The sequence below is a fragment of the Podarcis melisellensis genome (genome assembly GCF_964234715.1).
Source record: "Podarcis melisellensis genome assembly, chromosome: 6".
Taxonomy (NCBI): Eukaryota; Metazoa; Chordata; class Lepidosauria; order Squamata; family Lacertidae; genus Podarcis; species Podarcis melisellensis.
In genome coordinates this window covers 11,883,422-12,027,600 of record NC_138538.1, presented here as the reverse complement: position 1 = coordinate 12,027,600, position 144,179 = coordinate 11,883,422, and the positions used below count along the sequence as shown (strand labels likewise).

Here is a 144,179-nt window from a genome sequence, read left to right as displayed (position 1 = left end):
ATCCCATTCTTGGCTTCTTATGGCTATAAACTACACCATTTCAGATGCAAGGCAATCACATTCACCTTTGCAGCTATTTCTTCTTTCATTTTAGCCATGAGACGATAGTGCTCAAATAGAACAAAAGGACACTGGATTGTGGTTGTGGTTTTCCCCCCCATGCAACACAATTGTTTCAATGGTAATTTCCTGCTGCCCCCTCTAATTAGCTTTTGGTGGTAATTCATTCCACACAATGTGAATTTCTCCTTTTGCAAACTTTTCCTCCTAGCCAATGATGGCAGCAATTCTGAGCAGGTGGGTGTTTTGTGCAACCTGTACATTTGAACTCATGCCTACGTCTATGTGAATTGTACCAAACATTTGAAGAGTTATTCATTGGAAACAATGTTCAGCGCGTGCACAACTCTTTTATTCCTTCCCCCCACCACCCCGTGCAAATTCTTCACAGAATCATCCTGAGTTTTGCTGATATATCTGTCATTTTTAAGTAGTGGCTATGTACTCTGGCTTAACAGCATTTACAAACATGCTTTGTGTTGCTCAAAGGATATGCTTACTGTATACCTAAGTGGTATTTATACCATTTAAAATAGCAGCCCATTTCACAATGCAAGTCTCGTCATTCCAGTATCTCACTTTTAAAGATGTGTAGAAAATCAGCCCTGAGTGCTCACTGGAAGGACAGATCCTGAAGCTGAGGCTCCAATACTTTGGCCACCTCATGAGAAGAGAAGACTCCCTGGAAAAGACCCTGATGTTGGGAAAGAGGGAGGGCACAAGGGGACGACAGAGGACGAGATGGTTGGACAGTGTTCTCGAAGCTACCAGCATGAGTTTGACCAAACTGCGGGAGGCAGTGGAGGACAGGAGTGCCTGGCGTGCTCTGGTCCAGGGGGTCATGAAGAGTCGGACACGACTAAACGACTAAACAACAAACCATAATATGGAATGTCAGAAAGGCTTAAAAGTGCCAGGGCCCTCATATACAGGAATAATTCTCCTCCTGCGAACTTCAGTGTTTCATCTACTCCAAAAGGGTTTCCTTCTCCCTGTTCTTTTGAGTTTATGAACTGAAATTTCTCCCTCCATGATTAGGAACATTGGAAGCAGCTTTGTATCAAAACAGATCTGTGTTGTTTGCACTGACTCACAGCAAGTCTCTGGAATTTCAGGTAGGAGTTTCGCCCAGCTCTACCTGGAAGTCATGAGAACTGCAGCTAGGACCTTCAGCCATGAAGGGTAGAATTAGGGCAGTGCAAGCGGTGTGGTCATACTGGGCATGCAGCCAAGAAAGGTGCCTTCTCAAAGCCTGACAAGTGCTTGCCCAGTTTCAGGAAGGAGGCGTGAAAGCTCTGGCAGGCTCCTAGAGTCCTCCTCCTACTTCCCAAAGCAAAGCAAACACTTACTGGGATTTGGGAAGGAGGGTTCTAGGACCCTGCCAGAGCCTCACGCCTTGAGGGCTGGGGATATGGTATCAAAAAAACCTTGCAGAGTGGCATATTAGCAAGGTCTTCCCCTGGTACCACAGCTATGACTCTTCCCCTTATAGTTTGAGTCCCTGCTATTAGTTTTAAGGAACAGAGTTATAAATTGTACCATGGTTGTTCTTTCACAATACAGTGGTACGTTGGTTTATGAACTTTATCCATTCCAGATGTCCATTCTTAAACCAAAGCATTCTTAAACCAAGGCGTGCTTTCCCATAGCAGCAGGGGATTTAATTTAGAAATGGAACACACTCAACAGGAAGCAGAACATGTTCTGCTTCCAAGGCAAAGTTCACAAACCAAAACACCTACTTCCGGGTTTGCAGCGTTCTTAAATCCAAGTTGTTCATAAACTAAGCTGTTCTTAAACCAAAGTACCACTGTATTGTTTTTTTGATCGTGTCTGTGAACGGCTCTGAGTAAAAAAATATTTATAGAAAGTGGTGTGTATGGTTTTAATCAGCAGATCACAGGCCTCCTTGTCACCTTTGACTAGAGATTGGATTTGGGGATTTAGGCATACTAAGCATGTGAGCTCTTTCTCAATCTCTGACATCAGCACCGCAAAACCAAGAAAACAACTCATCCTGCTATCTTGTGCCAGTTCTAAATTTCCCTTCCCAAACCCCTTTCAATAGAAAGCTGGCTGGAAGGTTAACAGTTTGATTTCATGAATCGATTGGATTCTTCAAGTACTGAAGATTGCCTCATTCACATATCATGCATGCTAGCTTGCACCAATTAAAATGGGATGAAATTGCATTCATCCGTAGGATCGTTGCATGCTTTGGGATACCTGTACATTCCAGTATGGGATGCGGGTGGTGCTGTGGGTTAAACCACAAAGCCTAGGACTTGCCAATCAGAAGGTCGGCAGTTCAAATCCCCGCGACGGGGTGAGCTCCCGTTGCTCAGTCCCTGCTCCTGCCAACCTAGCAGTTTGAAAGCACGTCAAAGTGCAAGTAGATAAATAGGTACCACTCCGGCAGGAAGGTAAACGGCGTTTCCATGTGCTGCTCTGGTTCACCAGAAGCGGCCTAGTCATGTTGGCCATGTGACCCGGAAGCTGTATGCCAGCTCCCTCGGCCAATAAAGCGAGATGAGCGCCGCAACCCCAGAGTCGGTCACGACTGGATCTAATGGTCAGGGGTCCCTTTACCTTTACATTCCAGTAGCACACTTCACCCTAAGGCAAAGTGCTCTGACGAGGGAAGGTCTGTTCACGTGCCCTTTGGCATGTGGAGAAGCGTGTTGGGTTTGCTTTGCATGTTTTGAAATGTCCTGCATGATATAAACAGCTTCCAGAAAATCTGGAGTGTGCACATGGTGCTGATTCTTTCTAGATTGTGACTTTTCATACAGCTCCAAATGGATGGTCAGCCTGATGTGGTTTGACAGCACCAGTCACCTGTCTGGACCAGGAGGGGATGGAATCTAGGTCATCTGTTCTCCCTTTCTGCCTCAACATGCATTTTCAAAGCTGGCAGTCATCTGTTTGGCACATGAAGGAACAGAGATGCTCTAGATGGTTAGTTGCATTGTTTTATCTGAAGTTTTTATTTAGGGCATCACTTTATCGATTCTATTTACATCAATTATATGCTACATTTCCAAAGTAGTTAGTGAAGCAACACACACACACAAGTCCAAATCCAACCCTTTGAAGCAGATTTTGTTGGACCTAAATTCCACGATCCACAGTCAGCATAGCTGGTGGTCAGGGATGAAGAGAGTAAATTTTGGAAGAATAACCTCCCTATTTAGACATTCAGAGATATTAGATGTTAAATTGAATCGTGCGCAGAATTAAAATATGAGCGGTGGATGGAAAATAAAATATAATAGTAATGGAAGAATTATAGAATAGATAAAAGTAAAATATGGCATAGAAGACCATGGAAGAAGGATGGGAAGTCAACTTTTAAATTATGCATTAAATTATGTATTTAATTTGATGTTAATTTGCTTAAAAAGAAAGGAAATTCAATAAAAATTAATTGGCGAAAAAAGGGGTGAAGAGAGCAACAGTTTAGCAACAACTGACAGGCCTAACTGACAGGCCTACAACCCTGCTTTAATGCCACTTAAATCATAAAACTAAAGCAACTATCAATAGCATAAATATGATCATTCAACTCTTAAAAGCTTGATGGAAGAGCAATTTTCTTTCTACTTTGCTGCTGGCAAACTTCCAAATGATAGCATCCCTACTGAAAAGACCCACCTCCTTGAAGCTTCCAATGGAATATCCACGCATGATGGGATCTGGATTGGGGCTTCAGTAAATCTCAAGAACTGAGGGAGGAGGTGGATACAAGGTGACTACGGTACTTATTCACCACCCAGAATGGAGGGGGTGGCAAACACAGCACAAATTTGCATACAAAAGTTGCATGTGCTTATATGTGTGAGCGTAGAAATGCAAATTTGGAAATAATTAGTATAATTTAAATATAAATGTGATGCCTCTCACTGTAATGAGGGAGAATGTGTGCCAGCAGAGCCACACTAGGCTATTTTTGCACCCTAGGCAAGGCTAAATACTTGCACTCCCCTCCTCAAAAAAAAAAATAAAATGCTAACTTCAGTTTTCAAAAACAGGTATCTGGTAGAAAACATGAACAGCCCCACACCTGGAACTGCTGGATTTGTTTAAAATTGCAAGAATAAGTAATACAAACTTTGATTATCTTTCTCAGATACAGAAGGAAAGGTGCAAGCACCCAAACCATTTTAAATAATCTCACAAATTGCCATTTCAAAATTTAAATCCCTTAAAAGTTTCACAGCAAAATCTCACTTTGCGTGCCTTTTCCTTTGCAAGTTTTGTCCACAAATCCTTCAGGCTGAGGGCTGACGCTAGGGCATGTTCCGTGGCTATAGTTGCCAAATCAAATATGTCTTTCACGACATTGCAAGTTTTTATATGTTTGAGCTTTCAGAAACTGTGTTAGGGATATGAAATAAAAGTAAAATATTTTTGGGAATGTATAAGATATAACTAAAACCAATATGTTGAAAACTGTGCCCTTCTGAGGTCTGTGGCCTAGGTGGCTGACAAGCTGGCATAACTGCAATTTTGCAGGTGCCCAGGCACTCACAGTCCCGCATAGATGCTGTGCCTGCCCACCCCTGGTCTCTATCATAACACCAGCCCTGTGTGCCAGCTCAGTCTACTGCCCAGGTGCTAACTGTTGCTGGACAATCTTAAGGCCCCCAATCTCCCTGGTTATTGTTTATTTTTATTTACCCCCCTATACCTGGGGGCCTCAGGGCGGTTCACAGAATAAAATCAAAACCACAGAATACATAAAAACAACAACAACAACCCAATAGCCCCCCCCCAAAGAAACATTTTAAAAGGGCATAGGATGTGAATCAAATCAATCAAAGGCCTAGTTAAGAAGGAATGTTTTTGCCTGGTGCCTAAAGGTGTATAATGAAGGCACCAGGCGAACTTCCCTGGGGAGAGCATTCCACAGTTGGGGCAGAGAAGGCCCCGTTTTCATGTTACCACCCTCCAGACCTCACAATGAGGCACATGAAGGAGGGCCTCAGATGATGATCTCAGGGTCTGGGTAGGTTTGTATGGAAAGAGGTGGTCCTTGAGGTATTGTGGTCCTGAGCCATTTATTTTTCTTTATCCTTCAACCAGACCTAGAGTGAGTTGCCATTCAAATGGAGGAATCCTTCAAACAGAGGGCTGTCCTCTGGAAAGTAAGGCACATGTCTACCCTAGGAAGAGAGGAGGTGATCTCTATAGAAGGGCTGGGGAATCTGTGGACCTCCAGATGTTGTTGGACTTCAACTCCTATCATCCTTGACCATTAGCCATGTTGGTTGGGTCTCAATGAAGTTGGCAAGCAACAATGTCTGGATGGCCACAGGTCTGTGCCATAATGCTAAATCTCTTTCTCTTTCCTCCCTCTTCCTGGCCAACCCTTAGCTGTGAATATATAGTGCCAGCAGAACACCAATTGGCCTCAACCATAATATCAAATACAGCATGCAATATGTAAATACAATTGCCATACTGATCTTTGAAGCTCTCTCACATTCAAGGATGGATTAATATTACTCATTATTTTATTTTATTTAGTGTTTCTTACAGCTGGAAATGGAGCACCACAAGGTTTTTCACAGTAAGTGCAGTCACAGTGTTAATGAAAGCTTTTATGACAATGTAACAATGAATTCCAACATTACCAGGAAGTTTAAAAGGGTCAAGTGTCCAACTTCAGATCTTTCCATCATTCACAAAGTTGCAAGATGTATGCCCAATTCAGATACCTTATTTCCATTTCTACTGAATAACATATTGTTTGCAGGAATGAGACGACTCAAGCATCTAAATAATCATAATGGAAAGCAATTCTACTCAGCCTTGACTCTGATCCCATTTTGCAACTGATTGGCTTCAATTACTCATGATCTCTTTGTTCCACATTTGCTGAAATGTTGAGATCTAAGAAACTGACTTACATTTAACCACATCAATGGCTGATCTGGCCTAGCATCATAGCTCCGATTTATGGAAGCGACTGATATGATGTATCTTGCTGATATTCCATAAATCTCTACTACCCAAGTTGTTTCTTTAACTAACAATGCAAAAAAAATTGAACTCCAAGCCCTCACAAACTTCACCCCAGCCTTTAATTCATTTCATTTATATCCCAGGATATGAATTCCGCAGCATTCTCCTGCTTGTGATGTCCTGCGAGTGGTATTCAGTTGCATGGCACCTCCCTGAATCCTGGGAGCTGTAGTTTGTTGTGGGCGCTGGGAATTGTAGCCTTGTGAGGGGGCTCCTGACAGCTGTCAGCACCCTTAACAAATTACAGTTCTCAGGATTCTTGGCAGGGGGGAGGCGGGAATGTGCTTTAATTCTACAGGGTGGAATTTGACATAGCACTAAAGAGATAGTTCCTTAGGTGCAAGCATTTCTGCTTGTCTGAAGAAACCACCTCCCCTCTCTTTCCCTTGCACAGATTTGGGGAAGGAGGGGAAAGTTCCATTGTGCCAGCAAGCATCCATGTGCTAGCTTCCCCTAGTGGAATGGGGTAGTTGAATCTGACCAATCATGTGTAGGCCACCTTAGTTATGGCTGACTACGGGGCTTTTTTTCAGCCAGAAGTCGCCAGAATTCAGTTCCGGCACCTTTCAGGTGGGCACCACTGCCATTATAATAGAACAAGGGGGGCGTTTATGGTGAGTTCTGGCACCTCTTTATCTAGAAAAATAACACTGCCTGACTCTATTGGAAAGGTCAGGGGTGGAGCAGACAGGGCAAACAGATGCACCCTCTCCAAACTGTTTTGCCCTCACACATTTGGCTTAATGCCTGAACAGAACTCATGTGAGTGATGCTATTCTGTGTGAATACTGTCTGGTTTGTGTGGTGCACTAAGACTGTGAGCATAAAAGAAGGATAAAGAATATGAATATAAACATTCCTTTCGTTCAACGTTTCAGTCTCAGTCTCAGGTTAAGATTTACAGTGTTATGCCATCAAACAGGTTTTTGCATCGTAAATACAACTAGACCGATTTTAAGGAGATGTTCCTTCCGCAGGAAGCCTTTTAAATCTACACTTTCCACGATGCAATCCCCTGGGCGTATATGAGAACTTTGATATAAATGGTTTTCTCAGCTAGATTTCCTATGTTAGTTGTACTCTTTATTTCCAGAATTGGGGACCTACCTCTCCCTGGTGCTTGATGCTTGTGTTTGTGTGGAGGTTGGAGGTCCCTTATTTCTATTGGCATGTAAAGGGGATGACTTCTCTGAAGTTAGTCAGATGACCTCTCTCTCATGTGTTGAAAGCATACAGTTGGGGATTGTGGGGGCATGCTGGTAAGCTTTCCCTTCCCACAGAGATGTGCAATGGCCATGCCGCCCTAGCTGTGAGTTTGGCCGCCATGTGAAGGGGCCATGAAGTTGTAGTTCAACAACTCCCATCAGCCCCTGCCAGTGTGGCAAATGATGGGGGATGATGGATGCTTTAGTCCAGCCACACCGGAATAACAATAACAATAACAATAACAATAACAATAACAATAACAATAACAATAACAATTATTATTATTATTATTATTATTATTATTATTATTATTATTATTATTAATACCCCGCCCATCTGGCTGGGCTTCCCCACAAAATATTTTTCTTCCAACAAAATATTAAAATACAGTAAATGGATCAATCATTAAAAGCTTCCCTAAACAGGGCTGCCTTCAGATGTCTTCTAAAAGTCTGGTAGTAGTTGTTCTCTTTGACATCTGGTGGGAGGGCGTTCCACAGGGCAAGTGCCACTACTGTGAAGGCCCTCTGCCTTGTTCCCTGTAACTTGGCTTCTCGCAGTAAGGGAACTGCTAGAAGGCCCTCAGAGCTGGACCTCAGTGTCTGGGTAGAACGATGAGGGTGGAGATGCTCCTTCAGGTATACTGGACCGAGGCTATATAGGGCTTTAAAGGTCAGCACCAACACTTTGAAGTGTGCTCAGAAATGTACTGCATCAGATTGGCAGATGTGGCCAGTGGTGATCTCAGGTGGTGCTTCCCCATTGCTGCACATCACTGCTGGTTACTGAGAATGAAAGGCAGTGAGGAGCTTGGTGACGTCTGAGTGCAATGGCAGGAGTGTTGGATTGGCACTGTGCTGGCACTGATTCCCCACTGCATCTCCCTCTCAGTAACTGAGAACAAAATGGTCTGGGAAGCCAAGCAATGCCATTCTGCCCGCACCCCTGTGACATCCATCGTTGTATATTGCCCACTGGGGCTTCACAAGTACTGGCGTATGACCTTCAGACTCTTTCAGGGAAAGGAGATCCTGAATGGAGCACATCTGTGTACATACGTGTGTGTGTGTGTGTGTACATACTAGGGAATCTGCCTCATCTCTGCTCTCCAACCCACCTACGCCTTTGGCAATCGCTCTTTCGCATACCATACCTTTCCACCTCGCCCACCCCCTTGCCTATCCTCTCGCAGCTCACCACTCCCCTCACGGGTCATCCCAAGCCCCTCCACTCACAGCTTGCCCCAACCTCCACCTCCTTTGAAAGACACATTTCATGTGCAAGGTAAGCGCTTCACCCAGCAGCTTGCTAAACTTCTGGGTCAAGGGCCTCCCCCATTAAAGCTCATTGCAGGCACATTTAGTGGAAGGGGGAGGCGCAAAGCACACCACCCACATGCACACACTACATTAAACAGCTCACCTGGGCCAGCCCGCCATTCTCTGTGCTGCAGCATGCATGGGAAGCCACACAAACTGCTTGGTGATATTTTACTTTTTGTATATAGGAAGATGCATCCCGAGCCCCATCACATTGTCCCCAAATTCATGGTTGGCTGGGGTGTACCCATCCATTCATGGTGGGTGTACTGTTGAGGGGGAAGAATGTTGTCATGGGGAATGGGTCAAATGAGTGCAATCCTACAGCTCTTCCCAAATGCTTCCAATGTGTGAAGCAGGTTAGGTGAATCCCCACTATTCCCATCTTCCCTGAAAAATGTTTCCTGTGGATTCAGCGGCTAGAATTGGGGTATCTTTTTCAAAGCTGGTAAAAAGAAAAAAAGAGAAAATAAATCTCTTGTCCCTTCTGGAAACGTTTTTACTTAAAACCCACAAATTCAGTGAACATTAAGCAAAATTATTTTCACAGATTGCTATCTTCAGTGGAACCAAATCCATTATCTTTGGGAGACAAGTTGCTTTATGACATGTTTTAACACTCACATTTGTTGCATAATGTCTCAGCACTTTGTAAGTGGGCTTTATAAAATGCTTCTTGAATTATACAGCTGAGCTTTTTATATATATATATATAAAACCTTCCTCACTCTGGGCAATGATCTCAAGTAGTTGTTTTAGATAGATACCCAATTCTAAAACAGTGTTTTTGCTAGCTTTTCAGGATTATGAATGGTGCTAGAATTTTTCTTAAGAGATCTATTGAGTAATAAGTACCCCTTTGCACCCTGAGATCTCATAATTTTGGAGATCTATTTCAGAGGCATATTAACACTTTGAACCAGGCAAGGGGTGTGGAACCTGCGACCCTCCAGATATTGCTAGACTCCACCACCCACCACCCCTGACTCTTGGCCATGCTGGTTGGGGCTGGTGGGAGTTGGAATTGCGTAACATCTAGAGAGCAACAAACTGTGTGTAGCAACAACCCTGTAGGAAGGTGAAGGGCTGGGCTTCAGTCATTAACAATTTTTGCAGGGGGTAGGATCAAAGAAACATAAATTGCTGCTAGACATTCATATGGAAGTTTGAAAGGATTTGGGAGGAGGGTTTAGCAATCTAAACTGAAAATCAGGTTTGGGGAACAATCTAGGTACAGCCCTGGCTTCAGACCTTTTCAGCTAGGATCAGGGGCATCTTACCTATAGAGGCTAGTGGCACAGGGTGCCAGGGCACCAGGTTCTGGAGGGCGCCAGGGAAGAGGTGGAAGCTGGACATCAGCTTGCTGCCCTCCCCCAGCCTCCGCCTCTTCCCTGCCATAGGAGCTGCCCTCCAGCCGCTGCCTGCCTCCTCCAGCCCCACTGGCAGCGCCGTCCTCCCTAAAAAAACTCTGGGAAATGGGGGGGGGTGCCGGAGGGAGCTTTGCACCATGGCACCGGATATGCTTAAGACGGCCTTGGCTCGGATATAGGAAGTGGAACTTAAGGCTGTACTGTGATGACATTGGGCCCCAGAGAGATTGTCTAGAATCCCAAAGCCTACCTCTTCTCTTCCAAGTGCTGGAGAGGGTGTGGTAGTAAAAGATAATTTTTGCCCATGTTGTGGGGATACTCAGTAATACCTTTTGGGCATGGGTGATTAAAGAGATGTCCTCCACTACTGGTCAGATACTGGCTCTTGACTCTGGGATGGCATTACAATCCTTTGACTTGCTGGATGGCTCTCTACATTTCTGTACTGGAGGGAGGCTTACCCCTTCCACTAGGTGGGCAGCTGTTGCAGAGCCTCATGTTGGGTTGCCATCCTAGGGCAGTAAAAGAAAACAGAATGTACACAGCCGGGTGGTCATTGTGGGAATTCCCCTTGGCTGCCTGGGCAGTTGGCTCGAGTTCCAGTATAGAACAATGTTATCACTGGAGTGGGTGCTGGTGGCACTGTGATCTAAACCACTGAGCCTCTTAGGCTTGCCAATTGGAAGGTCAGGGGTTCGAATCCCCACAACGGAGTGAGCTCCCATTGCTCTGTCCCAGCTCCTGCCAACCTAGCAGTTCAAAAGCACGTCAAAGTGCAAATAGATAAATAGGTACCACTTGGTGGGAAGCTAAATGGCATTTCCGTGTGCTCTGGTTTCCATCACGGTGTTTGTTGTGCCAGAAGTGGTTTAGTCACGCTGGCCTCATGACCTGGAAAGCTGCCTGTGAACAAACACTGGCTCCCTTGGCCTGAAAGCGAGATGAGCGGCACTACCCCATAGTCCCCTTTGACTGGACTTAACTGTCCAGGGGTCCTTTACTTTTATCTTTTACCTTATTGCTGGTGGCTGCCAGCATATGGAACATGGCTCTTTCTGAAAGCCTTGCACAGCATCAGAAAGTGCCCAGAGTTGAATTTTAGCATGACAAATGTGAGGCAACAAAGTTTTGCTTTCTCGGTTTCGTTACCAAAATGACAGGGTCTCATCCACCACCACCAAGCATGGCTCGTTCTGCTGTGGCATATGCGTTGAGCTTACCTTTTGGTTCCAGCTGTGTATTCTTTTACCTAGTAGGAACTCATGGTATTGTTTGACAGTTTATGTACTTGATCCGTGATTGTTTGTTTTTACGTGCTCAGGTGTTTGCATGTTAAAATTTCCATTTCAAATATTTTTTATTTTTTTTTGCAGAGGGACACAGAATCATTTGAAGCCTTGTCAATGCTTATGACTCGGGGCCAAGTTGGAAATGGGGGGAAGATCCACAACCAGATATTCTAATGAGCAAATGCAGCTTTCCTGGGGGCAAAGGAGGCAGTTCAGATTGTGGGCCATGGTGCTGAATATTTAACCCTTTCCCCCAAGTTATGTTCCCAGCCAGAATCAGCTCTCCAGAGGCAACGGAGACAGAGCTTTGGCAGTTCAGCTGCAACCAACCATTTTCCTTATACTGCTACTCAATAACAGCAGCAACCAAAGGTTAGTTGGGAGCTGCTCAGCTCCAGAGGCTTTTCTTCACCCCCTTGCAAGCTACATAATACATATTTGATAAACTCAAGTCATTAGCATGTTAGCAAATATATTTCTCAGCACTCTTCACACAAAGATACCTTTAAAAAGACATGCTGGGTTGACCCTGCTTTGGGCTATTCCTTTGCCTTATGCAAACTTTGTTGATAAACCCTGGCTTATAAACTTTTCTTTCCCCTGCTCTGCAGCTCATCCACCTTGCTTGTCTGCTGAAAATTTGGTCTCAAGCAGTGTTTTTCCCCCTAAAAATGTTTAGGGGTACAGTCATACCTCATGTTGTGTCCGATCCATGTTGCGTCTTTTCACGTTACGTCCCACAGTAAGCCAGAATTACCGGAATGGGTTGCTTCCGGGTTTTGCCGCTTGTGCATGTGCAGAAGCACTAAATCGCACTTTGTGTATGCACAGAAGTGCCAAATCGAGCTGCACTCCTGTGCAGATATAGCTCTTCAAGTTGAGGGCATTTCACGTTGTGGATGGGCCTCCGGAACAAATCACTAAAATACCGCCGTTCAGTGAGGCCAAACTTAGATTCACAAAATGTTTAGAGGTATACGTACCTCTGCGTCCCCCCCCCCAAAGCACCAATTTCAAGTATATATAAAATTCACCTCTGCTTCTCCCTTCCCTCTTCTCCCCTGTTGATCTTCTCTCTCCTGTTAAGAATATAAAGAAAAGCTTGGCTGGTGCATCAAGACCATCTATCACACATCCTGTTTCTCATGGTGGCCAAACAGACACTTATGGGAATCCTGCAGACAGGACCAGCATGCCGTCGCCCTCTCTCCACTTCTGATTCCCAGCAGTGATTCCCAGAGACACACTCCCTACACCAGTGGAGGAAGAACACACCCATCATGGCTGGTACCCACTGATACCCTTTGCCCTCCATTAGTCTGCTGAATCCAGTTTCGAAGTCAGTGGCCAACACAACATATTGTGGGATATAATTCCACTATGTTTAACTATGTGTTGTTCGAATAACTTCTCTCCCCCCTCCCCCTCCCTGAAATTCCAACATTCTGGGTGGAATTCAGTGACTTTGTTGCATGCCATGTGAAATAAATTTGGTTGTTTGCATGACTGCTTGATGTCATCACATTGCCTGTATGATCAGAAGAAGAGTTTGGATTTGATATCGTGCTTTATCACTACCCTAAGGAGTCTCAAAGCGGCTAACACTCTCCTTTCCCTTCCTTCCCCACAACAAACACTCTGTGAGGTGAGTGGGGCTGAAAGACTTCAAAGACGTGTGACTAGCCCAAGGTCACCCAGCAGCTGCATGTGGAGGAGCAGAGACATGAACCCGGTTCCCCAGATTACAAGTCTATTGCTCTTAACCACTACACCACACTGGCTCTCAGTAATTGGATGTGACAGGTGTAAGAAAAAGCAGCTACTTGAGGGCCACCAGTGACCCATTCCTGGCTCAATGGCCATGTTCCATCAGATCCTGCCATTGGTCATTTCCCTGTTTTGTGTATTGCAATGGGAATTTGCTCAAGGGTGCATAGAGAATAGTAGTACATATGGAACTCATTCCTACAAAGTGTAGTGCTAAGCCTACCAATAACTATTAGCCATGATGGTAATGTTCTATCAGGGACAATATTATTCTGAATGCCAGTTGCTGAGAATCGCAAGTAGGATGAGTGCAGGATTCCCAAAGGCATCTGGTTGGCCACCATGAAAACAGGATGCTGAACTATATGGCCCAGTGGCCTGATCCATAGCTGACTGCGCCCAGTTCTTTTATTGCCTTCTTCTTTCTTTGAAGAGATAACCTAGAAAAAGAAAAAGAAAGAAAAAAGAAAGAATGGCAGCTTAAAACCAACAGATGCGCCTTTTTATTATTATTTTCTCTGAAAAGAAAATAAATGAAAGAGTGGATAGCTCATGCATGGCTGCTGTAAAAGTCCATATGCTCCTCAGCAAGAGTAAATTAATCTTGTACATGAGAGGGCCTCTTTCAGCCATCTATTGCTTTCTAAATTAAAAACACCCCCCCCAAAATAAAACCCTGCCAAGTGAGGTTTATTGAGGTTTGTCCTCGAGCTATTTACACAGCAAAATTAATTTTGTTGATCAGGTTTCCTCCTTTGGTTGACTCTGTGATCTAATTCCTCCCATGTATGAAAAACCAGATTAATAGGAACCCAAGATGGTTTAATATATTTTGACAGCAAACACTTATCTTTAATCTTCTCCAGTTTGCTGACAGTCATATCACCTTATGTATTCCATGTATTCCCCCCTCCCCCTCCCAGCCTCAGTAATAGGGGCTTCTGTGCTAACAAGTTGCACAATGCCTCTGCGTGTTTGCATTGACTCGAATACATTTGATTTCCTCACTGACTGATAAGCGCATCAGACAGCAGTGCACAGCAGTGGGCTGGGAAAGATGCTTTTGTTCATCCCTGTTCATCTGCATGACAAGAGGGAGCATGAACACTCCCAGAGCTCTTGGGACAATCATGCAGATAACGCAGGAGCCTGGACTATCTTCAAAAGATGCAGCAGTCCCTCAAGCCAAGGAAGGAAGCGCCACAGTGATTACTTGCATGAGTGGAGTTTAACAGCCTTCATATTAGAAGAGTAAATACTTCCTAAGGATCCCTTATTGGCAATGCATGGACAAGTCTGTCATTTTCAAATTCTCGCAGTTCCTCATTTTGCTAATCTTACATTCAATTAGCCACATTTTCCACATCAGTTTAAAGCCCTTATGACTATCCCCCCAGTATTTTAGCATACATTCCTTGTAATGGCTTACACACTATTCTAGGTATTTCTCCCCCCCCCCCCCGCGTCCCCCAATGCAACACAGTTTAATTTTCCCTAACATGCGTTTTAATGCACACAGTCTCCTAAATACATTTTTTGGGTGGCTGCACAATTAAATCACAATATTCAGAAGAATTGGAAAGATATCTCTGTTTCGGTATGCATATTTGGTTCAGTAAATGCAATTTAGGAAGATTTGCATTAGAAGAGAAGAAGAGTTTGGATTTGGTATCCCGCTTTATCACTACCCGAAGGAGTCTCAAAGCGGCTAACAATCTCCTTTCCCTTCCTCCCCCACAATAAACACTCTGTGAGGTGAGTGGGGCTGAGAGATTTCAAAGAAGTGTGACTAGCCCAGGATCACCCAGCAGCTGCATGTGGAGGAGCGAAGATGAGAACCCAGTTCATCAGATTACAAGTCTACTGCTCTTAACCTCCACACCACACTGGCTCTCAGTGTGAAGTGAACTAAATTAAAAGGTGAACTGAACTAAATGACCCTCCTATTCCAGTTTGCAACACGGCACACATATTGATCACAAATTGGGGATGGCCATTCATCATAGCAGTAGGAGTCACATATTTGAGCTGAGAAGTACTGATGGGTCACTGTCTGATGTAGACTGATGCAATTGGGATGGAGGCCACAGTGCAAGCCTAACTTCATTCTATCTTTAAAGGGGGGAGAATTGATGCACTTCATAGCAAAATAAGTGTTCTCAGCTGTCAATGTGTCTCCTCCCCTCCATGCTTAAGGTGAACTACTAGTGTCTCATTATTCTTAAAGTACCTTTGCGACTGATTTTTCCAGAATGTACTTACTTAATTTGCAATGAAACCTTGCATACTTGCCATGTATATGGGTCCTTAATTCTTACTAAGAATATCTCCAGGGCTCTCTCCAGGTCTGAGGTGATCATTGATAAAGTCCCATCTAGTGATGTACTTCAGGAGGTCTTGGTAAGCTTACCTAGAGGCAAGAACCTGAACCAGTACTGAGTTTTAATTGTCCACAGTTTAATTTTCCAGGGCCCTGCGGGAAATTAAAATGACAGCACCAAAAACAAGATGCTTTATAAAAGTATGTTTGTGGTGGGGAGAGATCAGATTTCAATGGTGAGCTCTGACAGCTTCCCCTGCATTTAGCTTACTAATACCAGACCTTAAATACCCCTAACTACTGAACTCTGAAATGGCAACTTTCATTGAATGTGCAACCCTAGTCATTGGGTGTGAGTGTGTGTTTATCTGCTATATGTTCTTATATCCCATCCATCAAGGCCAGCCCAAGACATTTTGGCATCTGAGGCCAAACCACAAAATGCCTCCCTCCATCTGAAAAGAAGGACAAGAGGGGAATCAAGTCAACCTTGTTCAACAGGAGCCCAGGAGACCCCAGAGGGCAACCCCCACCATTTCCTCCCCAGAGGTGGGAGGAGACCAACAGTGCCTCCTATTCTCCAAGAGGCCACTCTGGATGTGGGAGGGGGAGGCTGCAAAGGAGACAGCAGATCTGACCTCCAAGGAGCACACCACAGCCATCACTGCCATCGTGGCAGTGGCGGCAGCGGGTAATGGATCTTGCCACCTGAGACAGTCGCCTCACCTTGCCTCATGGGCTGGCCAGCCCTGCTACACATCCTCCTGCAGTAGCCCAGTGGAATGACGGCATACTTTGGCTGGCTCAGGGAAAACCAAAGGTGGTAAAAGAGACACATCCATTGCCCTGCCAGGCTCGTACCAACAAAGTTTTTAACCTGAGGTACCACTTTTGGGACGCGGGTGGCGCTGTGGGTAAAAGCCTCAGCGCCTAGGGCTTGCCGATCGAAAGGTCGGCGGTTCGAATCCCCGCGGCGGGGTGCGCTCCCGTCTTTCGGTCCCAGCGCCTGCCAACCTAGCAGTTCGAAAGCACCCTCGGGTGCAAGTAGATAAATAGGGACCGCTTTCTAGCGGGAAGGTAAACGGCGTTTCCGTGTGCAGCTCTGGCTCGCCAGAGCAGCGATGTCACGCTGGCCACGTGACCCGGAAGTGTCTTCGGACAGCGCTGGCCCCTGGCCTCTTAAGTGAGATGGGCGCACAACCCCAGAGTCTGGCAAGACTGGCCCGTACGGGCAGGGGTACCTTTACCTTTTACCTACCACTTTAGCTGATAGGGTCTCCCGCTGCTGCCAAGCGATTTCCGTTCTCATGCTGAAGTGAAGTTCTCAACCCAAGGTACTATTTCTGGGTTAGTGGAGTCTATAACCTGAAGCATCTGGAACCTGAAGCGTCTGTAACCCGAGGTACCACTGTACAAGGGTGATATTTGTGACAGCTCTTGAGCTGGTCTAAAACTTTCCCTGGTTTGTACGGGGTGTTGTCAGGTAGCCAAGAAGGCCTTTACATCCAAGTCCCTTCAGCCCCTGACGTACACCAAGTCAGCCCCTGACGTACACCCAATTTACCCTTTGGGTCTTAGTGATGTTTATAGGTCCATGGACATATAAGTAGCCAAGAAAGACAGCAGGGAGAGGGCATGTGACATCAGATGTCCCTCCCTGAGATTCTGAAATCCACCTGCTTGACCTCTGGGGGGGGGGGAGATCCAGAGCAACATGTGGTTTCTGAAATAACCTCCTGGGACCCATAGGATTGCAGCCTAATTTTTTCTTTCATTGCTAGTTCTGGACGGCCAGCCTTGAGAATCAACTCCATTCTTGCATCCAGGAGAGCATAATGAGAAATCAATTATGCTTGCAGGAAAACTGTGAGGCTTGACAAGCCTCAGGGTCTTTGATTGTCAGCTGATGTATTTTTTTTACAGACATGTCATCTGAATGGCTAAAATGCGGCAGCACACACTCGACTACTCATCGAGGAAGATGGAGATGATGTCTTTTGATTTTTCAGCAAGGCGTCACTGAAATATGATTTACTAGGCTGTCAGCCTCGTTATTTCTGGCACGTTTCCAAACATGCCACAAAGGTCAGAATTAATTTATATAATAATGAGGTCACATCAAGCTATATATTGGAACATTTAGACAAAGCTGCCTCCAAACCCTTTTGGTCATGCCGTCAATTTTAACTGCATATTACAGCGTATTAGCAAGTTCAGAACGTCAATACATTTTCGTGGAAATGGGGATTTACTCTGCCGATCTGCCAGCTTGGAATAATTTCCCTCTCAGTAGGATACCGGGACTGGCTTTCATTCTAAAACAAGTAGGGAAATTGAAGGCTATTTTGTTGCCTTGTCCTCCTCCTTACCTTCTAGAATGAAGGGGGGGGGGGAGGGAACCACACACACAACTCTGATTAAATATTTTTCCAACCATTTCTCCCCAGAGGTCTCATTTACTACTAAGGAAATTTTAAGATTGCCTTTGAACTGCAGGAAATGGTGACACAAGCAAGATTTTAATGATTACCTGGTTACATTTAACATCCATAAAAATTCTCTTGTTTTGGAAGTTCAATATAATTGAAAATATATTGTTTTTAAATTATGCATGCACTCAGGAATTGGAGCAGCATCAAAACTCAAATCTCTCTCTACACACACAGCTTGCTCAGAAAGCAAGACTCTTGTGCAGCCTAGTTATCAAGCAAAATCTTTAAACAATTCATCTCTGTGTTGCACATGTACATCCACGCACAGAGAGGGAGGAAGAGAGATTTCAGGATAGCCAGCTCGCAGCTGCTGCAAAATACATCTGAATCCTCAGTACAGAGAGGCCATTTCATTGATTATAGCTCTTTTCTTCTGAGAAGCTAAAAAATAAGTTAAGTCATCTTCTTACATGGCAACTTCTCCCCTTTTCTTTCTACCATACCTTTTGTGGGCACAAGTGATTCTATGGAGGAGGATGAAGTATGTTCTAATACACACACATACACAAAAACAATTGGTATAGTTACTAAGTTTTGTGTAATTATACACAGTGCTTTTTTTCTTAAAAAAATTTTTTAGAGGTACTCTCATTTTGACTCAAGAAAATCACCATTTTATAGTAAATGGACAAAAGTACAAAGATTCACAAAAATGTTTAGGGGTATGCGTACCCCTGCGTTCCCCCAGAAAAAAAGCACTGATTATACAGTAGGGGGGTATTATGTACTGAGTTGAATAGGATCCAAAATGCAGCAGTCTGATTGGTCCTAGAACAATGCAGCAGTATGATTGGTCCACAGGAGCCACCCAATCCAGCTCCAGGTGCAGGTGAATCCACAACCTGATTGGCCTACAGGAGAATCCCAGAATTAGTCAATCACGTGCAGCCCATTGTGTAAATAATGTATATAAAGCAGATATTGTGGGGGAACTTCCATTCCTCCTCACCACTATGAACTGAATAAAGATCATGAAATCCACTCTCGACTCCGAGTATATTTCAGGGGGGAAACAGATAAGGACTCAGCTTAAATGCTTACAGTCCAAAATGCATGCCACGAGTAAACAAAAAGCAGTGGGAAAGGTGAGGAGTGGACAGAGACAATGCGGCAAGAACAGAAAGGGATTGGAATGACATTTCTATATGCTATGCCAGAGGTAAGCGAAATATGACCCTCCCAATGTTATTGGACTACAGTTCCATCATTCCTACCATTTGCTGGGGCTGATGGGATTTGGTGTCAAAAAATGTCTGGAAAGCCATAATCAGCCACCCTATATCCATAGTGCCTCTCTGCACATTACTTTCAACAACAACAACAACAACAACAACAATTTTATTATTTGTACCCCACTCATCTGACTGGGTTGGCCTAGCCACTCTGGGCAGCTTCCAACATATTTAAAAACATCACAAAGCATTAAACATTTACGAAAAACCTTCCCTACACAGAGCTGCCTTCAGATGTCTTCTAAAAGTTATATAGTTATTTAGCTCCTTGACATCTACCAAGAAGGTCCTCTGCCTGGTTGCCTGTATCTTCACTTCTCGTAATGAGGGAACCACCAGAAGGCCCTTGGAGCTGGACCTCAGTGTCCAGGCTGAATAAGTGGGGTGGAGACCCTCCTTCAGGTATGACAATAGAGTCCTCTCCCCATTCCCAAAATCACCCTAGCTGTCTGCACTCTGCTGGTGTCCCCAGTTTTCATACACCCTTAAGAACTTTAGAAAGGCTCCTCAGGACCAGGTTGTGCATGAGAAACCACATCCCCTTTACCCTGTGGCAGACCTACATTTGAGGGGCCCTGATGCTTGAACTGCCATGAGGGCCCCTTCAGAACCAGCAACAAGGTCTGGGTGACCACCATTATCTTCTTCAGTGGGATGTCAGATCATGGCAACTTAACAACTTATGTGCTCTCAGACTTTGGGATTGTTGAAATATATGTATCAAAAAATCAATCTACGTGGCTTAAACCAATGTGACTCAAATTAGGTCTGCTAGACCCAATTTTTCTTTAAGCAATGTTGGCTAAAGTTGCTTCTGGGGCCCTTCTGGGATTAGGGCCCTGAAGCTTAAGATTCATAAGTTTCATGGTAGATCCATGCTTGCATTTACCTGTTCCAACCATGGCCAATCAGGTGCCCATGGAAAGCCCACAAGCAGAATCTGAGTATGATAGCACTTCACCCAACTTGTGATCCCCAGCAAATGGTATTCAGAGCCACACTGTCTCCAGCCACAGAGGTAGAACATAAGCATGGTGGCTTAAAGCCACTGACTTCTGACTCTATACATCTCTATGAGTCTCGGGTTCACAGGTCCCTATGATTCACTACTTTTCAACCATTTCTCAATCAATTACAGCTGGTCCTGCATTCATTGCATGCCTTTCTTCCTTCATGAGAATACCTTATCTAAGAAGAGTGTTGCCTACCCTTCCATTGCTCCCTCTGTTTTAGCCTCAGTTCTCTTCATGTGTTCCCCAGCCGCTGTTCCCCTGGAAAGCAGTATACCTAGAAATCATCCTGTAAGTTTGGGCCGACCTAAGTGTCCTTACCCCTTCGCTTTCCTTCCACATGAGAAACCACATCCTTTTAATGGAATTGTATTTGCGTGCCTCTTTGAAAATGGGCACAGCATGGCAATATGAATTAGGGGGGAATTCGAGAATCCATATTATCTTACATTTATAAGTCATTTAAGTACAGCTGTTGTGCATTGATCTTGCAAACAGACCCAGATGAGAACCAAGCGAAGAAACCAACATCGTTCTATAATGCAAAAATGGAAAATTAAAAGATGGAACAGCTTTCAGATTGGAGTAGCTTTTGCGAGATTTCGGAAGATTGCACAATGCCAACAAAAAGTATAAAATTACAGTCATTGCAAAAGATTGATGAAAAATTCAGACTCAGATGTAGAACAAGGGTGGCTGGGGCATTAATATTTTAGAATGTTATTCTGAAATCCCTTCAGTTGCTGAAATATGGATGTTTATCTGTTTGGGGTGCCAGTTATCCAGACACACAGATCTTCCAGCTGTGAGCCCCAGCAATGCATTGTTAAACAGGGTATGTTTCCTATATGATTTGCCCATCTATGAAGAGAAATCTGCAAACTGAAATCAGATCCCACCCACAACCAGGAGGATAGAACTAATGATGGGCAAATCCTCCCTCCAGCCACAAATTAAATTTGAATTTTAATTTGGTTTGCTGAGTTGTCTTCTAAAAAATAAAACAGAACTGGGAAATAATTTACAGAGCAAACCAAAGCACCTGTCTGCTGGGCTAGGCAGCAATGATGGTTTGGGCAGGAATGGCCCAGCCTTTCTGACCTTCAGTGGCTTCCCCCTGTGTGCAGAGTGACCGCAGCATCTGTTGACAGAGAGTCCTCACTTCTGCAGGCTAAATGTGCATGAAGGCTAAAGTGCCACTGGCAGGATCTCCATCAGCAGCAGCCAGTGGAAATCCCCCCAAAAAGACTTTCAGAATCAGGGTGGGCTGGGCTCAGCAGACCAAGGATCCATTGAATCCTGAGTGAGCCTTGCCACATGACAACACTGGACCCAGTTTCATACCCTCCCGACATTTCACCTGTGAAAATAGGGACATCCTATTCCATACTACTATTGCTACTACTAATGTTATTATCTATATCCTGCACATCTGACTGAGTTGCCCCCGCCGCCCTGGGGATCTTCATAACTAAACACTAAATATTAAAAAAAATATCCTATACAAGGCTGCCTTCAGATGTCTTCTAATGCATGTGTAGTTATTTGTCTCCTTGGCTCACATAACTCCAACATTTTTTTTTGTTGTTTAGTCATTTACTCATGTCCGACTCTTCGTGACCCCATGGACCAGAGCACGCCAGGCACTCCTGTCTTCCACTGCCTCCCGCAGTTTGGTCAAACTCATGCTGGTAGCTTTGAGAACACTGTCCAACCATCTCGTCCTCTGCCGTCCCCTTCGCCTTGTGCCCTCAATCTTTCCCAACATCAGGGTCTTTTCCAGGGAGTCTTCTCTTCTCATTAGGTGGCCTCAGCTTCAGGATCTGTCCTTCCAGTGAGCACTCAGGGCTGATTTCCTTCAGAATGGATCAGTTTGATCTTCTTGCAGTCCATGGGACTCTCAAGAGTCTCCTCCAGCACCATAATTCAAAAGCATCCATTCTTCGGTGATCAGCCTTCTTTATGGTCCAGCTCTCACTTCCATACATCACCATAGCTTTTTGAAAGCTATGGAAAGCTATGGAAAACCATAGCTTTAACTATACAAACCTTTATCCGATTCATCATCATCATCATCATTTATTTGTACCCCGCCCAGCCACTCTGGGTGTTTCACATAGTAATGAAAATACAGATTTCTTACCATATCCTCCAACATTTCTTTAGTGAAAATAGGGATGTCCTAAAGAAAAGTGGGACGTTCCAGGATCAAATCAGATTCTGTAAATCTAGGACTACCCCTGGAAAATAGGGACACTTGGAGGGTCTGTAATTTGGGCCCAACTGCAGCACCAGCTCTGGACCGACACAGCAATCTGTCTGAGCCTCCCACCTTCCATTCCACAGACAACTGCAGGTGCAGTGATGGCCCCACTGCTCTGTCAATCAACACCCACCTGGGAATGGGGAGGACTGAAGATCCAACCCCCAGTTTGGTTCCTGTTGCTTTGAGGAAATGTTTCAGTGTGCTATTATTTTTAAAGACTTTGATCCACTGGAGGTTTGTGATACCTACACCCTGTTGAAATAAATCTGGCAAGTTTCCTGCAACACACTTAGAAGTTAGCTGCTACTTTTAAAGTCTTAGTTTTGACCAACAGTGCAATTTTATGGAAGTCTGCTCAGAAACGAATGAGTTTGAACCAAAACATGTTAGTGATCTCTTATAGTGACTAATAAATAATATCTGCTGTGATGATTCGTAAGGAAATGATTACAGGGTTTTTCATGGAAAATGTGTGATTGCCATTTTTAAAAATATAATTCAATGATAAAGATATTGCTGATGTTGTGCAGCAATCTGAGTATTCTTATATTCTTTCTAGTTCCTCGAACCTCCTAAAGTCATGCTCCTTTACCAACCTGGAGAAGAGAAGAAAAAGTCCTGCAAAAGGGCACAAAGGTTCTATTTTAATATTTTATATGGACAAACATAAAAAATTAAAAGCAACACAAGAATGATTCAGGGCTCCTAAACGCCATTCCAGCACCAACATCTGCCATGCCTCACAAACATCACACAGAAACCCTTATTCTATTCAGAAAAATGCCTTCACCCTTTCTGCTAAATTAAACTGCACTGTTTGATTGGATGATGGCTTGCAGAATGTCGCATGTCCATAAGAGCCTGGGTGGCAAAAATGCTCATGTTTTGTTTATAGGTAGGTCACTTTTAATAGAACTCAATATGCATTATTTATGTTTGCTTTTATTTTATTTTATTTATTTTAAAAAATCAAATATTTATGCATAAGGATGCATAAAGATTTTTTTGGGGGGGGGGATCTATCATGCAATACATCACAAACATAGTGAAAAACTTGTTGAAATGGAACCAGAAGCTAAGATGGAGCTTGTCATGTATGAAAGCGTTAATCTACAAGAGACTGAAAATTTAAGTGTGACATCTCTGCTTTCACCACCATGCCATTGCAGACTGTGGATCACAGCTTGGACCAAAATGGTCACAACTTTATCGATTATAGATTTAAGTTGGCTTTGGCATAGGTATGTCTCCTGTATCAGCCACCCCAACTGTTGACTGATATCTCCATCAAGGTTGAATCTGATTATTATAATAATAATTTATTATTTATACCCCGCCCATCTGGCTAGGTTTCCCCAGCCACTCTGGGTGGCTTCCAACACAATATTAAAATACAGTAATGCCTCAAACGTTAAAAGCTTCCCTAAACAGGGCTGCCTTCAGGTGTCGTCTAAGGCTACCTCACTGACACAAATCTAATGGATGGTCCCATCAGGTCGCCATTTTGGGATTCCTGTTCTCCTGTCAGACCCCTGTCTGGGGCTTTGGACAGAACCCAACCTGTGCACCCCTTTACCAGGGTATCCTGAATTTGATCCTCCACCGCAGTTTAGTCTAAGGATTCAACCCAATGCCTCCCCCCCCCAAACTTGTGACAAGAGGACAAACTTCCAGACAGGACCCATTTGTCTGCAGGCAAATTCCTTCCTTACCCCAAATATGGCACCATAGCAAGTCATACATGTGTGCTGCCCACTTACCACTGGGAAGGTCCATAACATACAGGGTGGGTGGGTTTCACTGCACTGCTTGCAAGCAGCACAGCCATCTTGTACGCCCCACTGGAGGATCCAACAGAAGACTGCCCCTGTCAGGTCTATCACAGGGGCATCACCCCCCGCCCATAGCAGAACCTCAATTGGCCCGTTCAAATGCAAACATTTTTTGCAGTCAATCCCACCAGCTGTCACAGTCAGCTGAAGCTGCCTGTGATGTCTGCCAGCTATCCAGTGGCCACAACTGCTGCCACTGTTTTTTGGGAATACAGCGAATGGTCTTTAGAGACGCTTGTCTGCAGAGGCAAATATGTGAGTTTCACAAAGCGGATCTGAAATGTTCCTGCCCATTCCATGCACTTCATTTTCTAGGATTATGCATTATGTTCCCTAGTCAAAAGCACAAACTTAAAACCATGGAGAGACCTGGTCTGAATAGAGACATTGGATTCTTATCTCATTATACATGATATAGCTGTTGTTGTTTAGTCAGGTCCGACTCTTCGTGACCCCATGGACCAGAGCACGCCAGGCACTCCTGTCTTCCACTGCCTCCTGCAGTTTGGTCCAACTCATGCTGGTAGCTTCGAGAACACTGTCCACCCATCTCATCCTCTTTCGTCCCCTTCTCCTTGTGCCCTCAATCTTTCCGAACATCAGGGTCTTTTCCAGGGAGTCTTCTCTTCTTATGAGGTGGCCAAAGTATTGGAGCCTCAGCTTCACGATCTGTCCTTCCAGTGAGCTCTCAGGGCTGATTTCCTTAAGAATGGATAGGTTTGATCTTCTTGCAGTCCATGGGACTCTCAAGAGTCTCCTCCAGCACCATAATTCAAAAGCATCAATTCTTCAGCAATCAGCCTTCTTCATGGTCCAGCTCTCACTTCCATGCATCACTACTGGGAAAACCATAGCTTTAACTATATGGACCTTTGTCGGCAAGGTGATGTCTCTGCTTTTTAAGATGCTGTCTATATGATATAGCTATTTTTAGCCATCTCACCCCTTGCTTTTTCCTGTAAGACCAATTGCAGTCGTTAACAGTCATCAACAGGTTTACCACACCTATCAGCCAATCACCCATTCCCACCACCCTTCTGAGTAATACCCCTCCCCACCCTCCCACTATATATAAGGGTCTGGTGACTTCTGTCTCAGTATAACTGAAGAAGTGTGCATGCACATGAAAGCTCATACCAATAACAAACTTAGTTGGTCTCTAAGGTGCTACTGGAAGGATTTTATATATATATATATATTGTTTCGACTACGGCAGACCAACACGGCTACCTACCTGTAATCAAAAGCACAGACAGCAGTATAAATAATTGCAGATCTGAATCATTATGGGCAAGCCCATCTTGCTTAATTGCATAACAGCTTGCTAAGGTTTTTTTGGATTATTATTATTTTTTTGCATTTAAAAAACCCCCAAAACTACAGATCTAACAACAGCACCTGAAAACTGTGCTGTGGCGCTTATTTGCTATAGTGAAGTTTTTACTTTAGGTGAGAAAAATCACAGGTCTTCCTGCAATCAGCAGTGACTGCATGCACTGTTTCTGCATTCTTCTGTATCCTTCTGTTGATGCAGGACCAATTTAAGCATCATACTGTGTACTGTATGTACTGGGTGGGGATTACATACTCGGTTCTTCAAAGTGGGGATGGCCAAATCTTTCAATTTCAGTTTCTCTCAGTTTCAAGTCTCCATTTTTCCACATCAGTTTGCAAATCCTTCTTCCTCATGAAAATCCATCAGCATTTGAGTGCAGATTTCTCTTAATACACACACACTTGCATGCATTTTAGCCTGACATAAGCATGTTTGAAAAGAAATTGGCCTAATATAACAAATGTCCGTATGACGCGTTTTCAAATATATGAATTTTTATGTATTCTGATGTATGCAGGTATCCTGATGTATGCATTTTTCTCACACATTACGTGACTGGAGAACTACATCGCAAAATTCAGAGAAATGTTTGGGTTGTATATTTGTTCAGAGAGGGCAAATTAGTTTGCCTTCAAAGCCTGATATGGCTTGGATCCTGGCTCACTGAAGGACCCTTCACACCCCCTCCCCATATGAGTCTTCCAAGGTTTGAGATCTTTTGGGGAGAACTCTCTCTTGGTTCCACCACTTTCACAGGCACATTTGGGAAGGACACAAGAAAGGGCCTTGTCAATGGCTGCTCCCAGGCTGTGAATTCCATTCCCTATTGACTTTCTGTTCACCACCTTTCTTTGCTCAGATAGGCCTACTAACTGGCTGTAGTGGCAGAGATTTCTGAGGGTGGGTGTCGCACTGTGTTTGTTTGTTTTTCTTTGAAATGGTTTTAAGTGTTTTTAGTACTATTTTTAATAGGGTTGCTTATTTTTTTTGGAAAAAATATCAATATTTATATTTATTGTATCTTTAGTTGCATCTCTTTTAATTTATACTGTGAGCAAGAATAAATTAAATTTATTAAATTATTAAATTAAATTAAATGGTGGGAAGTAAGAAGCCCCTCTCCCTGTGTGCTGGAAGTGTTAGCCCCTCTTCATTTCCCTGAAACTTTTCAAATTATTTTGTGTAGCTTAGCTGAAATAATAATAATATATTATTTGTACCCTGCCCATCTGTCTGAGTTTCCCAGCCACTCTGGGCTGCTTCCAACAAAAAATAAAAATACATTAAAATGTCATACATTAAAAACTTCCCTTTGACATCTGATGGGAGGGCATTTCACAGGACGGGCGCCACTACCAAGAAGGCCCTCTGCCTGGTTCCCTGTAGCTTTAATTCTCGCAGTGAGGGAACAGCCAGAAGGCCTTCGGTGCTGGACCTCAGTGTCTGGGCAGAATGATGGGGGTGAAGAGGCTTCTTCAGGTATACTGGGCCGAGGCCGTTTAGGGCTTTAAAGGTCAACACCAACACTTTGAATTGTGCTCGGAAACATACTGGGAGCCAATGTACGCCTTGGTGGCCACCCCCAGTCACCAGTCTAGCTGCCGCATTCTGGATTAGTTGTAGTTTTCAGGTCACCTTCAAAAGTAGCCCCACATAGAGCACATTGCAGTAGTCCAAGTGGGAGATAACTAGAGCATGCACCACTCTGGTGAGACAGTCTGCAGGCAGGTAGGGTCTCAGCCAGCGTACCAGATGGAGCTGGTAGACAGCTGCCCTGGATGCAGAATTGACCTGCGCCTCCATGGACAGCTGTGGGTCCAAAATGACTCCCAGGCTGCACACCTGGTCCGTTAAGGGCACAGTTACCAGGGAGTCCTTCACACCAGCCTGCCCCCTGTCCCCCAAGAACAGTACTTCTGTTTTGATTTAAAAGAGAGGTAGAGCTGGGTATAATCCGCATATTGATGGACACCCAGCCAAAACCTCCCAATGATCTCTCCCAGCAGCTTCATGTAGATGTTGAAAAGCATGGGGGAGAGGACGGAACCCTGAGGCACCCCACAAGTGAGTGCCCAGGGGTCTGAACACTCATCCCCCACCACCACTTTCTGGACACAGCCCAGGAGGAAGGAGCGGAACCACTGTATAACAATGCCCCCAGCTCCCAACTCCTCTAGACGACCCAGAAGCATATTATAGTTGATTGTATCAAAGGCTGATGTAACTCAGCTCTGGAGCCGGTTAGAATAGTTTGTAGCAGGATTTGCAAAAATCAAATTCCCAGAGCACCCCAATGTTTCAATGACGGGTTGTTGCATTACCTTGAAAAGTTGTGGAATCATATGTAGCAACACATCAAATGCAAAGGCCTGCGAAACAGAATTAATCACAGGAGCGCATGACGGCCCATTGACATGCTTCGTGAAGAAGTTGGAGAGTGTTCCTGAGATTAATCCCCACCTTTCCCTCCTACTCAGGAGAATGTGGCTATTTTAATTTGGAGATTTGGTAGATTTCTCCCTTTCTGAAGTCACGGAACCCTTAAGGAGCTTTTCAGGCAGGGCAGAGCTCACAACAGTTAATGATAGGACAAACTTGCAGAGACAGCCCGCTCCTGGGGAAAGGTGAGCATTCTGTCTCCTAATTTATATGACACCTCAAGGGGAGCTGTAGAGAAACTAGAGAGGCAAATCCCATAATCCTGGGCTCGCATGTATTGCTGCTGATAGCAAAGGACAGGGGCCGATATACTGTCTGATGAAATTTATTGTTTTGCAATGTAACTGGCAGAGAGTGTGAAATCGTGCGGATGTTTGTTTTATTCTCCACTCGCCCAACAGACTGTTAAAAACCAATGGACTCCTTCAAGTGTTCCCTTTTATAACATGATAGGGAAAGTAGATTTGCACAGTTTTGATTCTGAAGTTGAGAAAAAGAAATAGCAACGAAAAACACTCAGATTGTGCACATTTTCAACACCATTACACACAGACACAAACACCACCACTGTTTTGGTGCCGTACTTACCATCCAGAATGTGTATTCGTTTTCCCTAGATTAGTCACAAAAACTGTTCCTACCCTGTCAGAGATCACACAGGAACTGGGATTATGTCACCGCCTGAAGAAGAGAAGACTGAGAGGTGGTATGGCAGCTACCTTCAAATATCTGAAGGGCTGTCACATGGAAGATGGAGCAAGCTTGTTTTCTGCTGCTCCAGAAAACCAGTGGCTTCAAATTACGAGAAAGGAGATTCTGAATAAACACGAGGAATAACTTTCTGATGGCAGCAGGTGTTTGATAGCGGAAAGGACTACCTCGGAGGTGGAGGACTCTCCTTCATTGGAGATTTTTAAACAGAGGTTGGAAGGACATTAGTCAGGAATTCTTTGGGTGTTTCCAGCATTTTAGGGGGTTGGACTAGATAACCCTTTTTCTCCCTTCTAATTCCAGAATTCTGTGATTCTGTGTCCCAACACTAGGCCTCTTCAAGATTTATGATTAACATTAAATTACTCTGTGAAGGGCACAACAGGGAAAAGCCCACTAGTTCCCCCATAGTTGTTCCAGCTGCCCTCCAACTACTGATAAAGACTGTTAGACGTGAGGATCTTGCAAAAGAAGCTCCCTGTGTGTTACAGAACCTTCCACAAACAGAGAAGACTTCACAGGCCTTCAAATCTGTGGCTGTCACTTCACACAAGCATATAGGATAGAGATGGGAACCCTCTGGCCTATAGGCTTAATTTGGTCTATCAGACCTCTCAGTTTTGCCTGTGAAGCTGTCCTCTTCTTCTTTTTCTTCCTCTTCTTCAAAAACCTACTCCCATCTGTCAATTAACTGATGCCATCTGACTTCAGGCAAATGTGCTGAAGGGGTCTTGAATGAATCAGAGCAAACCCCAACTTTCTTTGGCTTTCAATCTCCTCCCTAGCTGCTGCTTGAAACACATTGTTCCTCTGAAATGCTTTTGAGATGCAAAGGCACCTTTTGAATCTGGCACCTTTGTTCCTCCTAGGAGCCAGCCTTTGTCCTTCCCAGGAGCTTCTGACAGCTGCTGTTAGCAGCTAGCAGCTAGTTGCTAAGTACGCTTAGCAACTAACTCAGGGCACTATGCACACCGCAGCAGTGAACGATGATCAACCCCATAAGAACACGAGAAGAACTCTGCTGGGTCAGGCCAATGCTCTATCTAGTCCAGCACCCTGTTCTCACAGTGGCCAACCAGATGCCTGTGGGAAACCTGCAATCGCAACAGCCCTCTCCACTCCTGTGGTTTCCAGCAACTAGTACAGTGGTATCTCTGGTTGCAAATGGGATCCGTTCCAGAGCTCCGGTTGCACCCTGAGGAATTTGCAACTGGAGGTGCTGCTTCTGCACATGCGTGCAGTGCATAGAGCACTTCTGCACATGCACGTGGGGCGAAACCCGGGAAAATACTTCTGGGTTTGCCATGTATGTATCCCGAAGGATACGTAACCAGAGGTGAATGTAAATAGAGGTACCACTGTATTCAGAAGCATGACTGCCTCTGACCATGAAGGTCAAGCACAACCATAATGGCTAATAGACATTAATAGCCTGCCACTGCTAAATGTTTGTGATGAGTGGGGGGAGTTTTTTGGGGTCTGTATGAAGAATATGATGGATAAATAGAAGCTATAGCTTATAGATTTGTCTGCATAAAATAATGCTGCCATAAAAATCACCCTGCAGGTAGGAATGGAACCACTGTAACACAATGCCATACCCTCCAACATTTCTCTGATGAAAATAGGGACATCCTATGGTTTTCCCAGTAGTGATGTATGGAAGTGAGAGCTGGACCATAAAGAAGGCTGACCGCCGAAGAATTGATGCTTTTGAATTATGGTGCTGAAGGAGACTCTTGAGAGTCCCATGGACAGCAAGAAGATCAAACCTATCCATTCTGAAGGAAATTAGCCCTGAGTGCTCACTGGAAGGACAGATCCTGAAGCTGAGGCTCCAATACTTTGGCCACCTCATGAGAAGAGAAGACTCCCTGGAAAAGACCCTGATGTTGGGAAAGATTGAGGGCACAAGGAGAAGGGGACGACAGAGGATGGGATGGTTGGATAGTGTTCTCGAAGCTACCAGCATGAGTTTGACCAAACTGCAGGAGGCAGTGGAAGACAGGAGTGCCTGGCGTGTTCTGGTCCATGGGGTCACGAAGAGTCGAATACGACTAAACAACAACATTCCATATTATTATTACAGTTACACCTCAGGTTACAGAGGCTTCAGGTTGTGTTTTTTTGGGTTATGGACATGCCGAAACCCAGAAGTACCGGAACAGGTTACTTCTGGGTTTCAGCAGTCACGCATGCACAGAAGCGCTTAATCGTGCTTTGCGCATGCACAGAAATGCCGGATCGCAACACACGCATGCGCAGACGCGGCACTGCGAGTTGCAAACACTGCGGGTTGTGAATATGCCTTCCGCACGGATCACGTTCACAACCTCAGCATCCACTGTTTTAATAATTTTATTACTGTCCATCTGACAGGGTTGCCCCAGAAACTCTGGGCAGGTTCCAACATATGTAAAAACATAATAAAGCATTAAACATTTTTTTAAAAAAAACCTTCCCTATACAGGACTGCCTTCAGATGTCTTCTAAAGGTTGTATACTTACTTATTTCCTTGGCTTGGGGGTCACATAGCTCCATACCCTCCAACTTTTCTCTGAGGGACATAGAGCCATCCTAAGGAAAAGCGGGACATTTCGGGATCCAGTTAGAAACTGGGACAGCTTCTTTAAATCCGGGACTGTCCCTGGAAATTAGGAACACTTGGAGGTTCTGCAATGCCTCCAAATTCCTTGCCCCAGAACCCCTTTGCCATGGTGTTAAAAGCATCTGGGAGGTCAAGGAGAACCAACAGGGTCACAGTTCCCCACGTCTCTCCCGAAAGAGGTAACCAGTCAGGGACAAAACTGGGCCTGAAACTAGACTGGAATGGATCTAGGTTATCTGCTTCCTCCAGGCAAATGTACAGCATGCTTTGGATTTAGATGTAACGTTTAGAGTCTGTCATTTTCACACAAACCGTGTTGTATTGACACGTTGACAGGAAAAAAGAAAGAAAAACAAAGGAAGGCAGTTATTTAATGACATATTATTTTCAAACACTTCTTGGAATTTATGAACTGAGGGGGGAATAACACATTTATTCGTGTGGGTGATGTTTGCTACATGAAAAATGAACTCTCTCTATCTGTTGTTGTGGGTAATGACACAGAGCACTCCTACACACAGTCTCTCTCTCTCTCTCTCTCTCTCTCTCTCTCTCTCTCTCTCTCTCTCACACACACACACACACACACACACACACTTTGTACAACACTGTTTGATGCACTTTAGAAGGGGTCCCTGCTGACATTGTTAAGGATCGGTTTTCCAGTCCCCAACATTTTATATCTTTGCCTTCCCCCCCCCCCACACCCGAAGTAAAGGCATGAAGCAAAGTTAAGGCTATAAAAGGACATGCTTATTAACTTAATGATCCATATGTTCTATAAAACATATACAGTTAATGCAGATACTTTAAGATTGGATTAGTGCAGTGCACTCTGTGTGGGGCTTTCCTTATACCTGACCCAGAAACTGTAGTTAGTGCTGAATTCTGCGGCACACGATTGCTGAAGAGGAGTGAGGCCTTGTCGGCATATGACACCTGTACTGAGAGACTTGCACTGGTTGTCAATTTGCTACCAGGCTAAGTTCAAGGTGGGACGCGGGTGGCGCTGTGGGTTAAAGCACAGAGCCTAGGGTTTGCCAATCGGTTGGTGGTTCGAATCCCTGCGACGGGATGAGCTCCCGTTGTTCAGTCCCAGCTCCTGCCAACCTAGCAGTTCGAAAGCACAAAGGGCAAGTAGATAAATAGGTACCGCTTCAGCGGGAAGGTAAATGGCATTTCCGTGCACTGCTCTGGTTTACCAGAAGCGGCTTTGTCATGCTGGCCACATGACCCAGAAGCTGTATGCCAGCTCCCTCGGCCAGTAAAGCGAGATGAGCGCTGCAACCCCAGAGTTGTCCGCGACTGGACCTAATGGTCAGGGGTCCCTTTACCTTTACCTAAGTTCAAGGTATTGCTGTTATTATGTGAAATTTCCAACAGGCCATGTGGAATTTGCAGAAGTTGACTGCCTTGGGGAATGTGCAAAATGGAGTCAAGTTATGCACATTCCCCAAGGCCTGAAGTCTGGTGAATGTGCACAATAGCCGTGTGTGTGTGTGTGTGTGTGTGTCCACTCCCTGATTTCCAAGGGGGAAAAGAAAGCTATTAAGACTGTGGGTGTTTTACAAAGCGCTTAAAAATGTACTTTATTATGTGCTAGAAGTTGGAAGAGCACTGAAGGCAGAAAAATTACTGGCTTTGAAGGGTGTCATTTGCATTAACAGGTAACGAAAGATTCTTTTGAGTGTTTTTAATAGGATCCTAGAAAGGAAAACCCAGTTAAAAGGTGACTTGCTGTATTTAATCCCCCCCCCCTTTTTACCATGTGGAGACATTTCTCACTTGGATGCCTCCTATGGAAAATCTATGAAATAAGTATTGGGCACGGCATGTAGCAATTTGCATAAATAGGGTCCTCCCTTAAAGTATTATGGTGAGCCCTGGAAAAACGACACCCTGTGTTGTGGGTGGGTACGATTGGTCAGCCACAACACCCGATTGGTAGGTCCCTTGAAGCTGGGTGCAATCTGGCCAATGGGACGCAGTTGAAATGGTTCAAGGGACCATTTATGCCCATGCACATGACCCAGAGCTTCCTCTTTCAGTGTGTGCATTCGGAACACCTGCCCACCTCTCCCTACTTTTAGGGATGTGCGCTTGACCTTGCTATGCTGTCGTGTGTCGTCTGTCATTGGGACAGGGGCACAGCAGGAATTTTCCCCACTTGACTGATTGGCTGGTTCCATTTGGGTTTCGCCTGCTGCATAGCAAATCATCACAACTTGTAAGGTTGCAGATAGGCTCTGGTTCAGGTGATAGGGATGGGAGAACACTCTTGCCATTCCTATGTGAAGGGTATTCTGTTAAAGGAATCCAGACCCTCGATGGTTTGGACAACCCCTGAGAGGGGGTTGTGCCCGTGCCTGAGTCCAGGGGGACATTTGGGTGGCAGAGTTAGCTCGTTCCTGGCTTTCCGCTTATCCAGGTGTTCACCCTTGGCTGACCTATGCTGGAACCCTGGATCAGTGCTACCTGCATGGCAAGGAGCTTGTCGAACCAGAACCTATGCAACCAGTCACTTTCTATAATCAATAAAATTGTGGTCTAAATTCTGCCAAAAACCAAAGCCAAAATTTTTAGTCAAGTGTTAATTATTTAGGGGGGAGCTTCTGGGTCTGAACACGAAAATACATCGACTTGTTATTCACATAAGATGTTTTCCTCTGCATAGAATAAAACAGAATGTTCTTGAATGGTGATCAGAAGCTACAGGAATCTGCCCCTTTGCCTATGGTCACCATTTTGTTTGTTTGTTTGTTTATACTTTGGGAAACAAAAGCCTTGTTAAGAGAGAGCGGGGAAAGAAGCCGAAAAGAGCAGGCAATCTCATGTGAGAGTATGCATTCTCCTAGCCCATAATGAAGACTTATTTCAAAATAAACAATTGGTTGTTTTGAGATACAAAACACAAGGCTGAATTTGAAGACTTCCTTTGCCTCCTGTCACATGTACCTACACAGACCCCAATATAATATTTTAGAGGTCCCTGCCAAGCTAGCAGGAACATCTAGTGCCAGGAGAATGAAAATTCTGTGGGGAGATGGAAGTGGCTGGTAGAGAAGCTATCGAAAGACTATTCATTATCAATTTCAGGGAGAACTATTAGATGGGAGTTTTGAATTATGGTCTGGAGGAGACCCTTGAGAGTCCCATGGACTGCAAGAAGATCAAACCTATCCATTATTAAGGAAATCAGTCCTGAGTGCTCACTGGAAGGACAGATTGTGAAGCTGAGGCTCCAATACTTTGGCCACCTCATGAGAAGAGAAGACTCCCTGGAAAAGACCCTGATGTTGGGAAAGATGGAGGGCACAAGGAGAAGGGACGACAGACAACTAGATGGTTGGATAGTGTTCTCAAAGCATGAGTCTGACCAAACTGCGGGAGGCAGTGGAAGACAGGAGTGCCTGGCATGCTGTGGTCCATGGGGTCACGAAGAGTCGGACACGACTAAACGACTAAACAACAACAACATTAGATGGGAGAAGGGGACTTGAAGCCACTTTTTGTTCCTCGTTGGTGACCAGGAAAGAGGGTAGGTTTGCTTTTCTAAGATTGCCCCCTCTGTGGAGACTGACCCATCTCTGGAATGTAATCAAGCTGGGTAGGTCCAGTTTTATTAAGAGAAAGTTACAGGTTTTTGGTTTTTTTAAAAGTTTTCTGGTAATAGCACAAAATAAAGTAACTTGGAAGCTTAAAAATAACAAAGCTATTTTACCTGGCTCACAGCTGAAGAAGCTTCCACCAAAGAAGATTGGTAAAATAAACTATTGAGCTATGTGGGACAAATTATTTAATTTGAAACCCAAGAAAGAAAGGACTTTGAGAATACACACACAGAGAGAGAGAGAGAGAGAGAGATTTAGGGGATAAATGTTTGCATATTTTTTAAGCTTTGTGTATAGATTCTCACATTAGAAAAACTTCTATATGTCATTTGTAATAAGGTGAAGAAAATTTAAAATTGAAATAGTAAGAATATCAGGTTTTAAGAACACGCGTGAAAAAGTATTAAATAGTTAAACCAAGAGGGGGAAGGGAGGGAAGTCAATCAAAACTATGGTTTTTAAAAAATCTGCTGTAGATGCGGTTGTTTGTTTTATTTGGAAATTTAATAAATTGTTATGCAAAAAAAATATTATCTGTCTCACAACTTACAGTATGTGGCATAGACAAAGCTGAGCATCAGGTTTCAATTCAACAGCATAACAAACAATAGTAACTACATCACGAGGAAGAAGGCAACCCTTACAATGTTATTTTTCTAGAAAAGGAGGTGCTTGAACGTACCATGAATGCCTGCCTTGTTTTCCTATAATGACAATGGCACCCACCTGAGAGGTGAGTTCTGGCTGAAAAAAGCCCTGCAATGACCTAAGCCAGATTTAAGCAAAACTGGCCCAAATCTCATGACTTGATGTGACCAGTCGTGGTGCTTAATTGATGGAAGCTTTGAGACAATGAACACTCACCTCTCCTGTCTTGAAGGAGCAAACACCAGCCTCCCATCACAGATTTCAGTCAACCAGTTCTCTCTAGCATTGGCCTTGTAAGATTAATAAGGAGCACCTGCACTCAGCATTGGCGCTCAGGAATTTCTAGCAGTTTCTAACGCCAACCAGAAAAACTCTAAGGATGGACTATTTCTCCACACCCTCAAAGCATCATTATCCACTGGGACTGAGTAAAACACACCAGCGCCAATTGGCACCGGCTTGAGAACACACAGAGGCAGCTGCCAGGCTCTTACTACAGAGTTGGACACTGAAGCAAATCCCCCAGTTTGGCGGATTCTGATTCACTGCAGTGCTGGGCTATATGGAACAACACCCTCAGACTTATTATATCAATAAACAATGAGCTGCCATTTTCAGCTCTGGTCAATCCATGCACTGCTCTCTCCAGCTAATTTGGAAATGCCCCAGACTACAGATTTGATATTCAGCAAATAAAACTGAATATTCATTGCCAAATGTGTAGGGGGAGCTATTTGGGGAATCAAATTTACAAGCCTGTGTTTATGCTTTGACCTTCTGAATTTTGCCAGGTCTTCACATTCTGCCTTGCACTTTGTATCCCAAAGCAACCAATTGTCTATTTTGAAATAAGTTTCCAATTTGGGGTAGGAGAGTGCATATTTTTTCCACCCTGTTGTATTGCAGCACTTGATTCCCTGCTCTTTACCTCTTCTTCCCTCCCTCTCTCATCACAAGGCTTTTTTGTTTTGTTTCCCCATGTATGAGAAACAAAAACTAACATTGCGTTTTATGGTGTGCAGGTGAAGCATCTTGTGTAAATAACAAGTTGGTATACTCATGCAAATTATGGTTTTAATTAATGCAAAATAATTAAATTAAAAACCTCACTTTAAAATTTATTTTTATTTGTTGCTTCTATAACCCAGCCTTCCTCCCAAAAAGGGGATAACAACATAAAACATATTAATGCTAAGAAAATTTAAAGCATCAAACAGATTCTCACCAGTTAAAACAGCTGCAGATAATATCGCTACTTCCCTGAATACCAAATGCTTGGCAATTTGCAGTAGGTGGACTGCCTAGGGATGAAGTAGGAATCTGTTTTAAATAAATTTATACATGGAACTTAGTGGTTCTGGCCCAATCGATCTTTGCCCACATTAGACAATCTCTTGTTTCAACTGCTTATTTTCACACCACTTGCTCATTGGCATTCTTTTAAAGAGCCCAACTAATTATATGCTAAATTACTTGCAAAAATATGTACATTTATAGGTATAATGCATATATAAGAGTCAAGTCCATGTGGTACTGCATGTCTGCAGCTTGACTTTCTAAAACATAAATGCACATTTTTATACAGCTATATGCATTGTTGAATGTACCTGTTTATATGCTGGCTACTTGAAGAGACCTGGAGTATATATGTATATAATATATGTGGAATATTATGTTTTTGATCAGGTATAATAATGCAAAAAATATTAGGTTGCCATGTGTCCTCTTTTTCCAGGACACATTCTCTTTTTCAGGGGTAAAATTTCTGTCTGGTTGGATTTTTTAAAATTTGCCAAATTATCTCTGGTTCTACTCTGGGTGATACATAGACATAATTGGTGGTTGAAAACTTGCTTTCGTCTTCTCTCCTCTTCTCCTGCCTCCTTCAACAATATATTCACAGCTTCTATAGACTACAGTGGTACCTCGGGTTACATACGCTTCAGGTTACAGACTCCGCTAACCCAGAAATAGTACCTCGGGGTAAGAACTTTGCTTCAGGATGAGAACAGAAATTGTGCTCCAGTGGCGCAGCAGCAGCAGGAGGCCCCATGAGTTAAAGTGGTGCTTCAGGTTAAGAACAGTTTCAGGTTAAGAACGGACCTCCAGAACGAATAAAGTACTTAACCCGAGGTACCACTGTACATATAAGAGGGGTATTTAAAATGAGAATCGTCATAGCGTCCTCTTTTTTGCTCTTCAAAAGATGGCAACCCTAGTATTATATGCAAAACATGTTCATTGGGCTTTTTTAGTGGAATTGGCAAAAAACCCCAAAACACTTTCTCATCAAGAACAGCAAGAATAGTGTGAATTAGAAAAAAGGAAATCCAGGCTAATAAGCTTGATGTCAAGATTTTCAGACAGTTCCCATGCCATCATCTCTTACATGCAGAACCTCTTACACGCTAAACTGGTTAAATCAATGCTTTGCATGACAATTCCTAGGTACCTAATATAGAATGGACATTCCGTCTTGTGCACCAGAGCCCATTCCATGGTAGAAATGTACTTCGACAGGATATCTTCAACCTAATTCATGCTCTAAGCATATATGAGCCTGACTACTGCAATACACTGTACATGGGGCGGCCTTTAAAGTTAGCTCTGCTATTTCAGCTGGTTCGAAACGAAGCTGCGGAGAGGGTCAAGGTGGTTGGACTATATGAGACCTTCGGCACTGCTTGCTGATGCATTTCCAAAAACAATTTGAATTGCCAGTTTTATCCTTCAATGCCTTAAAGTGAATTGGGTCTCGATTATTTGTAGGATTATCTGCACCCATATCAAGCTGCCAATGACCAAAAACAGAAGCTTTCTTTGAAACTGTTAGGCACGAGAAAGGGGGCATTTTTCCATGTGGCCCACAGCTCTGCAGCTCATTGTCACCTGACCTCCAGTAGGTTTTTATATTTTGGGCTGGGTGGGCATTTTTTATTGCTGGGTCATTTAGTAATGGATATCTTTTTATTTTCTTTGAAGAGCCCATCTTGAATGTCATATTTTGGTGCTGCTGTTGTGTTTTGGGGGGGTTCCCCCCATGTATGCCACCGTGAGGGAGTTCTGCTCAGAAAGGCAGCTTATAAATCTTTTAAATAAAGGAATTAATTAAATAGAATGCACTTGTTTCTGAATCACAATTGCCATTAGCTCTACTGCCCTCAAGAAGACACTGGAGACGTGTAGTCAAGGACAAGAGGTGGGATTTGCACTTTCAAAGTTTGCACCCATTTCAATCTGTGCCGATGCCATAAGATATGCTGTTTTTCTTTCAAACTCTTCCCCTTAACAGCCTGTGTTTGGCTTCCATAGCAAAACATGCAGTGATGGCAGCAGTTATTTTTATCGTTGCCTCTTTCATGTCAGCGTGACCAGGGGAAAGCAAGTGTCATGGAAACCCAGGCTGAATGAAGGCATAGCGATTGGTAGCATGGCATAAAAACTGTTTTGTTCCATGTGCACCCTGGAGCTAGGTGCCTTTGTCTGACAGGGTGGGATTTTCAATAATAATAATAATAATAATAATAATAATAATAATAATAATAATAATAATAGTTTATTATTTATACCCCACCCATCTGGCTGGGTCCCCCCAGCCACTCTGGGCGGCTTCCAACCAAACACTGAAATACAATAACCTATTAAACATTAAAAGCTTCCCTAAACAGGGCTGCCTTTAGATGTCTTCTAAAAGTTTGGTAGCTATTTTTCTCTTTGACATTTGGTGGGAGGGGGTTCCACAGGGCAAGTGCCACTGCCGAGAAGGCCCTCTGCCTGGTTCCCTGCAACTTGGCTTCTCACAGCGAGGGAATCGCCAGAAGGCCCTCGGCGCTGGACCTCAGTGTCAGCAGAGGAGGGGGCAAAGCTTCAGCCCTTCTTCTCACGACCCTTGGCAACATCCCTCATGTGGCTGAGTGCTCTTGCAGGATCTTGTGAGGGATCAGGCAGCTGAGGGGTTAAAAGCCTCAGGAACATGGAGATCGGGGCCATTTTGTCCCATGAACTTCCCACTCAACCTTGGTGTTAGTGCTTCCTCTTTCTGCCAGAAATCTTTTTTTACTCCCAATCCCAGATGAGTTGGGAGGTTTTCGCCTTTTCCTCAGGGAGCAACGGTTGTTAGGCTTTCTAAATCTATTGTCACAACTGTGGCATTGGAAGGAATTAAAACTATAGTGAGTACTATACAGGTCTTGCAGGGGGATAGTATTACGACACACTCCTTGCGCAGGTGGGTCTGGAGCCCAGCCTTGCTTAAACCCCTCTCCCAGTTGCCAAATGGGACCCCAGATCCTTGGCATGTCATGCCTAGCTTGGTTCTGATATTAACTCCTTTGAAGGATAAAAATGTGTGTAGCAGATTCCTTCTTAGGTACACTGGTGTTCATTTGTATCACAAAGGAAAATATAACACAGAAAAGAGTGAGTGATTCCTCAGCCCTAGACCTTGCAACTGCTCGCATCCATCATTCATTCCTTTATCACCTTGTAGTACCAATGTCACCGTCATTCATACCTTTGTCACCTCGAGGCTGGTCTACTGTAATTTATTCTGCACTGGGCTTCCTTTGATGACTGTTCAGAAGCTTTCTCTGGCATGGAACAAAGTCTCCTGTCAGGGACAGGAAGCAAGAACAAACAACAACAGTGTCCCAGCACATGCAATAGGTTCATTCCAGGTGTATTCTAGGGACACTCCAACTTATTGGCTATGCAATGGGAGAGAAAGCATCCCCATCATCAACCCAGCATTTTCTCTCTCCCCCCATGAAAAGGGAGGTAGCTGGTGGTAGGAGGTTGCTACAAAGTTGTTCAACTTCCAATTTCTGTGGCTGGAGCAAAAGCAAAAAACAAAAAAAAAAAACAGATTCAATGTGTACCCCGTGTTATATCTTGTTTAGCTTTGATTAGATTGGAGAAGATAGTCAGGGGTTACTTTTTTTCACAAGGCAGCTGGACGATCTGACAGTTGTGAAAATAATGCTGATAAGTGTTTGTTGTGAGTTGTTACTGCAAAATATAATTTTCAGCTGGATGGAAAAATAATGAAGCCTCTCTTCTGAGTGAAAAATGCAGCTTATTGCTTAAGTCCAAGGACAACTAGCCTTGTGTCAACAATAATGCAGATTCTGTGCATATATTATGGATTGCATTATCTTCTGAGAGTGCATGAATTAGCATTAATGGAAGTTAATTTAATGGAAAACAGAAGGTGGGTCCATTTGCCATGCTACCCCACAATTAACCATACATTTCTCTTCATTCACACATGTGTGGAATTTGCTTTTTGTTGTTGTTCCTGCTGAAACAGTCCCCAGATATCAATCACAAAAGGAACTTACAGGATGGCACTCTTACAATTTAATGATAGTGGTTAAAGAATTCAATTTTTAATACATTGCCGAGTAAAACTGCAACGATCACACAAACGAAAACACCAGAGACCCATCCTGTTTTGATTAGCTCACATTCCTGCTTCATCACCACAAAACCATTGATTTCCAGTGGCCTCTAAGTAAATGCTAAAGGAACTCAGTATGTTTAACTTTGTCTGTGAGAACAGAAGCTTGGGGGAAGGGAAGTGGGGACAGAATGAATAGTGGCTCACTATTTTTGACAGCTGTTACAAGTAATGCACAGAAGCTATTGTGTACCAGATCTTGAACACTGAACATTGGGGGTTATTGTTTTTTTTAAAAAAATTGAGATGTGGCACAGAGCTACAATTCCCAATGTCCCCTGAGAAGAGGGATTGATTGTTAAACCAATCTGGGAATTGTAGCTCTTTGAAGGGAATTTGTTTTTGTTGTTTAGTCATTTAGTCGTGTCTGACTCTTCGTGACCCCATGGACCAGAGCACGCCAGGCACTCCTGTCTTCCACTGCCTCCTGCAGCTTGGTCAAACTCATGTTGGTAGTTTTGAGAACACTGTCCAACCATCTCATCCTCTGTCGTCCCCTTCTCCTTGTGCCCTCCATCTTTCCCAACATCAGGGTCTTTTCCAGGGAGCCTTCTCATCTCCTGAGGTGGCCAAAGTATTGGAGCCTCAGCTTCACGATCAGCTTCCAGTGAGCACTCAGGGCTGATTTCCTTCAGAATGGATAGGTTTGATCACCTAATATCTCTTGGCAACCATAACAAACTACAGCTCCCACCCAGGATTCTTTGGGCAAAACCATGACTGTTAAAGTGGTACAAGAGTATACTTTAAATGTATGGTGCAGATGGGGCAACAGACCAAAAGCAGATTGTGCCATTACAAAGTTTTCCCCCCAATGGGTATTATACAGCTAAAGTTAAGCACTTGGATGCCATTGAATTGGAAGAGCAATTTATGCACATTCTTGATGCCAAAATCCATTGGACTTAACTTTAGCTGAATCATGCTCACTATGTTTTGAAAGGCAAGCAGGTCTTCTAAAAGGGGTGATCTCGTTTGCTCTCACTTCCTTCCTGCTCTCACTTTCAGGTCCCGTCTTAGTCAGTGTGCGGAGAGCCCTACAAGTCAAATCCTATAATCTATTAAGAATTAGAAAGTATCCAGTTTCCATGTAACTAATGAGTGTAAGAAATGTTAGAGCAGCTAGAGGTTAATAAGCAGAACAGGCTTTCCTAATTATGAAGTAAAATTTCTAGCTGAGTGAAGGGTGAATAATCAGAGAATTAATTACAAGCATTAATAGTAATAATTATATCAGATAATGACATTTAAAATGTTGGAGGTAATGAATTTAAAAATTGTGGTGTTGTGAAAATACTCAACTATTCCAGAGTTATCAGCTTGGGGCTATATCACAGCCCAAACCTCCGTTGAACCTTATATGATTCACCCAGTGGAGGAAGATATAATTGCATAGAGAAAGAGATCTACATTGCTTCGAAAATTGAAGTCATAGCCTCCAAAACTAGAAAACCATTCATTTTGAGCTCAGGTGTCTTAGTTGCATAAATTGCATTGTGGAGTTCAGTATATGAACTGTTTAAAAATCATAAAGTGAAACTTTGGCAATATCGTTTTTAAGTCAGGGAGGGGGAACTGGTGGCCCTCCCGATATTTGTTGAACTACAATTCCCATCATCCTTGACTACTGGCCATGCTGGCTGGGGCTGATGGGAGGTGGAGCCTAAGAACATCTGGAGTCCCACCAGTTCCCCATTTCTTGGTTAAAGTGAGACGCATGTTACCAACCCTCACAAAATAATTTCAAACAAAGGGATAACTTGGGAATTTCAAAATGCACTATTCGTTTCAATGGGGCTTTCAGTGTGCCTGCGGGAATCTTATATCTACATTTTTAGAAGATGGAAATTGCCTTTTACATTGACTGGTAGCAAGGGATCATGTGTTAGTCCCTGATCAAGGGCTCCAAATAAAAGAGATACCTGGGTTCCTGTACCATTAATAGTTCAGGAAATGGATTTATGTTAACAGACCTGCATGAGTGCACCTGACCATACATATTTTCACTGTTCTGAAGTCCCCCTCAACCCACTTTCTGGGAAGCTAGTATCATGACTTTGCTCCACCTGGTGATCTGGCTATAACACACTCACACATACCTGTAAATCACCTGACTTCACAATTGCACCAGGTGAGGTGGTCTTGGCTCCCTGTCAAAGTTGCCTGTGAAGGTGTAGGAGAGATACCAAACAGGACTGAAGTTGCTGCACAACAGCTGATGGGCAGGGTCTTCCCTTCTACAGGGTCTGGTTGTGGGACAGAGTTCCATGTGGGGAACTCTAGCTGCACCTAAACCAAGCAGAACCCCTCCCCTTAAATGTTCTGTACTGTGAATTGACCTTCACTCTGAGGCTCATTTGTGCCCTAGGTTTTAGATATAAGGCAGATAGAGGTCCCCCACCGTCCAACCTTATTATAATGTGCTCTTTTCCAAGGTTCCCTGGAGGAGGGAATGATTTTGGTGTGTCAGCTTCTACTGAGGCCAGCATTTCTCCAACATGTTATTCTGTGGCTCTGTACCTGGCTATGGAAGGCAGCCTGGTCTCCTGTAATGCGTTTCTTTGTTTTATTCAGGGTGTCTATCCAGATCCCTGTTATGAGCTTGAATTACAAAGTGATGGGAACAGGGTATCTGGCTACCTTTGCTGTTCTGTCTAAAATTGGGAGGGGTCAGGGTGAAGCTTGTGGGTTCGTAATCAGGGGCGACTCAGGAGAAAGGATGTTGCACACTGCTGAATGTTGCATGTACTTGTCTCATGCTTGTATGTTGTTGTTGTTGTTGTTGTTTAGTCATTTAGTCATGTCCAACTCTTCGTGACCCCATGGACCAGAGCATGCCAGGCACTCTTGTCTTCCACTGTCGCCCGCAGTTTGGTCCAACTCATGCTGGTAGCTTTGAGAACACTGTCCAGCCATCTTGTCCTCTGTTGTCCCCTTCTCCTTGTGCCCTCCATCTTTCCCAACATCAGGGTCTTTTCCAGGGAGCCTTCTCATCTCCTGAGGTGGCCTGAGTCTCTGAGTCTCAGCTTCAGGATCTGTCCTTCCAGTGAGCACTCAGGGCTGATTTCCTTCAGAATGGAGAGGTTTGATGCTTGTATACCATATCCAAATCATCTCTCTCTCTCTCTCTCTCTCTCTCTCCACACACACAGGGATTTTGCTAATGAGTAATAATAATGGTGGGGGGGGGGGAGAGAGAGTTAATGGTACTTATACAAAAGCATTTAATTAAAGCAAATGTAAACTATTTAATGAACATGAAGTTGTGGATATGGAATTTCACATCTCATGATGCCTAAGGTGCCTTACAATTCCACTCCTCTCTGATGATACTGAACTGTGTGTTTTTTAAAAAAAAGAAGAGGGGAAGAAACCTAGTAAAGTTATGTTTTCTGTTTCTTTTGCTGCATGGGCAAATGGTAGGATATTTCCATGAAGGGTTTCATTAAAATGTTATTTTTGTCTCCTCTCTGATGATTTCTTTTCTGAATGACTCCGTCTCCGCCTGGGCTTTGCAATTTGCAGGAGGCTTTATTTATTTTTCACTTTTGCAAACAAACAATTACATTTTCGAGAGCCCTTAAAAATATGATCCTCCATATAAATGGGTTGCACTTTGCCTCTTGGCTGATCAAGAGTGTCACCTAATTAAACAACTTTGTGTCACTGCCATGGGCTTGGAAGGGAATGAAATGAAATAAGCAAATAGAACCAAACAATCTCATTTCCATAAACCGGAGGACACAGTACACTTCTGCACATTTTTAAAGTATGTTTACTGCTTGCTCAAAAAATCTCCATGTTTCAGGCAGATTCACACATTAGTTTATCCAAAATGAGATTGTTCCTGTGCATCATTCAATACTTGACCCATAATGAAATCTAATTGGGTTGAGTCAATTAAAGGGAGGAGTAGCAGCATTGTATGTAAAGAATGTGTACACTTGTGAAGAAATCCATGACCTGGAACATGAAAAGCAGATTGAGAGTATATGGGTAAAAATTGTAGGAGAGAGAAACAACAGTGACCTTACTGTGGGTGTCTGGTATAGACCACCAAGCCAAACTGAAGACTTGCATGATGCCTTACTAGAACAGATTACCATTCAAAAAGGAGATAAATACTAATCAACTAATACTTTGAGTTTGGGACTCAAACTCTGCCAAATTCCTCCATTACATGGCTGACAATTTCATTTCCCAGAAGGTAGAAGAACCAACAAGGGGATCATCTACCTTGGACCTAAGGTAAAATAAAGGTACCCCTGCCCGTACAGGCCAGTCTTGACAGACTCTAGGGTTGTGCGCTCATCTCACTCTATAGGCCGGGAGCCAGCGCTGTCCGCAGACACTTCCGGATCACGTGGCCAGCGTGACAAGCTGCATTTGGCGAGCCAGCGTAGCACACGGAACGCCGTTTACCTTCCCGCTGGTAAGCGGTCCCTATTTATCTACTTGCACCCAGGGGTGCTTTTCGAACTGCTAGGTGGGCAGGAGCTGGGACCGAACGATGGGAGCTCACCCCACCGCGGGGATTCGAACCACCGACCATGCGATCAGCAAGTCCTAGGCACTTAGGTTTTACTCACAGTGCCACCCGCGTCCCTGGACCTAGGACCTAGTCCTCACCAATAGTGAGGAACTGTATGATGAAGTGTAAGTACTCAGAAACTTGGGAGGAAGTGATCATGTTCTCTTGGGTTTCAGGATACAGAGGCAAGGGAAAACTGAATGTAGTCAGACATGCACTCTGGACTTGAAGAAGGCCAATTTTGAAAAGCTGAAGGAGCTATTGGGTGTGATCCCATGGTCAGAAATACTCAAAGAGAAGGGAGTCCAAGAAGGATGGGAGTTTCTAAAAGGAGGCAGGCTTCAGCCACAGCATATCTTAACAACAATGTGTTGTCTGTCAGCAGTGTGCCTGTGTTTGCTGAGGTGGTTTGTGTATGTATGTGTGTGAAGACCAAACTACATCAACGAGAACTGGGATCATCTTTTTTTCAGCATATTCATAGCTTCGTCCATCAATCCAGTCTGCCTCCTAGAAAATCTTGCTGCCTGCTAAATATTTCAATCAATCAACTGCACCCAATTTCAAATACTTTTGTGGCTCCCAGTGGGGGATCTCCACAGTGGGGGAAACCTTACGGGAATTATGGAAATGCAAATCCCTTCACTTGGGAGAGTGGTGTATGTAATCAATGTTTGGGAATTGCCTTTGTGTAACAGCATTTAGATAATAATTACTGTCCACACAAATGACTCTGCCTGGGTTCAGTCAGCTGGCAAACATTTCATATCATGGTATAGGGGAAAAGCATTTCTCTTTTAATATAAAAGGATGTGTGATATGAGCACTCGTACACAAGGTCTCTATTTATTGCACGCCTTAAGGTGGTCTAGAAATCAAATTTGTGACATTAACAGCAACTTTTTAATTACACTGCATTCTCAGATTCTGCTTATTATAAATGTCTTTCCCTCCACTTGATATCTTCAAGTCAAAGAAGATCAGACACACGGGCTTCAAATTGTATGAGACCTTTTCCTCATGGTGTTCTCTTGAGCTAAATCATACATGCACATGCTGCTATTTGCCTCTGGGGAAAACATGCTGCATGGCTTGGGGTTGAAACACAGGAAGCAGTCTTACAGCAGCTGGGCTAAACTATCAATGGGCTATACTGCAAAGGACTAAAGTATCTTAAACTTAGGAACCATCCTAAATTCTAGCTCCTATAAAGTGCAAGGTATTGCTATGAAAGGAATGAGCCCAATGGCCCCCTTCTATCCACAGAAATGCTTTTGAATCAGCTAAGACACTCACTAGCAAAAGAGGAAGGGGAAGCTCTTTATCCATGCGACGGTCACCTCCAGGCTTGATTATTGTAACTCGCTCTACGCGGGGCTGCCCTTGAAGCTGACCCAGAAACTCCAGCGGGTGCAGAATGCCACGGCGAGGCTCCTTACGGGGTCCTTGCCGCGGGATCACATTCATCCAGTGCTTTACCAACTGCACTGGCTCCCGGTGGAGTACAGGGTAAGGCTTAAGGTGCTGGTTTTGACCTTTAAAGCCCTATGCGTCCTATGACCCACGTACCTACGGGACCGCCTCTCCTGGTATGCCCCACAGAGGACATTAAGGTCCACAAATGACAACATTTTGGAGGTCCCAGGTTGCAAGGTGGTTAGATTGGTCTCAACTAGGTCCAGGGCCTTTTCAGTACTGGCCCCAACTTGGTGGAACGCTCTGTCACAAGAGACTAGGGCCCTGCAGGACTTGACATCTTTCCGCAGGGCCTGCAAGACAGAGCTGTTCCACTTGGCCTTTGGTTTGGACTCAGTCTGACCCTTATGGTTTCCCTCCCCTTATGGTTTGATCTATGGGCTACTTTTAAAATGATGCTGCATTTTAAACTGCATTTTAACCCGTATTTTAAATTGGGCCCCCCCCTTATGTTTTTACTGTAATTTTACTGGTGTTAGCCACCCTGAGCCCAGCTCTGGCTGGGGAGGGTGGGGTATAAATAATAATAATAATAATAATAATAATAATAATAATAATAATAATAATAATAATAATAATCTATTATTATTGAAGATTCCCCCTCCAGCTTCTAGTGCCTCCTGAAAATTTGTTCCAGGTGGATCATCCAGAAGAGGATGGAAAGTAGCATTGAGACATAAGGGTGAATCCTCAAAGATGACCTCATCTTCTCTACCATTAATGGAGGCCTCCACTAGCTCAAACATTGTTCTGTGAATGGAATGACTCCTTCCATTGGTATAAAAGCACCACTGGACACAGCCTGTGTTTTCCCATTATTTCTTTTTTTTCCCACCCCCTGCAATAGCCACCAAAAATTCCATTTTGATATAATTTTTTTAAGGTACATAGAAAATGGTCTTCTTTTCCCTCCAACACTATGTGAAGTTTGATGCAGGACAAAGTAGACTTTACCTGTCTTTCTTATCCCAATGGCAAGTGGGCATGATGACAAGTTCTTCTTGAAACCAGGAAAAAAATATAACCCCAACCCCACCCCACTCTTTAACCATATACTCAGTTTCACACGTTGCTATAAACTAAAGGTGGTGTGAATTTGAATCTCCTGTGTTCTTTACATATGATCTTCTTATTCAAATCTGACTTGAATGTTGACGATTGCTTTATTGTTTGCAAATTACTTATTTGCTATTAGGTATTTATGCATTTAATGCTGTGTAGCTCATTTATGTACGTTGCTACCAGTTGATTAGGTGTCACATTTGCCTAAGCAGTGAAAACAAAACATCTGCTTTAATTTCGCTTGTTTTCACAGCACATTGAGCAAAGTCAAAGTTGGGGGGAAATGAATGAAGCAAAGTTGCTCAAGCGAATGTAACAGAACAAAAGGAACTGGGGTGAGTTATTTGTAAGTGTTCTCCTAGGCTGCAAACATGCCTTCGAATACTTGTAATAAACACGACCCAACAAATGCATTCAGACAAACAACCAAAGCACCTACAGGAGGAGTGGTGAGGTCTTCTGTACAAGGAAAATGGGTGATGTGGGTAAGCTGCTTTGATTACACCTCTGAACCTTGTGGGCTTCCCATAGCATCTGTTTGGTCACAATGAGAACAGAGTGCTAGACTAGGTGGGTCTTTGGCCTGACCCAACAGGGTTCTCCTGATGTTCTTACATTTAACCTCAGAAAACCTTGGGGTTTAATGTCAGGTTAGGAGTGGAGGACATAATCAATGCAGAATCCTGTAACATTGTTCAACCCCACAGAATTGCATATCAAATCCTAAAACAAAAATTTTAGGTCAAACACAGCTCCCAGGGCAAATTGGGTTTTCTGGGCTCACAGAATCTTTGACGCTGGAGTTGCAACTGAAATTTCACCAATGGCAGCCATATTTGGGAGGTGGGTTGTAAAGAAATTATTGGTTTGGTTTGCGTTTAAAGGCCAACTCACCTGAAATTTGATGCAGTTAGGGTAAGTTTGCTTTGAAATGCTAATTTACAATTTCCAAAACAATATGTAAATGAAAAAAAGCAGCCATCCTTCAAAATTCACAATTCTCCAGATTTTGTGCTAGTTCTCCACGCAACTGATGTGTACAAAAATTCATATATTGAGATGAAGAGTGAATATAATTAGGCACGGTAGTAAAAAAATAGCATACAAAAATGCATTATATTTAGGGGAAAATGCTTTGGGGGAAAAACCACTGCATTATTTATTTATTTACTTGTTTCATAAAATGTATACGTCGCTTGATGGTGGAAAGATTGCCTCAAAGCAATTAGAAGCAATTAACACTAAAGTGCTAATGAGTTTTCACAAATACTTTAAAAAAAAGCAGTCTGATGTGGAAGTGCAGAGAACTAAACTTAAGACAAGAAACGTAAGAAACTTAGAGAAAACAAAATTGACGTATTTAGCCAGTGAAGAATCTTCGTCCACACTCAGCAGCTTCCTGCAAGGGCACAGCTGAGATCTGCTGCCAACTCAAAGTGATCTCAGAATATTGGTTGGTTGGTTGGTTGGTTGGTTGATTAAATAAATATACTGCCCTTCATCCAAGGATAACAGGGTGGTTTACAGTATAAAAACACAAAAATGCATAATATACGTAATAACAAACAAAACAATTTTAATTAGCCAAAGGTTTGGGAGAAGAGGAGTGTGTTTGCCTGATGCCTAAAGAGATATAATGGCACCAGGCGAGTCTCCCTGCGGAGAACATTCCATAAGTGGGGAGTTACCACAGAAAAGGCCCATTCTCATGTTGCCACCCTCTGGACCTCTCATGGAGGGGGCACACAAAAAAGGGCCTGAAATTGTGATCACAGGGTCTGGGTTAGTTCATATGCAGAGTCGTGGCCTTTGCATAGCTGTCAATTTATAGATTTGAAAATAAGGGACCAGCAGCCTCGAAAATAAGGGATCAGCAGCCAAAATAAGGGATTTTCCGGGCACAGGTATGTTCAACTTCTCAGCCCCTCTGAGCCAAAGGCAGAAAGCCCAGCCAGCAGCCAAACAAAGCCTCATCAATAAGGGACAGCAGCGGGACATGGCACTGGGATAAGGGACTGTCCCGCCAAATAAGGGACGCTTGACAGCTATGGGCCTTTGAGGTTTTTCACACCCTTAATAATCAGAGATCCCATTTCAGACTTCTAGTTCTCCCCACAAGCTCATTCATGATCTTCACAAGCATCTTCAGAGCCCTATCTTGTTCTATATACCAAATGGGGAGGTCAAGAGCTTACTGTTAAGCAAATGGAGCTGAAATACTGAGCTCTCCCCATGCAACTTGCCATTAACAGAGACATCAAGTGATTCATATTGCAAAATTTGTTGGCAAGCGAGGGAACATCGAAGCTAACTAATAAGAAATCAAGGAGGCCATACCTCTTTAAAGACGTGTTTTGTTAAGCAAGCAAAACATAAAACCTTCATATCCTTTATGATTGATTAATGACCTTTTTTGCACAGACCCCGCTAACAGGAACAATTGAGGGAGACAAGAGCAATTAAGGAGTTTCTGTGTAGGCAGTTCACTTATCAAAATGTCTGAGACAGGCATTTTACCTGGATCATTGGCCCCTTATACCTTAACTTCTGTCAAATCAAATCCGAATGGCACCCAGGCAGGCTATTTTTGGCACATCAGCAAAATGCCACATTGAACTTTTAGTGGCAATTACAGGCATAGAATACATCAGCCTTGCAGTGATTTAAGACGAGTCTCCAACAGCATCTGCCCAGATATTAATATCTTCACATTCCCCTCCCACCTGGGGCCAGAGAGGTACTAGCACTTGAGTTATAATTAGCATTTGACCCCAGACCCCTCAGATTCCCACCTGAAGAGGCAACCTTCATTGTAATGGCACAGAACGTTATGCAAAGACTTTGACGTCATTCTCACAAACAATAAATAAAGCGACCCCTTTCTGTGCTTAAAACAGGGTATGTTCTGAGGATGCTTAAGTTTTGAGAATGTTTTGATGTATTATGGCTCTTTGTGTACTCTATATAATCTGCCTTCAAATTCTTCTTGGGGCAGACTCTTGGCTAAACTGGAGGTTCATGTAGAACACCCAGATTGAGTTGGGCTCTGCCTCTATAGCAACAAAATAAAGTACCGTACTGGGTTCCTGCAGTGATTTTTTCCCAGAGGTACGCAGGGGTACACATACCCCTAAAAATTTTGTGAATCTAACAGGAGAAGAAACTAAACAATATAAAAATTTTAGTTTCTTCTCTAGCACGGTGAATCGTCAGTTCCCTTGCTACCCCCGATGGCGGCCTCATTTCTTGTCATGGTGTTTCCTGAGTCTCAGACAGAATGAGAGTACCCCTAAACATTTTTTAACAAAAAAAGCATTGCCTATCTGGATGCTGGGCCTGCCTCTTTATTCCTTGGCTCCGTGTTTTCTTTTGTTTTCCCTCACTTGGATATTAAACCAGGGGAGTGAGGAGCAAATTCTCACGACAATGGGAAAGATGGAGAGGGGGAGTATGCCTGCCAGCCCTTCATCCAGCCAAAACACATTTCATGTGTAGTGTTTTCATGAAGCCTACATATGCACCCTGAATTTGCATGGGCTCCTGCTTGCATGATTGAATACTCTGGGAAACAGAAGGTCCTGGATCAATTATAGCAGGATAGCTAACTGGGTAACCTCCAAAGGTTGATAGAATCCAGCTACCATTAGCCCAATGGTCAGGGGTGGAGGAAGCAACCCCAAGAGGGAAACATTTTGGTACCACCGTTTTTAAAGAGAAGATTACATACAGCAAGGATTGCAGGCATAGTCTCAAAATCACCTTTGAACATGTGGAGGTCTAGGACCCTCGTACCTACGTACTGCCTCTCCTGGTATGCCAAACGGAGAGAATCAAGGTCCATAAATAGCAACACCCTAGTGGTCCCGGGCCCTAAGGAAGTTAGATTGGCTTCAACCAGAGCAGGGCCTTTTCAACTCTGGCTCCGGTCTGGTGGAACGCTCTGCCTCATGAGACCAGGGCCCTGCAGGTTCTCATTTCTTTCCGCAGGGCCTGTAAGACAGAGTTGTTCCACCTGGCCTTTGGCTTGGAGCCAATTTGATTCCCTCCCTCTCTTTTTTCCCCCTTTCCTTCTCCTCCTGCGATGAGGCTACATTTTAATATTTTAATTTTTCAATATTTTAATGTTGTATTTTAATTTTGTTTTTAGTTGTAATCACTCAACTTGTTTTTATTATTGCTTGTAAGCTGCTCTGAGCCCAGCCTTGGCTGGGGAGGGCGGGGTATAAATAATAATAATAATAATAATAATAATAATAATAATAATAATAATAATAATAATAATTATTATTATTATTATTGAATGTGAAGCCTACCAAAGGGCCCCCCATCCATTTGTGTGTGTGAAAAGGGCTGTGGTCAAGCAGTTTCTAGACTTCACTATTTTGAGTTATATATGGAGGCTTGCATAACTGAGACCGAGAGGAGATATGATAGCCATCTTCAAATATCTCAAGGGCTGTCATGTGGAAGATGGAGCAAGCTTGTTTTCTCCTGCTGGGAAGGGTAGGACTCAGATAAATGGCTTCAAGTCACGAGAAAGGAGATTCCGACGAAACACTAGGAAGAACTTCCTGACAGTAAGAGCTGTTTGGCAGTGGAACGGTCTCTCTCAGGAGGTTGTGGATGCTAGAATTCCTGCTCCGTGACTGAAGTCATGGGATTGTTGTCTTTCACATGACAGTGTATGTTTTGACTCCACAGAGTGGGAAGTGATGGAGATAAGATGTTTGTGTTACTGTGTTCTGTGAAGTGGGACTATTGTCCTTTGTCCTTTTTCACTTTGCTGTCTGATGCTAGAGAGAGAGGGAGCCATGTTGCAGTGCTCCGTGTGTGTTTATATGTAAATAAAGTAGATTAGCCAAAATGCTGAGTTGCTGAGGTCTGTTAAGCAAGCTGCGAAGACTCTGCAGATCCCTAAGTGTGCCGATGTCTGTTGGCATCGGTCACTGTGATGTTCAGGCAGAAGAAAGCTTTTGAAGCTCCCGAGTGATCGACCAGGAGGGAGAGAACATGCCAGTTAGGCATGTGTCTCTACCAGGGTCCTACTCGAGTGTAGGCTGAACTCCTGACAGTGGTCTCTCCTTCCTTTGAGATTATTAAGCAGAGGTTGGATGGCCATCTGTTATGGATGCTTTAGCTGAGAGTCCTACATTGCAGGGCGTTGGACTAGAAGATCCCTTCCAACTTTACAATTCTATGATTGGAGACTCCTCTGGGCAAACCGGTGTGAAGCTGCATCTGCACATTGAAGTGGTACAAAGCATTTACCATTTGCAATTTGAGAGAATTAGGTCAACGAGTCACATGCAGCAGGCTATACTTGCATTTGGTATAGTATACTGGGTACACTGTGATACAGGAAGTCCCCCCGCCCTGTTCAGCTCTAGACTCTGCTCTCTCAGCCTCAAACACCCCCTCCGTCTGCAACATGGGGCTAACGATAATATAGGGGTACCTTACAGTCCAATTTGTAAGGATTACTGAGATAATGTAGGAGAACTGCACCAGAAATGTAAAGTGTTATTACTAACTGAGTGCTATAGAATGGGAAATTACTGACTAACGTAACAATCTCAAAATGGAAACCTAGGTGAACTAAAAATAGGTGTACCTCCTTGCTCGTGCGGAGCAAAATGAATTGCCATGTGGGCTGGTAAGTGTATGAAGTCGTTTACCTTCTCAGTGGGTACAGACGGAGTCCTGTTGGGCTGTGTTTACATAATTTTGGTTTTTTTCCCCAGCGATCCTTTATATGCACATGCATTATATCTACAGAGGTAAACAGGGTTCCTTCCTTCCCCTTGCATAGCAAGATTCCGAGTGGTGGGTAAGTACTGTAACTGGGATGAATACTTCACCCTGTTCTTTATTTAACAACGAGGTGGGATGGGTTCAGCTGGTCCAGGAGGCTGCTGTTGGGGGACAGGGAATTCTGGAGGTATTGGAGGACACACACCCCATACCCCCCAAACGAACTGCTGGCTGCAGAACAGAAGGACACAAGGACACTGGTAGTTGCCTTATACCAAGTCAGACTGTTGGTCCATTTAACTCTGTGAAGTCTACACTGACCAGCTGCAGTTCTCCAAGGCTTTCAGGCAGGAGGCATTCCCAGCCCTATGTGTTAAAACTTTGGTTAAAGAAGAAAAGGAGAATTTCCTGGATGCCTAGATCCGGATTTTGGGCAAGTACTCTTTGGCGACAGAGCCCCAGTAGAGATTTAAAATCACGAAACATGCAGCAAAGTAAAGCATGGAAATATACACTGTTTGACCTATAAAATATCCCCTTTTAAGTAACTACCAAAAGTTTCTCACTTCCCCTTAGCATAGAAAGAGACAATACACATTTGATAAGTTATAAATGCTCTACTTACAAACTCTTCAAAAGTCAAATTTGTGTGCTTTTCCATACAGCAGCAAGAAAAGACACGCAGCAAAACTTAGTTTCAAAAGGGTAAGAGTGTCTAAATTATTTGTATAAAAACACAAAGATGGCTTTCTAAAGCCATGCAGTCTGGGCTTAGAGCAATCAACATAGCTGGGTTCAGATGATGGAAATAGAAAGGTAGAATGTGGGAGAACAAAGAGTTTGGTGGCCCTTCCTCCCAAGGCGAGGGTGTGTGACCCAGCTAAGCCTGACAGGACAGCTTAATCTATGGTCTTAACCCCTTCATACATTAATTAGAGTTAAGCATGTTGGTTATATGAGGCTGGATATATCTGTAACAAATCACCTTTAGAACTTCAAGTAGATCCCAACTTCCCTTGTATATCAGTCTAGTGATATTCTCTATGACCACCAGGTATTTTACCATTAATGTAAAGCGGCAGAGGGTTTAAACTGAGGTCATGAAGTCTGTGAGCATATAAAACCCAAGACTGGAATCAGTTTGAAGATTTCCTATAAAAATCATCAGCAGAAGACCAGTGAATGAACATTTCAGTTTGTGAAAAATGTAAGCATAATTCACAGAGAATATCAAAAGGAAATTATATATACAGAAATCTTAGGGAAGGGAAGATATAACGGTAAAAATGTATGCAGGAGGAAGGCAGGTTACAACGATTGCATGGAGAAATAAAATGCGAAACAGTCTGTATTGAAGTGGCCATGACATCCAAGAACTCAAGCAGGAAAGATCAAAATGCAAGATTTCTCTTTGTAAACCACTTTGAGCTTTTAGCACAACCAAGCAGCCTATAAATTTGGTTAAATAATTACAATTGACTACAACTTATTACTAAGATCTCTCCATGGGACTCTACCCTGCCCCCATTGTGGGGCAGCATCCAGCTCCTGTTCATAACCAAGCTGCGCCGTGTTGCTTCCCACACCCTTGCCAACCTTCAGCTAGCAGGAGAAGGCAGGAAGGCCCCACTCCCTCCTCCACCAATTCATCCAGCTCCTGGTCACAAGATAGCAGCACCAGACTCCAGGGTGAATGAGTCAAAGGATTTTGGTTTTGAGCACATGCAATTTTCACACATACATGCTGACTTCAAAACCAAACTACCCTCGACCTCTCTCCCCTTTCTAAACCCTTTACTTGTAGCAGAAAAATCTATAGATGGACCCTTTTGTCTGCCATTTGACAGCTTTCTTTTCCAGGGGCATCTCTCTCATGTCAGCAGTTTTCAGACTAATGGCCCACAAATCATTAGGGAAGTTAAGTGATTCCTATTACTGGCCCTTCCTGGTGCCAGATCTTCAAAGCGTGCCCTTGCGGAAGAACTACTGCATCTCCTCTTCTGAAATCGGTCCTCACAAGGGGAGAATATGGCTGAACATTTCAACAAATTCTCCCCAAATTAAAATGAAAAAAAAAAATCTCAGCCAACAACCCCTAGGACACATTGGCTAAAGATGTGTATGGGTTTTGTTTGTGGGCCAAATAACAAAATGAAGCAGGGTTAGCTGGCTGTCAATAAATCACCAGCACTGGATCAGAGCTCCACAAAGCCTCATGCTGCTCTGTTTCAGCAATTGCCTGTGGCTTATAGCCCTGTTTTCCTTTGTCTCTAGGCTTTTCTAGGGCTATGGGCTTTACAAGCAGAGCAGCCTTCCAAAATTTTCATTCAGAAAAAAATGAAGCTCACCCTATGCTTTTGAGCCTATTGCTATACAAACTTCTCAGCTCTACTTTCAACCTTTTCATAGACATTTTGGGTTGGCAACAGCAAACTACACAGTCATCTTTGAACTGATCAACTTTCTCCCTCTGCTGCTGATATTGCTCGTCATTCAGGAAAAAAATCACAAGGGGGCAATAGATTTTTCTCATTATTTGTATGTGTGTGTGTGTCATTGTGACAAGGTTAGTTAGACCTTTTATGGTTCATTGCTTTCCCCATCCATCTGGAGATGGATGTATTTTTTTACAGTTTCCCAAAAAAATGGAGGTTGCAATTTTCAGCCAGCCTTAGGGCAGCATTTGATATCAGCACACTCAGTTCGGTGTGAATCATTTTGTTCTTGTCAAAGAGGTTCATGCTGTCTCCTATAAAAGCATGGTAATATCACCAGGGTCTTGCAACAATCAAGCTGGGTCCGACTCTGGTTGATCATAGGACACATTTTTTAAACTGTGTGTTCTTCAGAAGCTTGCCACAAGTTATCCAATGAGAGGGAAGGAACCCTTGTAAACATGGGTAAGATTCTTTAAAAGACGTTTTGCCCACTGCTAACAATTATATACACTCCCAGGGGCTAATCTTTTTAATAATAATAATAATAATAATAATAATAATAATAATAATAATAATAATTTTTATTTATATCCTGCCCTCCCCAGCCGAAGCTGGGCTCAGGGAGGCTAACAACAATAAAATAGTACAACATTCTAAAATCATTTCATTATAAAATTAATTCAATTCAAATTGATGGCAACCTTTAGGCTAAAGTTTTGTGAAGATTGCCGAAGGAGGGAGTCAGGCTGTGCCCTGACCAAAGGCCTGGTGGAACAGCTCTGTCTTGCAGGCCCTGCGGAAAGATGTCATGTCCCGCAGGGCCCTAGTCTCTTGTGACAGAGCATTCCATCAGATTGGAGCCACAGCCGAAAAAGCCCTGGCTCTAGTTGAGGCTAGCCTAACCTTTCTGTGGCCTGGGACCTTCAGGATGTTTTTGTTTGAAGACCGTAAGTTCCTCTGTGGGACATACCAGGAGAGGCAGACCCGTAGGTACGAGGTTCCTGGGCCATATAGGGCTTTAAAGGTTAAAACCAGCACCTTAAATCTGATCCTGTACCCCACCGGGAGCCAGTGCAGCTGGTATAGCACCGAGTGAATGTGATCTCGCAGCGAGGACCCCATAAGGACATCAAACATCAAAAAGGGAAAGGGAAAGGGTCTCAGCTCAGTGGTAGAACATCTACTTTGCATGCAGAAGGTCTCTGGTTCCATTCATTGTCCCCTGCCTGAAACCCTGGAGAGCCACTGCCTATTGTTATTGTAGACATATTGAGTGAGATAGAATAACACTCTGACTTGGTATAAGGCAGCTTCCTATGTTCCGGATTTCAGCTGGGTAGCCTGATGTCCAAAACCTCCATTCCTCTAAACCAGGGGTCTGCAACCTTTAAGACAAAAAGAGCCACTTGGACCCGTTTCCGAAGGAATAAAAACTGGGAGCCGCAAAACTCGTCATTATAAAAATAACTTTTTTGTCACTTTTTTATTATTTCTTTGTTTGACCCCTCAGAATTACTCCTCCTCATAGAAATAAACGTTAAATTAACAAGTTACCTTTTTGTGTGTGTGTGTTCTTCACTCCCCTTCAAAACAGTGACCAGCGTACATGCCCCTTACAATGTGGCAGGCGGGAAGGTGACGTCGGGACGGTGCGTGACTAACAGCGCCCGCCACAGTGGGGAGTGTCGGGGCACACAATGCGCCTCCTCCCCTCGTTAGTATCCGCCCCGGAGCCGCGGCAAAGGTGTAAAAGAGCCACATGCAGCTCCGGAGCCGCGGGTTGCAGACCCCTGCTCTAAACAGACTGAAAATGCAAATTTCACTGCAAAACTGAATATAAGAAGAATGTATTATACAGTTGCTGATGAGATGTCCAGATTATCTCTTGGTTTTGATCAACTGAGTACTTGCTCATGGTTGACAACTGAAAGCAACCCACCAGCCTCTTAAACATCTCTTAAAAAAAACAACCTACCCAAAAATCATCATGTGAAAAAGTATAAAATTGCCATTATTAATTGATTATTTGATGGAAGATAATTAATGTGCCATCTAATAATAATAATAATAATAATTTTTATTTATATCCCGCCCTCCCCAGCCGAAGCCGGGCTCAGGGCAGCTAACAACAACAAAACAGTACAAAAGTACAGCACAAACAACACTCTAAAATCATTCATTATAAAATTAATTCAATTCAAGCCACTGACCACCATTGGGCCAGAGCTCCTTGAAGATTGCCGAGGGAGGGAGTCAGGCTGTGCCCTGGCCAAAGGCCTGGCGGAACAGCTCTGTCTTGCAGGCCTTGTGGAAAGATGTCAAGTCCCGCAGGGCCCTAGTCTCTTGTGACAGAGTGTTCCAGGTCAGAGCCACATCCGAAAAAGCCCTGGCTCTAGTTGAGGCCAGCCTAACTTCTCTGTGGTCTAGGACCTTCAAGATGTTTTTATTTGAAGACTGTAAGTTTCTCTGTGGGGCATACCAGAATCATCATGTGAAAAAGTATAATATTGCCATTATTAATTGATTATTTGATGGAAGATACTTAATGTGCCATCTAATAAATGATTGAATGAATGAATGCCTAGATTGGAGTCTGAAATCCACTCTAAATTTTGCAGTCCACTCAGGAGTCCTGATAAAGAACAAAATGGAAACCTAGGAACTAACATTCCTTTAAATAGAGTACTATTATTAGTTCAAGCGCTTTAATCCACAGTCCCACATTTCCTAAATCTGCACCAGCAACACACACAGATAAAGAAGGAATCGAGAGGATCATGAATGTGGTTTATTTCATGCAAGAAGAAACAAATTACTTGGGAATAATTGACCAGTCAGGACTGTTGTTGAGTTAAGGTGCATCAATGCATTGGAGAGAATTGGACAAGTTTCTGAACAAAGCGTGTAGAGCAGGTTGGAGAGACAAAATGGGAAAATGGAAATGAGGAAAATAAAATGTGCAAGTACAATGAACTCTGCCACCTCTTCTCCCCCCCCCCAATTTTTTTTTAAATGTGTGCCAGAATTGGTTGTTTGAAAGAGAAGTGAAGCAGCTGAGAGCAAAGGATGCGTGTTCTTTAAGCTCTTGGGTATCAAATTAAAATTACCTATTGAGTTATGTCATCTCGTAGATTGCACACACTCCAAGTCCAGGCTTATGTGAAGATAGATCTGAGAAGGAAATGCTCCCTTGGAAAGACAGCGTCTGTCATCTCAGCACTGTACATTTAGTGGTCTTTGGATTTTGGCTAACTGATGGAGAAAACAGAGTTCCTTTGAAGGAACTATGGTGGAAGCATTTTCTTACTCCACCCTTGATTATTCCAAATAATCATCATCACCACCATCATTTTGGAAGCCCTGGTCTGTGTTCCTCTGTAGATCTGTGTTTCTATAATGAATAGAAAAAGAAATGAATGCTCCACATTTGTTTCTCATTTGCTTCTATGAGAAACAAATGAAAATATAGACACAGATGAGAGAAATGAATTAAAGGACTTTCCTTTCATTCGCCCCATATTTTCCCCACATTGCTTAGCTAACTGATACGTCTCTGGGACATTCAGTAGGGAGGGAGAATTTGGAGAGCTCTGAAAGTGACGAGATCATGAAAATCATCCAATCTAAAGCTTTAGCCCAACTTATTCAAAACGTCTTTGGGTTATTCCATTGCCTTGTTTGGCAAAAGACAAACTGAGAACATCTGTAGGGAGGAAAGTCTTTGTGAGTATTCCTTAATGGGCAAGTAAATAAAACTCCAATTTGAAGTACAAAGCAATGGAAAGTTTAGAATATGTCATCTCCTTTTCAGTTGCTTATAAAATGAGGCACTTAGTCCAATCTGTCTGAAACACAGGGTCTCACAAAGCTTGAAATTTTCATAGCATTCATATGGAGAAACCCCAAAATTATAAGCATCAAAAGAGTGTGGTGACTGTAAAGTTGCAGGCATCAAAAGACTAGGTCTCCATTGTAATCAGCACAGAAATGAAAATGTGAATGATAAACAGTGAATAAAACAGTAATGAAAGAGAAATGAAACAAATGAGACAATAAGGAATGGGGTTGCCAGAAGGAAAATGGAAAATGGAATGAAACAAAAAGTGTTCAAGTGCATGACAGTTTCTGTTTCTTATTTCCCCAACCTTAAATTCAGTTCTCCACATTACAGCAGCAGCAATTGGTTATATTTCATTTTTTAAAAAGTCTTCATGAAAATTCATCAGCATTTTAGTGTGAATTTCTTTTAAACTACACCTTTTTGTATGCAGTTTCAAGTAATATACAAATTTTTGCAATCAATTTTCCTCATTATGGTGTATTTTTGTATGCTGTTTTCACTAATGTCTTCATTTTTATGTGCACTTTCCTCCCCATTTATGCATACACCCTGGTTGGTTGGAGAACTGGGATATCTGCGTTTCCGTTTGCATGTTGGTTCAAGGTGTGTAAGTAGCTCCCCATTATTGCTAGCATCCATCTGTTTCAAGAGACAATGGAGAGCATCTCTGAGGGTGAAGTCAAAGCACTGCATTAGCAACACTGAAGTGACCTCCACAGGGCACAAGCCTGGGCAGCGTGTGTCAAGGTCCTGGGCTACCCAGATGACAAGTCCCTCCCCCTCAGCCTCGCTGGAGTGGTCCAAAGGAAAGCAGAGCAATGCATTTGGGACCAGCTTGGCTGCCAGAGTTTCTGGAAGGAGGCATACAAGTTGCCATCCAACTGTCTTAGGGACTCCACTCCAGATTTGTGTAGCGTTTACTCCCTAGCCTTTTCTTCTCCTGAAGATATCCCACAAGGCATTCTCATTAAAATGCAAACAAATGCAAATTTCTCCCCCACCCCTACTTCCCCAGCATCATCTGAATTTGGTGAAAAGGAGAAGTAAAGTGACATTAGCAGACTCATGATGCATCACCCTACATCCCTAGATGACCTATTTCTGTGGTTTCATATAGCTGTTAGCCTAAGAGCCAAAGGCCCATCCAATCCATTATCCTGTTGTCACATGGGCCATAGAAGCTTATTGAAAACTCACAAGTTGGACCAGAGTGCAGCAGTGCTCTCCCTGCTTGCATTCTCTGTGTTGAATAGCAGGAAACAAAACAGCCAAGTGGAACTCTATAACAGAGTTGTCATAGAATGAAGCAGTAGTCTCATGGCTCCACCTTCTAGAACTGACCAACCAAAAGTTAACAGATCTAGGTAGTTGGACAAAAAGGACACACGAGGAAGTGTGGTATTATGTGAGGAAATGTTCTATAATGATGTCCTGTTACTCAGTAAAGGGATGCGGGTGGCGCTGTGGGTTAAACCACAAAGCCTAGGACTTGCTGATCAGAAGGTCAGCAGTTCGAATCCCCATGACGGGGTGAGCTCCTGTTGCTTGGTCCCTGCTCCTGCCAACCTAGCAGTTCGAAAGCACATCAAAGTGCAAGTAGATAAATAGGTACCGCCCCGACGGGAAGGCAAACGGCGTTTCCATGCGCTGCTCTGGTTAGCTAGAAGCGGCTTAGTCATGACCCGGAGACTGCATGCTGGCTCCCTCAGTGAATAAAGCGAGATGAGCGCCGCAACTCCAGAGTCGGTCACGACTGGAACTAATGGTCAGGGTCCCTTTACCTTTTATTACTCAGTAAATCTATCTGCATTCTGTTCAGTGTTACAGTGGTACTTCAGGTTACATACGCTTCAGGTTACAGACTCCGCTAACCCAGAAATAGTACCGTGGGTTAAGAACTTTGCTTCAGGATGAGAACAGAAATCGTGCTCCGGCAGCAGTGGAAGGCCCCATTAGCTAAAGTGGTGCTTTAGGTTAAGAACAGTTTCAGGTTAAGAATGGACCTCCGGAATGAATTAAGTACGTAACCAGAGGTACCACTGTATCCAGACATCATGGCAAATAGTCTACAAGGCTCCCTGTCTCAAAGGTTGGTGCATTTTTACAATTGGTTGGGCAACTTGCTAGTTTGCCAAATTCTCTGGGTGATTTTTGTGTTTTCTTCCAGAAATGTGTATACAAAACTCATTATACATTCAGCTAGCTATCCATTCACTAATCAACCATCCTTTGTGAAGTTCTGTATATTGTTGATAGATTAACCCCCGGCACACAATGAAAGCAGTGTGGAGGATCAAACACCCAAGTGGTTGAATGCCGGAGAGCTAATGTGCTGAATACTGCAAACTTCAGAAGGATCATAAATTCAGAATCAGGCATTTGTAGAACCACATGAATACCTGAAGTGAATATATGAATTCAAAGTGGCCAATTTGTTTCAATTTATTTCTGGTTGATACTGTTAAGTCTGACATATGTAATGTGATTGTGCTAACCTGCAAACAAGATTTGACCTCACAGGTATAATATAGGAACAGATGGCCTTGCTAGAACTCTGGCGGCATATATTAATCTATTTTCTCTTGCTTTGCGCCTTGCCACTTCCCTCTCCTCCTACACTGCAAACCTATCTTTTCACAGTCTTTTTTTAAAAAATAAAAAAATCTTAATCTCACCTTTTGTGCAATATCTTCTTTTCAGGAAACTACGCTATCTGATTCTTGCTTAATTATACCCTGTTTATAATCTTTGTTGAATTCCTCTTTGTCTTACAAAGGTATGTCCTGGGCACAGAAATGTGCATACAATTTTGATATGCTACTTTATTGTATTATTGATGTTTATATTTTAATGTATGTAACTATATCTATATCTATCATCTATCTATCTATCATCTATCTATCTATCTATATCTATCTATCTATATCTATCTATCTATCTATCTATCATCTATCTATCATCTATCTATCATCTATCTATCATCTATCTATCATCTATCTATCATCTATCTATCTATCTAATCTATCATCTATCTATCTATCATCTATCATCTATCTATCATCTATCTATCATCTATCTATCTATCTATCATCTATCTATCATCTATCTATCATCTATCTATCTATCTATCATCTATCTATCATCTATCTATCTATCTATCTATCTATCTATCTATCTATCTATCATCTATCTATCATCTATCTATCATCTATCTATCATCTATCTATCTATCTATCATCTATCTATCTATCTATCATCTATCTATCTATCATCTATCGTCTGTCTATCTAGTTTTTATATTTGTAGAGCACTTGAAAGGCTGTTTTCTTTTTCCATGGTTGTTGTTGTTACTGCTGCTGCTAACAACAACAAAAACAACACACCTTTGTGATTTAGCTGGATACATCCACTAACATGATGGGAAAGAAGCCATTTTTTGACAAATGTTTTTCCTGTCTGCAGGTCCCCAACCCTCCAGAACTGATTTAATAAATGCTGGTTGGAGGGAGAATCAGTGAGAATTGGACCACCTCCTCCAGCAACAGCACAAGGAAGATGCCTTCAGTGCCCCTCAACATGTATAGCTGCAAATTCAGAAATAATTTCTATAATCCTTAAAACAAAAACAAGCACTTTTCACCCTTGCCAAAAAGACTGGGCTCAGGGGACCTGTGTGACTGCTCAGTCTGCTGTGTTCCTGCTAACTGTTGACCAGCTACCTAAAAGCCCTTCTTGCTTCCCCTTCTTAGGGTCCTTTATCTTTAAACCAGACTTGCACTGCACAGCCATTCCAATAGAGGGAAGAAAAGTGTCCATCCCCAAAGCTATGGATTAGGTGTGGCTGTCCATGGTACTGAAAAGAGGCAGGAGCCTTAATAATCCAGTGCGTAAGATAACAGGCATTCATGGGAGCAGGGGGAAAGCACAGGGTTTAGAGGAGAACAACCTGCAGCTGCCTTATTATTAATGCAATATTACTCTCCATTACATCTTTAACATAAGAATTACCATGAAGCACATTATGTCCCCCAGTGGTAGCAGGAGTCTTTAATTAAGGAGATCATAGGCACCCTAATCTATTGGTTTAGTGGCCTGTAGACTAGTTCTTCTAATACCGCAGCCCCTCTGGCAGAGTTTCAAATGACAAATCTTTCAGCAGGGTGCACTTGTGTTTCAAATCTTATCTTATCTCAGGAGCAGGGATTGTTACAATTAGCAATTTCAGAGTTCCTTACATCTTTCAAACCGCGGAGGGGAAGAAAAAAATTAATTCGTGCACAACGTCATTTTAGAATAATAATAACACACTTTCCTAAAGTGTTTCACATTCATCACACAGAATATGATTACATACCAGCTCTGCTGGGTGTTACTGAAAATCAAGGAATAAGCACACCTCCTCTTTCTTCAGACAGGGCTGCTGTTTGTAGCAGGGAGAAGGGAAAGGGAAAGGGGATGAGGCGAAAAGTGATTGTTGTTTTGTGGATGAATGGAACAAGCAGAGGAAACAACAGAGCAATGTTCATCTGCTCAGGATGACAATTGCCACCAAATGCTTCTTAAAGAGATGATTTTTAGATAACAACAACAACAACAATAATAATAATAAATTTGTAAACCCTGCCATGGTTTTCCCAGTAGCGATGTTTGGAAGTGAGAGCTGGACCATAAAGAAGGCTGATCGCCGAAGAATTGATGCTTTTGAATTATGGTGCTGGAGGAGACTCTTGAGAGTCCCATGGAATGCAAGAAGATCAAACCTATCCATTCTGAAGGAAATCAGCCCTGAGTGCTCACTGGAAGGACAGATCCTGAAGCTCAGGCTCCAGTACTTTGGCCACCTCATGAGAAGAGAAGACTCCCTGGAAAAGACCCTGATGTTGGGAAAGATGGAGGGCACAAGGAGAAGGGGACGACAGAGGACGAGGTGGTTGGACAGTGTTCTCGAAGCTACCAGCGTGAGTTTGACCAAACTGCGGGAGGTAGTGGAAGACAGGAGTGCCTGGGGTGCTCTGGTCCATGGGGTCACAAAGAGTCGAACACGACTAAATGACTAAACAACAACAACAACAAAACCCTGCCCATATTGCTGAGTTGTCCCAGCCACTTTGGGTGGCTTTTTGTTGTTGTTGTTGTTATTTGTTTAAACCCATTATGTTATCTGGCTAAAGCAGCCAGTTCTGCTTCACAGAGGACAGTCCTCTGTTTGAAGGAGTGGCCTTTTTGTAGGCCTCTCTGGTCCACCTCCAGTTGAAAGAGAAAGCCGGTATTTAATGTTGCCGATCAAGGGCTAATACCTGGGGCCACATTCACATCCTCCAATTCAAGTGGCATGATGCTACTTTAAACAGTCAGGGCTTCCCCCAAAGAATTCTGGGAATGGTAGTTTATTAACTCCCCCATCACCTCCACAGAGCCACAATTCTCAGGAGGAGCAGGATTGATTATTAAACCATGCCATAAATGCGGGGAGGGTTTCCTCCTAACAACTCTCGGAACTCTTAAGAAGCTATAGTTCCCAGGAGTCTTTGAGAGGAGCCATGGCTGCTTAAAGTCATATCACAGCACTTTAAATGTAGAGTGTGACTGTGACCCTGGACAGCAAACTGAGCAGGCACACAAATCACCTGGCCGCAGTTTCCCTTATTACGGTGAGATGGTTTCTAATAAAATTTCAGCAATTGTTTCAACTTTTCCATCTTTATGCATAAATTAGGGTCTCCTCTTTTGTACCCCACTTTGGAGATAGTTTCATGTTTACTGGCAAGGCGTAACTGACCATCCTAAGTCCGGCAAGTTGAGAGAGACTCACATGAATCTTGAAATGCCTTTATTTACCAGGGAAAGTCCTGGTAATAAACAGTGGCGGAGCTACATGCTCCGGCACTGGGGGGGGGGCAGAGAGCAGGCAGGGGCTGGCGCACATCAAAGGGGCATGGCGCACCCCCAGCAGGGGCATGGCAAGCATCCTGGAGGTGTGATGCGCTGCCCGCAGGGGCGTGGTGCGCATCCTGGGGGCGTGGCGCCCAGCACAGGCGGGTGGGGCAGCCGCTATGATACCACACCGGGATCACGCTGCCAGGGGCGGTGTGCTTCCCCTGCATTCCTCTTCCTCTGCCACTGGTAATAAAAACTGTCCTTTTTGCATCTTTAGTTTGCATTTTGTAGATACCTTTTTTCATTTTCTTTTTTTGAAATGTTGTTCATTTTCTCAAAACATGCATCTTATTTCATCGTGTTTCAGTAGTGCTGCCATGACAGGACATCAAGGGCTCCAGTCATGAGGGTGAGCGGGGGGGGGGGTGGCTGCAAACTAGAGAATCCCAAGTTTAAATCCCCACACTCTTCATGCTGTCTGGGGAACTTTGGGGAAGTCACTGCCTCTCAACATACCATACCTGGCAGGATTATTGTGAGGATAAGAATGGAAGGGGAAACCCTGTATGCCACTCTAAAATCATGGGACAAAAGGGAGGGAAATAAATACATTGATATGTGTACAAAAACTACTTTCCCTAAAAATCCTGGGTTTTTAAAAGACATATTTGATAGTGTTCTTTGTTATTCCAAAAAAATCCCCCATAGATCTTTTTTTAATCCAAAAATGGTACTGATTATTTTTTTTTTACATGGAGCCAGCCCTGCTACACTACCCTCTTCCTAATTTCCATAAGGTGCTACTGTTCATTGCTTATTTTAATTACTTAAAAAACTGCACACACTCATACTTTGCATTTTGCTGCAATATAAGTAATGAGCCCCTGACCCACGTTGCAGAGTAGCTTCTGCTGAGTCATTAATTGTATGTCTCCCAGCCTCAGATTGTTTTGGTGAATGAGAGATGGAATGAGGATGGCTGTGTTATTTTTCATCTCTCTCTCCCCCCCCCCCCCCCAGGTTTCCAGAACTGTTTTTACACTCTCATCTTTTTCATGCGGATCATTGATTCTACACCTCACAGTCCCCAGCACCACACACAAACCCTGTATAATCTAACTCCTGGGAATCAGCAGCTGCATCTCCCAAAACACTGCTATTTCCCAATCCAGAGAAGAAGAAAAGATATTCCAAATAGTCTCACTAAAGCCAAATGTTCCAGCCGATACCTTCTCCAGAGCTCATAAACTGAGCAGCAGCAACAACTACAACAACAAATCTCAGGCTTTATTTTATGAACTGAACTATTAGAAAGAAGTTTAAAGGGAAAAGTGGGGTGCATCCTCTGTCAGTATTTACATTTTCTCCCATTGCTAGATGTGTGATTGTTACATCACATGTCTGTGTTTACATTCCATGATCGGAAAGTGTGGGGTAAAGAAGCCAGTCCTATCTCTTCCATTGTATGGTACTTTTGTACTCTCTCTCTCTCAGAGAAGATGTGAGAGGGATGCCACGATTAGTTTGACCAGTAAAAGGTAAAGGTAAAGGGACCCCTGACCATTAAGTCCAGTCATGACCAACTCTGGGGTTGCGGCACTCATCTCGCTTTACTGGCCGAGGGAGCCGGCGTACAGCTTCCGGGTCATGTGGCCAGCATGAGTAAGCCGCTTCTGGCAGAACCAGAGCAGCGCACGGAAACGCTGTTTACCTTCCCACCAGAGCGGTACCTATTTATCTACTTGCACTTTGACATGCTTTCGAACTGCTAGGTTGGCAGGAGCAGGGTCCGAGCAATGGGAGCTCACCCCATCACCCCGTCACGGGGATTCAAACTGCCGACCTTCTGATCTGCAAGTCCTAGGCTCTGTGGTTTAACCCACAGCGCCACCCGCGTCCCTTGCTTTGTCCTGTATATATTACTTAATAAACTTAAATGCCACACCTCACAATATCCACTTCCAGCTTTACTCTGCTGTTCGAGTGTGCACATATTTTAGGATATGTGTCACTGCTATGCACCAGGACTGAAGAGTTATGGAATTTCCCGTGCTGTGCTCCAGAGGGAAGACACCTGGAGAGGTTTCTGAGTTTGGAGGCTTTGTGACGCCCCCCCCCCCGGGGTTCCCGTCATCCCCTCCCCCTTCGTGTGTATGTAGTGGGGGGATTGCCCATCTGTTTTTCAGGAGAGTCCACCTTTTTCCCTTCTTTTTCTTCAATGTTTGATGGAACAAAGAAAAAATGCTCTACAAAGATAAACATCAAATATCAAGCTCTCCTTTTAAACAAAAATATTAAAAAGGAAATAAGTGGAAAAGAACAAGAACAAGAAAAAGATAAAAAATTCTGATAATCTCTGTCTATCAGCTTTTAAAAAAATATATGAAAATCTTACTTCCTAATAACATTAAACTCTTCTCATAAACCAACCATCTATTTTTCAGTTTTCAAACCTTGATGTGGCTGGATTTCCCCACAAGTTCATTTTCTGTATTGCGCAGAAAGTCCATAAGGGTTTCCACCTATTCTTCATTGAAAATGAGGTTTTTAAATAGAGTTGGATGGCTGGCTAACTATCAGAGATGCTGTAGCAGCAGATTTCCTACATCAGCAGGACTCACTGATTCAGTGACTGACAGCAGCTCTCCAAAGCCTCAGAGACAAGTTCTTAATCAAGATAGATAGATATATTTATAAACATCCATTCAAAACAAACAAACAACACATGAATATAGCATAATGTGGACAGTTGGAGATACCAGGTATCATTCCTAGTATCATTTCTATGAGACAAGGCTAAGGACAGTCAGACTTCAATAGATTTTGCTAGGGAGTCAGAACTATATGGCATACAGGGAAACACATCAGTGTGAGGAGGACCTTATTGCTTAGGCAAGGTCCCAACCCAAACAGGAAGTCCTTTAAATTACTTCCTGCCCAGGTGGTCCTAATAGGACATGTGGAACAGTCTAGAACCTGAGGAAACCCTGCCGGGCAGATCTTCCAAGTTCGCCACTCAGAGCTCTATAGGTCTGAAGATACCTTGGTCTAGTCCAAGCAGCTTCTGATTCCAGCCCTCCTAGAGTCTTTTTTCAGACCAAGGGCTACATTCCCATGTAAGCAATGTTCTGGGCTCCACATTGCAAGCGGTGGACAGGGCCAGTGACAAAACCGGGCAGAGAAATTGTTGGGCTCATACCTTTGTAGAGCAGACTACATTCCAGCCACACAGCCAGAGGTTCCCATCCTGTCCCCCAAACACTCAGACTCTCTGTCCTCCACCCAGGGAAGCAAGAGGCATCATCACAGTTTAAGGAGACATTTCCACCAGGTGAACGCACCCAGGAAAGAGAGCCAGTGTGGTGTAGTGGTTAAGAGCCAGTGTGGTGTAGTGGTTAAGAGCGGTAGTCTCGTAATCTGGGGAACCGGGTTTGTGTCTCCGCTTCTCCACATGCAGCTGCTGGGTGACCTTGGGCCAGTCACACTTCTTTGAAGTCTCTCAGCCCCACTCACCTCACAGAGTGTTTGTTGTGGGGGAGGAAGGGAAAGGAGAATGTTAGCCGCTTTGAGACTCCTTAAAGGGAGTGAAAGGCGGGATATCAAATCCAAACTCTTCTTCTTCTTCTTCTGAGCTGTTCTGGTGATGGGCATGGCCTGAGAAGAGCCTTGAAGATGTGTGTGTGTGAGAGGGGGGGTCACCTGAAAGGCCACATTTGGTCTGCAGGCTGGATGTTCTCCACCCCAGATGAAACAAATGTCCTTTGAGCTGGTTCTATCTGCATACACCTCACAAAAAACAACAACTCAGCAAGGAATTATCTGCTTATGAACCAAGCTCCGGCAATATGAATAGTCTATGAAAATTATGAATAATTGGCAACCTTATCTGGGCGGCTTACAGGATCGCCATGCTTTGCTGCAGCGGTGAAACTGTGTCATGCTGGGAGAGTCCAAAGCAGCCTAAGCATCACTGGGAGTTTCAAGAGAAGTCAAAGGAATTTCAATAAGCTTACTGAAATCTCCCAGAAGTGTTTTGCACATCTGTAAGGTGCTATCAAGTTTTGCCTACAGCAAAATTGGAGGTGAAATCAGAGAGTCCTGTAACACAGCTGTAGGAATTTCAATGGATTTTTTTAAAAAGCATTTCAAGTTTTGCTTTTAAAAAATAAGGTGTGGGTGTATTACATATTCCAAAAAAAAAAAAAACCCTCAACACTTTCAAGCATATATTTTCATAGATCCAGTTGGTTGTGTTTTTGTGTTTTTTTTTTTTGGAATAAACATGAGACACCATGACAAAATACTCAACCAGATAATTTATTCGGAGGGTTATAAGGTGCCAAATATTCATTTAAATTTGCCCATAAGTGGTTGACCTAAAACTGTAGTTGTCCAGCTGAATCCCAACAGCTGAATCATATATGCACCTACTCAAAAGTAAATCCGTTGGAATTCAATGGGACTTTCTTCTAGGCAAGTGTGCATAAAATTACAGCTCAAGGCTGCAAATAAGGCTTATTGAATCATAGAATTGTAGATTCAGTAGGGTTGCAATGTTTCAAAAAGTGAGTTTTTTTGGCCAAGTTGTTAAGCTTTTTTTCTGGATTTCCCCAGACATTTTAATGATTTCTGCCTGGACGACAGAATCCCGGCTATGTCCAGTAAATTCCAGATGTATAGCAACCCTGAGGGTCTTTTCGTTCCAGCTCCTGAAATGCAGAGCTTCTTACTTTTGAATACATTGGTACCTCGGGTTACATACGCTTCAGGTTACAGACTCCGCTAACCCAGAAATAGTGCTTCAGGTTAAGAACTTTGTTTCAGGATAAGAACAGAAATTGTGCTCTGGTGGCATGGCGGCAGCAGGAGGCCCCATTAGCTAAAGTGGTGCTTCAGGTTAAGAACAGTTTCAGGTTAAGAATGGACCTCCGGAACGAATTAAGTACTTAACCCGAGGTACCACAATTTAGACAATTACTGGTCTAAATTCTATTGGCCTTAGGGCTATTTTGTTGAATCCAAATAGTTTTCACAAGAACTCATGCCCAGTTTTACAATACTGTATGCTGAAATATCTGACAGCCCTATTCTGAACTTCAGGCTGCAATTGTTTCAAGAACCCCGGACGATCTTCCCATGTCAAGCCTATTTGTTGTTGATGAACTTGATAGAAGCTACTGGGTATGTAATTACACAGTATGGCAGGTCCCTTTCGTCCATTCTCAGCCCCATTTTGTGCTTGAAAGAACTCCATCTCTTTCATGCATCACTTTTTCTCTTCTTCTGACCACCATGAAAGTGGGAACTTGTCTTTGGAACAATTTTGAGGCTAATGCAGCAATTCGCATCTGAATGAAATCTCTCTTCTAGTCTACAAGACCTGTGTGGGGAGAGGAGGGGGAGAGAAGGCAGTAGCAGATAAACAAAGAATAGAATGCAAGGCTGTACCTGGAAGAAAAATGATTTTCTGAGATTCCTAAATAAATTGCTCTCTAATTCACAAATAATGCAGTACATATTTAAGTTGTCATAAAGAGTGATTACTGAATGCAAGGCCTAGCATTTATAATAAAGGAAACACAGAGGAAAGAACTGCAGGGGAAAACTGTGCCATAAAAATACAGAACTGGTAATATTCAACTGCTTTTTTCCCCATAAATCACTTGCCAATAAATGCAAAACAATGGGGACACAGCAGGGCAGTATGTGGCATTTTAAAGGGGGGGGGGTTTAAGCTCCCTAGTGTTTCATAAATTGTTCTGCATTGGGGGGGGGGGAGGTATGTTATCCTGTTTTACCTGTTTGGTGTGTGTGTGTGTATAAAGGGGGAGATGTCTATACTTACTTTTCATTGATGAGAGTTGATCACTGATCCTGCACATGCACAGTGCACGTTACAGATAGGTAGCTGTGCTGGTCTGCTGTAGTCAAAACAAAATTTAAAAATTTCTTCCAGTAGCAGCTTTGTTGTTGTTTAGTTGTTTAGTCGTGTCCAACTCTTCGTGACCCCATGGACCAGAGCATGCCAGACACTCCTGTCTTCCATTGTCTCCCGCAGTTTGGTCAAACTCATGCTGGTAGCTTCAAGAACACTGTCCAACCCCCTCGTCCTCTGTCATCCCCTTCTCCTTGTGCCCTCCATCTTTCCCAACATCAGGGTCTTTTCCAGGGAGTCTTCTCTTCTCATGAGGTGGCCAAAGTATTGCAGCCTCAGCTTCACGATCTGTCCTTCCAGTGAGCACTCAGGGCTGAATTCCTTAAGAATGGAGAGGTTTGATCTTCTTGCAGTCCATGGGACTTTCAAGAGTCTCCTCCAGCACCATAATTCAAAAGCATCAATTCTTCGGTGATCGGCCTTCTTTATGGTCCAGCTCTCACCTCCATACATCACTACTGGGAAAATCATAGCTTTAACTATATGAACTTTTGTCAGCAAGGTGATGTCTCTGCTTTTTAAGATGCTGTCTAGGACTGTCATTGCTTTTCTCCAAAGAAGCAGGTGTCTTTTAATTTTGTGACTGCTGTCACCATCTGCAGTGATCATGGAACCCAATAAAGTAAAATCTCTCACTGCCTCCATTTCTTCCCCTTCTATTTGCCAGGAGGAACCAGTGGCCATTATCTTAGGTTTTTTTATGTTGAGCTTCAGAACCATATTTTGCACTCTCTTCTTTCACCCTCATTAAAAGTTTCTTTAATTCCTCCTCACTTTCTGCCATCAAGGTTTTGTCATCTGCATATCTGAGGTTGTTGATATTTCTTCTGGCAATCTTAATTCTGGCTTGGGATTCATCCAGTCAAGCCTTTTGCATGATGAATTCTGCATATAAGTTAAAAAAGCAGGGAGACAATATACAGCCTTGTCGTACTCCTTTTCCAATTTTGAACCAATCAGTTGTTCCATATCCAGTTCTAACTGTAGCTTCTTGTTCCACATAGAGATTTCTCAGGAGACAGATGAGGTGATCAGGCACTCCCATTTCTTTAAGAATATGCCATAGTTTGCTGTGGTCGACACAGTCAAATGCTTTTGCGTAGTCAATGAAGCAGAAGTGGATGTTTTTCTGGAATTCTCTATCTTTCTCCATAATCCATCACATGTTTGCAATTTGGTCTCTGGTTCCTCTGCCCCTTCAAAATCCAGCTTGCACTTCTGGGAGTTCTCGGTCCACATACTGCTTAACCCTGCCTTGTAGAATTTCAAGCATTACCTTGCTAGCATGTGAAATGAGCGCAATTGTGTGGTAGTTGGAGCATTCTTTGGCACTGCCCTCCTTTGGGATTGAGATGTAGCACCTTAGAGACCAACTAAGTTTGTTATTGGTATGAGCTTTCGTGTGCAGTTTAGTGTTGCTTTCAAACATCAGCAAGGAAATTTGCCTGAAGATTCAGGATCATAAATTATGAACCAAGTTATAAAAATTAGGTGGTTTGGTTGAAATCTGTGTGAGATTACTTCTCACCATGAGCACTGAGTTCACATTGGCGGCATGCATTTAAAACACTCTGACTGTAATGACTCCCACCCCCCGCCATCAAATAATCCTGGAAGCTTGAGGGTGTTAAGGGTGCTGAGAACAGCAGTTTTGTGAGAGGACTGTTTCTTATAAGTATTTTTAGAAATTGAAAAAATCAAGTTTAGCAACTAAAATGGGGTGTCTGTGGGGCATTTGTAAGTGTCCTTTCATTCTATAAATCATCCGTTCTTTGCAACCTGCAGCCTTCCAGGGTGACCACATTTCCTGCCTACAATGTGCCTGAAAACTGCTGTTTCAAAAGTGAAATCTCTTACTTTTAAAGAATTCAGTGTGGAAGCAGGTTTTCAAGGGAAAAGGAAGAACTTCCATAAAGACAAGGAGTGACCACACTGACCTCAAGCATTTGACAACCACCTTTCTTGCTTTCTTGTGCTTCAATAAAAGCTCAGTGGACGATAACATGAGGTAATTTCTCTAGGGCTTTTTCACATCCAGAAGGTCAGGCACCTGGGGAGGCTGCAGAGCACAGGATATATGTTTGATAACCACCGATGGCCACCTCACAATGATGTAATCCGCCATGACACCAACCACTACCGGGAGGAGAGACCCAGTGTGCATGCTGGCCACAGTCCGTGTACAAATGCCCATGCTTAGCATTACGCTTAATTCTACTCATGATATTTGCTTTAATGCACACTCTGCTCAAGCCAAATTTCCTAACGTAACTCCCTTTTGTCATGAAATGGTAACTATGGGTAGAGTTATAGACTAGGGCTTCTATTTCTTCTTCAGCATACACTAGGATTGCCACTGAAACTTCATTTAAACTGAAATCTGAAGCAATTTGGGAGATTCCACCACAGCCCCCTCTCAACGTTTACTCCAAACATTATTCCCTTTCTACTGTATCTTCAAATGAGTGATGTTAAAAAGCCTTCTAAAACATATTTTTCCCCTGCTTGGATTTTTATGACTTGTGACATATTCACTATCTGAATATGTATTAACTGCCTAAGTTTCTTGCCTGCTCCTTCGTAGCTCACTCACTAAAAAAAATCCACAAGTAAAACTTTTTTAAAAACACCATTTTTCTTCCTCAAAAGTGGTACTCAGTGTGATTTCCATGACAAAATAATGTGCTTCATCTCTTTAACATTATCAAGAACATGTCACACCTTTGCCTCTCCTTAGAGGGGGAATATCATTATGCACCACATACCAATATGAGATTATGAGAAGTCCACATGCATCCCAATAATTTCATTTGCTACGTCGGAAAAAAAACTGGTGTCTTTCATAAGAAACTAGTAGAAATGTTCTTTTCTTTTTTTCTTTTTGAAAAAAGGAGGTATTTTAATCATAAGGCAACTGGAGTTGCTTATTAGCCTGAATTTCTTATACTGAAATAGTCTTATATATCAGTTTTAACCCCCACCCCTTGTCCCAGGGGTGCAGAAAAAGAGACCTCAGGGTAGGATCTGAGAATCATTGTACTTGTAACTAAGTGGACAAATCACAAACCAGAGGAAGAACATAAGCCTTTAAGAGCTGGGAGAAATCATCGCACATGAGGAAAAGTGAGACTGTGTGGAAAATATATATATGGAAAAACTGAGTCATTTATTTAAATAATTTACAAACCTAACATTTGAAAATATCATGACACGCATGCACACAAACACACACATTTTTATTTTTATTGTAAACTATGAGGTGCCAGTACTCAAATACTGAATGACCCTGAGTTCCAGGACACAATGGCTGCCACACTGGTAAGTACCGTCACAAAAAAGGAAAGAGAGATTTAAACCAATAAAAATATATTAAATCCATGGGTAAAGTCAGCATGAATAATGCCCAACAGTGCTCCCCTGGAAAAGCCTGATTGCATAAAAACAAAATCTTAAGAAGGTGCATAAAAGCACATTGTTGACACCATCCCAATTTTCACCACAATAAAGGTTCTTCAGATGAACTTCCAGATCATGTGCTACCCACAGAAAGGCCTCCCTCTTGTTCTTTCCATTTCTTTAAGAGAGCAAAGAATACAGCTACCATCCTGTCTGATTTTCTAAGAGCTTGTCCAAGACATTTTATCACATGAGGCAAAGGACTAGAGCCTCCCTCCCCATCCTATGTACAGAAGCCAAATGGTCTGGTAGTTGCCTCTTACTCGAACATTGCCAATGGAACAGTGTCCTTCACTGCAACTCCTGACAGGAACTTAGAAAGGACAAGTAGGCTGCGTAGCACACACAGAGCTCTGTTTGTCAAAACCTTGCCACTGCTCTTCAACATCTGCCACCAGAAGCAGCAACCTCACTCTGCCTAATGGTAGGACTGGCCTCATGTGTTCTCCAAATCTTTCACGGCTCAGCTTCCTCAAGTCATTACTGAGAGCAGTCTGCCACTGCCCTACCACTATCATGTAGAAATTCCATCATCTGGTAACCCACATCCAACTACATCTCTTGACCATCTGCAGTCTGTCCGTCTCACTCATCTTCTGCAAGTCAGCTGACTAGATTGGCTGAATCAGGTGATACTTCTGCCAGCCAGCTGCCCACCCAGCTGCATTGCATGATGTTTCTGTAAGTCTTGAGCTGCATCCCAGAACTCTTCTTCATTTTTATTATTTTTTTAGGTCAACTGACATACTTGCTCTCCGGAGCTTCTGCTTCTGGCAAACTGTCAGCTGCAGATGTAATATTTAAGCATGAGTTGTTCTTAAACATTCAGCCTTGTGGAGACAATGGCACACATTATACTCTGATCATCTCAAATAAGGCTTTCCTTTTCCTCCTCTCACTAGCGAAATGTAACCCAAATCAATGCTTCTTCATGCCTGGTGTGGCTCAGAATTGTAGTACTAGAGAAATGTTGCTCTCCCAGTGAGGTTCCACCACCTAAAGCTTAGATTGTAGAATTTCACTGGGAGAGCAACATGGCTGGGGAGCTTGCAACTTGAGCGTGTAGATGTTGCCCTTGGTCTAATTTCAGGTGCATGGCAAAAAAGAAAATCTGAGAAACATATATATTATTCCTGCTTCTGGTATGCTCCTAACAGGCAGTCGTGGGGCACATGATACTGGTGCACAGGAGAAGTGCAGTGTGTAAGTATGAGACTCTCCACAGACTGTTCTCATGCCTTTCCATTATCATTGGAAGTTTTCCCGGGGTCATCTAGTCCAACCCCCTGCAATGCAGGAATCTTAGCTAAAGCATTCATGACTGGTGGCCATCCAACCTCTGCTGAAAAACCTCCAAGGAAGAAGAGTCCACAACCTCCCAAGAGAGACCATCTGAAACTGGCCTTGATCTTCATCTCTGCACATTTGTGAGGTCCAGGAAAACACTTTTTAACACAGTGCTTAGTTAAACTATTGAACTCACTCCCACAGGAAGCAGTGATGGTTAACAACCTAGATGAATTCAAAAGAAGAGTAGACAAATTCATAGCAGAGTCGGCTCTAACAGTGTTTTTTTCTCTCTAGAAAAAGATGCTGGTACACACCATGAAGTTGTTACAATAAGTGGTTCCTCAGGTTAAGAACTTAATTCGTTCTGGAGGTCCATTCTTAACCTGAAACTGTTCTTAAACTGAGGTACCACTTTGGCTAATGGGGCCTCCCACCACCGCCACATTGCCGCCATGTGATTTCTGTTCTCATCCTGAAGCAAAGTTCTTAACCTGAGGTACTATTTCTGGTTAGCGGAGTCTGTAACCTGAAGCTTCTGTAACCTGAAGCATCTTTAACTCGAGGTACCACTGTAAGTACTTTTAACCTTTGGGGGGCAAGGTGCCCTTGAGTGTCCTCAGGAAAAAAACCACTGGGTTCTTGATGGTTATTAGTCATAATGGCTATGTACATGGCTTCTGAATACTTCTGGAAAGCACAAGAGGGGAGAGAGCGCTTCTGCTCAAATCCTGCTTGTGGGTTTCCCACAGGCATCTGGTTGGCCAATGTGAGAGTAGGATGCTGGGGTAGATAGGCCATTGGCCTGATCCAGCAGGCTCTCCTTCTGTTCTTCTTAATTTTAGGGCTATAAGGCAGAATGAGGACACGGGTGGTGCTGTGGGTTAAACCACAGAGCGTAGGACTTGCCAATCAGAAGGTCAGCGGTTCGAATCCCCATGACGGGGTGAGCTCCTGTTTCTCGGTCTCTGCTTCTGCCAACCTAGCAGTTCGAAAGCACGTCAAAGTGCAAGTAGATAAATAGGTACCGCTCCGGCAGGAAAGTAAACAGTGTTTCCGTGTGCTGCTCTGGTTCGCCAGAAGCGGCTCAGTCATGCTGGTCACATGACCCAGAAGCTATACACTGGCTCTCTCGGCCAATAAAGCAAGATGAGTGCTTCAACCCCAGAGTCGGTCACGACTGGACCTAATGGTCAGGGGTCCCTTTATGTTTCTAAGGCAGAATGAGGTGGCCATCTTAGCTGATGGGGTGGGAGGCAAGGAGCAGTCATGTAGTGGTGGACAATAGAATCCAGGCTGCCCTGCACTCCCTGACTTAGCCTGCTGCTGGCCTCAGATATGGTGTCTCAAAGGAAGATTTACCTCTCAGTTCCACTGGCTTCTTGAATATTGTATTGGAGGTGGAACCATCATGTGGCGTCTGTGTGTGGGTTTTGTTTTTTGCCTCAGGCAGCAAAATGTCTTGGTCCAGTGCTGATTATGTTCCTCATGTTCCTCTGCAATATCATGTTGCATTTGCACAGGCCAACATAAGATATCTCCAAATTTGTCCAAATGAACAAATTTATAGTCTCACTTTAGTGTGCAAATCAGTGGAGCTTTGATGAATGAGATCACACGGACCAGATAGGTAAATAGGAAAAGGTTGAAGGATGTAAGCTTGCAATGTATAATTTATCGCAGGCGCCACAAAATACTAATGATGAGAGAAAACAAATTATTGGCCTCTCCTGCAGTGACCATGAGAACATGATAAATATTGCATTCTCTGCTAGTCATCAGACATTTGAATAGCTCATCTGTCCTATTTATGCCAGCTAAAATGAATTCAACCTATCAGTGGCAAATGCATTTTTAATGCTTCTCTTTACTTTCGGTGACATAGCCTGCTCAAAAAAGTCCATCTTCCACAGGGATTGCATTATTCATTTCATTACATACTGTAAACTGTTGGTACTCAAATAGGTTTCCCCTTTTGAAAACAAGCTCTTCACGTTGAAAGGGTGGGGGCTGTGGAGATCCCCCTGGTATCCCTTCTCTTGGGAATTTTATCCATACTTAAATCAAATCACCACTTCTCTTTTCAAAGATTTGAAAATGGCAAAGTATGGGGAAACCTAAAGTGGCCATTCCTCTACCTGCATTTTATGCCTTTCTGAGAGAACTATGGGGACGTTCTCCATTTGATGAGAAGACAAGATGGCCACTGTGATGGACAGCAGAGCCAGACCAGAGTCTGGTGATGCAGTCCACAAGAAACTCCACCAGAGTGCTGGAGCCTCTCTCTGATTGGCTACCAAATCAGCAAGCCACCAGTGAGGGGGGAGCAGCACTTGGGGAGGGAGAATAAAAGGAGCAGTTTCGAAGGAAGTTTTTAAGATAGGGATAGGGCTTGATTTCAGATGGGAGATGGGGACTAGGATAGGATTTCACTGGTTTTGATTTGAGTTGAACATTCACACTGAGGAGACTATCTGTAGCAAGAGGAAAGAGCCTACAGCTTAGATTGGTTGAGGGTCTGGGGAAGGTATTCAGACAGGTATACCTGGAGGGCTGAGCCAGGAGAGGGAGAACTTGTGGGAATTCAGGCTACCTGGGTCTCATTCTAGCCAGGAGGAAAGAGTTCTTCTAGGTGAAGAAGACTCCCAAACCAGTAACAAGGCATGAGGTGATCCTTTGGGTCTGTTATACTAATTGGGATACCTCAGGAATGGGATTGATTAGAGAGTGGGTAACTGACAAAAAGTACCCCTCGCTCAAGAACCAAAGTATTAGGCTGTGGAGGAAGCTGTGCTGAATTAGACGTATTTAACTGTAATAACTAAGTAAAGGAACGAGACAGAAGTAACAGCAACTGAGTTAAACATTTTATCACCTAGATACTTGATCATTTACCTTGAAGTGTATCAACGGATTTTTAGCAAGTGACATTTAAGAGAACCTGTGAATACACTACAGTCTATGTTTAGGTCTATGACATCCTTATATTTAGTTTAAGCAATAAGTTAACTTCTACCTGAAAGAACACATCTCCTGACCCAACTTTGCTTCACAAATTTCTTCTTTTTGTAAGTGAAACTTTTCTCATTTCTTGTTTCATCAGACTCTAAATCACTAAGTTTCCCCTCACACAAGACCCCCACAAAATAGCCTGTGGTGAACTGTAGACATTCATTTAACAGGCATACCATGAGGTAGGTCCACTAAATTTAATTGAATCAGTTGCATATTAATTGGCAGTGCAGGTGGGATCTGCCTACACCTACCATTGTAAGGATTAAAGTTTGAGGGTTGGATCCAACTAATGGGTCCCATTAGTGGAAGTCACACTGAGGATTTCTGCTAGTGCAATGTGACTTCCTCTCTTCCTCTTTGGATTTGGGGGCCCTGGAGAAACCCCAGGACAATGTGCAGGGAGAGGAAAAGGGAGATCATTCTATGAGGCTAGTTCCTGGTGCCTTCGTTGAAGATCTATAGGCATTGGGCAAAAAACATTACTCTTCTCCCTGGCCTTTGGCTAATTAAACAACTTATAGCCTTTCAAACTGTGGGGCAGGGGGAGAGGGATATTGTTTGTTTGTTTGTTTGTTTGTTATGGTATGGTATGCATTTTCATGTTTTTCTATTGTAAACTGCCCTGTGATAAAGTGCAGTATAGGAATTTAATAAATAATAATATTAGCATCCATTGATAGCCTTTACCTCTATGAATTTGTGTAATCCACTTTTAAAGCCATCCTTATTGGTGGCCATCCCTGTTTCCTGTGGGAGAGAGTTCCATAGTTTAACCATGTGCTGCATGAATAATTTCATCGGTCCTGAATCTCCCAACATTCAGCTTCACTGAATATCCATCAATTCTACTGTTATGAGAAGAGGGGGGGGGGACTTTTTTCTATCCACTCCATTCCATGCATAATTTTACACACATCTATTATGTCACCTCTTTCTTAAAAAAATTAATGAGGATTTTAGTACTATTATTTCACAAGCTGACATGGAAATGTGATGAACTTAATTTAATGCTGGGAGAATGAGAAGCTGAAATTGACATATTTCCCCACCCTTAGCTGTTATGCTCTGTCCCAATGAATGGTCAGAATGTATCTGAAGCTGTAGCACTGTTGCAACTAAGCAAGCGCTGTGCTGATCAATGTGCTAGCGGGAGCGCCTTGCGTGACCCATATATGTTGTGCTGAGTTTCCTAAAAGAAAAGCAGAATCTTGTGTTGAGTTGCACTTGTGACGGTGAAGCATTTCATTGTGCGCACAAGAGAAATAACTCATACATGAAAATTAGCTCAGCCTATACTCACCTGAATATAGCAGATGTCGAGGTTCCTCTATACTTCACAAGATGACAGTGATTGTTAATGTAACATTTATGTAGGGCATTAACTGTGCAAAATGCTTTACGGTTCTTATCCTTGCAAGAACTCAAATCCACAGACGGCAATCTGTATCTGAGCAGGAGTGATGTGCCCAAGCCTACCCACAAAGTCTGTTTCTTAGATGGAAAATTTTGAATGCCTTTCCCAGATGCTTTGTGCAGCATCTCATACGCTTGGCCACTTTAGAAAATCCAACATGAGTTGTGGTCTTTTTATAACTCAGAATGACTACCCAAAGGTGAAGTCACCACCCACTTCCACAGCAGCTGAAGAACAACAAGAAGATTGTTGTTGTTGTTTATTTGTTTAGTCGTGTCCAACTCTTTGTGACCCCATGGACCAGAGCACGCCAGGCACTTCTGTCTTCCACTGCCTCCTGTAGTTTGGTCAAACTCATGCTGGTAGCTTCGAGAACACTGTCCAACCATCTCATCCTCTGTCATCCCCTTCTCCTTGAGCCCTCCATCTTTCCCAACATCAGGGTCTTTTCCAGGGGAGTGGCCAAAGTACTGGAGCCTCAGCTTCAGGATCTGTCCTTCCAGTGAGCACTCAGGGCTCATATCCTTAAGAATGGATAGGTTTGATTATTATTATTCCTTATTAATAACCCACCCATCTGGCTGGGTTTCACCAGCCACTCTGGGCAGCGCCCAACAGAGTATTAAAACCAAGATAAAACATAAAACATTAAAAACTTCCCTAAACAGGGCTGCCTTCAGATGTCTTCTAAAAGTGAGATAGTTGTTTATTTCCTTGCCATATGACAGGAGGGTGTTCCACAGGGCGGGTGCCACTACTGAAAAGGCGCTTTGCCTGGTTCCCTGTAACCTTGCAGGGAAGGAACTGCCAGAAAGCCCTCATGTGCTGGACCTCAGTGTCCGGGCAGAACGATGGGGGTGGAGACACTGCCTTATTCTGAGCCAGAGCATTAGAAGAAGAAGAAGAGTTTGGATTTGATATCCCGCTTTATCATTACCCGAAGGAGTCCCAAAGCGGATAACATTATCCTTTCCTTTCCTCCCCCACAACAAACACTCTGTGAGGTGAGTGGAGCTGAGAGACTTCAGAGAAGTGTGACTAGCCCAAGGTCACTCAGCAGCTGCATGTGGAGGAGCAGAGACGCGAACCCGGTTCCCCAGATTACGAGACTACCGCTCTTAACCACACTGGCGCTCATTAGTTAATCTTGCTCAGTATTTCCTACTCTGCTTGACAGCAGTTTCCAAGATTTCAGGGATATTATCTCCCAGGCCTACCTTGCAACAATAGGGATTGAACCTGGGGTCATCTGTGTGCAATGCAGATGTTCCACCACTGAGCTATGTCCCTCCCACTATATTGCTTCATTGTGCTAGCTCGTAAGACACCCACACCTCTTCTAGAACAATATGTCTACTAGCCACTCATTCCTAGTGGTCCTTCAAATGTTGCTGAAGCGCAGCTCCTAAAAGCCCTAGCCAACAAGGCCAATGGCAAGGAGTGATGGGAGGTGTAGCTCAGCAACACCTGGAGGGACACAGGTTCCCTGCTCCAGGGCTAATGCATGAACCAGAACTTGGAATGACAGGCACCATTACCCATCTGCATTTGCAAAATGCTATGGCAGCTTGGGAAATGCCAGTTGCAGCTAGCAAAATAATCCTAATGCCTTGTTGTCTTGTTGTGGAATTTCTACTTCATTATGTCAGCTAACCGCCATACAAAAGGCAACTTCAGATGAGACACAAATGAATGGAGACCACGGAGAGGAAAGTGCCTCTCAACGCTGGGTTTTTTGCAAACCAGATGCTCCATGTTGAAATGGCTCCGTCAAATGTTTTGCCTTGCCTTCTGCTTCCAGGTGACTATACAAAGTCACCTGTGTTGAATGCAAAGATAAGGCAACTAACTCGCCTCAATTACTCAGGAAACTGTAAATCACTCAAGAGTGTTCAGGAGGCTGACAAAGTTCATTTTTCACTGTCCAAAAAGTCTTTAGGGACCTATCATCTCAGCTAAATCCATAAGCCTGTAAATTAATTTCTCATGACAAAAATCATTCAAGATGGACAGCTTGAAGGATTCTAAAGTGACCTTCTACTTTGGAGGGAAAAAATAGCAACCAAATACTTTTTCTGTGCAGTCTCAGTGTGATATGCCACCAACACTCTGACCCCACATCAAGGGCTGGTGGTAGGGTGTGTATGGGGTGGGGTTCTACTATTTGGTATAACCTTTCAGCTGGTTACATACTTACAGTAGACTTCCATTCCAGCAGTGTGAATGTGGAGCAACAGGGCCTGTGCATCCGTAGATCTCTCAAAAATCTACAAACAGCACAGATCAGTTGTTTGCCTGAGAGCAAGCTATCAATCACTACTAGTCATCTGGTTGTGTTTCACCTCCAGTACCAGCAATATGCTTCTGAACACCAGTTGCTGTGGAACACGAGTGGGGAGAATGATGTTGCAGCCTTATGTCCTGCTTGTGGGCTTCCCAAAAGCAACTTGTTGGCCACAGTGAAAACAGGCTTGATCCAGCAGGGCACTCCTTATGTTCTTAACCAGTCACTCAGCAGAATATCCACTTCGTATAAAAGGCTGCACACGGCTATCCACTTTTGTGCTCTGTTATCTCTCCAGCTAGGGATCCTTGAGCATATGAAAACGGAAAGTGGATCGTCACATTTCTAAGACAGGACCAATTTGGCCTGTGCTACATCCTGTAGGTCCTGTAAGTTTTCAAGAGGTATGTACTGTGAGGAACCACTAGGGAGCACTCCACCAGCAACAGGGTCTAGGGTGACTAGCTTCATGGGTTCTAAATCATGCTGAGAGCCTACATGAATATAAAAGGTTCCCTGCTTCAGATGCTATCCCTACAGCTCATAGAGGTTGACAGGGTTGAACAGAGGGGTAGGTGGAGCTCCTGTATTCAACCCATTCTCACTTGTCATAAAGGTAAAGGAACCCCTGACCATTAGGTCCAGTCGTGACCAACTCTGGGGTTGCGGCGGTCATATCGCTTTAGTGGCCAAGGGAGCCGGCGTCCAGCTTCCGGGGCATGTGGCCAGCATGACTCAGCCACTTCTGGCGAACCAGAGCAGCGCACGGAAATGCCATTTACCTTCCCGCCGGAGTGGTACCTATTTATCTACTTGTATTTTGATGTGCTTTCGAACTGCTAGGTTGGCAGGAGCAGGGACTGAGCAATGGGAGCTCACCCTGTTGCGGGGATTCAAACCGCCGACCTTCTGATCAGCAAGCCCTAGGCTCTGTGGTTTAACCCACAGCGCCACCCGCGTCCCTTCTCACTTGTCATATGTGGGATTAAATACCTGAATGGAGCCCTAGTCTGCCTAAGATGTCAAAAACTCTTGGGGGAAATGAGAGTTTCCTCCAAGAATCCTAAACAAACAAACAAACAGAAATTTAGAGGGGAAATCAGGGGCTCTTCTTAAGAACAAAGGAAGCTATAAAATCAAACCACTGGTCCATCCAACTCAGTATTGTCTACACTGACTGGCAGTGACCCTCAAGAGTTTCAAGCAGGTGTGTCACCCATCCCTACCTGCAGATTGCCAGGGATTGAGTTTGGGATTGTCTGTGTGTGAAGCAGATGCTCTACCACCGAATTATGACCCTCCCCCATATGACCTTTCTTATCTCCTTATGAATTAATATGTGGAAATTTCACAAGTTTCTAATTTCATCATGTTGTACATTCATCTAGCCTGTGTGATGAAAAGGTTAATATCTCTGATTAAGAGATCCAGGATGACACCAGATTCTGCAAGTTGTTCGTCTCTGCCAGGTATCAGATGTTCTGATATAGCAATCCATAACCGGCATGGCTTCTAGGGAAGCACTTGCCTAAGGTGATAAGTACCCTCCAGACTGGCTGGTGGGAATCCAGTCTTCAGTTGCCCAGAAAGCATCTTTTCCTTAGTCGTTTCAAGTGGCAGATGGATGCCAGATTTCCTTTGTGGCTTCCATGCTTGGTCTGTCACTTCAATCTTTTATTTTTCTGGGAGGCACCACCTCAGGTGCAATAGTTAAGTGCACCTCGGCTCCCCACTGAATCAGATCAGAGGCACCATGACATTTGCCAGTTTAATTTTTAATGTTTTTCTTCTTTAAAAATCACATTGTGATTTCCCCCTCTCCTTTTCCTATGCCACCTCCAAGTACCTCACTTTTCATAAACAAGGCTAGTACTTTGAAAACTGAATGCCATCATTATGGGTGCAGCCTAACTTGACTTCTGTGACACAAAAAGCTGGATTTTGCAGGTAGAATAATTGTAAAATCATGTATATAGATATACATATACAAAGCATAAGGACCCCACCACCACCACCTGATGGCCACTGGAGAGGTTATGCAACCATTGGTTGGAGATTTATGATTCCCAGTCAACTTTATTGAGGAAGAGAGTACAGTTTTTCCTCCAACCCTTGGAGCAGGGTATACAGATACCGGTAAATTTCAGTGCTTCTCCAGAAAGATTATTTAAGAAATTTCCCTTTGTGACTGAAGGCTCAGGACACAACCTCAATGCTCAGAGTTCTGAAATAGTTCTTCTATGAGAAAATTTTTTTTTACACCAAATGTTCATATATCTCCACCCACCTGGAACCTGGGCCAAGAGTTGGAGGTTTCTTGGGAAACCCTGGTAGATACAAATAATCTCAGTGCTGGGTTCTGCAACAGAGATGTTATCATAGCTTTGGCTTCTTGGCAATGCTTGAGGGGTTGTAATGGTGACCTCAGATATGTGGCATGTGCTGGAACCTCATAATTCTTCATTGGTTCGGATTAACAACTGAGACAGAGAAGAATTCAACTCCTTCCGCCTTTCTGCCCACACTGACCCAAACCCTCTTCTTCCTACTCCCTCATGGTTGTCCAAACCATCTCCCCCTTCTCTCCTGCCCATATATCTGGTTGCTAATGTTGATCTGTGGCAGCAAGAACTCCCTTCTGCTCACTGCTAGAAGTGTGTGGGTAGGAAGAAGAGGATAGGATTTGGAGGCTTTCTGTGGGTGAGTGAAGAAGGCTTGCATTGGATGGAAAGGGCTTGAAGCCTCATGAGTGGATGAGGGAAATCTCTCCCGCAACTCCCCACACCTGAGCTCTCTTGAAAATTGCTTGGGGAAAGTTATACCCTCCCCACCCTGAAAGGATCTTGGAAGACTGATACTTACTCAGGTGAGCTGGGAAAGCTCAGGCATCATTAGTTTAGAGTCATCTCCAGAACATCAGCATTCTGCGAGTGGGATTCAGGTGCACATAGTAAAGGTAAAGGGACCCCTGACCATTAGGTCCAGTCGTGGCCGACTCCGGGGTTGCGGTGCTCATCTCACTTTACTGGCCGAGGGAGCCGGCATACAACTTCCAAGTCATGTGGCCAGCATGACTAAGCCGCTTCTGGTGAACCAGAGCAGCGCACGGAAACGCCGTTTACCTCCCCGCCGGAGCGGTACCTATTTATCTACTTGCACTTCGACGTGCTTTCTAACTGCTAGGCTGGCAGGAACAGGGACTGAGCAACGGGAGCTCACCCAGTCACGGGGATTTGAACCGCTGACCTTCTGATTGGCAAGTCCTAGGCTCTGTGGTTTAACCCACAGCACCACCCGTGTCCCATAGGTTTGCACAATTAAAAGTCGATCAAAATGCTCTTTCTCCCTTGCGCAACAATTCTATTTTTTAAGGACATTTGTGGTTAGGAATATGATGGGAAATGCAGTGACAAGTATGGAATGAATCAATGCTTAACAGGAAGGTGTAAAATCACCACACAAGCAAATCATGATGAACCCCTGTGGTCATATAACCTCCCTGCAAACAAATTGGAATGAATGCTCAGTAAAGGCCAAGCTCTGTAGAAGCTTTTTGCAAGCAAATCAGGGCGAATGCTCTGTAAATTGTTCATCTTGTGCGAAAATGGATTCATCCTCATATATTGCGCTAGATGCAGCTCTCCTAGTCATGAACCCAGAGGTGGGCATGTAAGAGGAGCACTGTCAGGGTTAGTAGCCATTGATGGCCTTTGTCTTAATGAATTTTTCTAATCCATCCAAGTTGGTGGCCAGGAGATTTTTAGGTGCATTTTTGTGGGTGACTGGTGGGTGCATCAAGTCTCGCTGGCTATTGGCTGCTGCGGCAATTGGGCGGGTTATTTGTGGTTGCTATAGGCGAGTGTGCAGATGACTAGTGGCTTCGTCGATGTGCGTGCGATTGGCTTTTGGGGTCGTGCGGGTGAGCAAATTTCAGCCACCCCCCAAAAAAGCTCAACAATTCTGTGCAATCCCCCTGGGGAAGAAGAAAAGCTGAAGAACTCTGGGCAATTTCCCCCCAAAAAAGTTCAACAACTCTGGGCAATCTCCCCCCATTTTTTTTCAATTTGGAGTCCCTAAAAAAAGGGGGCGTTATACTTTATTTTGTTTCTTCCCTGTCACATCCAACATTCAGCTTCAAAAGATGTCTCTGAGTATTATGGGAGAGGGAGAAAAGCTTTTCTCTATCCCCTTTCTCCATGCCATACCTATTTTCTATATACTTCTGTCCTGTGACTTCTTGCCTGCCTTTTTTCTACACCAAAAAGCCCCAGAAGCTTTTCTCACAGGGGAGTTGCTTCATCAGTTGCCCTTTTTTTGAACCTTTTCCAACTCTTCTTTGCTCCTTGCACTCTGCTGAATGCTTGCCTTCCACCTTCTAGCCACCAAGCCTTGACATATACACCATTGGTATACTCCCTGCTACACAGAGATAGAGAGACAGAGAGAGAGAAGAGAAGAAGAAGAGAAGAGAATTTACCAGCTCTCCTCCTGATAAATGAACATGCAATGTCGATTTTGGGCAAAAAGAAAAAAAGAAAAGGAAATCTTCACTGAAATAGGGACGCATTGGACATCCCTTGTCTTTATCTACTGCAACGGCCTTGCTAAACACTGATATTTATTCAAAGCACATGGGGAACATTTCCGTTAGCTAGAATTTGGAATAATTTAATCCCTCCTCCTCCACCGTCTCCAATCTCCCTTCAACATCAGTATAGCTTAAAAGTTTCACCTTTTAAGGCAAACCTCACAGAAGTTGAAGAACTGTCAGCTGCTATTATGAATAGAGATGGCAGGACTGTATGTAGCAGTAATTGTCAAAATCAGTAACTGTCAGCTTTTATTTCGTCCAGATCTTATAGTTTAAACATGTTAGGGGATGCATAATTGCCCATTCCCAAATCACACCTACCAGCCCGGCGTACTGATATTTGATTTCATAGTCAAAACGTCCCAGAGAGAGAAGACAGTGCTCAATGAAATTCAACAAATTCTCCCCCTGGCTATTAGGAGAGATTTTGGTTGCATTAAAAAAAGAAAAGAAAAGAAAAGAAAAGAATTCAGCGTAGCATTTCAGAGTACCTCTGAGAATCCAGCTTCAAATCTAATTGTTGTGAAAACAAATTGAAATAACTCCGGGAGGCTGCACGTCCCATTAATCTTTTTAACTTGAATGATTGTTAATAAAGACTTGGGAAGTAATGGCAGAGCTCTGCTTTAAGAGAGTGAGAGCCTACCTGGACCATTATATTTGGTACTGTGGACCATGCCTGGATAGCTCAGTTGGTTATAACATAGTGCTGATAATACCAAGGTTTCAGGCTTGATCCCCATATGGGACAGGTGCATATTCCTGCATTTCAGGTGGTTGGACTAGATCAGGCACGCCCAAACTTGGCTCTCCTGCTGTTTTGGGACTACAATTCCCATCATCCCTGACCACTGGTCCTGTTAGCTAGGGATGATGGGAGTTGTTGTCCCAAAACAGCTGGAGGACCGAGTTTGGGGATGCCTGTACTAGATGATCCTCAAGGTACCTACTAACTCTACAATTTATATTGTTATAATTAGGCTATTATTGGGGGAATATTGGAAAACTAATTATTATTATTTTACAAAAAATCCCTCTACAATTCTATGATTCTATGACCACAAAGATGATAACTTTCTAGTTATAGAAAGATCTGGAGAAATTTAGGGTGCTAGCTCCATGCCCCAAAGTGGGTCTCGGAGAGTTAGTGAGGGCTATGGGTTAAACCACAGAGCCTAGGACTTGCCGATCAGAAGGTCAGCAGTTCGAATCCCCATGACAGGGTGAGCTCCTGTTGCTCGGTCCCTGCTCCTGCCGACCTAGCAGTTTGAAAGCATATCAAAGTGCAAGTAGATAAATAGGTACCGCTCTGGCAGGAAGGTAAACGGCATTTCCGTGCGCTGCTCTGGTTCTCCAGAAGCTGCTTAGTCATGTTGGCCACATGACCCGGAAGCTGTACACCGGCTTCCTCAGCCAATAAAGCGAGATGAGCGCTGCAACCCCAGAGTCGGCCACGACTGGACCTAATAGTCAGGGGGCCCTTTACCTTTACCTTTTAATTTGAAACCCATTTTGTACAGGCAAGCCAACCAAACCTGTAAATTTATTTATTTCATTTATATCCCACCTGTTGCCCAAGGGGCTCAAGGTGGTGTACATGGTTCATTCAATCCCCAAAACAACCCTGTGAAGTAGGTTACACTGAGAGGCAATGGCTGGCCCAAGGTCACCAGTGAACTTCATGGCAACCACTGACAACTTTGGATCAACTTTGATTTTTAAAACTGTTAATTTTGGGACATTTCTGGACAGAATCCCAAACTAAGATGTGCTCTCTCTCAAGCCCACGTTCCCAACATGCTCACACACCTGTTTCAGCGACGTTTGTGCTGGCTTGGACACGTCTGCAGAATGGAAGATGGCAGGAACCCCAAGGACATGCTCTACGGGGAACTGGCTTCAGGCACCAGGCCCATTGGCAGACCAACTCTACATTATAAAGATGTTTGCAAACCTGACACAAAGGCTGTGGATCCGTTGCAGAAGATTGCAGTGCCTGGAGGCAGGCAGGCAGGCAGGCAGTTTATCCACAGCAGTGACCAGAGGAGGGATGATTGCTGTGAAGAGTGCAGAAAGAAGGAACGCCATGGCGCATCTGCAGCAGCACAACCGGATGCCTTCATCTGTCCCAGTTGCAACAAAACATATCTCTCCCATATCGGTCTCTGCAGCCACATCAGGCGCTGTAACCCTCCAACTGTTTGACTTCACCCTTCCATGGGATGGGAGACATTCTTCCATTGTGTCCCAAGGCAGATGGATGCCAACCAATTTAGGATTATATTCAGTGCTAAGGTAAAGGTAAAGGTACCCCTGCCCGTACGGGCCAGTCTTGACAGACTCTGGGGTTGTGCGCCCATCTCACTCAAGAGGCCAGGGGCCAGCGCTGTCCGGAGACACTTCCGGGTCACGTGGCCAGCGTGACATCGCTGCTCTGGTGAGCCAGAGCTGCACACGGAAACGCCGTTTACCTTCCCGCTGGTAAGCGGTCCCTATTTATCTACTTGCACCCGGGGGTGCTTTCGAACTGCTAGGTTGGCAGGCGCTGGGACCGAGCAGCGGGAGCGCACCCCGCCACAGGGATTCGAACCGCCAACCTTTCGATCGTCAAGTCCTAGGCGCTGAGGCTTTAACCCACAGCGCCACCTGCGTCCCTTATTCAGTGCTAGGGCTACTTAAAAAAAGGTAAAGTAACCCCTGCCCGTACGGGCCAGTCTTGACAGACTCTGGGGTTGTGCGCCCATCTCACTTAAGAGGCCAGGGGCCAGCACTGTCCGGAGACACTTCCGGGTCACGTGGCCAGCGTGACATCGCTGCTCTGGCGAGCCAGAGCCACACACGGAAACGCCGTTTACCTTCCCGCTGGTAAGCGGTCCCTATTTATCTACTTGCACCCGGAGGTGCTTTCGAACTGCTAGGTTGGCAGGCGCTGGGACCGAGCAGCGGGAGCGCACCCCGCCGCTGGGATTCGAACCACCGACCTTTCGATCGGCAAGTCCTAGGCGCTGAGGCTTTAACCCACAGCGCCACCTGCGTCCCAAGGGCTACTTAGAGGAGGCCAATTGAAATTAGTGGACATGACTAGCTTAGGCCCATCAATTTCAGTGGGTGAACTTTGGGTAGAACTTAGTTGGATACAACCCTTTATTTGAAATTTTTATTATATACACCGTTTTCATGAATATTTTACGTACTTTATGCAGCCTGCTTAGTCCCCACCCCAACAAGCAGCATATAAAGTAATCATATTAATATTAATATTAATGCAGTGGTACCTCGGTTCTTGAACGTCTCCATTGATGAATGTTTCGGAACCCGAACACTGAAAACCCAGAGGTAAATGCTTCTGTTTTTGAACACGCCTTTCTTATTCTTCCTAGCTACCTTCCTACTGGAATAATATTATCTTATTATGTATTTTACAAATTATAAACAAGACAGAGGGAAACTATACAGCAGCATTTAAGACAAAAGTTTTCAAAAGTACATACACCCACACACATCCTCTTTCTTTTGGAAATCCTTTACTTAAATGAGTATAAGATATCTCCAGATAGTGAAAAGACTCAAAGTTAGAAGTAGTCCAACATGATGTTTTTGCTCTGCCAGGAATCTTCCACTACCAGGCAGGAAACTCTGAATAATTTACCTTAAAATCTGTTCTGCCCTCAAACTGGAAAAAGACAGTATATGGCTAATTTATTTTCTAAAAACACGTGTTCATGGTTAAAAGCTCAAAAAGTACACCCAAGACAAAATAAATGTGTGGCAATTAAACAATGCCACATTCTCTCTAATGCCAGGCAACTCAGTCCTTTCTATATAATGTCTGAAGCACAAAGACCTTCACTATTTCCCCCCCACTTCTCCAATATTTTCAAAGTGCAACTTCCTCTCTGATGTGAAAATGTGAGGAAGTCAGGAAAGAGAACATTATGGAAAATTCTATTTATCTATTTATCTCTTAACCTTATAGCTGCAGCTAATATTATAATAGCTTAAAATGGAGGGGGCCATATTTCCTAATATATCTGAATGGATTGAGAAAATTTGGTCCGTAGTAACTACGATGAAGCAAACATATTATAAAAGAATACATGGAAACCAGCCTAAAAGGTCTGTAGGGGGAAATGGTATTTTTTTGTAATGTTTTGGAACAATTGTCGTGATAATGTCCAACTTTATATTGCTTTTTATCTGCTGTTAACAGATCAGTATTTCTTTATGTGGTTTATCTTTGGTTTATTTTGTTTAATAAGGGAAAATATATTTTAAAAACCTTCATCATTTTCAACCTTTCAAAGACTGCTTCTTCTTCTTCCTTGGCAATCACTTGTGGTCGAGTAAGATTGTCTTTCATAAACACGGTTTTAACAATGAGTCTGTAAGTGACTGTGGAGGCCAATTCTGGATCCACACATCCTTCCACAGCGGGGATATTGGTTTCTGGTCGGGAGTTGATCATGGTGTGGATTTGCCAAATGTGCCTCCCTCTTAGCACATTTCTCCCTTGCGTCCTGAGTTCGAGTGTATTCAAAGTCCATGACACCTTTGGTAAAGGCTGTTCTCCAACTGGAGCGCTCACAGACCAGTGTTTCCCAGTTGTTGGTGTTTATACTACATTTATTTAGATATGCCTTGAGACAGTCTCTAAACCTCTTTTGTTGACCACCGGCATTACGCTTTCCATTTTTAAGTTTGGAATAGAGTAGTTGCTTTGGAAGACGATAATCCGCACAACATGATCAGTCCAACGAATTTGATGTTGAAGAATCACAACATGCTGATTACTGTGGATATACAGAGGTTTGCCATCTCCTCCCTCTTTTTTCCACAGCATCCTCTAAAAAGCCAACTCCAAAGGAGCAGTATCCCCTGCACTTTGTTTGCAAAGGTGAAAAAAGTGAACCTCACCTCAGCTAATGTATATGCACATGCAGGCTTTTTAAGGGGGGTTAGAGCATAGCTCAGTGGTAGGGCATCTGCCTGCCATGGAGAAAGACCCAGGTTCAAGTCCTGGCACCTCCAGATATTAGTGGGGATTCTCTCCTGTCTGAAACTGCTGTCAGTTGGAATGGACAGCGCTTAGCCAAATGGATCAATGGTCTGACTCAATATCACCATTATGAATTTCATTTCATTTATGTACCGCTTCCGGTGAAGTATCGTACTGTGGTTTCACAATGCTATAAAACAGATATAAAACAACTGCATATATAAAAACAATTTCAAATCCAATACAGATACCAACCAGGGCAAAAATCTCCACTAAGAAAGCCTGTTGAAAGAGAAAAGCATAATAGAGAGCTTCCCAGTGCTTTCTGTCTCTCTCAAGAAAAATAGGTTCCGGGACTCACTTGTTACAGTAAGTCACCAGGCAGCCCTGAACAGATGTCTGTTTGACAACAGCTGAATTCACAGCCCATGGTGGTGCTAAACACTACGGCAAGCTGTCTCCCTAGCGGGTTTGGGGGGTCGTCCCTGATTCTGGTGCAGGTCACCACACCCAGAGTACAGGATCTTCTGGGGAAACTTTATTCCAAAGTTATGTGGGATGTAATCCACTGAGAGCAGTCAAGTACAACATTCTGTGTTTTGCTAGAGTGGACATGCAAGGGAATGTTTGGTCCATCCAGTTGAAACTTCCTGTTCCTCCTGGCCTGGAGCATTTTTCCTTGCATGTGACTAGTGGGTGGGTGTGACCTTTCCAGACCTGGTAAAAGGCCTAGACCACTCTCCCTCTTTTTCATCTTCCTTTCTGTCTGCGAACTTCCCAGACTGCTAACTGCAGTCATTTGGTCAATCCACATATGGGGTATACCTGTTTGTATATGCTTGTAACTTTAAGCCTTAAACCTGCCTTCAGGGATCACACTGTGCTCTGCCTGATAGTGAGTAAACCGTCTTTTTATTGCTTATGAATGAGACTGTGGTGTCTTTATTCTTTTAGGAGGGATTTAAGGGGTCTTACCAGGAAAATATTAGAACACATTTCAATTTGGACAAACCAGATTGAATTGCATATTGTCTTAAGAAACTCACATGAGTTTGCAACTAGTTTTCGGCTGTGTAAAGGGGAATACAGTCTGCTAAGTAAAGGAACTTGCTAGGGCAAGTTAGGAAGGATATTAATAAACAATATATCCTCTCCTGCCACCCACAAGTTGCAAATGTGATTTCTGGTTGATTGTACTCTCCTCCTCTACTTCCTTTTATTACCTGCCCTTCACCAACAGGTCCCCAGGAAGTTAGCAACAATTTAAAATTCAGCATTAAAAATAGTTAAAACAAATTACAGCCACAGGAATGAGGCAGGTCCTAAAATTATATATCTCAGATGTCGAAGGCCGGATGAAGTGGTGTCTTCAGCATTTCAGGTAATAAATTGATGAATAATAATAACAACAGTAATGCTAACCTACAAAAATCAATGGCCAGAGGTCCAGGAGGACCCCAGTATCTACACACCCCATTATCTGCCCCCTAAAGTTATTGCCTCATTCTGCCCAGTGACAGGGCCAGCCTTGCTCAAGGTGGGATTTGCCTGGCTTAATTCTGCTCCCACAATGTGAGCCTAGCAAGGGAGACAGAAAAGCCTCACGATTTATGCAGCTTTCCTAAACATGCTTCTTGATAACGAGTTTCTTCAACAAGTCTCTCCCCAATCTCTCCCTATTTTCAGGACTTTTAATTATCTCCCTCACGAAATTAACATTTGTGTAACAAAAGGAATGTGTCCTGAATTTGCAGATGCACTAAAATAACTTTGTTCAACAGTTCCTCTTTTTGACTCCCTTCCAAAAATAATTTCTTAAAGAAACATCAAATATTTCATGGCATTATGGCTAAAACTAAAAAAATGTTTTCATTTCACGCTCAATTTATTTTGTAATTATAAATCTGTTGGTAAACAGGGCCCTCGCAATGTTCTTTGCATTTTGTCTGGCTAAGCTGTTGAAGTATTTAAGTCTGAATTTTTTGTAACTTGAAAATGGCATGATAAGCAGTCACCGTTCTTGGAAAAGCTTGGCTAGATGGAATCTTCCAGAGAAGGCATCATGCCATCCATATTGTAGCATCCATATTGTTACAATTATTCAAGTTGTAAATCGTTCAGCTTCTAAACTGCATACCTAGGCTAACACTAGGAATAACGAAGGGGTGAGGAACTCTGTCTCCTGCTGGACCAGATCCCAAGTTCCCCCACCCTTGATAAGTCATTTTGACAGCTGGCTGGCACCTGATGTCAGGCAACCCATTTTTTCTTTCTGCTGTGGCAAATTGCATTAGAAAGGAGAATCCAAGCCCAGCCAAGCAGGGCTTGAAGTTACTGCTGCTTAATGCTAACTTTGGTTTTTGCTTTCTGCTCTGATTGATGAGCTTGCTCTTTCTGCTGATTGGCAGTGACAATCACCAATGAACCGTCAGGAGCACATTCGAAGACTCCCAATTGTGTATTGACAGCTGCATCTCTACCTGCCCCTCACCTGATGTCATGTATGATGTAAGGTGTGAGGCAGATGGCCATGATTTGGGGAAAACAGCTTTGGAGGAAGAAGAAGAAGAAGAAGAAGAAGAAGAAGAAGAAGAAGAAGAAGAAGAAGAAGAAGAAGAAGAAGGAGGAGGAGGAGGGAAGGGGGAGGAGGAGGAGTTTGGATTTGATATCCTGCTTTATCACTACCCTAAGGAGTCTCAAAGAGGCTAACATTCTCCTTTCCCTTCCTCCCCCAGAACAAACACTCTGTGAGGTGAGTGGGGCTGAGAGACTTCAGAGAAGTGTGACTTGCCCAAGGTCACCCAGCGGCTGCATGTGGAGGAGCGGGGAAGTGAACCCAGTTCACCAGATTACGAGTCCACTGCTCTTAACCACTACACCATGCTGGCACTACACCACAACAAGCCAAATGGAGGCATGTTACAACTGACCCAATATACATATAATTGAAATAATCACATATTCTTCTCCATGCCTTCATTTCCCCCCTTCCTCCATCATCAGGAAAAACTTTTTGACAGTAAGAGCTGTTCAGCAGTGGAACAGACTCCCACGAGAGGTGGTAGACTCTCCTTCCTTGGAGGTTTTTAAGCAGAGGTTGGGTGGCTCTCTGTCATGGATGCTTGCGCTGACATTCCTGCACTGCAGGGGGTTGGACTAGATGACCCTAGAGTGTACACATCTTGCTGCTCCTACAGGACCAACTAAGTTAGTTCTGGGTATAAGCTTCCATGTGCATGCACACTTCTTCAGATACCACGGGTTCATTTTTAGGGACGCTGCAAAAATCCATTACATTCCCTTTCAAAAGTGCACCTTGTTGTTCTGATGGAACAGACAATTGTCTCAAACCTTCCTTATAAACCGTATCTGAAGAAGTGTACATGCACATGAAAGCTTATACCCAGAACAAACTTAGTTGGTCTCTAAGGTGCTACTGGACAATTTTTTTTTATCTATTTCTACTGCGTCAGACCAACATGGCTACCTACCTGAATCTAACTCTCAATACCATTAACAAATGGCAGCTCTCATGATTCTTTGGGGTATGATAACGTGGTATGAATACTGTTCTAAATGTGTAGTGGAGAAGGGGCCTCATACTGGTCCATCTAGTTCAGCATTGTCCACCCTGACTGGCAACAGCTCTCCAGGGTTTCATACAAGGGCTTCTTCCAGCCTTGCCTGGGGTTGCCAGGGATTGAACTAGGAACTGTGTGCATCTGCTCTACCACTACTCTACCACTATGGCCCTTCCTCAAATCAAATTTCATGACAATGCAGATCCTCAAGCATCTCTCTTTGCTAGTTGCTTTCATGACTTTAGATACCAGGGAGCAGATCTGAATGTTTTGCATGCAAAAACTGCGCTTGATCACTAAACTATGGTCCCTCCATGGCGACATTATTTCTTCAGATTGTATTTCCAGCGCAACTACGGCCCATTGATATTTTCATAGCAGGTACTCTCCGTGGTTTCAGTGGTACTTGCTTCTGAATAACAAGCCTCAGGCTCACAGACTGACATGGTTTTCAGAGCCAAAAGGCCCATCATGGGATGTCAACCTGATAATAATGTGGCATGGGTGTGGAGGAAAAGAGCTAAGGTAGCTTTCTGGGGAAATAATCTCTTTCTGCTTTCCATTCTCTGAGATTAAAAAGTACACAGCTGAAGACTTGATTGGGTCTGATCCAAATGTTTTCAATAAATGTTTATTATTTTAACAAAATTATTTATTTCTTATTTTAGTACCGGCGCATGCTTGTGGGACTCCAGCACAGGCAGAGTAAAATCATTTTAAACCTGATTGCAAAGTGACTAACTGAATGTTTCCTTAATGAGTGCATGTACAGTGTTGTTGCTGTGATTGTAGCCGTGGTGTGTCTGGAATTTTAATTACCCTTCCAACCCAGACTTGAGTCTCTAACCTATTCTCAATTATATTAAAATCTATGTGAGCTAGCTCTCTCGCTCTTTCCTTTCTCTCTCTCTGGCCCTGTTAAGAATGTAAAATATTAGCTGAAGGCACTGAAATCATAAATGGAATGGCGTGGATATGCAAAAACTCCGAGTAGCATTCACTCGTTCTGCACTGTCAGTTCAGCCACACACAGCAATGTTTGATTTATTTCACCATATTGATCAAATGCAAGAGAAAAAGCAGGCGTATAAACCCTCTGCATGCAAGGGGGAGAAAATGTACCCCCCTGGCCGTGCCCCCTGGTGACACAGCAACAGAGGAAGCTACCTTATACAGAATCAGACCTTCATTCACCTAGCTCAGCATTGTCATCAACTATCTAGGGTTTTGGAAAGTGGTGTCTCCCATTCCTATCGGCAGCTGTCCAGGTTTGAACCTGGAACCTTCTGCATCCAAGGCGGAAACAGCACCACTGAGCTACAACCCTTTCCTGTACATTCAGCCCTCGGAAGGGAGTCCAAAGCCGGCAGTGCCCCTTTCACAGGAACTCTGAATATGAGGTTGTCAGAGTATGGCTAGAAGTCATGATGCTCTTCACGTGTTCACTGCATGTGGGTGGCAGGAGGGTAAGGAGGTTTCTGTTTTTGCTCCAGTTTGAGGAGTGGAACATTCCTGGTTCAATGTTGCAGCTAGCCAGCAACCTCTTATTCAGGACACTCCATTCCATCCCCCCTCCGAACAATTAAAACACTAGGCCATCACGTCCTTAGCATTCTATGGCAACTAAACAGGCTCAATCATGGGCATGGTGTGTGTGTGTGTGTGTGCGCGCGCGCGCGCGCGTGCGTGATTTGTGAGACATTATTGTAGTCAAACCAACAATTCATGTTTTGCCAGACAGGCAAATGAAGGAACTGAGGCTCACAGAGCTTTCCTGGGAAAAAATGCTAGAGAGAACTTTGTGAGATTCACTCCTTTGTCTGCCTTTGCACTGCAGGAAACTGTAAGACTTCATCTTCCCTTCCTGCCTGGGCATCCGCTCTCTCTCTCCCCCCCCCCCCATGCTTCCCAGCTTAACACACATGCATTTTTGAGCTTACATTTTATGTAAGTAAATACTACTTTTATTTCTTCATTATTGTTTTTAAGGGGGAGAAAATGGATAATACCAGTAAAATCCAGTCTGCCTTAAAGCATCTGGGACTATTGTTTCCAGAAGGTTAAATCAACCTTGTCTTAGATTCCAGGTTAAAGCTACAAAGGATGGCACTCTTCTGATCTCACTAATGTGAGCAAGGAAGGATAATAACTAAACAATATATCCTCTCCTAGGGTCTAAATCCATTCCTGCTTGTTTTGCACCAATACCCCCTAAATATATTCTTCTATTCAATTAACGTTGGGTTTCCCCTGTGCGTGTTGAGAATCCCCTCTTCTTTTTCAATAGCCCTGTTTTAAACGCATTCAAAGCAATAATTATTTCGCACCTGAGTTCTCTATTAATACACCAGACAATTCCCGCTTCACTGCTAGCTCTTAGGAGTTTCTGCTTGTTTAAATGCAATTTTATTAAATCATTACCAGTATTATTTTTGTCAGCCGCCTTGTGAGGCTACCACAGATTGAAAGGTGGGATTTATAAATAAAACAGATAATCAAACGCAGGAGGCTTATTTGAGCAAATTAACCAAAAGGGGACTACAGCTCCCTGCTATTACAGCATGTTTTCTTAGGACAAATACGGCACTGGGCAAGCATCCCATATCTGAGCTGAAGGGATGTGGATAGAATTTGCCATTTAATTTTCCACAGCTTCATTTGCTGAAGTAGTAATAGCTGCTATTGCTGTGCAGTGTTCCCTCAAGAGTCATAACATGAGGAAGACGGAGCAGCACACTGACAAATCTAATTTCTCACCAGCTTTCCTGTTCAGGAGAAAGTGTTGTGAAGAGCAAATTTTTACATCTCTCCTCCACCTCTCACACACCACTCAGAAGTAAAGAAGGGGGAAAGCATGATTTCAGTAAGAACAGAGGGGCGAGTATGCTTTTAAAATAAAGCTGACAGAAAGAAAGAAAGAAAGAAAGAAAGAAAGAAAGAAAGAAAGAAAGAAAGAAAGAAAGAAAGAAAGAAAGAAAGAATTGGGCTGGTACGTCCCAGCTTATGGTCCCAGTCATGGATGGGATTCTATCCTGAATGCACCATTACATTGGTGCATACATTGGTCTATGCATTTCTAAATATATTAAGGGGTGGTTGTTGTTTTTAAAAAAGCAAGTTTTGAAGAAGTGCAAAAGCTAAATACAGCAGATTAGTTCAGGATTGGGCCATTTCACACTGGAATCCCCAGAAATCCCATTCCTCAAGCAACCATTTCCTACCCCCACCAATACATCAGATAATAATAATAATAATAATAATAATAATAATAATAATAATATCCTGTAGGGCCCTATAATAATAATAATATCCTGTAGGGTCTCATGAGGCTGAGCGTTCCACCAGGCCGGAGCCAGAGTTGAAAAGGCCCTGGCTCTGGTTGAAGCCAATCTAACTTCCTTAGGGCCTGGGACCACTAGGGTGTTGTTATTTATGGACCTTGAGGCTCTCCGTGGGGCATACCAGGAGAGGCGGTCCCGTAGGTACAAGGGTCCTAGGCCATGAAGGGCTTTAAAGGTCAAAAGCAGCACCTTAAAAATAATTGGGTTGAATTCAATTAAGTTCTACTCAGAGTTCTACTCAGACTCATTGAACTTAATAGGCCTAAGTTGGACATGTCCATTAATTAGACTAAGTCTACCCTGAGTAAAACATTGGATCTGATATACTGAGCATGTTGCATTAAATGTTATGGAAGGACATTCTCAACAGCACTTCTTTCCTGAATGTGTCATTCCATCCTCCAACTCAACCATTGCTCCGATGGGCACTTCTCCCTTCCTTTCTTTCCCCACATCCACCCACTAAATGTAGCAGTGTCATTGCTCCAAGGTTAAATTGGGCTTCTCCTTTTAATATTCATCCATCATCTACTCAAATAGATATTTCCTCCCTGTTATGAGAGTTTTTTTGTGGTTATCCTCTATCTGATTGCTCATTTCTTGCAATTACACCAGAATGTTTGCAAGGAGAGTAAATTATTCACTTAAACACTGACGGGCTTGTGTGATACTTGACGAACATTGGGTGTTTTTGAGGCTTGCTCTCTCCTCTATTTAAGAACAGTGCTAAGAGCTAATGACTGTGAGTTGCTCTCATATTTCCAGGGCTCTTGATATTGAAAGGATTCATCATGCATAGAAATGATTTGTCCTCTAGCTGGAGGCCATTTTCACTGCTCTTGATATTCAACAGAAAACATACTGTCTCCATTTCTACTCACTTACCCATGAAACAAATGACAGAAGAGCAGGGACAAAGACAGCTGACACAAATCGGATGTGGGGAAGCATAGAGGGGGTAAGTTTAACTCTTGCTGAAGTTTGTATACCCCCATGCATCTGTGGGTCTGCTGCACAAGCAAATTTTCTTCAGCCCAATGCAATATAATGAAAATAAAAAGCTTTATTTCATTTTTAAAGGGGGAAAGGGAGCATTCCTAGCCCTCTTGGGGCTGTGTACAGAATAGATTTTTTGAAACCGGTGGACTTAAGTTGGTCAAGTCCATTACTTCCAGTGTGCCTGCTCCAAATTGGGCAAACATTGGCTAGGAACATTGGAAGATGTCTTACTAACTGAGTCTGATCAGCAGCTCCCCAGGGTTTCAGGCAGAAGTCCCTCCCAGTCCCTGGAGACATTGGGCATTGGGACCTTCTGCATGCAAGGCAAGATACTCTACCACTGAGCTATACCCCTTCCCTTATAGTTGTGAAGAACATTTAGGAATATCTCCATGTCCTTCCCTCCGTTCTCACTGATCATCCATTCCCCTGTTAAATAATATTCAAATCATATAACGATCTGAATCAAGATAGCCATTTGAGTTGCGTAAATGTCAGCACTTGTATACAGATAGACTTAATTTGTGTAAATTATTCTGACCACAGACTTTCAGATTCACGATCTCCACTATGCAAAAGGAAATCCAATATCTCTATTTGGGAATTGTGTTTTTCCTGTTGCTGCAGTTTGGGAGGGAGAAGAAAAATCATTTTCTATTCTGCAACTTAATATGTATGGGATCCTGTATTGCAATACCCACATTATCAGTTTCATCTATCTGTCTGTCCAGCTGTCCATCCATCCATCTATCCATCCATCACTTGAAATGACACCAGCAAATTTTAGGTCCTTGTCCTAAGGCTCTTACAATTTTATTTTATTTTATCTTTTGTCAAGAAGCAAGAAAAGTTTGAAATAGTGACCGAACGAAAATATGTTGGAAACGTGACTGGAGACTAGGAAATATGCATTTCAGAAAAAGTTCAGAAAAGATGTGCTAAGGTTGTGAAATCTGATAAACAAGTTTCCCTGGGGAACTCAACTGCAGTCATGGGCGGTGAGTTCAGACCTGATGGATCAGCTGTGCATCTATGTTCCCTGTGGGGAACTCAATCACACTGCCAATTCCAGGAGAAAGCAGGGTTGCGCTCATCACCCATCAGATCAACTGATGAGACAAGCCAACCAGATCAGCAGTGTAACTGAGTTCCCCTTGGAGAACTTGACTGTGGAGGCATGGGTGGTGAGTTGAACTCCCCTGAATGGATTGGCTGCGTGGCAAAATTCCCTGTGGGCAACCTGATGGCACAATCATTCCCTGCAGACAGCAACTTTGCCAGCCCTTTGCAAAGCCGCTTGGGCTGCAGGTTCCGAACGCCCAACAACCAATTGGCTATTGGCCCCTTGGGAAATGCTGCACAAGGGACCTGGGCAATTGTGTGGGACCATTCACCTGTCAATGATCTGAACTGTCAAAGTTGGCCTGCAGGGGTGGGGACAGTAACATTCTGACCCACTGGGCCAAAAAGCTCCCCCACCTCTGGTACATGCACCCACACAATGTCTTTTATCATTATCATTATTATTATTATTATTATTATTATTATTATTATTATTATTCAGCCAATCCAAAGTTCTCCAAGGGGAACTCAAAGAAACATTCCTGCTATGATTTGGCATTTGAGGAGGACACAGAATCAGGTCAATAGGGATGTAGTCTGGGGAGACCCCTTTTTTTTGAGGTTCCCCTCCCCTGGGTTAATGCATAGAGGGTGTAAAGAGAGCCACGCCTACCAACCTTGTCTCTGACATCACCTGTTTTGCTCAGCCTACCTGCAAAGGCATATCCACTAGGTGGGCATGGTGCATTTGGATGAATCCCTAATCCCAATTCTTGGCTTGCCCACAGCAAAGTGGGATTTGTACAAGGTGCCCCAAACAAAAGCAGGGGCAACTCCTACCCCGCCCAGGTTTCCTTATGGCATCTCAGTGATTCAACCATCAAAGTGAGATAAGGAAAACATCTGTGGGGGTGGGGGGGCAGGGGGCAGGGGGTGGATAACGGATGTTGGGGGTGGGGAGACCCATGTGTTCTAATAAGATCTAAGGTTCTAATAAGAGGGAATGATTTTAAGAGCCTTTTCCAATTACAGTGTTTTGGAGGAGGGATGGAGAAGTAAATAAATAGTCCTAGCCTCTCATGTTTCTGGTTTTTCTGCACATTCTGTCTCTGAGGAGCAGTAACATTGTTAAAACAGTTCTAGGGGAGCAGTTGGAGGCTTTCCCCTTTCCTTCCAAATTCTTCCAGTTCTTTTTCATTTATTCCTTTTGATTTAACCTTCTGGTTGTTTGCGTTTTTGAGGCTTGTGTAACTAGGTTGTTGTTATTAATGTCAGTGGATTCTCTCACTTCTCTTTAGAATAGCTCTGGCCTGAGGAGTTTGCTTTAAGTTCTGTGTTTTATCTAGTCTGTCTCAAGTGATTTCACTCAGCCATAGGCTGCATGATGATGATGGTGATGGGAGTGTTTGTGAAAGAGCATTGATACAACCACACCACTATTTTGTAGTGTTGTATAAGGATATACATCAATGCACATATTGGCACTGATAGTTATAGGATAAGGTGGGTGAAAGGTGCTAAGCATTGTTAGGAGACTCGTGTTTCCCCCACAGAACTATACTTCTCAGAGTTCCCTGGCATGGTTGTTAAACCACTCCAGGAACTGACACTCTGGAAGGGGAATAGGGGGCCTCCCAACTACATTCAGAACCCTTAACAAACTACAGCTCCCACAATTCTTTGGGGGAAAGCCATGGCTGTTTAAAGTGGAATCATAATGCTTTATATGTATGGTGTGAATGTGGGCAAGGTCTCTTGTTCAAGCAAAAGCATATGAGGAGGGCTTGGAACAGGGCCAGGAAGGGTCATGGCCTGTGGAAGGGGAAAAGGCCATATCTAGTTAACATTTGGTACCTGGGTGTCATGCTGCCTGGCAAGGCTTACCTTCTCCCCCCTACGATATGATATGATACAATACAATAATCTTTATTGTCATTGTCCCATACAGAACAACAAAATTGAAAAATCTACATAAGACATTCAAAAACCAACAAGCCTGGTATCTCAGCTATCCCAACCTGGTTAGGCCCCTAAAAACTCTGATACCCCATTTTTAAATACAATATACTCCCATACATACTCCTTACAATGAGTTTAAACCAAAATTGCATTTGGGTAGAAACTGTTTCTCAGGCGGCTAGTCCTAGTCTTTATAACCCTGTACCTTCTTCCAGAAGGCAGAAGCTGAAAGAGATCATTTCCGGGGTGCGCACTATCCTGCGCTATCTCTGCAGCTTTCTTATGGCACCTGGCAGCATAGATTTGATCCAAAGTGGGAAGAGTGCACCCAATTATTCTCTCTGCAGTCTTTACAACCCTGGGCAGCATTTTTTTCCCCCTGACAGTGCAGCTCCCAAGCCACACACACAAACCATAACAGCATAACAGCACGAAGCGAAAGCCTTGCCTGGCAGAGGGTTCCCAATTGAGTTCCTCCCACTTCCCTCTAGTTACTTCCATCTTCCCTTCTCCTCACCACATGATTCCTCGACCACTGAGCCTTCTGAGAGGCAACCCTATCCAGACTCCTGGCTCTCAGACTCATGGGATGCATACTCTCTAGAGAGGGAGATTCAATTAGCTCTCTCTCTTCCTGTTCCTCTCCTCTTGGTTGCTCAGCCCAACTGTTAGTTCCCAAACTGTGTCCTTCCGCAAACCATAGCTCTAGGTCAGATGTTCCCAACCTTCGGCCCTCCAGATGTTTTGGAGTACAATTCCCATCATCCCTGACCACTGGTCCTGCTAGCTAGGGTTCATGGGAGTTGGAGGGCCACAGGTTGGGGATGCCTGCTCTAGGTCAATACTATCCTCCTGCTCCAGAGGAGCTTCAGGATCAGGCCCTTGAGCAGAGGGAGAGAGGGGCTCCCACCATTCTTCCTCAGAGCAATAACCTTCAGTCTGGTTCCTGACACTGGGCCACACAAGAACAGGCATTTCTGCTTTCAATTGCTGCATTTAACAGAAGAGATAAGTGGCAACCCAGCCCAATCACTGAATGAAGCTGTGGAATATATAAGCAAATCCGCTCATTCAATACATATCAGGGTTTTGTTCACTGGTGGTACATTCCATTACCTTATTAGGTCACCGGCTAATTGATGTTCCCCCTGAGCCCCGCCGTTGTGCTCTCATTGTAAGATGTGCTGCTAAAAGCAGAAACCCTGGGAGCTCTGAGACAGCGATCATTTTCCTCTTCTTCTAAATTAACCCCCAGTAGGGCCATAGATTTGGTGCATTTTATATTAATCTCTGTAATAGAACAAATGGGCTTGCATTCGGAATACAGTTAGTCTCATCAAATGCGCCTCAAATCACATATAATGAGAAATCATAGGAAGACTTTGACACGCAGAGGCCTCAGATGAGTGCCTGGTGATGATAAATGAAGCTCTGAGTGGGTCACATCGTGCCAGTGGTCAGAACTATGCACAGTAGGCAAGCCATGGGAGGAGGGGGAGCATTAAAATTGTGCAGTCAGCCAAACCAAGTGGAAATGAAGTTTCACCAGCCTGGTGCACCCCTGGCGCATGCTTTGGACTACAACTCCCATCAGCCAGCACAGTTGGTGAAATATAATGTACAGCAGGGTGTTGTGGGATCCTGGATTACTGCAGTGCACTCTATGTGGGGCTTCCCTTATGCCGCAGTTAGTGGGAAATGCTGCAGCACAGGAGTGAGACCTTCTCAGAATATAACACCTATGCTCAGAGATCTGCACTGATTGTGGATTTGCTACTGGCACAAATTCAAAGTGTTACTACCAGTATATAAAGCCCTTGACATTGTGGGACCAGCTTAACTACAAGATCAGATCACCTTTCCCCATACAGTGATACCTCAGGTTAAGAACTTAATTCGTTCTGGAGGTCTGTTCTTAACCTGAAACTGTTCTTAACCTGAAGCACCACTTTAGCTAATGGGGCCTACTGCTGCTGCCACGCCGCCAGAGCACAATATCTGTTCTTATCCTGAAGCAAAGTTCTTAATCCGAGGTACTATTTCTGGGTTTGCGGAGTCTGTAACCTGAAGCATCTGTAACCCGAGGTACCACTGTATATGCCCACTTGACAATTGTGATCTGCTTATTGACATCAGACAGGCACCTTCTTTTCAGCACCTCCTAAAAACATTTTTGCTTAGACAAGCCTACCCAGATAGGTAGATATGTTTTTAACTTCTTTTTTAAAAAATGTTTTAAATCCTTGCTTTTAACTGTTGTTGCATTGCTTCTGTGTCCCCCCCCCCTTGTAAATTGCTTTCAGGGTTGCTCTTGTTGTTTTTTAAAAGAAAAACATTCAGGCAGTGAATCTAGTTTATGAAATAAATAAAAAGAAAATAGCCATGAAGCACCTTAATAGTAATTTTGCTCCTCATGACAGCTGTCTCACTGTGTTGTGTTATTTTGCTGCAGAAATCTGCTAGGGAAAGTATCTTCCTGTTTCTGTACCACCCACTCAACAACACTCATTCTCAAGGCTAAAGTCCTGTTTCAGTCTAATGCTGAATCCCATGGAGACAGGAATGAGGAACAAAAGGCAAGGCAAGGCTGGTCAAAAGTTTCAGGACCATGGATAAAGCCAAGTGAGAAATTTGCTCCAAAAAGGGTTGGGGAAAGAATGGAGCCTTTTCAGGCTCTGTCACCAGACTACTTCATTCAGGCTCAATCCCCTAGTGTAGGGGTTCCCAATTAGGGGTCCGGGGACCCCTGGGGATCCACAGAACACCCCCAGGGGGTCCATGACACCATCCCCTACCAGGGACTCACTTATCTTGTTAATTGCACAGTTAAAGCCTTCCACGGATCATCCAGCCTCTGCTCACAACCAGCGCCCACTTGCTGGCAGGGGAAAAACTGGTAAAAGGGTTGCGGGATGGCAAATGAGCAGGGATTGGGCACAAACCTCTGACACAGTTTCTTAGGGCTCTTGAGATTGGAGGAAAAATGGGAGAGAGCATGCAAACAGCTCACATGCTTATCACTTATTTATTTTTTAAATGCAAGGGATCCCTTGCTCTCTACTTTTTAACTGTAAAGAACTAATTACTTTCCATGGCTATCAAGTTCAGAGGACTCTCCTACTGCTTGTAGGAAGGGTTTTCAGTGAAGCTTGCCTTATGAGTTTGGGATTCATGTCTCACCTTGGCAGTCCAACAGGGGAGATGGCTAAGCAAATTGCCACTGTGGCTAGCACAACAGCTCCCCCTCTGGTGATTTAGTTTAGTGCGATGCTTTGTTTTCAACATTGTGATATTTCAGCAGATCCATACCAGTATATGCTGATATATCACTGGAATTATTATGACTGGAATTTATCTAGGCTGCTGCTTCTGAGATATGTGGCCCAGCCCTACACACTAAGGGAGTTCTGATGCCTTTCAAGCTCAAGGTCGAGCCGAGGAGCATCAGGGTTTTGCTGAACTGCTCAGTGGGGTGTGGGTGTGTGGAAGAGGCCTTCTGCCCCCCAGATGGACAGCTCCAATGCCTCAGAAAGCATCCTGTCCCCCAGCTGAGGGAGCCCCAATGCTTCTCTGGCTTGCACAAGAACAGGAGAAGCATTGGGGCTCCATATAGCTTTGGAGGGAGCAAGAACACTTTAGCTGAGCCCAACCTGTGATACCCAGCAATTGGTATTCATAGGCATTTGGCCTCTGACAGTTGAGGCAGAGGGTAGCCATTGTAGCTGGTGCCATCGATAGCACCAATTTCAATGAAATTTGTTTGATCTGTCTTTGAAGCCATCAAAGTTGATGGTCACCACTGCTTCCTCTGAGAAGATGCAAACCTTTTTTATCAGTCTGCAAAGCCTCGGCAATTACTATTACTTAGCAGAATATATATATGCCACTTGATGTAATAAATCCTCTAAGCAGTTCACAAGAATTAGCTCATTCATCCTCTCAACAAGGCTGCCATTAGCCTGAGCAATAATGGCTGGTTTTGAATTGGAGATCACCCATCTCTCAACTCCCATCATTCAACACAATGCTCTTTCAAGCAAGCAAGCAATTCGTAATGTCAAAATGAGGGCATAACACAGCAGGGTACCACCAAGTCAATCATTTATCAAATGAAATAATGATGAGCATTTCTGCCCTCTACAAATTTATCTAGGAGACATCAAGTAGGGGACCCACTATGTAAAGCAATGTTGCTAATTTGAATTGTCATCTGTTTGTGTAGGAGTACACAGTCTGTAGCATTCCACTGAGCTTAGGTGGCAACCTTTCCTAGATAAAGATTAAAAAACTATTGGGGCAACCTTCACCAAACTTGTGCTTCCAGCTATATTGCATCACAACTCCCATCATTCCTAGTTAGCACAGCCATTGATGGACGTGGTAGACCTAAACAACTGGAGGATAACAGGCTGGCAATGGTCAGTGTGCATAGTCAACCAACCCATGTTGCATAAAATGTGCATTTGTTTGACTTTTCACTGCCCATTTAATCCATTTTTCTAACCAGGCCACAGCCCATATTTGCTTTGTTCTGATTTTCCAGGTTCTTGCTGTGATGAGGAATACAATTGCCAATAAAAAACATGAATTATTCTTCATAAAGTAAGGATGGGGGAGAAATGTAGTTCAGTTCACACTTCATGGCAAACCTACCAAATTCAAATCATGCAAAATAATGTGAGAGCTGAAACACAGCCATCCTTCATTCTCTGAATTTTGCAGTGCAGTCCTCTAACTCTGTGATGTATTAAGATACATATGCTAGGATAAAGTGTCCATTAAACAGCATATATTAACAAAAACAATGTACAAAAAAGTGTTATATTACAAGAAATTGCTTTGCAAAAAATGTGTATGTTTGGGAAAATTGCACCAAAAAATGTGTATAAGAAATGCACAATCAAATTTCCATGAGTACTTAAAAAAAAAAAAACAGAACCCACGAAATGATGTGGAAATATGAAGAACTGAACTCAAGGCAGGAAAAAATTGAAACTTGAGAAAAACTGAAATTGACAAATTGGTACATCGCTACTCTTTTAGGAAGAGGGGAAGTGACATTATTTTCTTCAATACGGTTTCCTCTCTTTTTGTCATTTTTGTATCTGAAGAAAATGAAAGATGCTTCTCAACAGGGAGAAAAGAGGAGCTGATGTTTGAAGAGTGAATTTATTTACAGCCTTTTCACAAGCCAGATCTGTGAGCATTAGCACTTACAGCTTATCCATGGGAACAGAGGCAGCTCAATCAGATGTAGAATAAGGACTCCTGCCATTTGTCACCAGAACCTAGTTAATTCTTGTGCAACTTCTCACCTTTTTGACAGGAGTTTCAATCATAAATTGGAGGGGAAAGGGGAGCGTATTTCACTTTTATTCTTTCCAAAAGAGAAAAATCAGGTATCGAGAGTATAATATAAACCCAATAACGCACCGGAGAAAAAGTTCAGAAGGGAAGAATTTGTGGGAAAGCGGGAAGAGGAGAGAGGTTGAAAGAGAAATGTAGTTTGCCAATTCACCAGTACAATCATGCTAGTGTGAAAATAGAGCTCACAAATCTATGAATCAATGCATGCTGTTTATCACTTGATGGCTCCCTTTCAAGACAGCTCGCCTGCCATTGCCGATATCCTGAACCGTGTAGCAATGGTGGACTACAGGGTGTCCATAAAAACGTAAGAAGAACTCTGCTGGATCAAGCTCATTGCCTAGCTAGTTCAGCAACCTGGCATCAGAAGTGGACAAATAAGTTGAGTACTGAAAGCCTGCAAGCAGGACCCAAGTGGGACAACATTCTGATGACTTACCATTCCCACCAACTGGTATTCAGGGGCATACTGCATCTGACAATGGAAGGTTCACAAAGCCTTCTTGGCTAGTAGCCCTTGATAGCCATCGTCTCCATGAATTTCCCTTGTCTTTTCAAGACAACGAATTTAAGGCCATTGCTACAGCTTGTGGGAGCAAATTTGATAGTTTAATTATTTCTTTAGATGGGCAATTTATATACCACCTATATTTTAACAAAACTTTAAGCGGTTCAGAACATTGGTTAAAGCAAAGAGACAAACAGCAAAACAAAGCAAACAAAAAACACGCAGAGAATTTCTGCATTCTACAAAATACAATTAACAGCTTAATAACCCTAACACCCTTTGAATGAAAATAACTATTGCTCATTTATTAAAAGCTCCGAAAAGACAAGGGAAATTCCTGATAAACATAGCAGACAGCCAAACAAAATATCCTCTAAACATTAGGAAGTAGAATATTTCAAATGGAAATCAATCAACCAATCCTATTTTTTTAAATAGCACAATTAACAACTAGGCAATCTAATTGTTATATGTGTGTGTGTAATATATATATATATATATATATATATATATATATATATATATATATATATATATGGTGAAGAAGTTCTTTCTTTTGCCTGTCCCGAATCTTTCAATATTTAGCTACATTGGATGGTCAATATGCTCTTAACAAGTACAATCAGCCCTAACCAGCATCCCAGAAGGGGTGCTTGAAGAATTTGTTTTTCATAATGGGTACGGATGGATCTGCCTCATGGTTCCCTACTAATGTGAGGGTCAGAATATAATTTTCCTTTAGATTTCAAAATTCTCAAAATTTTGCAGTGTAGTTATTACTGCAAAACTCACACAACTCATATCTTGTGTTTAAAATGTGCATTGTAGGATAATATATAGAAGTCAAGCATGTATATAAACACGTAATTTCATGCAGATTTAAATAGAAACAAATTACTAATTAATGCAGAAAATCTGGAATGAACACATGAGAAACTGCATGGACCAGAAAGAAATGGATCCATCCATAACTCAGCCTGCACATCCCAGAACAAATATAATCTGGGATGTGCAGGCATTTCACAGGTAACAAGCAGGGGTTCTTTGGCAAATACATTGCTGTGGAATCAGTTTCTGCAAAAGTCTGAAAATCACTGCATTAGAATGAGCTGGTGAACACCTGTTAGCTATGAACAGATGCCGTTTTATCTAGACCCACAAATTGCCGTCTTTATTGATGAGGAGGACTCTCTTCCTAGAGACCAGGCCTCTTTCCTCATAAAGTAAGGCGATGAATGAATATCTGAAATAGTGTCGCAATAGTTGAGGGTAAAGTCATTGTAAAGGTATGGGTTATTTAAAAGCTATCTCAACACCCAAATGTCAAGGCTGGCCAGCTTTTAATTTTTTGGAGTCCATTCTTCTCTAGATAGCAATTCAGGTTAGGAAAGAATATTCTGCCCCTCAGCAACTTCACACAGATGTCCAGACACTTCAATAAAGCTGACAATGTCTACCAATAAAGGCTTCTCATTTATGGAGCACATGCAGTCAGCGTTGCTTAGCATTGCATACAAAATCCAAAGACGACTATTTCTAGCTGATTAAAGTTGAAAACATCTCTTAGCCCTGTTTAACGCCATGGGGTTTAGGCATGGGCCCAACCAGCACGATACCTCTACAACATGAAGAAACCCTCACTTCATTCAGAAAATTGAAGTAATTACAAGCCAGTGGCCAGTCTCCTCTTCGTGAGTGAGTGGTCATGGAACAGATCCAGGCACTCTTGGACTGATTTTCTAGATCCATTTCAATCAGGCCCAGTTTTGGCACAGAAGCTTTGGTCCCCCTGTACAATGACATCTGTCAGGAGAGAGACAGGGGAAATGTATCCATGCTATTTCTCAACTTTTGATCGGCTTTCAATACAATTGACCATGGTACCCTTCTGGAGTGGCTGTCTGAGTTAGGGGTGGGTGGTTGACACTACAGTGGTACCTCGGGTTAAGTACGGTACTTCATTCATTCCGGAGGGCCGTACTTAACCTGAAACTGTTCTTAACCTGAAGCACCACTTTAGCTAATGGGGCTTCCTGCTGCTGCTCCACCACCAGAGCACGATTTCTGTTCACATCCTGAAGCAAAGTTCTTAACCTGAAGCACTATTTCTGGGTTAGCGGAGGCTGTAACCTGAAGCGTATGTAACCTGAAGCGCATGTAACCCAAGGTACCACTGTACTTTATGGTGGTTCCAGTCCTACTTGGATGGTCATTTCCAGAGGGTGATTCTAGGGGAGTGCTCTTTGACCCCTTAGAGCCTTCAATATGGAATTCTGTTTAAAGTCTACTTGAGTAGGGTCACCCAGAGCTTTGGAGTACGATGTCAGCAATATGCTGATGATACACAGCTCTACTTCTCTTTTACATCTGCAAGTGTGGCAGTGAATGTGCTTTAGAGGCTCGTAGGTCACAAGCTGACCATTCCTATCACATTCCATCCAACTAGATGGGGTGGAAAGGGTCTGTGCTTATCCTTAGGAAAGCACTAGTGGCACTTAGCAGTGCTATGTCTATTTGTTGAAGCTGAATCCCCTTCAACCCTCTATGCTGCATTCTTCAACAATACCCATTTCTGGAAATTTGGAGAGTGACCTCCACAGCCCTTTCAGAAACCATCATTTTCTGGGTGATCAAACTGTACACTCTCAGTTTATCAGTGATGGGTGGACATCCCCCTCTCTGACAAAACCTGACACTCTCAAGAGGCAAGAGAAGTTTCTTGTTCCTTTTTCTTTCCAATGGATATTTTTAAACACATAAACAAGGGTCTCAATAACTCATCAAGAAACAGAGGGCATAATTCATCTTGTTCTCCCAGGTGTTTGTGTCAGGTAAGGCATAAAACTGCAGCAGAGAAGCTGGCAAGATATTCAATGGGCCCCTCCCTGCTGTGTCAAACTGCTTATTGTCTAAGGCCATTAAGCTGATTGTGATTTATATGAAGTGCATAGGAATTTTTATTGGTTTCCCAGGGATGAGTTATAGTGAAGTCACATGGAGCAGACTGAGGTGCATGGAAACAAGAGGCTTGCAGTTGTACAAGCTGTCGCAATTTCACTCTGCTTCTTTCCTCAATCCTTTAGGTGTTGTAATTCATTAGAAGGTTTGTTTTGGTGGATAACTAGCCCTTTAAGCTGCATGGTAGCCGGCCATGGCTCCACAGAGGTCTACTATGCTACTCACATTCTCCAGTAGTGAAAGGCTGTTTTCTTATGACATGGCCACCATGTCTGGAGGAGGGCATTGAAAGCTGGAACTGAGCCAAAGCAACAGGACACTTTTTGGGAAATATTTGTGCCCCACAGATAACAGATTTAAGCAGTTATAAAGGCTCATAGGACGCAAATTGAAGGTGATGTAGTTTTGCTGCAGCGATGCCTTATTTAAGGTTTCTGTGTTGAGGAGCAGAAGCGATCCATTTGTGGTCCATTACTTCTTGACTCACAGCTTGTTTGCCTCTCTCAGCTGGCAGCATTTCCTGGCAGGAACAAGTAGGTCTCCTTCCTTACCCACAGGCAGGTAAATGAGGCAAGTCATCACATCGGGCCTTGAAATATTCTTAACTTCCTAACAAATTTGCATGTTAGGTACAACCATAAACTCCCATTCTGAATTTACATGCACAAATTTTCTCTTTTCCTTCATCTTTTCTCTGCAAAGTGTTTCCTTAACATTTAATCCTCATCCCTAGCCAAAATGAAGTACAGTGGTACCTTGAGTTACAAACTCCAATAACCTGGAAGTAGTGCCTCGGGTTGAGAACTTTGCCCCAGGATGTGAACAGAAATCACACGGTGATGGTGTGGTGGCAGTGGGAGGCCCCATTAATGAAAGCACGCCTCAGGTTAAGAACGGACCTCCAGAATGAATTAAGGTATCTTGGTTTACAACCATAATCCGTTCCGGAGGTCCGTTAGTAAATACAAACAGGTTGTAACCCAAGGGGCGCTTTCGCTAATGGGGCCTCCAAAAAAAAAATGTTCATAATCCAAAAAAGAAAAGAAAAAGGGTTGTAATCCAAAACATATGCAAACTAAGATGTATGCAAACCAAGGTACCACTGTATAAGATTCTATAACTGCATGTGTCTATATTCATCTCCTGATGTTTTTTCTTTTTCTTTTCCTGGTGTCTGACATTGCTTTTCTAGAACAACAAGAAAACAGAACATAGTTACAGGATCTCAGGTAATGCCTGAGATCATACTACCTGTTACAGCAATTAGTAAGGAAATTACAATTTCTATCAGAGCAAATTAGGGAGCTGCTTTATACTGAGTCGACCCATGATCCATCTAGTTCAGTTTGGCCTCACTGACAGTGACTCTCCAGGATGTCAGACAGGAAGGCATCCCCAACCTTACCCAAAGTTCTCGGGGATTGAACATGGAACCTTTTGAATCTAAAACAGTGGCTCTACCACAGATGCATGGACCCTCCTCTAAAGTTCACTCATCCTTAGTCATAATTAACTTTCACCCATTGATTTTACTGTGTCTACTCTGGGCACAACTTACAGTGCAGTCCATCACAGAAATAAGCCCAATTTTGTCTCAAGAGACAATGGATTGTGCTTCTGGGGGTGAAGCCAAACTGCTGGAGAATCACAGCGCCTGCTGTGGCTGCTGAGACTGGTAACTCAAAGCTACTGCCTTCTGCATTGTTTCTGTTGCATTAGCAGCATTGAACAGACCTCTCTGCGGTGCAAACCTGGGTAGTGTATATGGAAGTCCTGAGCTGCCCAGACAACAAGACTCCTCTCTTGGCTCCACATTTGGCACCAGCAAGGCTGTAGGGGTTGCTGGAAGGAGGCATACAAGACACTATCCAACTTTCTTAAGGACTCCACTCTGGATTTGTGTAGAGTTTACTCCTTAGCCCTTTCTTCTCCTCAATATGTCCCTCAAGGCATCAGATAATTATTATTATTATTTATTTATTTATTTATTTATTTATTTATTTATACATACCCCACCCATCTGGCTGGGCCTCCCCAGCCACCCTGGGTGGCTTCCAACAAAGTGTTAAAATACAGTGGTCTGTTAAACATTAAAAGCTTCCCTAAACAGGACTGCCTTCAGATGTTTTCTAAAAGTCTGGTAGTTCTTCTCTTTGACATCTGATGGAAGGGCGTTCTACAGGGCGGGTGCCACTACTGAGAAGACCCTCTGCCTGGTTCCCTGTAACTTGGCTTCTCACAGTGAGGGAACCGCCAGAAGGCCCTTTGGTTTACTCCTGATGCCTTTCTCATGAATGAGTATAGCTGCAAAGTTTTCCTTCTCCTTAGATGGGTTACCTTCCCAGGTTGAGCAGCCCCATCTTCCCCTCATTTTCCTCTACAGCAGGGGTCACCAACCTAAGGCCCATGGGCTGGAAGCAGCCTGCGGAGGTAGTTTGACCAGCCGCCGAGCCACCCCCAAACTAAGCCGCCCACTCGTGCACTGCACTAAACCAGTGCAGCGCGGCACAAAGACTCATTTCTGCAGCACCGGACATTGCATCTGCACAGACACCAGAAATCGCACGCACGCGATTACACACACATGTGATCTGGCCTATGGAGGGATCTCTGCGGGACCAATCCGGCCCAAGCAAGATAAACCTTGCTGACCCCTGCTCTACAGCATGTGCAGTAATGGCCTTCTTGACCATTGGACTCACTATTGATCTTATCCTCTCAATCCGCTGATGCTGTCTGTTGGTGGTATTGAAAGTTAAAAGAAAGTCCCTCAACTAATGGAAGTAACACTCAGTTGGGTTGGTTTGATAGTGTCTATCTAGTTTCTTTGCTTGCATGCCTGCAGAGATTTAAAATCCTCTATCTTTTCTTGCCTCCTACCTCTCTGAAAGGTGCTACCACATTTAACATGTGCACGAGCCCTCTGCAATGCAGGGCATAGCTTCACTGAGTGTCATCCCTAAGCTTCCACTTCTTACAACTAGCCATTTTTAAATGGTGTCAGAAGTAACAAGGATATGGTTTATGTGACACACTTAAAAGATTGTCTCTTTCAAAATGTTCATTTTATTGGCTCAGAAGGCAGGAAGGTACATGCCGCATGTCATAAAACAGTGTAACCAAATGTCACTCAATCACCTAGCTGCATTATGAAAGCAACATTGGGGTTTTCTTAAAAACTGTCATTTTGAAAGGTCTCTGTGTACAGAGAAGCCAATCTTGTCATGTACAAAAAGTTGCCAAGCCCAGGGAATGCAGTAATGACACTTCAGACCTGAGCACTTCAAAAGCTTACTGTGGCTAGCTTTAAATGAGAGGAGAAAAAAATTGGTTTTCAGGAACACTTTCTAAAAACTCCTTCCTCTTTTGAGTGATAAAAACAAAGTTCTTGGAAGGTTTCCCATAACCTTTCACCCGCTGCCCAATCACAATAATTATAACTACATTTCGTGTTGGCACATCTCTGAGATGGGTGTGACAGTAACTGGAGAAAGGTTGCAAAAGGCATTTTTTAAAATCTATAGTCTGCCACATCGTCCTGATGGCCATAACACCCTGGAATCACACTTTGGCCATTGCTCTGGAATGAGGGGTGGAGGAAGGGGGTGCGGTGGGTGTGGGCTGCCCTGGGTGTCACCACTAAGGGGGGGGGGGTGACAAAATGCTGGGCAGCACTCACCGCAGGGCCTCCAGCACTCTACTGAGCTGCAGAGGCTCAGGGCAGAGAGGTGGAGGGAACTAAGTTCTCGCAGGAGGAGTGCTTGCCTCCAGGCCAGGAGAGGTGAGTCACCTGTGGACCGGGGCCGCCCTATGCCTCAGAGGAGATAAAAGCCAGCCAGCCCAGTCCCAGGTTGCGGGAGCAACATTGCTGGTAACCTGTTCCTGCTGGCACCCTGTCCTGCTCTTCTCCCAGAGTTCCTGACCTCACCCGACTCCTTGCCTTGGACCCCACTTCAGCCTTGACAGACAACCCCCATACCACACCCTCGACTTCGGACTGGACTCGGACCACGCCGCATGGTAACCCCCCCCGGGACCAGCACAGTTGGAATCTTCTGTCTCATAACTTTAAACCATTTGTTTGAATCCTACCCTCCAGAGCAGGATAAAACAAGCTTGCTCCATCCTCTATGTGACAGCCCTTGAGATATACTGCAGTAGACTGGATCAGACTCTTGGTCCATCCAGCTAAATATTGCCTATACTGATGGGCAGTGGCTCTCGGGGTTTTAGAGAAGATCTCTCCTGGTCCTACCTGGAGATGTTCAACTTGGAACCTTTGGCATACAAAGCTGGTATTATATCTCTAAGCCATGGTCTACAGTATGGATTTCTAGAGAAGATAATATTGTGCTGGAGCAACCAGTCTCAAGAGAAACAATAGATATAATGTTGCAGATATTTAAATGAGTGTATGTGGCTTGAAATTCCAAGAACAATTTGTTTAATGCATTTGTTTAATTTATTTCTGATATCTCATCTTTCCTCCAATGGTGGCGTATGAAAATATTCTAGGTATTACCTTCCTTCTTCTTCTTCTTCAAAGAATGGCCATCATCCCACTTCATTCATTGCTCCTTGGACCAACCACAGTTCCCTTCTTCAAGCAAATTCAAGATAAAATTGTTTTTAAATTAATATTTAATTATCCTGCTGCTATTGCATGCGTCCTGCGAGGAAGAATTAGCCCATCTATATGCATGTTTTTCAATTCTTAGGTATACCCTTCTTGCTATGAATTTATCAATCAAAGAAAACGGCAGATAAATAATCATTTCTGCCGAGAGTCTATTATGCTCTTGGAATTTATTTCAGGCCTGGATTAAGTTCATAACTATTGCTGGAGAAATATTGGGATTTATCTCTTCTATTGAGGAATAAATTTCATCAGCTCTGGTGATTCAAGAAAGCAGCTGTCTTATATGACAGAAACAATGTTCAGTTGGACCTCTTTTCTCCCTAAGTCAGGTGACCATATAGCCAAGGAGATGGAATATCGATGTGTGTTCCAGGGAGCTGTTCCTTTTGCACTTGAAAGAAAACTCCATCCATTTCGCTGAGCTCAGCAGTCTGAAAGTTCACATTGAGAGTAGACCTTTCCACAACGTCTAAGAACTTATTTATTTATTTATATGATTATTTCTCCCCTGCTCTTCTAATGTATATGCCACAGCCAGGGCAACTTATGACAATTAAAATCACAGTACCATGATTGCGATGCATGTTGTGTAAAAGTTCAATGGAGCCAGGCAAACAAATTGCAGATTCATTCTATCTATCTATCTATCTATCTATCTATCTATCTATCTATCTATCTGCCTGGTAATGGAAAGAAGAAAACAAACAACTTGCCCAGTAAGGTCATATTCACACTATACATTTAAAGCACTATGATTCTACTTTAAACAGCTATGGTTTCCCCCATAGGATTCTCTGAGCTATAGTTTGTTACGAGTGCCAATAGCTGTTAGAAAACCCCTAGTTCTTTTGCAGAGCTACCATTCCCAGGGTGGTCTAACAATCAACCCCTTCTCACAGGAAACTCTAGGCATTGCTGTTTTGTGAGGGGCCACTGCCTTGCAACACAGAGAAGCCAACTGGAAGTTGACTTGTACATCAACAATGGTTGGAACAGTGTCTTGTACCACACCAGTGGGCAGCTGGCTAACTTAAAGGGCTCCCCACAAATTATTTCAGAAAATCACAGGGGTAGTCTAGGGGGCTCAGAAGGAAGAAAAGGGGCCTGCTGTTGCCACCGCCGCCCCCACACATCTCAACATCTGTCACCTGAGGCTTCTGCCTCTCTTCAGTGAGGCTGGCCCTCATTGGGAGCTGCCATTTTAATGTCACTTGGTGCTTTAGATCAATGCCATGATGGGGGCATTGTGGGAAATTAATATGGCAACTAGACCCAGTGTCAAGGTACTAGACCAGAAGAGGGGAGGGTAATAATAATAATAATAATAATAATAATAATAATAATAATAATAATAATTTATACCCAGTCCATCTGGCTGGGTATCCCCAGCCACTCTGGGCAGCTTCCAACAAAACACTAAAATACAATAACCTATTAAACATTAAAAGCTTCCCTAAACAGGGCTCCCTTTAGATGTCTTCTAAAAGTTTGGTAGTTATTTTTCTCTTTGACATCTGGTGGGAGGGTGTTCCACAGGGCGGGCGCCACTACCGAGAAGGCCCTCTGCCTGGTTTCCTGTAACTTGACTTCCCTGTAACTTGGCAAGGGAACCGCCAGAAGGCCCTTGGTGCTGGACCTCAGTGTCTGGGCAGAACGATGGAGGTGAAGACGCTTCTTCAGGTATACTGGACCAAGGACATTTAGAGCTTTAAAGGTCAGCACCAACACTTTGAATTGTGCTCGGAAACGTACTGGGAGCCAGTGTAGGTCTTTCAAGACCGGTGTTATATGGTCTCGGTAGCCGCTCCCAGTCACCAGTCTAGCTGCCACATTCTGGATTAATTGTAGTTTCCGGGTCACCTTCAAAGGTAGCCCCACATAGAGCGCATTGCAGTAGTCCAAGTGAGAGATAACCAGAGCATGCACCACTCTGGCGAGACAGTCCGTGGGCAGGTAGGGTCTCAGCCTGCGTACCAGATGGAGCTGATAAACAGCTGCCCTGGACACAGAATTGACCTGCACCTCCATGGACAGCTGTGAGTCCAAAATGACTCCCAGGCTGCGCACCTGGTCCTTCAGGGGCACAGTTACCCCATTCAGGACCAGGGAATCCTCCACACCTGCCCGCCTCCTGTCCCCCAAAAACATTACTTCTGTCTTGTCAGGATTCAACCTCAATCTGTTAGCTGCCATCCATCCGTCAGCACAGTTTTAACAGAAGTAGCTGAATAAAGCTACCTGAATCCAGGAAGTTAAGGCCTTGGCAAACGTTACTGAGCCACAAACTGATAAGAGGAATGAAACAGATCAGGCCGTGCCTCTGGCAAAAAGGAAGAGTGCAGCTGCAACAGTCACACATGTTGGATACGCCAGCTTCTAGAAACCTCAGGCTGGAGGAATCTTCCGAGGTTCTGCCTGGCTGCTAAGCAAAACACATACATACCACTTATGAGTCTAGTTTGTAGCCAGGGTTCTCTGGGTGCAATAGAACTGCCAGTTGGCTCTGACATGACACCCAAGAACTGCTTGCACTTTGGGTTGTGATCCCTTGTCACTACTATTCCAAGCCACAGAATGTTGACTTGTACAGGGTCAGACCATATGATATGGTTACCAGATTTTTTTCAATGAATCTGGGGACCTTTTTTTTTTTTTTTTTTTGAAGCTGAGTCAGTAGTGGGGATGTCAGTGAACAGGGAGTCATTAGTGGGGATGGTGAGGCAAAAGACCCTGGGCCCAAGCACACATGCATATTGTATAAAAGCGCAAAGCCTTCTTTCACACCATGTGAAACATAAATGCGCAGAGTTTTTTTAAAAACTGGGCAACGACCACCCGCTCACAATTTCCAAGCCTCCCCCGATCAGTCAAAGGGAAGGGGGCAGGAGATCCATACCGTTGGATGTCCCTGGTTCCCCTTTGGCAGTGGCGGCGGTGGCAACAGTCAGCAGCAGGTCTTCCAGCGAGGAAAAATGGCGGGCGCCATGGCAGTTAGCAGCTCCTGAAGCTAGCCAGAGCCAACTGCGCTACCAGGCTGGCTCCAGGCTGCTGAGGTTGCCGCTGCCACATTTCCCAGGGACAGATTTGCAAATCTGGAGACTGTCCCCGGGAACCGGGGATGTCTGGTAATCCTACCATAGGCCCATCAGTATTGTCTACACTGACTGGCAGTGTCTCTCCAGAGTTCAAAACAGGGGCCTTTTCCAGCCGAAGCTGAAGAGGCCAAGGATTGAACCTGATACCATGTGTGTCCAAAGCATGTGCTCTCCCACTGAGCCATGACACATTCCCCAGGACAAGCATGAGTGGTGAGCAACACCAGGACATTGGGACCCAATTAGGTGCCAAAGGATACCAGGTGCTGACACTGGCCTTGCTCGCAGAACTCCCCAGCAGCTCACGGTGCTGTTTATTTTTGTATTTTTTGTGCATTCAGTCTCCACCCCTCTTCTTGGCAAACTGCTGGCTCAAACACAGGGACAGCAAAATAAATAGGAGGTGTGCAGAATTATGGAGATTTTCTGAGCAAAGGCATTGCCAACGCAGCAGGACACAAATCCTTCTCTTGGGACGCCTCTGAACTTCCTCCTGAACTTTGAGCTACTGTAAATGAAACTGCAAGTTCTGATGGCACATTAAATATTAAAGCCAGTATAAAACTTAATCCGAATTTATAGTTCAGTTCAGTCTAATTTACTACATATTGCACAATTTCCTTTACAGATAACTTTTAGTGTGCTATATAAATAATAAATCAGCTCTCATGATTCTCAATTGTTTTAATAGGGCTTGATATTAAACTTGCATTTGCCTTCACTTAAATATCACCACACCAATTTATTTTTATATGAACTCTTTCCCTGCACCTTCTCTATCCCTTAATTCAGCTTGCACATTTTAAATCTGCTCAGAACATTGCCTATTATTTTCTGGGAAATGTATGAGTTTCCAGTGAGCCAGGGATATTTTTTTCTCAAAAAGAGAAGAAAAATCAAAGAAGTATGTGTTGTTTTAATTCATGAACAGGAAGGGCAAACGTACAAGTGTGTGAAAGGTACGATCTGATCTTTGAGTTACAGTTGTGGGCTTTGGTTACAGTCTAAGTCATGATGACATCACCACACATTTCTGGATTTGCCACACTGTCATAATTATGACATCATAAGAAGGAGAGTGATGGAGTTGAGGATATGGCTGGACAGTTTAGTATGACTACTATCCACCTGGAGAACCAGGTCTGATACCCTTTCTAGGATATGAATAAAATATTGCCAGGAGCAGCTAGAATCTATGTCCACCTGCCCCATGTGGAGAACTACTGAACTGCAGGCTGAACCCTTCCAGGTGAAGAACTTGAGGCTTGACACCATTACATCCTTCTGGACAGAAAGGAATACGCAAGGGCTTCGTCTTCCTGATGCAGGAAGTGGAACAGCAGGGACCATCCAGTGTGTGATTTCAGGGGAAAATTCTGCTTCCGATCTGGATGACAGCAAACTCTGGAGATTCTAGTCAGCTCGGAGTTTGCTTTCAGTGAGGAAGACCGTTGAGATTTCACAACTCATGAAGTTGGAGAGCAAAGTCATTCTGAACGGGTTTTTCCTTTGTGTAGGCCTAGCCTAAGAAAGTCAAACCTCTGTTTCATTTCTCTTCAATTTATACCCTGTATTTGTTCAGTTTACACCTGTTTCTTTTCTTAATGAAATTTGCAGTCAAGACTTGAAATATAAGCAAAGGAATGAGAATGATAAAGGAATGTTATGTAGGATGTATGTTTTAAAGAAATATTTTATTTATGGGAGTAGATGAATGATTTGAATAGAAACATCATGGAAGAAAGGGTGGGAAGTCAAAGGTTTAAGGGAATATAGTATAGAAATTGAATTGGATTTGTTCAATTGTTTAAAAATGTCAATAAAAAAATGTGTTTTAAAAAAATCTGTTTCTTTTCTCTCTGGACTCTATCTGCTCTTATCTGCTTTTTTCCCAGCTGCTCTGCTAACATTGCAAAGCCCTGGTACTGCATCCTTGATTATTCTAATCAGGAGATTAGTCTTCTGAATTGCTCCTTTTTGCTGCCTTCTGGCTTGTCCTCTAGTCCTGACTTCCACTTCATCAATCAGTTCCTCCCTATTGGTGAAGACCAGATCCAAGATAGATGATCCCCTCATCTTGTTTTGTTTCCCATCCTCTGTGCATTTGCGTAGAGACAAGTGAAACCATGAGTTGTTCCCTGCAGCTGCTTCCTTCCTGTAATTTCTTGCCCTTTAGCGGGTTTCTGAAGTACTACCTCGGTTTCCTGTGCATGTTGTTGTTTAGTCGTTTAGTCATGTCCAACTCTTTGTGACCCCATGGATCAGAGCACGCCAGGCACTCCTGTCTTCCACTGCCTCCCGCAGTTTGGTCAAACTCATGCTGGTAGCTTTGAGAACACTATCCATCTCATCCTCTGCCGTCCCCTTCTTCTTGTGCCCTCCATCTTTCCCAACATCAGGGTCTTTTCCAGGGAGTCTTCTCTTCTCATGAGGTGGCCAAAGTATTGGAGCCTCAGCTTCACGATCTGTCCTTCCAGTGAGCACTTAGGGCTGATTTCCTTCAGAATGGATAGGTTTGTTCTTCTTGCAGTCCATGGGACTCTCAAGAGTCTCCTCCAGCACCATAATTCAAAAGCATCAATTCTTCAGCGATCAGCCTTCTTTATGGTCCAGCTCTCACTTCCATACATCATTCACAATGTCCATACATCATTCCTGTGCATACATGTAGCTATTATCCCCAGTGCTAGGTGCTCTTTTGACATTCATATTGTTTTCTCCCTCCCCCTCAAGATCTAGTTTAAAGCTCTCCTGGTCAGATTCTCAAGATTCTTGGCAAACACATTCTTGCCAACTGCAGCCCATCTCTCTCCAAATGTCCTACCTCAAAGAAGCGGAGTACATGATCCAAGAAACCAAATCCTTCCTGACGACGCCACCTGTGCAGCCAATGGTTTACCTCAAGTATTTTCCTCTCTCTTCTTGAACCACGACCTTCAACAGGAAGGAGTGATGAAAAGACTACCTGTGCCCCAAGTCTCTTCAGCTCCCTGCCCAGTATCTCATAGTCTCTTGCTATGTGTTGGAGGCTATGTGTGGCAGTATTATTTGTACCTACACAAATCAGAAAGAAGGGGTGGTGTTCAGTGGGTAACTTCTCCATCACATCATGGACCTTTGCACCCAGAAGACAGCACACCTCCCATGATACCCTGTTTCCTCCACACACTACTTTCCTCCACACACTACTCCCTCAATAGGGAGTCACCTATCATCACCACTCGTCTCCCCCTCCTCTGGGAAGTAGCAGGAATCATTCTGTGGGCTTTGCCTTCCAAAGGCTGCTTTGAGTGTTCAGAGGTCTGCTTCTGTAGTTCTTGAGTCTTCCCCTCTTGTTTATTGGAGCTTATTTTGATATTGTTGTGATAAGTTACAAAGGCCGGGAAATTGTGGTTTGAGTACTTGGTTTTCTTTCTATTGGCTTTTTAGGAAAGGTTGAAAACAGCAAAGCTTTAATCTACCCTGGCACAAAAACATATCAGAGAAGAAAGATATACAAGAGGCAAATGGTGATGCTAGAAGAATTAAAGTGTTATTATATAAAGGTGTCTTAGGGGCATTAAAGATCTTTTAAAACTTCATGTTCCTCTTGAATTAAATGGGGGGGGGGGTGAAGCAGCAGGGAGAAAAAGGGATAATTAACAAAGAGGCTGTGGGGGATCCAAGAAGATCTAAATTGCAGTTATAAATGAAAGCAACAAAAGATGATGATGTGCTTAAAGCATAATATCTCTGCACTTTTATTTTCCCTGTTCACTATTATACATCAGCCAAGTGGCAGAGACAGAATACACCTGCCTTTACCTCAAAGCTCTAGTCTTCCAGATGGAGAATGCTTGGTGTTCTGATATACTTTCCTCTGTTCTAACTAGTTATGTATTTCTTTATAAAATTTATTCAGCACCTTTCCCAAAGCATAAAAGCAGATAAAACAGTCTAATAAACATGCCTTCAAAACAGAGTAATAATCTTTAGTGCTATAAACTATTTTTAAAAAATAAAAATGCAGAGATCAATGGAAGAAGACAGATAGGCAGGCAGAATAAATCTGAGCACCTAACTGCTACCAGTCAATAACTGCTGTTAAAGCAGGAGTGGGGAATTTGAGGTCTTCCAGATGTTAGACTCCAAATCCCATCATCACTGACCATTGGCCATACTGGCTAGGGTTCATGGGAGTTGTAGTCCAACATCTGGAGACCCACAAGTTCCTCTACTGTTGCCATTAATGGGACAGCTACAGGCATCAGTTCATAGCCTGACACACATAGACATTCATGTGGTGCTGCCAAGGAGATGTCATGAAAAGCATTACCTGAAGAAAAAAAACATCCAGGCAGAAAAGTTGTTGACTTTTTTTGCTCAAAGTTGTTGGGCTTTTTTTTTTTTAAGCAAAAAAGAGAGCGCTGAGATCCATTTTGGCTTGAGGCTGCCTGTGAGGCTGCCTGTTGAAATGACCAGGCCATAAGATCTGGACTCCCTTCATGCAGATAGATGAATAAACCATATTTCTTAAAGCCGCAACAGTCTCTGCCATGTCTTCAATTTTCTGAAGAGACACAGACCCTGTGGGGGTGCCTGGGACACCATGGGCCATTGCTACCACTTGGCAGAGAGAGGGACAGGCACCTGACTTTTGTAACATTATTTATATCTCACCTTTCCTCCAAGAAGTTCAAGGTGGTATACATAATTCTCCCTGCTCCATTTTATCTTTGCAACAACACTGTGATGTAGGTCAGGCTGAGACACTGTGATTGGCTCAAAGGCACCCAGTAGGCTTCATGGTTGAGTGGGAGATTTGAACCCTGGTCTCCCGGCTCCTACCACACATGGCTTTATACTCACACACACACACACACACACACACACACACACACATGGTTTTTACACGTTTTCCAAACACAACATCCCATTTTAAACAACATAACAAACCTTTGGCTATCACAGCCTAGGACTTCCATCAACCTCAACGGATGGTTTTCTAACTTCCTTTCTAATTTTGCATTTCATTATTATAGTTACTGTATTGCTATTAAATCCAAGTCCTAAATAAACTCCTTCTTAGTCCTCTTTTGCAATAATTCATATAGTTCTCCTTACAAAATTTCTTGTAACCCTACAAGTAATATCGATTGATTACAATTGTCTTTCAAATATATAATGGATTTCTTCCAGTCCTTCAGAAAAGTCTGGTCTTGCTGGTTCCAAATTTCCCCAGTTGATTTCGCCAACTTGGTCATAATCCATCAATTTCATCTGCCACTCTTCTCTTGTTGGTAATTCTTCCTGCTTCCATCTTTGGGCTAATAGTATTCTTGCTGCAGTTGTCACATATAAAAGCATTGTTTTATCACACTTACCTCTCTGTACCTCTGTACCTACAATACCAAATAAAAGGGCTTCTGTTGTTGTTTTTTACAAATGTATATTTCAACATTTTTAAAAATCTCATTATAAATCATTTCCCAGAAGTCCTTCACTTTCTTACATTCCCACCACCTACTACAGATGGCTTGGGAAGAGTCCTGAGGGTTACACAGAGTTGCCGTGAGTCTGCATTTGGCCTCCGGGCCTGAGTTTCAGTAGCCCTGCTTCCCAGACATGCGTTACCTAGCAACCAAGCCCAGGTAGCTCCAGGTATTTTCATCTTGAGGAAGTGGGACTTCTCCTCAGCTGGACAGTCAGCAACAATTTCAGCAGCCGTGGTGACTGTAGAAGGCACCAGAGGCAAAGTCAATGTGAAATGTACTTTTTGAACATCCTTTGGCAAGAACGAAAAACTAGAGCAATTATTTAAACACCTGTACTTGTCTTTGTTGCAGTCGTTTTGGTATTTGAGAGCAAATGCAGGTTTTGATTACAACAGAAAAAGAAAGAAAGGAGAAGAGAAATGGAAGGGAAGGCATATATATAACTGACTGGAAGCAAGGATTGCAATTCTTTATGCTAATGTAGCAGTTGTTTAACCAAGAAACAGCACTTAGATTAGATAAATTTAAGGACTTTCACACACCCGAAGTATATTTCACGTTCTATACTTTAACTCAGTATTGATTATTTGATAATTATTATACCAGAAATGCGTTATAATGGAGACCTCTGTCGTGGTTTATTGTGCTGTAGTGTGAACGTCTATATTTCCAGTTGTCATTTTGGTAGATTTGTTTCTAATCAAGACTTGTCTCACTGTCAGTAGGCCTTGTATTCATTTGATTTATCAAGATAATGAGCCAAGAAGGAACTTCACTTTCCAGTAACTAAGACAGCTTTTTTTATATAAATAAATGTACAAAGCAAGCTACAGTCTTGAAACAGGAAGTTCACCTCCCATATTGGAAGAACTGCTTTCCGGACCTGGAAATCTCTGAGGGTATCTGAGAGTATCATTAGTCATTAGTACAGCCAAGAGACTTCCTGGTCAAGGAGATTGTATTCCTATAGACAATAGCAAACAGTTGAACTCCCTCCCCACAGAGGTGTGTCTAGTATCACTGAGTTTCTGTAATATATGGAAACCATTTAGTTTTGCCATGGCCTCATGAATATGAGCTTACAGTAATGCAGAGGTGGTATTTTCCACTGTCAGCCCCAGTGTGGCAGCTCTCCCTACTGAAATATGAGAGGCTACAACAATACAGTGGTACCTCAGGTTACATACGCTTCAGGTTACAGACTCCACTAACCCAGAAATAGTGCTTCAGGTTAAGAACTTTGCTTCAGGATGAGAACAGAAATCATGCTCTGGCGGCATGGCAGCAGCAGGAGGCCCCACTAGCTAAAGTGGTGCTTCAGGTTAAGAACAGTTTCAGGTTAAGAATGGACCTCCGGAATGAATTAAGTACTTAACCCGAGGTACCACTGTACTGGCATTCTGCCAGTTCTGGAACACACACCTGTTTAGACAAGTATTCCTATCATCTCCTGTTTTAACTGTTTTAATTGTAGTGCTGTTTTAATGGACTTGTATTGCTGTCCATTTTTATTGTGGGTGTTTATTTTTATGTTTGGATGAAGTCACTTTATTGCCTATGTTAATTATGTGTGTCTTTTGTTATTGGTTTTACGCTAGTAATTACCTTGGCAATTAAGTGGTGGATGACGATGATGATGATGATGATTAACAACAACAACAACCTTTGAAAGTTAAGGTATTTTTGTGAGACCCACCAGTTTCCTTTTGTTGTCCCTATACTCTGCTGCTTTGGTTTTGAATTGTTTTAATTTGTATGATTATATTGCTGTAACCTGCCCTGAGACACAATGGTGAAGGGTAGGTAAGAATATTTGAACTGCATGTCTTAATATGTGTGTGTGTGTTTTAATGAAACTCTACATTTGTTATTAATGTTATTAATGTAAGCCACCTTGGGAAGGCTATGAGCTTGAAATATGGCTTAGAAATGTCTGGAAATAAAAGGAAATTAATGTCCTTATGTTCCCCACACAGTGGGCAAATGAGATAAGACAAGAACGGCCTCCAAATTTAGCTTAAAATGAAATTGCAAGACAGAATGTGAGTGTTCTGGCTTGGGAAGAAACATCTCGTGATTTCCAGGGAAGCACAAAGGCTCATGATAAGGCCAGCAGACGTCACTATCAGTATGCCAGTAGCTGGCGCTTTCCTTCTCGAATAAGAAAACTTATTTAGAGAAGGGTAAAATATCATCACAGGAAATCACTTTATTGATCTGTAGCTTGCAATTAATATTTATGGAATTCTCCAGATGATGCAACAACGCATCTACTGCCGAGTAACTGCCCCCCAAAGCTGCTTGCCATTGTCATGAAAGGAAGTCTAAATTTTCTGTGTGCCAGAAAGGCACATTGCACTCATCATGCAGCTGCCTCCAAAAAAAACAGGCTAATGTGGCAAGCGATATCTGTCCCTTTGGCAGCTCTGCAATTCCTCTGACGTTTCATGTGACGATAAAGGCATTTTGCTTCCCATTTTGCTCCAGGCGAGATATTGGTAGCAACTTCAGCTGGGGCTCTAAGTATCAATTCCCTGAGCACAACAGTGAGCTCTCACTCCTGATATTGCCAGATGGTGAGCCCACTTCTCCTTTATTGATCCACAACTCTGAAACAGAAACAGGTGCTCTGCAGGACCGTCCCGATGACACATTGAATTCGATTTATGTAGCAACAATTGTATCCCAAGCTCATTTTGCTGGAGAGTTCTTTCTGTTTCTTGTTGGTTAGGCCTTCCAACTCATTTCCAAAATGGTCCACTATGTTTTTCAAAGGCTTGTTTATGTGATGCATTAAATCCCCCAAAATTGATCTCCTCCCGAAAGTAAGCATCTGCTCTCGAGGAATCCAGCCCTGATCAACCCCGGAGAGGATGCACGTCTAAGGCGGAACATCTAAGGCAGCAGAAGCTCTTTGAGAAGGAAAAGCAATAAAACAAATATTGCTAAATTATTCATTGAAGTGGTAAGTGAGTAGATTTGGTCTTGACTGATTCTCACATTGTCTGCGAAGTGTTGATGTCAGTTACGGAAACAGATGTCCTATGTCTTTGGCATGGCTCATCTGTTCTGGTCTAGTTGCTTTTTATATCCCAATTGAGAAGATATACAGGCTTACGGTTCTTGGGCAGAAAAGGAAGGAACGTCTTCCAAAAACTGGAGCAAAAACAGCAGCTAGTGTGCTCCCCTTCTTCCTGCATGTGTGTTCAACCTAGAAGGAGGTGGGGCTGTGTGTTTGGTGGAACTGACTCGGCTGGGGCTCTGACTGCGGCCACATCCACCCCATACATTTAAATCCCAGTGATAGCACTTAAAACAGTCATGACTTCCACCAAAGAATTCTGGGAGCTATAGTTTGTTACTGGAAAAGACCCTGATGTTGGGAAAGATGGAGGGCACAAGGAGAAGGGGATGACAGAGGACGAGGTGATTGGATAGTGTTCTTAAGGCTACCAGCATGAGTTGGACCAAACTGCGGGAGGCAGTGGAAGACGGGAGTGCCTGGAGTGCTCTGGTCCATGGAGTCACGAAGAGTTGGACACCAACTTAGTTTGTTAAGGGTGCTGAGGGCTATTAGGATAGTTCCCTCTTGGAACTACAAGTCCAAGAGTGGTTTAACAGCCAATCTCTTTTCACAAGGAACTAGTGCCAAGCTGACACCATCACCAAGCAGGCTCTGTCTCAGGCGCAGAAGTCCATCGACTGGGTGCTGGACATCCAGGCCAAAGAGGAGGAGGAGGACAGCAAAGCAGCGCATGGTGGAAGCGCCCCGTCCCAACAGAGAGAGGCAGGTAGGTGGAGCACGGAGTGTGGGGAGGACTCTCCTCAAACCCCCTCAGCCCTTTACTGAGGTATCCAGGCAAGGCTGGCAGCTGAGGAAATCACCCACCACCACCACCCCCACACCTTGTCCTCACCCTCCGGTGGTTGCGGTGAACAGGGGTGGTGGTGTCAAGCGAGGAGGGTCTCTCCACCTGCCCTGACTGGTGTGGCCAGTCTTCTTCTTTGCCTTGGGGGTTAATTGGTTTTATATTCTTCTCCACCCCACTCCCAAATCAGCATATCTTGAGGGCTTCCAAGTGGCAGATTGAAGTGCTTGCTTGGTTATATATACAGTGGTACCTTGGGTTAAGTACTTAATTCATTCCAGAGGTCCGTTCTTAACCTGAAACTGTTCTTAACCTGAAGCACCACTTTAGCTAATGGGGCCTCCTGCTGCTGCCATGCTGCCGGACCACGATTTCTGTTCTCATCCAGAAGCAAAGTTCTTAACCTGAAGCACTATTTCTAGGTTAGCAGAGTCTGTAACCTGAAGCATATGTAACTTGAAGCGTATGTAACCCGAGGTACCACTGTATGTTGCTAGCTGTTTAGAATAAATTGTTAATCTACTCACTCACTTGTGTTTTGTATTACTTCTGAATCTCATTTAAAAGAGCCACTTTGCATTTGGCAAGACAATATTATAAATGTTGTATTGTTTGTTAATCATATAATATGACTTTGGTTATCATTGTTACGTTTAGTTTATTTTTAATTGCTGCTTTGTTAATGGTGTTTTGTAGATTGTAATTGTTTTACTGACAATTTGTTGATTATTTTATATGATTTACGCTTTATTTATGATGTCCCTTTATGTTTAATTATGTTACTGCTATTTCATAGAATCGTAGAATTGTAGAGTTGAAAGGATCATCTAGTCCAGCCCCCTGAATTTCAGGAATCTCAACTAAAGCACCTGTGACAAATGGCCACCTGACTTCCACTTTGAGAGTCATTTGAATGGAAAACAGCATAGAAATACAATCAGTCAATCAATTAATCCATCAAAGGTCTGTAGGGGCATTTGCTCTCTCTACATTGACTCATCTCTATAGCTGGTCACCTTCTGATAGACCTTACAATAATATAGTCAGCTCCCCTTTCTGGTCAGAAAGTTATTTCCCCCTATTTCACTGGAGAAAACTGACCAAAGTCTGAAAATGGTAGGGGCCATGGAATTTTATAGACCAATCACTTCCTTTTTTTTATTTCCCAGGCACACTATTAGGCTAATTTCAAAAGGAAGGTCTCTGGTGTAAGAATGGTATTCAAGCTACACAAAACACAGTGTAGAAACACTTGTTCCCGCTTTTCAAAGCACAGCCCTGGAGTGTGATCTCCTCTGATCATTTGGAAAGAAACTTTGTCTGCAATTTTTCAAAGAAGCCCTCATTGATTGAGTGTAATATTTATAATGCAGAACGTGCATGTTTTGCAGCTTGAGCCCAGAGGAAATATGAACTTCAATGAGACTGTTGCTTTAAGGTATTTAGTAAATTATTTTCAGCTATAAAAGAGAGGTGTACACAGGCATGGGCTTTGCGCAGCTGACTCACCCAGCCTGCCTTGAAAATATTGGGCCACAGTGACTATTTTGCTCATGATACTCTGCGGGTAAATTGACAATTCAAAATGAAAGTTAATCAGAGGGCAACAAATCTGGACAAGGTCAGCCATGCGGAAAATTGGTAAGGCACAAATACTTGGCCTGGTTTTTTATTATTATTAGGAAGTCGGTTCTCTCTGATACAATTTGTTTCTGTCGAGAAAATGGAAGAGTGTGTTCGCCGATCACACATGTTCATTTAGGAGGCATTGATACAAACGTTCACATTTATGTTTTACTTGATGAGATCCACAGTAGCTCAGTGTGTGGGTTAAACACACACAGTAAAAATGAACGAAAGGTGAGCTTGCTCCGGAAAGGAAACTGGAGCCGTTATATTGTAAGAAATTGCAACCGACGATCCTAGAATCCTAAATCTGAGTACGATGCAGACAAAATAAGGTACATCTGAATCTGCAGATTATGAGTTCATTTCTTTCTGTTCTTTGCTTCTATTGTGTTGTTTTTTTAAAAAATGTTGCTGGTTTGTTGTTTGTACTTTAAAGTGTTTTGTTTTTTATTTAAAAGGCATCCTATCTTCCCTGAGTGGGCATTTGCCTTAAAAAGGTTATATGAAAATTCTAACGTAAATGCATGCGTTCTCTCTCTCTCTCTCTCTCTCTCTCTCTCTCTCTCTCTCTCTCTCTCACACACACACACACACACACACACACACAAATCCTAAGCACAACTACTAGGAAGCAAACCTTATTGAACTCAAAGATTTACTTCTGGGTCCAGGGCTGTGCTTCAAATTCCATTGATATCAATGGGATAGCAGAACTCATTGGGCCTTTGAATGAATCACCCAATTGTTGATCAGCAATGTATGGAGGGGAAGAGTCAGTATTAAAAAAATAATAATTCAAGGATACACGGATACACACACACTCACACACACAGCCGGCAGCTTACATACATTTAACTTTTGTAATAATAATGATGATGATGATGATGATGATGATGGATGGGCATCTGGGGGAAAAGACATTGGCAATCACACTCACCATTGCACCCAATGTGTTTTGACTATACACAATTTCGGCTTTGGCACGATTCTCAGAAGGTAATTCCTGCGTAAGTTGCAGGCTTACTGTACATATATATATATACAGTGGTGCCTCGGGTTACATATGCTTCAGGTTACATACGCTTCAGGTTGCATACTCCACTAATCCAGAAATAGTGCTTCAGGTTAAGAACTTTGCTTCAGGATAGGAACAGAAATTGGGCTCCGGCGGTGCAGAGGCAGCAGGAGGCCCCATTAGCTAAAGCGGTGCTCCAGGATAAGAACAGTTTCAGGTTAAGAACGGACCTCCGGAACGAATCAAGTACTTAACCCAAGGTACCACTGTATGAACAGTTTGATTGCAGAGGCTTGGAGGGCCACAAAAAGCTTTTGGCATTGCAGCATCACAAGAGGTGAACCAATGAAAGCAGTCAGTATAGTCAGACGCTCACAATTTCGCACATACGTTTTATGCAAGCCATTATGTTTTACATTACTCTCAAAAGTCCACTGCATGATGAAATAGCTTACAAATTAATAAGGTGAAATATGTTTTGAGGATCTGTGTTTCTGTATGCTTATAATCAAATTATTTTTTTAAATGTGTACCACTTCTACTGCAGCGAAGAATGCAGGTCTGTCCTTATCTGGACGGGGTGATGCTTGGTGTTTTCTATGGGTTTAATCATTTATACTGTGCTCCTTCTTGGCAAACAAAAGGCAAAAAAAGAAAGAATTGCTTTGTATTAATCTCTCTTAGTTTTCAGGGATATACATTTTTTCTTATCAAGCATTCCGGCTTTTGCCTGGGGTGAAGAATTGTGTGATGAATTCATTTTTGTTTTATTTTCTTTATAAAGCAGTGCTCACCCTGCAGCGCAAATCAGCATCCCTGGATTGCCGCAAGTGGGCTCATTTGAATTTTATCATCGATCTCGTCTGCCCAGTGACTCACTTTGGTGTTATTTAATTCCTAGTGTGCTACTACTGTATGCCCCAATGTGAATCCCTTGCTCCCTCAACACTGCAGCATACTTTTATTCCTCCCTAACGACTGAACTTAGAGTAAAATACTAGGCTACGCAACATCACAATGCTAAACAGCCATTTTGCAAGTACGTAAATCGGCTTGTTTTGGAGGCATGGATAAAATGAAACCGGTGTAGCCAGAGCTATGTGTTTGTGGAGCCATGTGGCGTTGTACTATTTATTTATTTGTGGCATTTTTACCTTACCCCCTCCCCCCAAAAAAGCATGTTACAGAAACCCACACTAAGACAGGCCTGCTCATAATTTAAAAATGCATGGCACATGAGGAAAAGGGAATAGGAGGGCAGAGGAAAAAGCAATATTTAGCACAAGTTGTTCAGGCTTCAAGTCTTATAATATGGTTATACAGTGGTACCTTGGGTTAAGAACTTAATTCGTTCTAGAGGTCCGTTCTTAACCTGAAACTGTTCTTAACCTGAGGTATCACTTTAGCTAATGGGGCCTCCTGCTGCCACTGTGCAGCTGCCGTGCGATTTCTGTTCTCATCCTGAAGCAACGTTTTGAGTTAGCGGAGTCTGTAACCTGAAGCGTATGTAACCTGAAGCGTCTGTAACCCGAGGTACCACTGTATAGCTTCTGGCTGTGTTGCCCTTAATTAAGAACAGACATACTCTAAAGTACAGTGGTACCTCGGGTTACATACGCTTCAGGTTACATACGCTTCAGGTTACAGACTCTGCTAACCCAGAAATAGTGCTTCAGGTTAAGAACTTTGCTTCAGGGTGAGAACAGAAATTGTGCTCCGGCAGCGCAGCGGCAGCAGGAGGCCCCATTAGCTAAAGTGGTGCTTCAGGTTAAGAACAGTTTCAGGTTAAGAACGGACGTCCGGAACGAATGAAGTACTTAGCCTGAGGTACCACTGTACTCTTTATGCTGTCAATTCATGTAGGGTTGTTCCTGTGTGCATCACAAGAGACTGTGTAGGAGAATGATTCAGCAACAGAGAAGCTATGGCTTTCTACAACAGAGGCTCCTCATATTTTACATAGTTAATAAAGTTTATCTTACGTATATGGACATTTTGTATCCTGCTAGTTATGGATCTAAGAATAGCACACGGTATCAGAAATAGGTGCAAGTTGGACTGACTGCACTTAGCAACAAGGAAGGTGAAAAAGATACAAAAGACCAGGAAAAGAGGGAGATAAAGAGGGAAAAGATGGAGCAACTCAGAACTCCAGCACTTCTTACTCTCTTTGGAAATGCAGCAGAGAACTTGAAAAGGTTCAGGCGAGAACTTAACCTCTTTATGAAAGCTGGTTGAGCTGCAGAGAAAACTGGTGAGCAAAAAGTAGCTACCCCCCCCCAAAAAAAAATATATTGCTGTTTCAGAAGCATTAGATGTATTTAGCAGTTTGCCGCTCAGTGAAGAACAGCAAGTTTATTATGAGGCTGTGTTGCAGAGATTTCAGGAATATTGCAATATTGCACTCCTAAACTCAACCCTTGAGAGATGACAGTTTCATACGAGAGCGCAGAAGGATGGGAAAACATTTGAATCCTTTATTACACATCTTAGACTGTTAAGCAAGGCATTTAATTTGGGAGGACTTGCAGATTCACTCATTAGGGAACAAGTTGTCATTGGAAGCCAGGCTTCAGACCAAAGAGAAAGATTGCTCAAGGAATCTGCCTTAACTTTGACAAAGGCACTCAGATTTGCCAAGCTGTGAAGCTGAACAAGGCCAGAATGCAAAGGAAAGCAGGAAAATGCAACTATAGACAAGAGCAGACGGTTTGGGAACCAAAAGAGCATGCAAAATCAAAATAATGTTCCAATGTGAATTGTACGACGAAGAGTCAGACTGAATCTGCAAAAGGCAGTAGAAATGAATGTTCACGCTGTGGGAGCAGACATTTGTTGTTTAGTCGTTTAGTCGTGTCCGACTCTTCGTGACCCCATGAACCAGAGCACGCCAGGCACTTCTGTCTTCCACTGCCTCCCGCAGTTTGATCAAACTCATGCTGGTAGCTTTGAGAACACTGTCCAACCATCTCATCCTCTGTCGTCCCCTTCTCCTTGTGCCCTCCATCTTTCCCAATATCAGGGTCTTTTCCAGGGAGTCTTCTCTTCTCATGAGGTGGCCAAAGTATGGGAGCCTCAGCTTCAGGGTCTGTCCTTCCAGTGAGTACTCAGGGCTGATTTCCTTAAGAATGGATAGGTTTGATCTTCTTGCAGTCCATGGGACTCTCAAGAGTCTCCTCCAGCACCATAATTCAAAAGCATCAATTCTTTGGCCTTCTTTATGGTTCAGCTCTCATTTCCATACATCACTACTGGGAAACCATAGCTTTTACTCTACGGACCTTTGTCAGCAAGGTGATGTCTCTGCTTTTTAAGATGCTGTCTAGGTTTGTCATTGCTTTTTTCCCAAGAAGCAGGTGTCTTTTAATTTCGTGGCTGCTGTCACCATCTGCAGTGATCGGGAGCAGACATAGACCCAGACAATGTCCTGCATTTGGAAAGAGCTGCAACTTTTGCAAAACAAACAACAACAGAATGACTTTGCAAATGCTTGCAAGCCAGCACAGACTGGGCCCAGACAGAAACAAAGTATCAGCATTCTGCAGGGCGGAGAAAACATAAACACTTATTTGCAAAGAGAGGATTACAGCGCAGGAGAAAACTTTTTATTTTAAGAAGTCTACAAGAGGCATCAGGATTCAGTGACTGAACAATTACTCTGAATACAAATTGAACTTTTGTTACTTAAAAATTGGATACTAGAGTGCAAGTAAATGTAGTATCTGAGGTGAAAGGCTTGGAGCGAAACCCAAGCCACATAGAATACAACTTTAAAAATCCAGTTTAAAACTTACAGTTGAGAGCTTATTCCAACTCAGGGAGTTTGTGAACCGGATGCTCAGGTAAACAACAAAACATTAAAGTTCTTGTTTGTAGTTGTTGCTGGAAATTGGATACTTATATTAGGACTGAAAACATGTCGTACTTTAGTTCTTATTAAGAAGCTGTGCAGTGTGGAAGGACAGGGTCACATGAACACTGAAGATCAGTTTTTAATGATGTCTTTATTGACATTGGCAAGCTTTCAGCAGAATATAAAACAGAACTGATTGACCCCTGTATTCCAGTTGTACATGCACCCAGAAATGTCCTGCTGGCTCTTAGAGATAAAGCTAAAAGAGGAACTAGGTAGACTAATCGAACTTGACATTATAGAGAAAGTTGAAGCACGTGCAGAATGGGTTAATTCTGAGGTTGAGAAAAAAGATGGGTCCCTATGGCTGTGTCTGGATCCTAAAGAACTGAACAAATATGTTAAAAGAGAACATTTTCCAATACTCACTAAAGAGAAGATCTTTGGCCAAACATATTTTTCACCTTTGCATGCATCTTCTGGATTTTGGCAGGTGCTCTATAACAAAGTAGCAAATGACTTTGCACTTTCAATACCCCTTTTGATAAGTTTTGCTTTACTAGATTTCCTTTTGGACTTTGTTCTGCCCCCAAAGTCTTTAATAGAAAGATACAACAAATCTTTGGAAACTACTAAAGCGTATATTGATGATGTTGTGATACGAGGTTGTGAAGTTAACCCACATTCCATCTTATTCACACGTTGCTAGTCATTGCTTTCAAAGATAAAATGAAACACACAGGAGAGACATTGGGGAAGTGGGAAAAAGGCTTATAACTTATACTAACTCACAGGGATGACTATGGATCCTAAGCTTATATCATGAGAGGTAGTTTCATGGCTGCCTTGTGCAGTAGGCAGGGGGAGAGAGGCTGCACACAGGAGGAAGGAGATTGGGGGTTTATTTAGGGTTTCCATATATCAAGAGGTAAAAATCAGGAGAGAAAAAATGTTGTTGGGCCCCCCAGCTGCCAATTGCTGCCCGCACGGAGCCTGAACCTAAACCTTAGTCGCCCCAGAATTTCCTGGACGTATGGCAACCCTAGGTTTCATGGGAAACTGTACAGTCATGCCTTGGTTTTCAAACAGCTTAGTTCCCAAACGTTTTGGCTCCCAAACATCACAAAACTGGAAGCGACTGTTCCGGTCTGTGAACTATTTTTGGAAGCTGAGCATCTGCCAGGGCTTCTGCAGCTTCTGATTGGCTTCCTGCAGCCAATCAGAAGCCACAATTTGGTTTTCAAACATTTTGGAAGTCAAACGGACTTTCAGAACAGATTCCGTTCAACTTCCAAGGTGCAACTGTACTTTCATTGACTATCTGTTAATCTCAACCCTGCCTTCTACTGACTGGAGACATGCAAGGTTGCATTTACCCAATGGGACTTACCCTTGAGTAGACAGGAATAGGATTGTATTATCATTCTAAAATTACTTTCACCTTATTCCAAGCCCTACTGAGAACAATAAGAAAAGAGGAGTTGACTGCCCTCCCTTGAATTTGGGCAATGAATAAGCTATAGCTCAAGCCTTTCACACTCAATTTCCTTTGAAGTGTTGCAGCCCACACTGTTTTCCAAATGGAACTCCACAGGCAAAGCAACCCTTTTCACTGCTTAATTGAGGCAACTTATGAAGTCTTCTGTTCCATCTGCTTTTGCTTGCAGGATTTGAACATATTATCATAATGAGGCTCCCAGGCCTTGCAAAAGACCCATATACAAATGTATCCTTAGGAGTGGGCTGGATCAAATGCAACGTCTGGTGGTCCAGAGACAACAGTCTTAGCATCATGAGATAATGCAAATGGTTTTGAGGACAGGCTGGTGAACTTCATTCAGCTTAATGAAGATCCCCACTGTGCTGCTTTCCTTCTTCTTCTTGCACTGCAAGAGAATTGATAGAGGAGAGAGAAATCAGCCCGTCCTCGCATGGGCTTTAGCGAAGAATTTGACCCGACCTCTCATTAGTGTGTTGTCTGCCAGAACACTGTGTTTCCTTTGCAAGAGACAGGTGATGCTGTTTATTCTTTTTCTGCTGACGAGCTTGAGAGCTAAACTAAACAAATGATTTATTATCTACGGATTCATAGAGAGAAAGATGTTTTCTTATGAGCTTTCAAAAGCAGTTGCAACTAGGAACTCGGCTACACTTAAGAAGCAAGTATCAATTTATCACATGCAGAGATTTATGCCAATTAGCAGTGTGTGTGGAAGAGGACTCATGTATGGCTAATTGGCAGATTTGGGGACCAACAGGAGCTTGGTGGGAGAGCAGGAGAGGCAGAAGTTGCTGGAAACCACAGGAGGCCGAGAGCTCTTGTGCTTGGGTACCACTTGTGGGTTTCCCCCAGGGTGACCAGTGTGAGAGCAGGATGGGCCCGTGGCCTGATCCAGCAGGCTCTTCTTATGTTCTAATAATAATAATATTAATAATAATAATAATTTATTATTTATACCCCGCCCATCTGGCCACTCTATGCGGCTTCCAACAAAATACAAAAATACTGTAACACATCAAACATTAAAAGCTTCCCTAAACAGGGCTGCCTTCAGATGTCTTCTAAAAGTAGTTGTTGTTCTCTTTGACATCTGGTGGGAGGGCGTTCCACAGGGAGGCTGGTGCCACTACCAAGAAGGCCCTCTGCCTGGTTCCCTGTACCTTGGCTTCTCACAGTGAGGGAACCGCCAGAAGGAACCTCAGTGTCTGGGTAGAACGATGGGGGTGGAGACGCTCCTTTAGATATACGGCACGCTTTGTAGGCAAAAGGTCCTTTGTTTAGACTCAATGCTACATAACCAGATATATCCTTGGACAGCTGCCAATCAAAGTAAGCATCACTGTAGAAGTGGCTTACTGGGTGGGCTTGAGCCACTGGTCTAAACCGCTGAGCCTCTTGGGCTTGCCAATTGGAAGGTTAGTGGTTTGAATCCCCGCAATGGTGTGAGCTCTCATTGATCTGCCCCATCTCCTGCCAACCTAGCAGTTTGAAAGAACGCCAGTGCAAGTAGATAAATAGGCACCGCTGCAGCAGGAAGGTGAACGGCATTTCCGTGCACTCTGGTTTCCGTCACGGTGTCCTGTTGCACCAGAAGTAGTTTGGTCATGCTGGCCACATGATCCAGAAAGCTGTCTGTGGACAAATGTCAGCTCCCTCAGCCTGAAAGCGAGATGAGCGCCGCAACCCCACAGTTGCCTTTGACTGGACTTCACCGTCCAGGGGTCCTTTACCTTTTTTCCCCCACCTTGCTGTCCTAGCTGCCTAAAAGATGGATTGTTGGAGGAAAAGCAGGAGGTGCAAGGTAGTGGGGAAATCATGATGCAAAGACATGGATGCCTGTATGAGAGTCAGGTCAGGGTAGTTTTTCTCAGGGTGGGACACTGAAGAAGAGGAAACTCCCCCAGGTAGGAAGTGGGAGAATTCAACTCTCTGTATGTGTGAAGATCAAGATAAAAGGGTGACCAAGGGTTACAGCAATATATTTCTAACTTTCTGTCTCATGAGGCTCATATAAGGATTATTAATGTGTTTTGTTTTCTTTTTCTCTTTTTTCTGTTTGATTTATTATTTTCTATTAGTCTCTTTAGTTGGAATTTTATGGTGTATAAGGTTGAAAACATTTAATAAAATTGATTTCTTTTAAAGGCACAGGTGGAGCTAATCTGCCAGTCCTGCTGGTATGTCTGCCCCCTGCCAACTACCCTGCTGCCTCATCATTCTCCCACCCATTAAGCAACAGTGACCCACCTGCTGGAAAGCTAGCAAAGGGGCGCCACCCCAACCAGTGGTAAAAACGAAGATGTGAAAGCTAGGAGCTCAATGGCACCTTAAACCTAGGTTATGGGCGCAACAACGGAATGTCTAGGCATGCATTTTTATAACAAGAATACAAGGCTGAAAATGAATGAACTGCAGTTAAAATATTATGTTCATTTTTCACATGGCCTAGTCTTTCCCCTGCCCACCCCCTAATATTCTTAAGAGGGTCTCTTCTCCCGTTTTCAGAGAGTAGCTGGAAGTGGGGAGGCAGAAAAAGGTCCTCCTTTCCTTCCACTCTGCAGTTTTAATCTGAAATCTAAGATGCAGTACTGCACCCGGAGCTCAGAAACTGTTTGTGCTAATGAAATTCCCTGTCGCAAAATGTGCCTAGAACAATGGGAGTTTCGAACACTGACCCCAACCCAGGAAGCTGTCTCTTCATCAACTCCAGTCTGACATGGCATAACGCTGTGTATCTGAAGAAGTGTGCATGCACACGAAAGCTCATACCAAGAACTAACTTAGTTGGTCTTTAAGGTGCTACTGGAAGGATTTTGTTTTGTTTTGACTATGGCAGACCAACACGGCTACCTATCTGTAGCTGGTTCATATGTTCATTTTAATGTGTGCATGAAATTGTTTTCAATGCTAACCTTGCTCAGACTAGAGACATTGAAGTTAATGAACATTACTGCCTTAGGTTCATCCATGTAAATGAGTCTACTCTGAGTGGGGCTAGCATGGGGTGGAACTGAGTGACCTACTCTTCCAGCTGTTTTGCGTGAGCAAGCATTGAAGCTTGCCAAATGGAATGATTCCCCTCTCCTCCTCTGAGTTCTCTTTGATGGCAGTGGTGGGGGGTGTTAGGATCACCCTACTCGCGTGTAGGATGCCGGCAGAGACACATGCCCGACTGGCATATTCTCTCCCTCCTGGTTGGTCATTCAGGAGCTTAAAAAGCTTTCTCCAGCCCAAACATCACAGCGACTGATACCAAGAAGCATCAGCACACTTAGGGAACCTGCCGAGTATTGGCAGTTCGTGTAACAGACTCAGTAGCTCAGCATATTGGCTAAACTACTTTATTTACATATAATATACTCAGAGCATCTTGACTCAGCTTCTTCCGCTTTCTCATCAGACAGCAAAGAGAGAGAACAAAGGACAATAGTCCTACATCATGGAAACATAGTAATCCAAACATCCTGTCTCCGTCACTTCCCACTATGTGGAATGAAAACATACACCGTCATGTGATAGAAAACAATCCCATGACTGCAAGCATGGAACAAGAATCCTAACAGAGGGATGGGGGCACAGGGGAATGGAGAGGGGGAAAGCCCCATGGTGCAAGCTGAAGTCCTTGTGCAGGGCTTCTGCCAACAGGATGGGTTAGGTGAATCCCACCCATGGTGAATAATTTCATTTATCTTATCTAGGCCTGTTACAAGGTTCACAATCGATGGGGAAGTGCAGATGGCCCACATGCCAGCTGGAAGTCCATTGGCAAGATCCCCCCTGGCAGTGAGGAGTTAGACTCACTGAGGGAGGGGGAGCCATGGAGGGCATCTTGCCTAAATACCCTCCAAACTCTGGGGCCAACACTTCTGCCAGTTTCCCCATTATGTCTTTGAAAGGCAAGGCGAGTCATTTTTAGCTAGGTAGCCAGATTCAGGGTCCAGTTAGGGGTCTTTGACATACTATTGAGAATGAGAACATGTGTGTGTGATACTTTTATCCACAAAAGAAAGTGCCACTCCTCCAGCTCTCTAGTATGGAAATTATGCGAATTAAAGGGCTATCACTTTATAACCTGGCAAATTATGAACAGTCCTGTCGTTCACTCTGTCACTAGGGCAAAATAAGTTAGATCCTCTAGGGGATTTAAAGCACTTTGGAGGCATTGCTTTACTTTAGCAACTAAATATGGACTTGGAAACACAGATCCCCAATGCCTAACAGTACAGGTCACTATTGCCTAATGGTGATTACAGCTGCTTTTCCTGTTTTCAGAATGGCACAGTGCATCGTAATCATCTGCTGCCTGTAGAAGCCCCTTTGTGCAGACACATCCTTTTAAAGTTGAAGGCTGATGTTTGTTCAGACATACAATTCTGAGTTTACAGAGACAATAAGGACCAACTCCATTCCATGTCAATTTCCCTGCTTACTATATTCAGAGTTCTTGAAAATGATGGCCACGGTAGGTGGGGGTGATAGACACTCAACAAGCAACACAATTATGGGGAAGAGCTGCAACAGACACTTTGCATCCAGTTTCAAAGGGGAATTAAACAGCATCTGTGCCATGTCCAAATTGCAAGATGGTGGCAACCCTAAAAAGGAAAGAAAAAATGAACACCCTGTCTGTGAAAAATCTGTTAGAATATGCCTTCTGCCCATAATAGATTCTTAATACTTTTTTCTGTCATTAATAATCCCCCACCATTATATTTAACAGTGAATTCGTTCCTTAAGGATAAAAAGTAATATTTTATAGCTGTGGAGAAATATCATTATCTGTGCTCTGAAAGATGGGCAAAATACCAAGGTCATTTGTACCATTTGTACCAAAGTCACTAGTAGGTTTGTCATTTTTGAAACACCATATGCAATTAGTATATCTGGGGCAACAAAAAATGTATATGTTTTTGGGAAATGTACAGTGTCTTCAAAGCCTTTGATTGGAGTGTGTGTGTGTGTGTGTGTGTGTGTGTGTGTGTGTGAGAGAGAGAGAGAGAGAGAGAGAGAGAGAGAGAGAAATTCAGAGGTCATTTGGAAATCATCTAGAGGAGCACTGTTATTTTGACATCATGTTAATAATACCCAACTGGCCTCCATTAGAAGTTGGGCATTCAGTATCAGCCTTCTCATGCTGTCGAATAGTCTTCCAGCAGAGGTTCGGTAGGCATCCTCGCTTAGATTTTTAGATACAGGTAGGTAGCCGTGTTGGTCTGCCGTAGTCAAAACAAATTTTTTAAAATCCTTCCAGTAGCACCTTAGAGACCAACTAAGTTTGTTATTGGTATGAGCTTTCATGTGCATGCACACTTCTTCAGATACACTGAAACAGAAGTCACCAGATCCTTATATATAGTGAGAGGATGGGGAGGGGTATTATTCAGAAGGGTGGTGGGAATGGGTGATTGAATGATAGGTGTGGAAAACCTGTTGACGACTGTTAATGACTGCAATTGGTCTTACAGGAAAAAGCAAGGGGTGAGATGGCTAAGAATAGCTTTATCATGTATAATGAGATAATCCAATGTCTCTATTCAGACCAGGTGCCTCCATGGTTTTAAGTTTGGTAATAATTCAGAAATTCAGCAACTTCTCTTTCCAGTCTATTTCTGAAATTCTTTTGTAATAAGACAGTGACTTTGAGATCTTGTATAGAATGCCCTGGGAGATTGAAGTGTTCTCCTACTGGTTTCTCTGTCTAGATTTTTAGATGTCTCTTGAAAACCTTCTTATGCCAACAGGACTATGCAGGAGTCTAGAAGATTTTGGGGGACTGTTCAGTTGTTTGAATGATTCTATTGTACTGTTTTTAACACTGTTTTCTTGTGGTGCGTCATCCCAATACTGCAGTATATACTTTTATAAAGAAAAAAATGGCACCTTCCAGATGTTGTTGAACAGAAAGCCATCATTCCAGATCACAGGCCTGGGAGACTAGAGCTGATGGGAGTTGTAGTCCAAAACATCTGGAATGGGGCCACATTGACTATCCTTGGTGTAATGAGTCTGAAACCGACAGGAATCCTGACAGCTCACTGATAACATTTATCAGTGTCAAATGAGGGTGAGAAGAAAGGAATCTTGCATTGCTCTCTGTTCTCGTATGAAGTTGAACAAAATGCTCTGTGTGTGTGTGTGTGTATGTATGTATGTATGTGTGTGTTATCAAGCAGCCAATCTGCTTTTAATTCTTTTAAGAATAGTGTTTTATAACTCACTTTGGTGACATAAATTTGCAAATATTTTCTTTTGAATTTCACAAAACTTTCTTGAGTTGGTGGGACAGAAATCTCTTCGTGGGCTCTGTAGCATGAATCTTGGAAGGATGTGCTAAGACCGCTGTCCCACACATCTAGTGTTCTTTGCTATCATG

At 43.4% G+C, this 144,179-nt stretch overlaps 2 long non-coding RNA genes across 3 annotated transcripts; one reads left to right on the top strand and one right to left on the bottom strand.

Annotated features, from left to right (window-relative positions):
- The first annotated feature begins 10,575 nt into the window (after positions 1-10,575).
- Positions 10,576-17,896, top strand: LOC309373262. Of its 2 annotated transcripts, none has more exons than XR_014169914.1 (3): positions 10,576-10,668; positions 11,530-11,643; positions 17,282-17,896. It is a non-coding gene; the product is annotated as an uncharacterized lncRNA (long non-coding RNA). The 2 variants fall into 2 exon arrangements; XR_014169915.1 differs by lacking the exon at positions 17,282-17,896 and adding an exon at positions 12,359-12,825.
- A 39,730-nt stretch (positions 17,897-57,626) lies between these two features.
- Positions 57,627-140,457, bottom strand: LOC309373288. Its single transcript, XR_014169946.1, has 3 exons — positions 140,247-140,457; positions 57,919-58,050; positions 57,627-57,872 (listed from the first exon to the last, which is right to left on the bottom strand). It is a non-coding gene; the product is annotated as an uncharacterized lncRNA (long non-coding RNA).
- Between the last annotated feature and the right edge of the window lie 3,722 nt (positions 140,458-144,179).